Here is a 144,179-nt window from a genome sequence, read left to right as displayed (position 1 = left end):
TGTCCTTCAACCGACAACTGGATAATGAAAATGGGGTGCACATAAGCCTGGAATACTAGTCCACTGTAAAGAAAGGTGAAATCATGAAATTCTCAGGTAAATGGGAAGAACTGGAAAATATTATACTAAGTGAAATCAGTTCAACACAGAGAGACAAATGCTTTCTCTGATTCATTCTCTTCCATTGGTTGTCATGTTTTCTTATTTATGGTTCCTAGCTTGAAATCTTCAGATGTGACTATATAACCTAGAGTAATTGCAGAAATCAGGAGATTTTAAAAAAATTGCTGGAGAAGGAACTCAGGATAGGGGAATAGCAGGATATAGGTGCTATAAGGGGGAAAGAGGGACTTTAGTTTGAGAGATAGAGGAAGGACATTACAGAAGGAAAGGGAGGAAGGAATTACAGAAGGAAAAGAGGGTAAAGGATAGCAGCACTAAGGAGGCTCAAAATAGACTCAGGGAAATATTATTTTATACAGACCTAAAATTACATATAATACATGTAAGCATATGTATATATGAAGTTGCACTACTTGCATGAGAAATCTCCTTTTGAGTTGCTAGTCAGAGTAGTCCAAGAAATATAGGATATTACTGTTGTCTTTGGTTGCCCCCAAAGAAAGTGAAGGTAAGTTCCTATTGCTAAATATACCACATACTTTAGACATAGGATTTGGAGTAATTGATTTTGATCTGATCCATAAGCCTCCTCCCAATGACCAGCTTTTAAAGGACAAGAAGACGCTATGAAAGCTACCCAGCTAAAACACCTATAAACTTCAATGGCCAGTATGATAAGCTATTACTACAGATGCAATAATGCCATTCATATTTTGATGGAAGCTCTCTAACTGGACTTAGGACTCAATAAACAGAAGGGAAATAATGTCTAGTACTAGAAACCTAGCCAGCTACTGAGGACTGCTGAGGCTGTGGATCATAGAGAACACACTACCGCCACTTCACTAGACCCTAAGTCCCAAATGCATGTAAAAGCATATCCTTCTACCCTCAAGTATACTTTCCCCTCTCATCAAAGAAGCTCGTTTTGCAGAAAACAGAGACCATTACAGAAAACCACAACTGGTCATGGGATGCCCAGCTCCACTGGATCCATCTATAATACAACTCCTATACCAAAGTCCTAAGAAAAATTTCAAAAGAATGGGAAGGTCACAACAGGAGGAAGACCAGAAAGTCTCCTGCAAACTTGTGCCCCCTAGAAATGAGCAGGAAGCTCCATCCATAAAACCTCAGCTGAAAGTATGACTCTGAAACAAAATCTGAACAACGGCAACACCAGGAGAGTTGCTGTGGTGATTTGAATGAGAATGGCCTCTGTAAGGGTCTATGTTTGAATGCTTGGTCCCAAGTTGGTGGAACTGTTTGGGAAGGATTTGGAGGTGTGGTCATAATGGAAGAGTTGTGTCACTGGGGGTGAGCTTTGAAGCTTTAAAAGACCACACCATTCTACTTAGCTCTCATTCTCTGCCTCGTGACTGTGGATCAGATGTAAACTCTCAGCTACTGCCCCAGTACCATGCCTGCCTGCTACCATGACCCCCTCTGTAATGATCATAGACTTAACTCACCCTCTGAAACTGTAAGCAAGCTTCAATTAAATGCTTTCTTTTACAAGTGCCTTGGTCATGGTGTCTCTTCACAGCAATAGAAAAGCAACTAAGAGTAATAAATGTAGCACAGTTAATCTCATAGGTCATGTTGAAGAAACATACAAAACACCCTACTCCCCACAGTGATAGAAGTACCCAAATTCAGCCAGTGTAGACATGGAGGTTAACGACACACAGAGATCTGTGCCAGTGCCAATGAAGGTCATGCTGTGTGCAGCTCAACCAAAAAACCTGAAAGGCTAGGTGGGACATGCCAATCTCCCAAACCAAGAGTACAAAAAAATCATTGAAAGGGGGATTTAAATCCACACTTAAGGTCGAAGGTGAATCTGGACTGGGAAAGTCTACATCGGTCAACTCATTGTTCCTTACAGGTTTGCATTCTCTAAAGTACCCAGGTCCTTCTCCTAGAATAAAAAAGACTGTACAAGTGAAGCAATCCACAGTTTTAACCAAAGTAGGGCGTGTTTGGTTGCTGCTGACAATAGTTGATACTCCAGGGTTTGGAGATACAGTGGGTAATAGTAATTGATGGAAGCCTGTTATCAATGCCTGATCGCCAGGTGCAGTGTTTGTACTTCATTGCTCCTTCAGGACATGGACCTAAACCATTGGATGCTGAGTTTATGAAACACTTGCATGAAAAAGTGAATATCATCCCACCAATTGCCAAGGCGTCTAGACACACTCACACCAGAGGAATGCCAACAGTTTAAAAAACAAATAATAAAAGAAACCAAGGACATCACATTAAAATATAAAAATTTCCAGATGATGAAAAAGAAGATAAGCTGGCTAGGAAAGTAAGGCACCATCTACCTTCTACTCTGGTAGGCAGTGATATCATCAAAGCTAATGCCTACAGAGTCAGGGGGTGTGTCTGAAGTAAACAAATGGTGTCATTTTACAGTTCTAAGAAACACATTGATAAGGACACACATGCAGGATGTTGCTGATAGCATACACGATAAGAACTACAGGACTGAAAAACCAGCAGTGGTGACTTGTAATGGAGCAGATAACAACAAGAAGAAAGGGCAACTTAGAAGAGCCCTCTGGCGCAGATGGGAGAAGAAAGAAGGGAACATGCAGCCAAAATGAAGAAGAAGGAGATGATGAAGGCTGAAGAAAAAGTTCAAAACCTGAAGGGCTCAGAAAAGGAATTCTAGCGGTGCCAGAAACAAGTGAGAAGGAATTTAGAAGTACAAAGAATTAGAGGGAAGGTATCATCAGTTTAAAGACAAAAAGGCAAACTGGGGTGTTCAACAATGCATTTTAGAGCAACAGAACTCTTCAAGAGTGTTGGAAAAGGACAAGAAGAAAGGCGAGATTTTTTTAAAACTCTATTGACCAGTTAGTTATGTGCTAATTGCCAATATGCCAGCTTGAACATTAATGTTTGAGGAATCCATTTGACCAGTTCACACCAGTTTAATGATGGATTTAATGGCATGACAAAAATTAATTTTTGTTGTTGTTCTTAAAGGAGATTAAAATGCCTTGAATTGTCTCCGGTGTTGTATATTTAGAAACTAACAGTTCTGAGTACCTTTCTATATTTTCCTTTTTAATTAAAAAGGTATCTTAAGTTTAATATAAGAAAACATTTTACTGTTGTCATACACTGCTAGTTCAATTGTTTATAGAATATTCTAAAATAAAAGGACTCTGGAAAGTTTTCACTGATATATTGCATAATATGGCGCAAACTATACTTCTCTATGATCATTATATTACAGAGGTTCCATTCGATACAGGTTATATAATAATGTAGTTAGTCTAACACAGTAGATCCTCTCTTTGACACTTCTATTATTTAAAAGTACACATGGAAAAACTTATACACTTACTGTGCAGTTAGGGTTCTTTTTTTCTGCTTTAGGTCCTTTAAATATATATAAAGTTTAGTGCCCTCTTAGCCAGAATCTCATTACTGCTACATTTTTTATTAATTAAATTTATTCATTTATTTTGCATCCTAACCAGTTTCCCCTTCTTCCTTTCCTCTGTCCTGCCATCTCCTCCCCCAACCCCTAAAGCCTTCCCATACCCACAAATCCACTCCTCTGTTTCTGTTTGGAAAGGGGCTGACCTCCCATGCTGTCAACAAAGCATGGCATATCAAGTTGAAGTAGGACTAAGCTCCTCCCCTCATGTAAAGAATTGGTAAAGCAACTCAGTATGAGGAATAGGTTTCCAAAAATCTGTGGAATAGACAGGGAAAGGCCCTCCTATCACTGCTAGGAGTTCCACAAGTAGAGCAAGCTACACAATTGTCACACAAATATCAAGGGCCTACGTAGGTCCCATGTGGTCTCCTTAGCTGTTGGTTCAGTGTCTATGAGCTCCTAAGAACCCAGATTAGTTGTCCCTGTGGGTTCCCTTGTGATGACCTTGATCCCACTGGCTTATATAATCCTTCCTTCCTCTCTTCAACAGGATTCTCAAAGCTCAGCACAGTGCTTGGCTGTGGATCTCCACATCTGCTTCCATCAGTTACTAGATAAAGGCTCTCTGATGACAATTAGGGCTGTCACCAATCTGATTACAGGAGACAGCCCGTTCAGGCTACCTGTCCACTATTGCTAGGAGTCTTAGCTGAGGTCATCCTTGTAGATTCGTGGGAGTTTCCCTTGCACCAGGTTTCTACCTAACGCTGAAATGCCCCCATCAAGATATTTCTTTCATTACTTTCTCCCTCTATCCCACCCCAACCCGATACTTCATGTTCCCATTTCACCCATCCCCAGCTTACCTAGGAGATCTCTTCTAAGTCCCCTATCCAGGGAAATCCATGCATACTGCCTTGGACCCTCCTTGTTACCTAGTGTCTCTGGGGATGTGGGTTGTAGCATGGTTATCCTTTGCTTTACAGCTAATATCCACTTATAAATGAATACACACCATGTTTCTCTTTCTGGGTCTGGATTACCTATCTCCCAGAATGATCTTTTTCTAGTTCCATCCATTCATCTTCAAATTGCCTGATGTCATTGTTTCTGACACCTGAGTAACATTCCATTGTGTAAATATACCACATTTTCTTTATTCATTGGTTGAAGGACATCTAGGCTGTTTCCAGTTTCTGGCTATTACAAATAATGTTGCTATGAACACATTTGAGCAAGTGAGTATCCTTGTTGTATGACTGAGCATCCTTTGGGTGTATGCCCAAGATTGGTATAGCTGGGTCTTGAGGCAGATTGATTCCCAATTTTCTGCAAATCAAAACAACTCTGAGAGTCCATCTTACACCTGTCAGAATGGCTAAGACTAAAAACACTAATGTCAACATATACTGGAAAGGATGTGGAGAAAGAGGAACAAACACTCTTCCACTGCTGGTGGGAGTGGAAACCAATACTGCTTGATTTTTGTAATAGCATCTAATTTAGATATCTTCATATATTAACTCTGCTAAAGTAGAATGAAGCATATTTCATTAGCAGGAAAAACAAGAAAACTTTCCTTTCACTCAGTTTTTACACTTTATGGTAAGTGACAGGAGGAGAAATGCATTTGTGGATCATTTCTAGGCAAAGTGTGTAGCTAACAACAAACCTGCTACTATACTCGGTCTCTTTGTTTTACTAGAAATGGGAACCATGGCCTCTTGAAGAGAAAGGGGCCATCATTCTGTCTTTAGCTGTACCCATATATTGTATACCTGTATTTTTTTGTTTATATTGTAAAAAAAATCCATATAACAAAGTTGTGACATAAGAGAAGAAAAGAGAGAAAAGAAAAGCAAGTAACTAAGACACTTGCCAATGTGAAAAAAGGGAAACCTGTAGTCATAGTTCCTGTCCCACCCAGTACCAAAGAAACACACAGAGGCTTATATTAATTATAAAATGTCTGGCCTATTAGCTCAGGCTTATTACTAGCTAGCTCTTACAACTTAGATTAACCCATAATTCTTGTCTACTTAGCCACGTGGTGTGGTACCTTTTCTCAGTAAGGCATTCTCATCTTGCTTCCTCTGCATCTTGCTTGTGACATCTCTCTGCTTTTCTTCTTCCCAGAATTTTCTTAGTCTGGTTGCACCACCTATACTTCCTTTCTAGCTACTGGCCAATCAGCATTTTGTTAAACTAATACGAGTGACAAATCCTTACAGTGTATAAGAGCATTATCCCATAGCACCTATCCCTAGATACAGAGCTACCCGCAATTAAAGACTGCTGAGAGAGGGAGAATTAGTCTTCCCCATAGATATGAGCCTCCTAAACTGTTATCCAACTCCAACTTGTTGGTCCTAAAAGCATATACATATAAGCAACACTAAACATACTCAAAAAGTTACATTTATATATTTATTCATATATGTGTGTATGTATATATATGCATATATATAACAATAATTAAAGAATGAAAGGCCAAAAATGAATTTGAGAAGGAATAAGAGTAGGTGTCATGAGAAGAGTTGGAGACAGGAAGGGAGAGGGAAATAATGCAATTATATTTTAATTAAATAAAAATATTTTAAAATTTCAAAACATATATTGGCCCAAGAAATTCAAGTATAAAACTTAGTTCTGCTATTGAAAGAGTTTGCTTCAGGCATGCGCTGGGGATGCTGAACCTCAGTCAGCAGAGTGTTTGCCTAGCACACAGAGGTCTTGGGTTTGATCCTCAGCACTTCATAAGCTGTGAGTGGTGGTGCATTCTTGTAAGCCCAAAACTTGGGAAGCTGAGGCAGGGGATCAGAAGTTCATATTCCTCCTCAATTACACAAGAGATTCAAGGCTAACCTGGGACTCAAGAGACGCTGTCTCAAACAAAGAAAAATTAAATGAGAAAATTAAATCCACTTCTACATGGTCACTTATATCACTCCTTCTTTTATATGTAGGAAATACTTATTATTTACTAAATTAAATTATATACTTCTAACTTTATACTTTGTTGTGATAACTCACTTCACATACAGGATAAATACTAGAAAGCGGGCAGCATTCTGTTGTTTGTATTATCTCTATACTTCTCACCAACACAGAGAAAAGAAGTGCTAGTGGCTTTATTTATTTTCTTACAGAAATGCCTTTACAAGAAGCTTTTTCTCCAGAGTGCCACACAGAATCCTGATGTGAAAGTTATGGGACATCACACTTTTTAAGAGAGACAAAGAAGAATTTTCTATCGACTGCAGATGGTCAGACTCAAGGATGAGTCGGTGATTTCTCTATAATGAAGAACATCTAAGGAAAAGACTGTACCACTTCAGTGGCATAGCCTAGCCAAAACTCTCAAGAATAACAGAAGTTAAAGTTGGCAAAACTGGCAAGTCTTATGAGAAGTGTGTGTTAAAACAATACAGAATTAGAAGGGAGAGCATCAGAGGAACCTGTGTTCTATTGCTCTGGAAGTCTTCCCAGCTCCGGAACACTATGTAAGCAGAGTCATAAATTTCCATAGAGTAAAATCAGTGGCCCTTTCAGCTTGTTTCTGTTTGTTACCTTGAGCAAATAAAGACACTTAGGAAAAAAAATCTACTTGTTTTCATGATTTCTAATCCCAGAGTTGGAATGGTCCCAGCTTTTTCTAAACAAGCCCACACACATCTTATTGTCTACCCTGCAGAATTCACTCTTTCTGCCTGCTTCACCTTTTAAACTGTAAATTACATGAATTGACTATATGCAAGTAAAGACATCAAGTTATTCTATTTGCTCCAGGACTGCTTATTTCTTACCACAGAGGGAAACTTAAAATTCATTTTTGTCTCCATAATTCATTGAACAAATTGAATTTAGAGACAACAATAAAATATTAATAAACCCTACAGAAAAAAAATATTTACAGAGACCCAAGGAGAGTCAACTAAAACAGGTATTGGAGCTTTTGCCAGGTGATCTTTGGCTCTTGGAGGGAGAATTTTCAGCTCAAGATGAGAAAAGTTCATTTAAATTATATTTATACACAGAATTATATGTGTATTATAGGTTTTTGTAGCTAGTTAATAGTCTGATTTCTCACTGTTATTTTATACTCTTCCTCCTCCTTCTGTACTCACATCCTCCTCCCCTCCCTGAAGAGTCTCTCTTTCCAATGTCCCCAGTCAGATCATCTGTACCCTGACATTCCCTTCTCTACTGTTTCCTGATTCCCCTAACCTGATACGGTCCCTTTGTCCTTGTCTGGTTTCTGCAGTTACTCCAGGATAGGTATTCACATCTGAAGATCTGGAGCTAGGAGCCTCCGTTGAAAGAACATGTGACCTTTGTCTCCTAGATCTGAATTACCTCACTTAATATGCTCTTTCCTAGTTCCACCTGTTTACCTGCCGAGTTCATGGCTTCATCTTTCTCCTTACAGCTGAGTAACACGTTTTCCTTATCCATTTGTCGGTTGGAGGACATTTAATTTGCTTCCATTTCCTGGCTATGATGAGCAGCAATGAACAGGACTGAGTGTATCTCTGAAGTAGGATGTCAGCTTTGCTATATGCCAAGAGTAGTCATATGGGAAATCTATTTTTAGCTTTTTGAGAACTCTCTCCACTTATTTTCATAGTGACTGCACCAGTTTAATGTCCCAGGACAGTGGATGAGGATTTCCTCTTCCCTGCCTCCCCTCCCCCAATTTGTTGGGAGTTGTTTTGTTGATCTTGGCCATTCTGTCTAGGGTAAAATAAAATCTCTAAGTTGTTTTGATTTTAATTTTCCTGATTACTAGTAACAGTGGAAAATTTTGTGATATTTCTTAGCCATTCTTCCTTCTTTTGAGAACTCTTATTCAAGTCCCATTTTCAAATGGATTATTTGCAGTTTTTTTGGCTTTTTATTCTTTGTTTTTTGAGTTCTTTATATATTCTGTATATTAATCCTCTATCACATGTATAACTGACAAAGAGTTTTTCCCATCCTCTGGGGTTTCTTTTCACCCAGTCAATTGTTTCTTTAACTATCCACGTTTTTAGCTTTATGAAGTTCCACTTGTTAATTGTTGGTCTTAATTCTTGAGAAAATGAAGTCCTATCCAAAAATTTTTTTCTATCATTTAGGGTATTGAATTATGTAGGATACTGTATCATATATGGCACTGTATCATATAGGGCACTGTATCATATAGGGCACTGTATCATATAGGGCACTGTATTGATAGGGTACTTTATTGTATAGGGTACTATATCGTATAGGGTACTATATCATATAGGGTGCTGTATCATGTAGGGTACTATATCTATAGGGTATTGTATCATATAGGGTATTACCTATGCTGTCTTCTAGCAGTTTCAGTGCTTCAACTTTCATGTTTAGGTCTTTCATCCCTTTGAAGCTCATTTTAGTGTAAGGTGATAACATAAGTAACATTGTATAGACTGAGAAGGTTATATTTAGTAATCTGTATGTATGTACATACATATATGCATGTCACAATGTAAAGAGAGGCCATTAACTTAAAAAGGAGCAAGAAGTGGTATATGGGAGAGATTGGAGGGAGGGGGAAAAAGGAAAGGAGAAATGAGGTAATTGTACTGTAATCTTAAAAACAAAGAAAAAAGAAGAGAATACTCAAACATTTAAGTGGTTGCTGTTTTTAGTATCAGTTGCCTTGCCTACTGACTATGATTAAAGCAGGGATAGGGCTCTTCAATCCCTGGGTTGATTTCTTCTCTAAGATTAATTTCCAAGATACATTTAACATAAATTTTACCTTTTATTATAATGGAAAACCACAACAGTGTTTTTTTGGAAGTGATGTAAGTTCATAAAGGTGGGGGCTAAGTGTTTATCAAATTGATCTGTCTTTAGGACTTGTCTATTGTTTGAGAGTTAAGAGTCTGGTGGATATAATTCTGAGGAAGTTCATAGTATGGAATCTATTTGCAGAATGGGGTATTTTAAAGATTATCTAGAAACACCAATCCCTGGGAGCTATCGCTCCACCTTATTGACTTTCCTGAATTAAGGAGACTACTTATAACATAGCCATACCATGTCTCTCCATGAGAACCTACTTGGCATCCTGTCTACATACTCCCAGGTTGCTGATCCAACCAACTTTAGAATGTCATACTTAAAATTAAGCTTTTGAATTAGACTCTCGAGTGAAGCAAGGAGACAGGAAAAGAACACTCCTACCCTATTTCTGTGGTGTGACAGGAGCAGTAATTGTGAGACTGTTTTCCATCTCAAATCCAAGACAAGATTTCTGTGATCATCATTGATCACGCTCCTTCAACCCTTTGTTTTCTGTCAATAAATCTCATCAGACTAGGCTTTTCCAAAAATCTCAATTCCTCTACAGTGTATCCTTGTCATCACTAAAGAGGCCATTCGCACCTAATGCTGCAATTCCTTCAGCCTTGCAAAGGCTCTTTGGCCCTGGACCTCTGCTGACACATATACATACTTCATATATTTCACATACACTTCATATGTTCCTGAGACGAGTTCGCTCTGTGGCTCACTTTATTTAAACTACTTCAGAGATTCTAAAAATTGCCCCAGCAATGGTTTCTCAAGTGAGACTGCCAGTTTGCTGGAAACATTTGCTATTTGATTTGATGGCTCCATAAGAAAGTTATGCTTTCCTCACAAGTAAAAGAAACAGTTGCTTTAATATTAAAGTTATATATGAAATCATCGGGTATGTGGGCACCCCTCCTTTGCCATTATGCTGAGCCTGCTGAAGGGCTGTCATGAGCAAGGCCCACCCTCCCAAACTGGAGTGCTGGTCATAATAGGAAACAGCATCATCATGTTAGAAGCCTTGGAAAGAGTCTATGCCAGGGCTGTTCAGCCAAGGAGTCGACAATCCTCCCCCAAAGGGTCTGTTTCACTACGGTGGAGAACTGGGTCATGAACATTTTCATATGAAACTTTTTGATAAACTTTTGTGATACTCAAAAAATGAGATGTGCAATAAATAATTATTTGGAAATTAAAGACAACTTGTCAAGGTGACTAAGTTGTAGAGCTTCTAAATTTAGACATATTCCTTCACTGCATTAGTTGCATTTTTGAAATAAAAAAAAAAACATGAGCAAAAGCAGGGCTGAAACTATTAACCAGTGGTAAAGCCCTTGCCCAGCGTGTGCAAGGCTCTAGCTCCCTTGTGAATGACTCCATACTAGTTCCTGGGACAGAATGGCAGCGATGGCTTCCAGAAGATTGTCTCACTTCCTCTAAAGAAATGAAAAATGTTTTCAATGCTTCCTTTCAAAATCAGTCTGGAAATAAACTATTCTGACTCAAAATGCAACACTTGCAACCTTTTAGCTATAAATCATGGTTGAGAAGAGAGTTCACTCTAGTATAGGAAGGATCATGTCACCGTCATGCTGTCTGGCTTCAGACTGATTACACCAAGCAATACAATCTGTTTGTTAGTGATGACAAACCATGGTTAGAAGAAATCTTTTGTATGTTTAATGGTCTTCGTTTTAAGCACTCAGTTACCATTTGATTATTGGACTTCGTGAAACCAAATGTTTACAGGAAGGAGCTGGGGAAAGGTCCCTGTGTATTGATATTTTCTTTGTGTTTTATCAAATAAAGCTTGCCTGAAAGTCAGAGTACAGCGCTAAGCCACTAGAATTTGGGAGACAGAGGCAGATGGATCTCTATTAGTTCAAGACCACTCTGGTCTACACGAGAATGGTCCAGTATAAAAGAGAAACAGAACTCATACCAAGGTGATCCCAGCATTTAGGATCCCATGCCTTTAATCCTAGCACTAGGGAAGTGGAGGCAGGAGTGATACAGCTCGGGTGGAGAGAAGAATCTAAGAACGGAGAAGACAGGTTAGTGGAGTCTGCAGTCTGAGGTTTGGGGAAAACAGTTGCAGTCCGAAGCTGTCAGTAAGAGGAGGCAGTCTGAGGAGGCCGTCTGTCATCCGTAGAGGTAAAAGGTCTCTCTAGTAGCTGTCTACTGTGCTTCTCTGATCTCTCATTTTTCACCTCCTAATATCTGATTCCATGTTTTTATTAAGAACAATTAGAATTCGTGCTACATCCCTCTAAACCCAGTACTAAGAAGTTGAAGCAGTGGGTAGCACCCTGTTGACAGGGGCGCAGGTGAGCCGGCCCTGAGGGTGTGAGAGCAGAGCCAGGACTACAAGGTAGCCCACTGTAAGGCCCGGGTCTGCCCTTGTTCCTGGGGCTCACCTTGAGGACGGTTTCTGGTCAGATGACTAAGCATCCTGTTTGTTCCTGTGCTCCCTCTGCCCTGCCTGGTGATTTGTTGTAGGGCATTGTTGACTCTATTGTTGGTATGGTAATTTCCCACCTGCCTAGGTGGAAGTCCTTGTGCAGCAGTTAGATATGGTAATTTCCCACCTGCCTGGGTGGAATTCCTTGGGCAGGAGTGGGGTATATAAGATTTTCCCCAAGGCTAAATAAACGGCATTCGGCTGATCTCCTTTCGAATGACCCAGGTCTCTTTGTGTGTTCTTTCAATCTCCAGGCCCTTGTCCGACTCGCGTAAGGTACAGTGGCGCGCGAACTGTACCGAGGGGGTAACACAGAATCGGGTGTTACAGCCCACCCCAACACCCACCTCATCTATGAACTGGGGAACATGTGAAGGGGCTGAACCTGCAAATCCAAAGCCACAGGATCTCCACGACACAGGACAACAACAGGATATATCAGAGGCGCCCAGCGAAGGCCCAGTATCGATAGTGTAGCAGAAGCCAGAGGCCTCGAAACAGACTCGTTTCAATGGACACTTACAAGGAAAGATGCATGGACTTAAGGGTGTACTGTGTGACTCACTGGGCCACGCTACAGCTGAGATTTGAGGCTGGGTGGGGTGGGGGGAGTTTTGTTTTGGTTTGGTTTTGGTTTGTTTGCATTTTGTTCATTTTTTGGTTTTTCTTTTAAATTGTATTTATTTTGGGGGGAGGTTGTAAGGGAAGAGAGAGAGTGGATACGATGGGATGGCGAAATGAATGGTGTGAAATCCACAAAGAATCAATAAAAAGCTCAAAAGAGCTGGACAGTGGTGGCGCACGCCTTTAATCCCAGCACTCGGGGAGGCAGAGGCAAGCAGGTCTCTGTGAGTTTGAGGCCAGCCTGGTCTACAAAAGCTAGTTCCAGGACAGGCTCTAAAGCTGCAGAGAAACCCTGTCTCGGGGTGGGGGGGGGGGAATCCAAAAGGAAAAAAGCTGAGGTAGGACAGTCATGAGTTCAAAGCCAGCCTATACTACATGATGAGAGTCTGCCTTTAGGACAATCAATCTGAAAGTCCAACAATGGCAAAATGGTTAAAATAGACAATGAATGGAAATTGCAGATATTTTCAAGCAGTCTAATGCAGTTGTCCAAAAGTGTTCGGGTTTCGCTATAGTATTAATGCTATAACCCCCACTGTCATAAAAACATATTTATAAACCAACTGTAACCATACATTAGCTTTTAAGTTCATATGATCTTCCACATATAGGTACACACAGGTTCATTTATGAATAATAGATATTAGTTGTATTATACTTATACATCTACATGATTTTCCATGTGTTTGTTTTATATCTTGGAGCTGAAATTACTGGGTTTTTTTGCATTTTTGTTCCAATTTTAAATTTAGGGGTTTTTTTGTATATTGTACGGTAAATATTCTGTTAGTTGTTTAAGTAACTAGAGGATTTTATAAACCCATATAGCTTGAAGCTTTCTCCCATTTTTCTTATGTGGCCTACCCGGTACAGAAACCTGCCTGCACAGATTATGTTGTTATATTAATCAAAAACGAGAGTGATAATACAGTGAGTCAAGAGTGCTTTTAGACACAGTCTAAATTACATGCACAGGTTCTGAGTGTTCATTATCTAAAATGTCAAAGATCAGAAGGATCTCAGACTTCAGAGATTTATCAGACTCTGAAATATTTGCATCTACACAGGGAGGTAACTAGGGAATGGAACCCAAGTCTAAACATGACACTCATATACATATATATATATATGTATGTATGTATGTATGTATATATATATATATATACATAGCCTCAAGGATATTCTATGTAATATTTTCAATAATTTTGTACATGAATCTAAGTTTCATGATGTACAATTTTTCTACTGGGATCATCACTCTGGTACCCAGAAAGTTTCAAGTTTGGGAGCATTTTGAATTCTAGATATGCATTTAGGGATCCTTTACTTGTATAGGTCTATGATCATCACCAAGATACTAATGGATTTGAAAGAAGAGAGAACATTACTGAACTCAAACTCGAATGGACCCACTTGAAATCTTAGTCTACTGCTTAGCTCTTTCATGTTTGCCTGTGACCAAAGTGGACCAAAAACAATCCAGTGTGCTCTCCCCCTCTGAATTCTTCAGATGTTGTTTGTATAACACATTTAGAACTCAATCCAGTATTTGCCTTTTGTTTTACCGTATTGTTAGACCACCTTTTCTGAAGATTACATAGACAAAGCAAGGTCTAGATAACATTAGGCATGAGCTGCCAACACAATGCTGTGCACGGAGCTGGCCAGTTCCATTGGTACAAGCGTGAGAAGACAGTGTTTTCACAATGGAGTTTGTTCAGTTAATTGTTATGCTCAAATCCGCGAAGTCCCCCCAAAAGCCAACAAGGAGACTGAGTCCTGTATGTAAAAGCGGAGAGCCTTTATTTTTTGTAAACTCGGTCTCTCACATGTCCAACGTATTAGAATAAACGGAGAACCCTGAGCTCAGTTAGAGTTGGGTTTTTATAAGTAGTAGAGGTGGGGGTGAGGGGTTTCTGAGGTTCAGGACCCCTGATTGGCTGACATTTGTCTAGGGGTGTCCTGGTGAGTGTGTTCTGGCAGGTGATCCTATCTACAGTGGTTGGAACCTTAGGCATTTCCTTTGGATGGTCTGGTCTTGGGTGGTGCTCAAGTAATCCTAGTTTATGGTTCTTCCAGCAACCCGGTATTGCTTCAGGGTAAACTACTGAGACTCAGGCCTCCATTTAAACTTGCCGATGTCTGAGTCCTACTCTGGCAGGTGATAATGGTTGGAAGTAAAGAACTTCCTTTGGGTGATCTGTTTCTATTGAGTTTATCATGGCTGGCTCCTACATTAATCACAGGAGATTCAGCTTCCTCACCTGAATCAATTTTTTCAATCATCTGTCACAGCATGTTTGACAATGATTCTGATGTGCATAATCCATTGTTATTTACAAAAATTATTGAAGGGCTCTAGCAAGTCGCAGCATGGCAAACATGGTGCCGGCAGATTTTGCCCTTTCCCTCTCCCTTGCTAAAACCATTATATTACATAAAGCTAACCAAGGTCTCTTCCCTTATTTGGCCACTTTGTTTGTGCCTGACTCATTCCTAAGACTGATTGTTAAAGTTTTTGTTGTTGTTGTTTTTTGTTTTTTGGTTAGGTTTTTTGTTTTGTTTAGGGTTTTTTTTGTTTTTGTTTTTTTTTGGGGGGGGGGGGGTTGGGGGTTTTTTTGTTTGTTTTTTTTTCCCAACAAGCCTTTCCCCAGATGCAATAACCCAAATCTGACCAAATCAAACCGAATTAGAAAAGGCCCAAGTTTAATGGGTGTCAGCACCTCCAGGAAAACACAGAGATGGGGAAGGAGAACCCGACAACCACACATTCATTCTCTGGGGAGGAGAGTTCTCTGGGGGTGGGGTCACCATTTGGCAGGCTTTCTTGGAGGTGGAGTCTGGACTGCAGCAACTCCCAGTGGAGGGGTTTGGAACTTTCCATCAAACACTTCAGACTACCTGTATAGATGGATGGCAGGGAGCTGGGGTGATGCTTCCAAGCAAACACTGATCACCAAGTTTCAGCAATCAAAATTAATTATTTTACTAACCTAATTAAAATACGCAAATCAGATTACCAACACATCCTAGCTCATTCTTACATGGACCTTTATTCCCTATAAAATTAACACCTTGCAAGGAAATTTGCTGCAGTTTCTGCCCGATTCTGGTTCAGTCACTTTGTCTCTTTGCCTTTTTTAATAAAAAAAATCTCTTTGTATTTGATATGTAGTTGGAAATTGATGTTTGAGTCTGGTCTGTATCCAATCTAGGGTCCAGAAAGGAATACCACATGGTGCATGGATCTCTCCAATTATGTTTTATCTGATTGTGTGCACATGGCTTAATTAAGCATGGGATGTTTTATTTAGAGAATGTATATGAAAACCAAAACTACTGACCTCCAAAATACACAAAGAACTCAAGAAATTGGTTATCAAAAGAACAAATAATCCTATAAAAAATGGGGTACAGACCTAAACAGAGAACTCTCAACAGAGGAATCTAAAATGGCTGAAAGACACTTAAGGAAATGCTCAACATCTTTAGCCATAACAAATCAAATCAAAACAACTTAGCAAATCAAAACAACTCTGAGATTCCATCTTACACCTGTCAGAATGGCCAAGATCAAAAACACTGATGACACTCAGACCCAAAAGGACAGTTATCACATGTACTCACTCATAAGTGGTTTCTAAACATAAAGCAAAGAAAACCAGCACACAAATCACAGTACCAGAGAACCTAGATAACAATGAGGACTCTAAGAAAATCTACATGGGAAGTAGAAAAAGACAAGATCTCCTGAGTAAATTAGGAGCGTGAGGACCTTGGAAGTGGGCTTAAGGGGAGGGGAGAGTCAGGGAGGGGAGCAGAGAAAAATGTAGAGCTCAATAAAAATCAATTAAAAAAACCACTGATGACAGCTTATGCTGAAGAGAATGTGGGGTAAAGGGAACACTCCTGCATTGCTGGTGAGTGGCAAACTGGTACAGCCCCTTTGGATATCAGTTTGGCAATTTCTCAGAAAATTATGAAACAACCTTCCTCAAGATCCAGTAATACCACTTTTGAGTATATACCCAAAGGATACTCAATGGTACCACAAGGTCATGTACTCAGCTATGTTTATAGCAATATTGTTTGTCATAGCCAGAACCTGGAAACAACATAAATGCCCCTAAGCCGAAGACTGAATAAGGAAAATGTGATACATTTACACAATAAAGTACTACACAACAGAAAAAAAAATGACATTTTGAAATTTGTAGGCAAATGGATGGATCTAGAAAACATCGTATTGAGTGAGGTAACCCAGACCCAGAAAGACAAGGTAAAAGAGGAGGGGAGAGAAAGGGAGGGGAGGAGAGAAAAAATATATATATATATATATCAATAAAAACAAAAAATTTTAAAAAAAAGAAAATCAAAATTAAAAGATAAATTTAGAACAGGTTTTCTTGATATTTGTTTTGAATAATATGGGGTCATTAAAATACTCTGTTTTAAAAAACAAGGAAGATTGGGAGATAGAGTGCTTGTGTGAAGCCCAATTGGGAATCTAGGTTCAGGTACCAATATCACGAAAAGGGGTGGGGTGGAATAGTTCCATGGCTAAAAGCACCTGTTAACAAGCCCAATGACATGAATTTCATCCCCAGAAATCACACAGTAGAAAGAAAGAATCATGAAAGTTGTCCTTTGACCACTATGTGTATATACTCATGTGCCAATGCATGGTACATGTAGTTGCATACGCACACACATAAAATTAATTTTTAAAGGAGAGGATGAGGATGATTTCCATGGTAAAATAAGAGTAAAAATTGTTGACTCTTTCAGCAATTCTTGGGGATGCTCATTGAAACACTGAGTAAATGAGCTGAATTTTGACTGGTGTAGCATTAGCCAACAAAATTATTTTGTGGTGTAACATTTACCCTCATCTATCAAACTTACTTTAGGGAATGCAGATTGTGAAACTCATAATTCTATTCCCTCTTTCTTAAAGATCACACCAAGTGTTACACTTTGTTATCAAGTTACTACCATATGATTTAGGGTTCAATAAAGCAAATTAACATCCTAAATGTGTTGTGTCTACACTTCTCCTTTGAGGTTGGTTGTGCAAGTCTTCCTAACCTTCAGCATCTAGAGAACCAACTATACAATTTATATATCTTGAAGTTCTTAACCAAGAGTCATTTCATTTGCCAGAATTTTGGCTGGCAGCCTTGCATTGACTCATATGTTTCTCAGATGTGTGTTGCTTTTCTCGGGCTCAACTTTAGAATGGTAATACTTAAAATAATCTACCCAAGAACGCAAAAGGATGCTGTAAATTACCCAGTGATACTGCTCATGCACAAAAAGAGAGAAAGAGCAATGGAAAAGAACATCTATTTTGATAAAGAACAAAACCTCCTGGCCAAACTTAAAACATTAAAATCTGATTTGCAGCTGCTTCTATTGCTCTGCAAAAAAAAAAAAAAAAACCAGAAAGACAGTAAAAGCATAGAGCTGGAATAAGGTTCTGGATGCCATAGCAACGGCATATTCCGTGATGGCATTATGTACCACCTGGCATGCTCCTGACTAAAGTGTAATATTTTGTCTCAGGATTAACCAAAATGGGACAAAACATAGACATAAAGCAACAATCACATTAAAGCAACCTAGCAGTTGGAGCACGAGGCATCAATCATTTTTATTTTCCTAATAATGTCTTTTTGTGCTGCCAGATGTTAGCACCATATCAAGATTGATGAGTAGAGCCAAACTTTGAAGTGTTCAAAGAGTAAAAGAAAAAAAAATGTGCACTATAAACCTGCTCAGAAGATGTTACTGAAATGTATCTCAGTAAGAAATCCTAGCTAAACCTTCGCCAGTTTATTCAATCAACAGAAGACTGAAATTGAGGGAACATAAAGGAAGACTGGTTATGACCTTGAACAATGTGTCTCTGCTCTCCTACCTTCAAACACAGTGCTTTTGTGACAGAGAGACATGGCATTTCACAGCGTTAGTACTGAACCAACCACAAAATAAAGGTCTTGAAAATTTCTATCTGCATATCAACAATAGCTTTAGACAATCTACCCAAATAGAGAAGTGTAGACGTAAATTCAACCCCGAAAATATTGGTATGTATTCAATAAGCATCTAGTCACTGAGAAGGTGTTCTATAGAGAGCACTACAAACGTTGTGGGGCACAAATACATTCTCTGTCACCAGCCATCTCTGGCTTTCTCCTTTAAGAATACACAGAGCGGGTTCTGGTGGCACAGGCCGGTAGGATTTGCTGAAGGAGGCAAAGGCAGGTGGATCTGGAGTTTGAGGCCAGTGTGGACTACACATTTACATAATAAATTAAAAAGGGGGGGAAGGGCTGGAGAGATGGCTCAGAGGTTAAGAGCATTGCCTGCTCTTCCAAAGGTCCTGAGTTCAATTCCCAGCAACCACACGGTGGCTCACAACCATCTGTAATAAGATCTGATGCCCTCTTCTGGCCTGCAGGCAGACACACAGACAGAATATTGTATACATAATAAATTAAAAAAAAAGAAAGAAAAAAGAATACATGGAGTTCACACTGCCTCATTATTTTGAAGTTAAGTACAGACATGTGAGTGTGAGTAACAGGGAAGTGTGTCATTGTAAGGCAGACGTCAGAAGAGCCAAAGTTTCATTTGCCAAACGGCTTCTCTACCACTTCTATGATCAGAGAAGCACATATGGAAATAGGCTGTATCTATGAGTGCCCATGAGTCACTCCCTGAGGACTCCAAGCTCTGCTAGTCAATGTTAGTCAATCCAAAGGAAACCTGGTACATTCCAGGGAATTGAGCTGTTGGTTACCACAACATAATTTAGCCTCTCTTTTCTGGTTAGAAAAAAAAGATAACCCCTTTTTAAAGCACGAAGTACATGCCATAGTAAATGTTATTCCACCTTTGCCTCAGCACAATCCCACCATCAAAATGTCTTTCATTTCCGTTAACAAGGAAAACAATTGTGTGTCAGAGAAGTAAAGCAACTTGCCCAAGAGGGAGCAGATGGAACATGGACTACCTCACACGCCAAACCAAGTTCTGAATCACGCTTCCCGCCGTCCAGACAGCCTGTTCCTGAAGAGGATTCTAGCCAGATTAAATTTTTAAAATATGTAACACAAAATTGTGATGAAGCAGTTGTGTAACTTCTACCAAAAAAAGAACTCAGTTTTTAAAATAAAAAAATCTTCCCATAAACGCAAATAGGAAAGCAATTTCTTGGTTATCTGTGGCCTTTTGTGGTCTCACATGAACTCTTGGGTTGGGCTTTCTAGATCTGCGTAAAATGCCATCAGAGTTTTGATGAGTCTTTTATGGAATCTTTAGGTTGGATTTGGTAGTACAGTCATTTTCACAATATTAATCCTGCTACTCCGGGAGCATGGAAGTTCTTTCCATAGCCTTTTATCTCTCTCAGTGTCATCTTAAAATATCTTAAAGTCTCTGGTGTAGAAGCCTTTCCCTTCTTGGGGTTGACTTATTCTTTGTTGCCTTTTATATTTGTCGGAGCTATTATTAGTGATGTATTTTTCCTAATTTCTTTCTCTGAGAGCTCACTGGTGATACGTAGGAAGGTTGCTTTTTACATTGATTTTATATCCAGAAACTTTACAATTAGTTACTAAATGGGATAGTTTTTTAAGAAGAAAGAACACAGCTGGGGATACGATAGTACCTGGCCTTAAGTTATACTACAAAGGTATAATAACAAAGACAATATGGTAACAACATAGAAATAGATCAGTAAAATAATAATAATAGTAATAATAATGATGATGATGATCCAGAAATAAACTGACAAACCTGGGACCACCTAATTTTTGATAAGATGCAAAAACATGCAGAGGAATAAGACATGCAGGGCTGGTAAAACTGAAAACTAAGTTATCTATCTATCTACAGAAGAATCAAATTAGATCCATGTCTTTCACCCTATACAAAATCAACTCAAAGAAGATCGAAAGACCTTAATCTAAACCCTGAAACATCCAAACTTCTACATGGACTATTTCTCAAGATGTTGGGGTTGGAAAACACCCTGAAAAGAATACAGGAGCCACCATATTTGTGAGGTACTCCCCTTCTCCTTCTCCTCCTCCTCCCCCCCTATCGTTCTTCTGCTCCTGATGTGGGAGGGTCTTCTGTTTTGTGTTGATTTCATTGGTTAATAAAGAAACTGTCTTGGCCCTTTGATAGGACAGAAAATTAGGTAGGCAGAGTAAACAGAACAGAATGCTGGGAAGAAGGGAAGTGAGGCAGACGCCTCAGGCAGTCGCCATGATTCTTCGACCTGAGATGGATGTAGGCTAGAATCTTTCCCGGTAAGACATCACCTTGTGGTGCTATACAGATTACTAAATATGGATTAAAGCAAGATGTGAGAATTAGCCAATAAGAGGCTGAAACTAATGGGCCAGGCAGTATTTAAATGAATACAATTTGTGTGTTGTTATTTCGGGTGTAAAGCTAGCCATGTGGCATCCGGGCAGGATGAAAAGCAGGCCTGCTACAAAGCTAGCTGGTGGCCATGAGCGGCCTGCCATTCCATCTACATGCTCCCATCTCTACAACCTCAGGCCTAGCTCCAGAGCCGTGGTTTTGGAGACTTCTTTGCCTGTTCCAGTTAAGTAGCTCACTCACCAGCTTTACCTGAACTTGCTCTAGCCTTGCAGCTCCTCCACTGGCCCAGTCTATGGATGGACAGGCACTCATACCAGACACACGACCAATGAATAAAGTCAGACTTCCCAGGTCATGTTATAAAAGCAAAAATAGCATGAATAATAAAGCCTGGATGTCTTCTATCAAATTGTTCCCTAATGAGAACTACCAATATGAACCCTAGGACACAGAATTTATAAGAAAAATCATTAAATTTATCAAAGAATTCAAGGAATTTAAGGGAACACGGACAAACACTTTGTTTAATTCCAAGAGAATAACAAGAAATGCTTTTGTGTTGTTCAAGAAAACACAAATACACAGCCAAGTTAATGACATTTGAAAAACAAATTCAATAAATAGGTAAAAAACCTTTGAGACAATACAAGCTAATATGAAAGCTGAGCTGAAGAAATCAGTATCCCAGGTAGAAACTTAGTTGAATGAATTGAGCAGAAGAAAGAATATGAGGACCTGAAGACAAAAACAGAAGATATAAACCAAATGAGCAGAGGATATTTTTTAAAAAAAAAAAGTGTTTAAAGCACACAAGAAGAGCACTCAAGAAATGTGCGACACCATCAAACAATCAAATCTTGGCAATTCAGAGGCTACACCCATAAAGTCTCCCGAACATGACTGCCTAAACACGAGGTAAATAAGAACAACAAAAGACAAGCCAAAGTGGACAGAGGAAAACAAGGAGATCTCGTCCCTACACACAGCGAACTACAAGAAACTAAGGCACGCTGAGAGTGGAAGAAACGGTGCGTTCCCCAGGGAAGTGCACGCCAACTGGTTATCCACTACCAAATGGTCATCAATGAAAGCACACATGCAAGTAACATTCTACAGACTGAGCAGGCTAGACTTAGGAACATAGATGTGTACAAATATACATATACGCATGTAACTGCAATAATGGAAAAAGAGGCCAATAATCTGAAAGGAAAGAGGAGTTTATGGGAAAGTTTGGGTGGAGGAAAGAGAAGGAGGAAATGGTGTCTCAAAAATGAAGAAAAAATCAAGTCTTTGAATTAGAGACAGAGAAGAAGGACAAGATCTCAGGACAATGGCAGCAAGATCATAGAAAAAACTTCCCCAATCTAAAGAAAGAATCACCCACACAGATACAAGAACATACAGAACCCTGACTTGACAAGACCAGAAAAAGGTCTCCCCAGCATATCATAGCTAAAACACTAAATATACAGAATATATATATTAAAAGTTGCAAGGGAAAAATATATCACAGTACAAGAGGCAGACTCCCCAAGGGTTTCCTTCTGACTTACACATACATCATGATGCACACCATGCCACACACATGAGCATATTCACCCCCTCACACACACACACACACACACACACACACCACTCACACACAAGTCTTGTAAGCCTGCCATCACCTCAGTACAGTGTGTGTTCAAGAGGTACATGTATTTTGAGTCAATGGACAAACAAGAAAATGTCCTCCATTCTCACTTTGAATCTGTGACCTTCAACTCTGAGTGCAGCCTCTGCACAACTAAAGACACCAGGCTCCAGAGTCGCCAACCTTCACAGCACAGACCGTCCTTATCACAGTGCAGATGGTCACAGATGGTCACCACAACTTCACCTTTGCTCGTCACGGGCATCTCTGAATAGTTTTGTTCCATGACGCTTTGTTTGGGCTTTTTTCTTTATATTAGTCACTTGATTATATACTATGGTTTCTGATTTTATGTGTTTATGACATGCATGTGCGTGTGTGTGTGTGTGTGTGTGTGTGTGTGTGTGTGTTTCTGGTGCTTTTTCTTTGATTTTTTTAATTGTTTTTATTTTATTCTTGTTTTTTATTATTTGCCTGTTTGTTTTCTAAAGAGAGAAAAAAGTGTGACGCTGGATGGGTAGTGATGGGTAGGGTGGCATCGGGGGATTAGATGAGAAAAGGGAAACTATTCGAAATATAATCTGTGGAAAAAAATATAGAACCAAGACCATTCCTATTTAGCTTGAAACCCACGCCAGGGCACAGGACAGGGTACTGCTGGTGGCTAGTGTCAAAAAAAAATGCCCCCCTCCCCGCTTCCCCCCGTGTCCAGTGTCATCAGGCTAAGCAGCACACTGTAGAGACCTGGAAGCGTTTCCTCCTGTGAAAGTGATCCTCTTCTGCCCTCTTGTGGCACAGTGCCACATCACATGTACTGTTAAAGCAGAGGCAGACAAAGAAGGCTATTCTGAGATGATAGTTAAGCAAGGGGCAGGGTGATGCTCATACTGTCATTGTGGAGAAAGGCCCAGATGTACGTAGTGGAAACTCTGCTTGGGTCTGTGACATGACGAAGGAAATCCTAGAAAGACACCAAAGTAACCCATGGAGCAGGGAAGGGCACAACAGAAAGGCATGATGAGCAAGGGAATATCTCCAGAGCACATATTTTAGAATTTAGAATTATGGAACTGGAGAGATGGCTCATTGGTTTAAGAGCACTTGCTGCTCTTGCAGAGGACCTGGCCTCAGTTTCCAGCCACTATATGGTGGTACACAGCCATCTGTAACTCCAGTTCCAGGGAAGCCAACACAAAAATAAAATAAAAAATTTAATTCTAGAATTAAATTAAATCTAGAATTATACACAAAAAATTCTACTTCGTGTTACCTTTACCAATGTCAACTTGAAGCAACTTCTCCATATGGAAATAGAATGGCTCGGTGGATAGTCCATGCCTGAGCATTGGGAACTATGTCTTGTAATGAGAGTTCTGTGTGCAGGTGGCAGTATGTTTTAAGAATAAGATTAGTTCCTTGGGCAGCTGAGGAGAGGGAGCCTGAAAAGGCCAGTTCCTATAGCCATTCTGATGAATTTCTTGCATATCACCATAGAACCTCCACCTGGCGATAGATGAAGAAAATGACTGAGCTCCACATTGGAGCACCAGACTGAGCTCCCAAGGTCCTGATGAGGAGCAGAAGGAGGGAGAACATGAGAAAGAAAGTCAGGACCGTGAGGGGTGCATTCACCCATGGAGAAGGTGGGACAGAACTAACGGGAGATCACCAACTCCAGTTGGAATGGGTCTGATGGATCCTGAGACCAAACCGGACTCTCTGAATGTGGCCAACGGTGGAGGCTGAATGAGAAGCCAAGGACAATGGCGCTGGGCTTTGATTCTTCTACATGGATGGGCTCTGTGGGAGCCTTCTCAGCTTGGTTGATCACCTTCCTGGACCTGGGGGGAGTTGGGAGGACCTTGGTCTTAACATAGAGTAGGGAACCCCGATGGCTCCTTGGCCAGGAGAGGGAGGGAGGGGGGTATGGGTGGAAGGGAGGGGAGGGAAGGGGGAGGAGGAGGGGAAGGGATGGAAATTTTTAAACATAAAAAATAAACCATAAAAAAATAAAAAATAAGCCGGGCGGTGGTGGCGCACGCCTTTAATCCCAGCACTCGGGAGGCAGAGGCAGGCAGATCTCTGTGAGTTCGAGACCAGCCTGGTCTACAAGAGCTAGTTCCAGGATAGGCTCCAAAGCTACAGAGAAACCCTGTCTCTCAAAACCAAAAAAAATAATAATAATAAAATAAATAAAATAAAAAATAAAATACCTTTGTCTCTTTTCATAAAAAAAAGAATAAGATTACATGGTACTTGTATTCACTTGCATTGTGGGTGCAAACACACACACACACACACAAGTGCACATAGAGGGAGTGATGATAAATATAAATTTTAAAATAAAATGCATTCTATCATACCAAATGTAGATAAAAATGATTTACCTTTTTGGCTCTTTAATTCTATATTAGGACCTATTGGCTAAAGATGTCAATGCAACATTGTATGATAGATCAGGGTCCCCACACCAACTTCTAATTAATGCTTAGTTCCAGGCCCTAAGATGTCACCTTCCTGACCACAGCTCTCTGTCGTGTATAAAAACAGTCCCCACACAACCGGTAGGGGACTGGAGGGTAGTGTTTCTGTGACCTCTTCTGGCAAAAGGTATTCATGTGCTTGTCCTGGGGAATAAGAATATGAAAACTCAGTACTTTTTCACATAGAGACATCAACTGTTTCTCCTAATTAAAGACTCTACAAAGGTCTCAAGTTCCTTTTGAGTTGTTGTTTCATTTTGTTTGGGTTTTGTTACAACGTCAAAAAAACATAGCAAAGAAACAGGAGCTAACAACAAGATGTTGCAAGGGAATTTTTTTTTTTTTTTACTTTACATCCAGGACAAACTTGCAGTCCCCTCCAAGGTAAGAGAAGGAAGCGGCCAAGACTAAAAGCCAGGGGGCCTTTTTATACTCAAACTCAAGCCTGGGTTGCATAGCAAGTGATTACAAAAACACAATTTTTGCAGTTAGTAATTTAGTTAGCTATCAGCCAGATCTTGTAGCAAAGCATAAAACAGTGGAGACAATTTATGGTGTGTAAATCACAAGAGAATAGAAGAACAAATCAAAAGAACACATTGACCTTTAGCTGAGGACATGAGAAGAGAACAGCACCATAAGGAACAATGTAGAAATAAACCAAAGTCTAATGCTGTTTAACTAAAAAAAGGAAGAAAAAAAATGGAGCCAACTGGCCCTTAACAGTTTTGCTTTGTTTTCTTTCTTCTTGGGACAAGTATTACTGTTTTTTAGACCAGAAAGGACTCAACCTCACAGCCACTACTGCCTTTCCCTCAACTTGAAGGTTTATCATACCAGGGCACAAACATTATTTTTGAAGAGGCTCTCTTCATGGTTAAACATACAAGAAGAGTCTTCTTTGGTCTTGGGTGAACCACTTTATATATCATTTCCCAGAAAGCAATTCTCGTTATGTGAATGAGAGCATTTCTGCGGTGTCAGGTTGCATATACTTCAATTAGCTGCATCATTCTGTGGCTCTAGTTGGGTAAAGAATAACTCCAGCTTTTCTGCCTAGGGAATGCTTTAAGGGCCTCGGTTGAAACTAGAACCTGTACCCCATCTGTCCATCTGTACTCCTTCCCTCTCTCTCTCTTCCTCTCTCTATCTCTCTCAATTTTATTTTACTACTTTATTCCTGTAAGTCTTTTGCCTGCATATATGTTGCAGGGTGTACCACATGCATGCCAGGTACACCCTGCAACCAGGAGACCAGAAGAGGGCCTTGTATGTCCTGGCACTGGAGTTACAGTTGGCTGTCCGCTGCTATGAGGGTAGTAGGAACCAAACCCAGGTCTTCTGGAAGAGGAGAGTGGATAGTGTACTTAGCCGCACTTCCCAGCCTTCACTCCATCCCTTCTCAGCCCCATCCCCCAAACACCTTCATAATGCTCTCCAATCATGCATCTTCCTCTGCACTTTCTACAGCTTCTCTGACTCTGCCGGCCTTTTACTGTTACCTGTGTTACCCGTGCAGAAGAATATATGTAATGTATGTGAAGTCTAACCTACCAAAATGATCCCCAGAGTTACACCATGCATTTAAAAAAATAAATGAAACATCCCTGTAACTGTAGGCTCCCGTAAGACATAACCATGGCTGCAAATAAATCCATAGCCTTTTCTGCTGTTTGATCATAGTTTTGCCTGCATGTATGTCTGTGCGCCACATGTGTGCCTGATGCCTGCAAAAGTCAGAAGAAGGTATTGGATATACTGGAACTGGGGGTGCGGATGATTCTGAGCCATTGTGTAATGAGGACTGAACCCCAGTCCTCCGGAAGAGCAGGCAGTGCTCTTAACTGCTGAGACATCTCTTCAGCTCCTATTTTTGGGGGGTCTTGAGACCAGTTCTTGTGTAACTTGGGGTATCCTCATTATGTAACCATGATAGTTAATGTTGGCTTCAGCTGGGTCATGGGTCAACTAAAAAACAAATAACTGAGCATATCTATAAGAGATTTTCTTGATTTACTAAAAGGGAAGAGGGAAGATCTACCCTAAACACGGGTGGCATTGGCTGTCAGCAGTCCAGATTAAAGAGAGCTCAAAAGAAAAGTCTCACGCCGCTTGCCTGCTTGCTTTCATGACAGCTGGTGAGTTCATCTACTGTGCTGCTGCTGCAGTGGCCACTACTACTGCTTCTTTATTTGCTGGTATCAGAGTCCAGCTTCCTCAAACTTTCCAATGTACTGAATCCTTTTTCATTGCTGCAAAGAGATCACCATGACCATGGCAACTCTTCTAAAGGAAACATTGAATTGTGGTGGCTCGCTTACAGTTCAGAGGTTCAGTCCATCATGGCGGGGAGCATGGCAGCAGGCAGACAGGCATGGTGCTGGAGAAGGAGCTGAGAGTTCTTACATCTTGCAGGCAACAGGAAGTTGACTGACTACCACACTGAGGGAAACTTGAGAAAAAGAGACCTCAAAGCTCTTCCCCACAGTGACACACTTCCTCCAACAAGGCCACACCTCCTAAAAGTGCCACCACATTGGGGCTCAATCTGTCAAGACAGAAGGCAGGGTTTGCAGAAAGAAAACAAAATATCAGAAAACCAAGCAGATTTTTATATGACAGTCAACGGCGTGGGAACCTGAGCTGACATAGGAATCCAGGAGCAGGATGACCTTACCAGAGGTATTTGACATTTGGGGGAAGATTAAGGGAGGTTCCTTGAGGACTGAGGGAGGTTCTTGGTGAACAGGAACTACTTGAAGAGATCTGCTTTGCTGGTAAACAGAAATCTTTAGGCTTGTTTACCCAGTAGCTATCCTTCTGTTTACTGGGCCAGAGTCCTTCTGTTTAGGATGATGTCATCTGCAGTGCCATTTGAGGGGAATGGGCTTTGGACCTGACAATATATATTATACTCATTCTGTTGCTTCTGTTCCTCTAGGAGATCCTGATTAACTGAGTTGTCATTCACAACCTTGAACTACTGGCCTGTTCAAGGTGAATCCTCCAACTCAACTCCCTGGAACTTACAAGAATTCTTTGAGTTTTGGAAAATGTAAGTTTTAGACACATTAGCATTTCCACTGTTTATAGTCTGTACTGAAATTTACATGGTATAAATGGCAGTATATTTATGCCAGAAATGACCATGACAGATGTTTTTTGCACAATGAAAACTATCTTTGATGTCTATAGTTAAAAAGCAACCAAAGAGAATTTGAAATCTTGAGCTTGTGGCTATGATGATAGTGGTATAGTGTGGTATTTAATACTCTGTCAGAGTTGAATTAATAACTTAGTAGAACTTTATTGATTAGCGTTAAGACTATGAACAGTAGCATATTGAGAGAGAAATCAGATAACTTGCATTTATACACCTTAAAACACTTTCTTAATCCCTGGAACATTCTTAGATCCTCACAGCTCAAGCTCTTATCTTTACATAAGTGGCCCTTAAAGCACCTGTTCTTTCCCCATCATTATGACGTTGCCTTAATGTCTAGAAGAAATCTGTCTTGTGAGTTTGTCTCTTGAGTCTGGTATCAAGGTGAACTGTGTCTAGACTTCACCTTGGTTCCTGCTGTTAAGCTGGCAAAGCTGTCAGTTATCAAACTGCATCAGAGGTCTTGAGAAGGCTAAATTTTACCTGAGTTATTGATTACAAATGACAGAGACCTACTTGATCGGCTACCTAGACAGCCACCCCAGGGATCTCCATAGTCACTGAGGGCAGTTCTTATGGCAATATCCATCTTTCCGCTGGAAGAGGTAGGCCTGTAGGCCCCAGAAGATCTCACAGGCTTCTGTGGAGTAAGAACTCTTGGGAGGACTTTACCTTTGTCTTAAGCAACTGAGGCAGTTGATTCCCCCAGTGTCCTGTTGTCCGTGGTCTAAAGAGGGTCTTTGCAGCAGTTGAGGTGAATGACAATTTTTATCAGTAGCTAATGCTTTCATTTATGAGGCAAGCTGTGGGTGGAGGTTTTCCTGCTCCCATCCATCTTCTTTGAAGGAAATGGAGGTGATGCCAGGAACTAATCTGTCTCTCTAGTACAAAAAGTTTTTAATAATTAAACATTTTAAATGCCATATTCCCCAGATCTCTGAGCATTTGAGGACTGTCTATTGGGTATATCTGAGTTATGACTACAGTATAAAATGTTATAGATAATGGTCAGAAAAATACTAAACAGGATTTTTTTAAAGAAAAAAGGCAAAATGCTGTGGGATAATACTCTTGTACACTGTAAAGATCTGTCACTCACACTGGCTTAATAAAACACTGTTTAGCCAATAGCCAGGCAGGAAGTATATATAAGGAGACCAGACTAGGAGAATTCTGGGAAGAGAAAAGCAGAGGTGCAGTCACCAGCAAGACAGAGGAAACAAGATGAGAATGGCATACTGAGAAAAGTTACCAAGCCACATGGCTAAATATAGATAAGAATTACGGGTTAATTTAAATTGTAAGAGCTAGTTAATAATAAACCTGAGCTAATAGGCCAAACAGTGTATAATTAATATAAGCCTCTGTGTGTTTCTTTGAGAGTGAATGGCTATGGGACTGGGCAGGATAAAAACTTCCATCTAAAATAGGATCTGCCTGGAGAGCTGGATCCAAGATGAGAGGTTTCTAAATTAGCTTTTGTTAATCTGAAATAGATCTTTATAACCTTAAAAATTTTTAGCAGTATATAAAATATATTTTAAAGCAGAATTGAATCACTTGAACAGTATAACAGAGATAACCATATATTTTTGTCATCCTTTAAAAGTATATACCAATTTAAAGTTTTTCATGTTTGTTTTCTTAGTCTAGAAGGGGATACAGTGAACAGAGATCATTAGGACTGTTCAAAACATATTTATTTCACAATAAGTACATATACACATACATGCAGTTGAGTTTAAGTTGCATAAAAACATACACACATACACACACACATACAGAGTTAAAACTAGCTTACATTCACACAGAAAGTTAAATCAAAAGTCACATGAATAATGAGCGAGAGGAAGCTGGCTTTTCCATCTTTGACTCATGCTTTGTAACAAGCAGACAAGGCATTTAAAGAGAGAGTAGACAGACATGTACGGGTTTCTAGAGCAAAGAAGAAAGTGAAAGTGGAGAATCAAAGCCACCCATAAACCTGAACTCCTCCCTGCCCCAGTCTCCACCCAGGGCTGAGTGGCACAGGGGCAGCCAGTCACATGACCACCCTTAGTAAAGATGGCAGTTAGGTCATCTGACCTGCCCTTAGTCAAGATGGCACCTGCCCATGTGTTGCAAGGCACTGAGAAATCACATGTTTTTTAGAGCAGTCATGCAAATTTTAGACCCAATTAACAAGACAGACATACAGGACATTCATAAACATCCGTGTGGCCATACCATTCACACATATCTTTCATGCATAAGGACCAGACAGGAAATACCCAGCCTGCAACCAGGCAGGAAAGAGGGACCCACACCCTACATTGTGCGGGATGGTGCTGTGGCAATGGCAGGAGAACGGGGCCAGGACATATAGGAAAAGAAGACATTTTAAAAGCGAGCATGAGATACCTAGTGAAACAGAATTTTTAAAGGGGGTTAGATGCTCCTAGCTGTCCTACCCCGAGACAGGCTAAGCCATAGTGGGAGACAGCTGCGGTGGGCAGGAGAGAGAGTTTTAGCAAGTCAGGAGCAAGAGGCAGACACGCAAAGAGAAGGGGTGGGGAGCAGAGGCCACACTTCCAATACCAGATCACTGGCAGAATGTAGGGTGCCTCTAAGCAGCTATGTGGTTTGATTTCTGAGAGAGAGTATTGGGGTAGGCACATTTTTCATGAGTGAGGTAGAGACAAAGTCCAGGGGCTCTACCCCAGCATCCCAGAAGTTCAGCGAGGACCACACCTGAAGCTGGCCTTCAGTCCAACACTGAGAGATCCAGGGGCCTTAGCAAGTAGGTGGGCACAAGCTGTATCCCCAACACCATCGTGTGGGTACAGGGTCCCAAAGGGCTCTGAGTTCAAGAGACGCATATTTTCCCAGTACTGGGTCTTTTGGCCAGAGTCAAAAGATGAAAAACCACAGACACAAGATGAATCCTCACTCATGGAAGCAAGGCCAGAGGTGTGGGGAGGGGCCTACTATTACTGCCAATTCTGCTGGTGTTGGGTAGAAGGCTCCAGCGATCCTTTAGTTGGAAGAGTGGTCAGATTGAAGGGCTCCAAGATCCCAGGTGCTCCTCAGACTACTGGCAAGCAGGGGGAGCTGCAAGAAAGAGCCTACTGAGTTTTTTAGGGCACCAGTGTTATGATATGCAGCGCAAGGTAGGATCCTAGATCCCATGGTGGGGGACAAACACACCATCAGACAGAGCTTATATGGGAAGGAAGTTTATTGGGAAGGGAAGGGAAGAGAAGGGGAGAGACAGAGACAGAGAGACAGTGACTTGCCTCTTCAGAGAAATGGCAAAAAGAGAAAGTAGGAGTCGACGGGGCTTTGTATGTGTACAGACTACATAGTGACATAACATCCATAGGACCCTGGGCTGGCCAGGATACTGCCTGAGTGCATACAGAAGAGACCACTCTGCCTCTGCCAGGTCCCAAGGGGCTGGGCCAGGTTTGTGTTTGCCTGGATTATAACAATGATTTATTAGGATGGCTAGCAGACTGTGTTTCTACTGGTCAAACAATGACTGTCTACCAACGGAAGGTCCAAGAATCCAGTAGTTATTCAGTCTACAAGACTAGACGTAAGCTCTAAGGACAGTGAAAGAGGAACGGACTTGCCGGTGAGAGGAACGGACTTGCGGTGAGAGTTAGAGCAGGCAGGCAAAGAGACAGCAAGATTCCTTCTTCCGTGTCATTTATATAGGCTGCCTGGAGAAGATGTGGCCCACCTCAAAGATCCAGATTAGAAGGGGATCCTTCCACTTCAAAAGATTTAGTTAAGAAAAAATTCCTTACAGGTGTGCCCAGCGTGAGTTTCAGTTAATTACAGATGTAGTTAAGTCTGACAACAAAGAATAGCCACCACATCAGCTGAGCTGTCTCCCAGAACTGGCCTACAGAATGAGTTCCAAGACAGGCTCCAAAGCAACAGAGAAACCCTGCCTTGAAAAACCTAGATAGATAGATAGATAGATAGATAGATAGATAGATAGATAGATAGATAGATAGATAGATAGATAGATAGATGACAGATAGATAGATGACAGATAGATAGATAGATAGATAGATAGATAGATAGATAGATAGATACTTATTTTACTACTCGGCCCACAAATTCTGGCACATGCAGCATCTGGGTGGAGAAATTAACTGCAATCCTGTACTCACTACAGCCTGGTGTTCCACAGGACTGGTGTCCCTGCTGCGCCATGGGAATTCTTCACTCACATACCTACATATGCAGTGATTTGTTGGTCTCCCCCAACACACACACACACACACACACACACACACACACACACTACCAGGCAGCTGTGTGGAATGTTTTACCAGGCCAAGGGAGGCTGAATTATGCAAGACAAATTGACAACCCAGGAGCAGGAAACCAGACTCCCCCAGCCCCATCACTCCACTTGGGTAGCAAAGGTATGTAGGGCTTCCTTGCATTTTACTAACAAAATAGGTGATAAACATCTCTCTATAGACTTCAGAAAGTACTTATTCTCCTTTGGGAAGCTCTGTTTACAGGCCAAAACACCCGCTAACTGGAAGACTCAGAGTGTGAGGTTTTCACTCCCTGAGTCAGGTGGGATGGCTTTCAGAATGTTCTGGGATCCCCTGCAGTCTCTGTGTGATGACCCACCACTCTCGAGCTCATCTGCGACGGTACAATTTTCGATCTGTGTTAGGATCTGACTTTACTTTCCTAAGACTACGACTGATGTAGATCTACCTGTGAGGCTGGGGAGACGCTCAGTGGGTAAAGTGTTTGCCCCGCAAGCATGAGGACCCACAGCGCCGTATAAAAAGCTGGGTATGCCTTAACCTATAACTGCACACAACTCTAGTGGCATGTGGGATGGGGGCCAGACAGGAAGATCCATGGAGCTTGGCAGGCCCAACCTAGCAAGATAAACATGAACTCCGGGTTTAGAAAGAAACACTGTCTCACAGGAATAATTTGGTGAGTCAAAGAAGAACCTTCCCCCGGGTGCACACACCATGCACTCATACTTATGTATTCCCATACACACACAGACACACACACACACACATAAACAACACACACACACACTTATTAAGATAGAGAGGGGTGAAGAAGACTCCTGACATAGGCCTCCAGTCTCCATGGTCATGCACATTCACATGTGCATAAATAGTAACAATAATCTGCAACTTTTTTGGTTTTTTGAGACAGGGTTTCTCCATGTAACCGTCCTGGCTGTCCTGGAACTCACTCTGTAGGCCAGGCTGGCCTCCAACTCAGAGATCTGCCTGCCTCTGCCTCCTGAGTGCTGGGATTAAAGGCATGTGCCACCACTGCCTGGCTAATCTGCAACTTTTAATAGAATATTTTTGCTGTCTATGACAGAAATTAAGCTGAAACTGCTTTCAAGGGAATGAAAGGAAATTACTGACATAATCAAAAAGTCAACAGGCTATCAGGTACAGCTGGATCAAGAGACTTGATCCATTTCAGGGCTCAGATTTCTTTGGAGTTGTCTTCATTCTGAGGCTACAGCTCCCTGAGGTGTATCTCTGGATAGTTCAGGGGAGCTGTGAGCGTAGTCTGATTCACCGTACTAGTAAGAATTCTAGTGGTTCTGGGCTGGCGGGAGGGGGGGGGTGGTCATCTGCTTTTCATATCCCAGGCCAGTTGTGGTGATGCATACCTATAATATCAGCAGTCAGGAAGCCGAGGCAAGAGGATCAGAAGGTCAAGGATATCCTTGTCTACATAGCAAGCTAGAGGCCAGCCTGGGCTACACAAGATCCTGTCTCAAACCACAACTAAAGACACCAACAAACAAAAGGCAGCGTGATAGCAAATGTCGTTGATCTCAGCACTTGAGAGGGAGAGACGGGGGACCTTGAAGTTCCAGAGTAGCCTGGTCTATAGAGTGAGTTTCCAGCCACCCAGGGCTACACAGTGAGACCCTGTCTCCGAAACAAAACAAAGTTGTAGGAGGTGGGGAAGAGAGGAGCGGCTTCTTGCTCCTTTGGTAAGAATGACGTTTGGCCAGGGAAACCATGCTCAGTTCACTTGACTTCTGTTGTGTTACTTACTGCTGCCAAAACATCTGCTTTATACCGTGTTGGGGACCAGTCCTAGGGCGTCTTCATGTGGGCTGGATTAGCGTGGAATCTCAATCCCCGCGACATTTCTTGGTTTGTTTCTCATCATAGCACTCACCACTCGTGCTGCAGAATCTGTTTCCACTTCGCTTACTTCTTTTTAAAAAAAAAAAAATCAATTTAGAGGCTACAGAGTTGTCTCAGTGGTTAGGAACACTTGCTGCTCTTAGAAACGACCTGGATTTATTTCCCAGAACTCACATGGCAGCTTACAATTGACTGTACCTCCAGTTCCAAGGAACCTGAGACTTCCTCAAGCATAGCACCCACACAGCACACTTAAATACATGAAGGTAAAATATTCATAAATGCATGCGTAAAAATAGTGTATACATATATCATATGTACAAAAATTTAGATACATTAAAATTTCATTCACACACATAAAAATAACATAATCATTTTATTAGTGTGTGTGCACATACGTTTGCGTGTGCGTGCGTGCGTGCGTGCGTGCGTGCGTGCGTGCGTGCGCACACGCACGCACACATGCAGAGTTAAAGAGTATCAGTTCTTTCCTTCCATTGTAGATTCTGGGTATCAAACTCAGGTCATCAGCTTTTGACACACACACATAAAGCTTATTTTGCCAGTTGAACCATCTCATCCGCCATCTTTTACTTCTTACAGTAGTGTATTTTAAGCCTTCCAGGGTTGCACAGGGAGACCCTGTCTCAAAACAAAAATTCAGCCATCAGGCACAGCACAGACAAGGTGAAGGCAGGAGGATCTGGAACTCAAGATCAGCCTAAGCTAGCCTGGGCTACAAGAGATTTTCTCTCCAAAATAAGGAGAAAAAAAAATCCACAGTGTTTACCCTTTACCGAAGTGCTAAAACAGAAATAGGGGCTGAAGAGATGATTCAGAAGTTACGAGCACTGGCTGCTCTTCCAGAGGTCCCGAGTTCAATTTCCAGCAACAACATGGTGGCTCGCAACCATCTCTAATGAGGTCTGGTCTTCAGGCACACAGAACACTGTGTACATAATAGACAAATAATAAATAAAACAAGTAGAAGAAAAACATATTTCTTCAAAAGAAAAAAATGCCAATGATCACCTTGTAACACTGTCCCAATATCATATCTCTTGCAGGTTGATGAATAAGAATTTCTCTAGGGTTCGGCTTCCCCACATTGACCGCAACTCTGACCTGCATGCACACCCATTTAGATTCCCAGACCTCAGAAGAACCTGGAAATGAAATGACCAAAGAAGAGCAGGGTTAATGCACAGCATTTGGACAGAAACCATGCTTGGCAAGTATCAAATGCCTTGAGTTTCTTTTTCTGGGCACCAGAGTTGACAGCGTTATTTATGACCATAGAGATCATAAAATTGGTGCCATCTGGCCAGAGCTGTAACCTCCCTGATGACACAGATTTCCCACTCTTCTGTCGGCACAGCAAAACCAAAATAGTGGCATACATCTGCAGTCCCATCGGGGAGACTGAAACAAGCCGGGAAGTCAAGGTCACACATCTGCAGTCCCACTGAGGAGACTGAAGCAAGCCTGAAAGTCAAGGTCATCCTCAGCTATACAGCGGGTCTGAGGCTAGCTTGGAATACAGGAGACCCTGGAGGGTGGGGTAACATCAGAGCATAAATCCCTGACTTTTTATTCTGTACTTCTGTTAATCTGTAAAGGCAGGTGACTGTGAACTACAATTCTTAGGCTCTACTGCCACCTAGTGGCACACTGCCGTCATCTTGACACCCCGTCGTCCTCAAGGCTATGAGGAAACACCTGCCAAAAAAACCTTGGGGAGGACAGAGTAAGTGTTGCTTACAGTTCCACATGCATCAGTCACCAATTAAGAAGATACCCTACAGCCTTGTCTACTGCCCAGTCTAACGAAGGCATTTGTTCCCTCCTCTCAGATGACTTAGCTTTGTGTCAAGTTGACTTAAAACTAGTCATCATGGAACCTAAATGGGCACTCTTGTCCTCTTTGTGGTAGCTGCCACAGTGCCCCTGTTTCAGGCCCCACTCCAGTTAGTCAAAGATCTCATCCACACAGTGATTTTGTGTCTTTCCTTTCCGTTGCTCAGAACATTACAGCAGCCATGCTTGTCCTGTCGAAAGGAAGATAAGACGCGATTCAGCCTCACTGTTGTGGACAAGTTATCCACACTCCCCGGCCTCAGTTGCCTCCTGTTTTGAATGAGATGAGTAACATCTGCCTCATAGAATTGTTACCATCAAATCAGTTCATATAAGAGCCGGGGAGATGGTTCGCCGGGTAAAGTGCTTGCCTCGAAAACATGAGCACAGATTGACAGCACCCACATAAAATGCCGAGCTCCAGGTTCAGCCAGAAAGAAAAAAAAAATCATTGAGCACTGGAGAAATGTCTCATGTGATAGAAGTGCTTACCTTATGAGTCCTGTGAGCTGACTTTACCCCCAGAACCCACAGAGAAACTATATGAAGTGGCATGCATCTGTAATCCCAGCACTCATACAGTGAAATGGGGGGGAGGGGAGGCGCAGAAAAGTGACAGTGACCTAAAGGCTTATGAGCTAGTTAACCTGGCGCCCACAACACAGCAGAAACAAGGGAAACATAGCTAAGAATGTGGACAGAGAGATCCGGTTCCTGAAAGATGTCATTCTCAACCTGTCTTAGAGTTTCTATTGCTGTGAAGAGACACCATGACCACAGCAGCTCTTATGAAGGAAGACATTTAATTGGGCTCACTTATAGTTCAGAGGTTCAGTCCATTATTAGCGTGTTAGGACACAGCAGCAGGCAGGCAGACATGCTGCTGGAGACGTGCTGAAAGTTCTATATCTTCTGCAGGTAAGGGGAAATGGTCTCTGACACTGGTCATGGCTTGAGCATATATGAGACCTCAAAGCCTGCCTTCAAAGTGACACACTTCCTCCATTAAGGCCACACCTCCTAATAGTGTCACTCCCTTTGGGGGCATTTTATTTCTTTCTTTCTTTTTTTTTGACTTTTTGAGACAGGGTTTCTCTGTGATTTAGTCCTGGCTGTCCTGGAACTCACTGTGTAGACCAGGCTGGTCTTGGACTTACTGAGATCCATCTGCCTCTGCTTCCCAAGTGCTTGGATTAAAGGTATGCGTCGCCACCACCTAACTGCATTTTATTCCTCTCTCTCTCTCTCTCTCTCTCTCTCTCTCTCTCTCTCTCTCTCTCTCTCTCTCCCCTCACTCACACACATGCACATTCATAGTGGGGGATGGATAGAAAGGAAGATAGAGATAGTAGGGGATGGATAGAAAGGAAGATAGGCAGTGAGAAAACAAGCAGTTAACAAACTTAATGATAACAATAGTATCCAAAACACACAAACATTAAATGATATAAAACACTATAAATTGCTATCACATACTTCCTATCATGATAGCAAGAGCATCAGTGGTAAAGTGGGAATCTAAGGGTTCAAGTGCTTCATACTATTCTTCTTTTTCATTCTATAATTTTTAATAAATTCTCCTGTACACCACACCAATAGCAACTCACTACATAGCTGAGGATGCCCTTGAACTTCAAATCCTCCTACCTCCATTGTGCACCATCATGACCGGTTTTGCAGTTCTGGGGATGAACCCTAAGAATTCAAGCATGCCAGACGAGCACATTTCCAAGATAATCTCCAGTCCATTTTCCCTTTTGGTTTTGAAAGGAATCCTATATAACGCAAACTGGCCTCAAAACTCTCCATCGTCCCAGCTCAGCTTCTGGAGGATTACAGAAGCGCAGCACCACACCCAGCACTAAAGAACCAAAATTCACTTCATGAGATCACGGTGAAGCATTCTGATGTAGTATTTGAAGAGTGTGACATCATAAGGAGATATTGAATGTTCCCATGGGGTTTTGCTATGTCAGAATAATGCTTTATGATATCCAGGGTCAGCTTGGTAATATAATGGTACACTGTGGTGTCATAATTTAATATTGTGATGGCATAGCTCCGCATTGTTGTGCCATAACCACATGGTGATGGCGCAGTGGGGTATTGTATTGACACAATGGAACAATAGGGAATTATGATGGCACAGTGCATATGGCCATGCACAGAGGCACATTGTGGAGCACTGTGCTGTCACAGTGGACGTTCTAGTGTCCATGGGGCATTGTGACATCACAAGAGCCCCGTGGAATCATAATATCACATGATGGCACAACGGAGCCTTGAATTATCTCAGGTTACCTTTGTGACATCACAATGAGCCATGTGATGTCACATTCGAGCATTGTTATAGCACAGTGGTACAATGTAATTGCCTAATGCAATGCCTAGGTTCAAACCCCAGAATGAGGTCGGGATGGGGTGGGGCGTTGATACATAGCTAGAAGCAGATGCAGGAGGAGGGTGAGGAGTACAATGTCATCCTCAGTTACATAGTGAGCCTGGGCTACATAGAACTGTCTCAAATTTAAAAATAATCCAATAAAAAATGGAGTACAGACCTAAACAGAGAACTCTCAACAGAGGAATCTAAAATGACTGAAAGACACTTAAGGAAATGCCCAACATCCTTAGTCATCGGAGAAATGCAAATCAAAACAACTCTAAGATTCCATCTTATATCTATAAGAATGGCCAAGATCAAAAACACTGATGACAATTTATGCAGGAGAGGTGGTGGGGTAAAGGAAACACTCCTTCATTGCTGGTGGGAGTACAAACTGGTACAGCCCCTTTGGATATCAGTATGGAGATTTCTCAGAAAATTAGGAAACAACCTTCTTCAAGACCCACTTTTGGGTATACATCCAAAGCATGCTCAATTGTACCACAAGGACATGTGCTCAACTATGTTCATAGCAGCATTGTTTGTCATAGCCAGAACCTGGAAACAATCTAAATGTCCCTCAACTGAAGAATAGATAAGGAAAATGTGGTACATTTACACAATGGAGTACTACACAACAGAAAAAAAATAATGACGTTTTGAAATTTGCAGGCAAATGGATTGCTCTAGAAAACATCATATTAAGTGGGGTAACACAGACCCAGAAAGACAATTATCATATGTATCCACTCATAAGTGGTTTTTAAACATAAAGCAAAGAATACCAGCCTATAAATCACAATCCCAGAGAACCTAGACAACAATGAGGACCCTAAGAGAGACATACATGGATCTAATCTACGTGGGAAGTAGAAAAGGACAAGATTTCCTGAGTAAATTAGGAGCATAGGGACCATGGGAGAAGGTTGAAAGGGAGGGGAGAGGAAGGGAGAGGAGCAAAGAAAAATGTATGGCTCAATAAAATCAATTAAAAACAAATAAAAGAAGAAACAGTCTTGTTTACACACACACCACACATAAGACTTCATGGGACATTTTTACTTAATTCTAAATTGTCTTCATTTGCTTAAACAAACATTAAAAGCAAGTCTCTAACCAAGGCTGAGCACTGAAGTGTCAAGTGCTCATTGGTGATTGGGAAGGGCTCCTCACATTCAGAACCTGTTCACCCTGGTCCTGGACTCACTGCCAGGTCATCAGACTTCTCTGTGGTAAGGTCTCATGTCAGGTTTGCTGGGAGCCGCATCTCAAATGCTCAAGGTACGAAGTGATAGAGGACACTTGAGCCCCGATCTCTCCCTCCACCTCCGGCGTGTTCACACTCAAGCATATACACTCACAACTCACACTGGATGAAAGAAAAAATGCTTAATGGTGATTGGTAGGTATATTGAACAGACCTGGATTGGCAATACAAAAGCACAGAAACATAATGACAGATGATGGAGATATTGCTTCTTGTTTCTTTCCTCCAAAGTTTCTAGGTTCTACTTTCATGCAAACAACTTATAGAAAGGTTTGCTGGTCAGTGATTCCTGAAGTCGACTCAATACTGCTCATACTGACTCACCAAGCCTACACTAGCCCACCACAGATAAACTGGTTATAGGCAAAAGGTCACTCTCGGCTCCACATCAGCACTGGAATGTGTGTACAAATCCGTATCCACACTTGGTCTGCCTTCGTGTATTTGGCTTCCAGTTTCATCTGCCTGAGTTCGAAGCCTGACACTCTCTTGGGTTTAATGTGCACAACCACCACACAGTTAGTCAAACAGCACTGGCAGGGACAAAAGGCGTCTTTTTTTTTTCCTTTCCCAATTAGACAATCACCTGGATACTGTGTCTGCACTCTTACTAGTTCGATGTGGCCCTAGGCACAGCCATCTGTCCTCTGCCTGGTTGGCTGTGCCCCCCAGTGTATATGATTTGCTGATAATCTGCCAGCCTTAACACAGGTGTCTTTGTTTTTCCTGATTAGCTGAAGCCCTAACACAGGCGTCTGTGCCAGTTTCCCTCCCTGATTAGGGGCAATCCTGAACACACGTGCTTTTGCCATTCCAGATTAGCAGCATCCAAGAGCATAGCTGCCTGCCTTTTTCCTGACTAGCTGCGACCCAGGGCACAGGTGTGCTGTTGTATGAGAGCATATGTGACCATTCCTGTAATAATGAACCCACGCACATTCCTTTACCTGTATTTTCATGTGTGCTGCTTGACTAACAGAAGGAGAGGGAATAGAGAGAAAGAGATGAGGGAGAAAAAAAGACATAGAAGGGAGACGGACCACTTTATTCACTATGTAAGAGCACAGATTGGGGGACTGGAGAGATGGCTCAGAGGTTAAGAGCATTGCCTGCTCTTCCAAAGGTCCTGAGTTCAATTCCCAGCAACCACATGGTGGCTCACAGCCATCTGTAATGGGGTCTGGTGCCCTCTTCTGGCCTGCAGGCATAGACACAGACAGAATATTGTATACATAATGAATAAATAAATAGAAAAAAGAGCACAGATTGTCCCAAATAATGGAGTAGGAAAGGAAAGGCAAGATTATTCTCTGGTTAGGTGAATTCTCAACCTTCACCTGGGGAGAAGTGTGGAGGCACAAAAATGTGGGCCCATTTCCACCTTGTCTGACAGTCAAAGAGTTGGAGATTTCACGTCCTAACTCAGAATGTGATTGCTTGCTTCTTTTTTTTTAATTAAAAATTTCCACCTCCTCCCATTTCCTTCCCACTCTTCCCTCCCCTTCCCCCTCCATCTCCAGTCCTAAGAGAAGTCAGGGTGCCCTGACCTGTGGCAAGCTTTATTTATTAAAATACAAATAAAATATCACTACAGGAGAGTGGGAAAGATATGTTGATCTCTAGCCTCCACACACATGCATCATATACAAACATACACATACACACACAAAAAAAGAATAAGAACGAATTAAAAACAGAAATAGGGCAATTGTACAGATTTGGGTAAAATTCTACCATTTCTTCAGGCTATGGACACATTGTGTGGTTCAGAATGACCAATAAAGCTCAGGACACTGAGGGTTTTTTGTTGCTTTGTTTGTTTGTTTTTGTAACAACCTAGTAAAGAAATGGACTGAGCAACTGAATACGGGTTTTTCTAAAATGAAGCACTAAAAGCCTTTAGAACAGGCTTGTGTGTTTCACAAGCATGCTCACACTCAGTGTCAGGAGAAACAAAGAATTATTCCTGCTGGCGCCTTCCGTCAGAATCCCTAATGTAACGTGAGTTGTGCCTCTACTTATTTAATCAAACTGGCGTTAACAGTGAACACAGCTAGCTGCTAGACTGATAGTAAAGTAGACCACGAGCTCAGCACCTGTGCAACCCTAACCCGAGGAAATGGGAGAGGCTGAGTGGGAAGCATTGCCAGACTGATGCTGTAGCCTGATCTTCATTCGAGGTTCTGAGTACACATTCCCCAGGTACAAACAAACAAAGCCTCCGAGGAGAAAGGAAGAGGGTCAAAGCTTTGGCACAGAGCACAGAGGTGGCCCAGCAGCACTGTGTAGGAGGCATTTCTGTTCCAGAAGGAAGCAGAAGGCTCACCACCTCACACACACACAGCAATGCACCCCATCCAGTCCTTAGGAACGGTATAGTCTACCATCATCCCTATGAAAATGTCTCTCAGGGCAAGGTTGCTTTAGACCGGTGGGTTTCCAAATAGCAACAGTGAACCTTGCCAGGAAGAAAATATGATTCCTTTTATTCGTTCATTTACTTATTCCTACATGCAGGCAACTTCTGTCGGCATGTCTGTGCACCCCTGGTACCCACAATGGACAGAAAACAGTGTTGGGTCCCCGGAACTGTAGTTACAGATGGTTGTGAGCCACCATGTAGGTGTTGGACATGGAGCAGGTTCTCTGGGACAGCAGTGAGTGCTCTTAACCACTTATCCCTCTCTCTAACCCAAAGAAAAAGTAATTCCTTAGCAGCCATTAAAAGGTCAGAGTTGGGTCAGGAGAAGGTTACACACTTGTAATCTTAGCTGAGGTAGAAGACTGTCATAAACTTGAGGTCATCTGGGGCAACAGAGTGTCTCCAAAAAGAAAAAGAAAAAAGTTTTAAATTCACAGTTGAAATGCAGCCTGTAACAAAAGACAAAATGCAGGACAACAATCAGGTTACTTAAAGTGGCCTTGAAGTCAGAGAAGTCACAGCCCTGGGCAGGGAGGTGGCACACGCCTTTAATCCCTGCACTTGGGAGGCAGAGGCAGGTGGATCTCTGTGAGTTTGAGGCCAGCCTAATCTACAATGTGAGTTCCAGGACAGGCTCCAAAGCTACACAGAGAAACCCTGTCTCAAAAAAACCAAAACCAAACAAAACCAGAAGTCACAGCGCTGGCCCCAGCGAGGGGGTCAATCCATCAACTTGAAGGGCATTGCAATTCCTGCATAGCTCCCTCCCTCTAATATTGCAGGCGTAAAGTAACCAAACAACAAGTAGGATGTTTACAAATATCTAGAGTCATCCTTGACACCACACCTCCCTAGCAATTTTATATTGAAATATCTTTCAATCCACCAGCCTCCAGAAGAAATGTCGATCTCCCAGTATCCAAAAATACAGCTCTGGTCATAGGTTTCTTCCCTTAATCTTCAAGGAACACCCTGAGCTCAGGATAAAAATGGAGTCGCTGTGGTGGTCAGGTGTTCCTGCTGGCTCACTTGGAACAATTCTCCCCATTTCTCACGAGCCTTTAGTTGCAAAGGCTTGCTAGCCAAATTGTCCATGCATGCTGTCTATCCAGCTCTATTGCGTCTGGTCCAGTCCTCCAACCTTCTCAGAGAGTTGACTGCGACCATATAACCCTACCCCTTATTTTAGGAGGACCCAGTAGCAGCAGGTCCTAGAGAGCACACAGCATTAAGGTCTACTTTCAAACATCTGCCAGGGAAACCCATAACTGTAGTGGGGCAGGGTGTGGTTCCTCCCCTTTTATCTACAATAAAATTCATCCACCATACTTAGGAACAGTCGTGTCCTTCCTTTTTATTTCTTTTTTTCCAATTCCAATTGCACGTTCAGAGATTTTATACACTTACCAAATTTGTACCACAACCCACACATTCATACGACCGCATAAACAGAATAAAGTGATAGCCCACAGATTGAGAAAGTCGAGAAACTTGCTTATATTTCTCCTATCAAGGTACCGCAACCTGTGGCTGCTCAGCTGCCTCTCCAACTTGCGGGTCCCACTCCCACCCCTGGCCAGTAGCAGAGTGCACCCACTCTGCCGAGCTCCTGGTCAATGCCACAGATGTGCCATCCTGGAGGGCGCCAGGCAGCCAGGCACTGCTCTAGCCAGCCCGCGCCCCGATGGGGTCCTTCGGGCCATTGCCGGACAGCCCAGCTCGGGGTCCTGGTGCGGTCGCGTAGCAGCGGCGGAGACGCGGCCGAGCCGCTACCGGAGTGCGGTCTCCTGTTAGCGGGTAAGCCGGCTGCCTTGGTGGCCCAGGGCCTGTGGTGGGCGAGCTCATCGGCAGTGTCCCGGCCCCCTCGAGGCCGAGGCGAGAACAAAGTGCCTGGAAAACCCGCCTGAGAGGTGGGGTGTAGGGGAAGGCGAGGACCGGGCAGAGGCCCGACCGCGGTTCGCGAGTCCTTTACGAGAGGTGGTGGTTGGGCCTGGTGGGACGCCTAAAAACGTTCGTCACACGAAAGAGAGTTTACCCCCGCCCCCCGACCGTGAGGACAGTGGCAGTCACTGAGGGGTTCCTTCGCGAATCGATAGACTGGGGGGGGATTGGCTTTCGAACGGATCACTCCCTCTGCAGGATGGAGGTTGAAGGGGCAGAGTCACTGCTATAGGCTCTCCTATATAGTCACTTGCTGGAGCCTGAGTTCCTGCGTGGGCCGAGGCCGTGCCGAAATACAGTCGTGCAAACGCGGGACCCTGTTGCCGATTTTTATTCCAGACTGGTGTCATGTCCCTCACTGCAGCCAGTTGAGCCTGTTTCAATGTCTACTCGAGTTAGCGAACTGCTGCTGCTCCGGAGTGTCATTGCTGTGCGCCCAGTTAGAATCTGGAGTGTGCATCCCTAGCAGTTTTGTTTGGGTATGAAGCGAGTGGACCAGGCTAGAGACGCTGCAACACACCGGTCTTGACACTGACTAACAATGATGTCTGTACTTATGGAAATAGGAATATGAGTTTGCACAGAGCTAAAGTACTGTTTATGTTTAGGGTAGCATTCCTCTACTCCCTAGTGTCCTAGTTACAAATCTAATGAGCAGTTAAATATTTGAGTCCAGGCAGTGAAGGACAAACTCTTGATGTAGGTATGGTTTGTATCATCTACATTTAGAAAAACGTTTGAAACTACTAGAGCAGCATTTCTCAACCTATGGGTCACGACCCTTTGGAAGGTCGAACGACCTTTTCACAGCGGTCCCTTAAGAATACCGGAAAACACAGGTATTTGCATTATGATTCATATAACAGTAGCAAAATTACAGTTATGAAGAAGCGATGAAATAATTTTATGGTTGGGGTCGCCATAACATGAGGGGATATTAAAGGGCCGCAGCAATAGGAAGGTGGAGAACCACTGTACTGGAGGTTAAAAATAGCACCTGCAAAAGAAAGTCGTGAGGAATACCAAGGTGAAGGGAGTGTGAGGCAGCTGCTAATGGCAACAAGGTGGAACGGGAAGGTGGGCCAAGAATATGGGTCAGGCACCACAGATTGTATGGTTAGTGTCCCCTCGTTTTTACCAAATATCCCTTACTGTATGACTTAGGCACTATTTGTTGTTGTTGCTTGTTGCTTTGTGTTTTACAAGTAAGGACACTTGTGTGTTGAACTTGTAAATCTAGTCTGGAAGATAGGAGGAGAGGCATGGCTCGAGCACATCTGCAACAGGAAATGACAGAAGAATCCAGAGGCAGAGCTGCAGCCCTAAGGCTCAGTAGATGGTGGCCAAGTTGTCAGGATGTGTGTCCTTGGGCCCTCCGTCAGCTGTTCAGGAAAAAGAAGAAAGTGGATTTAACTGAAGGGAGCTCTCATCTCTAACAGTGGCTTCTCGTTGACTTTTCCAGACAGTGATAAGACTCCAAGGCTGGCTCTTGTCTACAGCCAAGAGCTAATGGCAGGGGACAGAGCCAAACATTGTGAGCTGGACCAAGAGAAATACGATGCTCATGACAACGTGAAGATCATCTGCCTGGGGGACAGTGCAGTGGGCAAGTCCAAGTATGTTGGGAGATTAGGGAAGAAGAAACAATCCCAGAATGGCTTGATTAGAAAAGTCCTCCAGAAATGAAGAAAAGTGTGGTTTCTATTAGCTGAAGAGGGGGAGCCTTGACTGGAGCCCAAGTGTGTGTGTGTACGAACAACAGGCTCATGTCTATAACTGTATTTGTGAGGAAATGGGAGAGACCCAAAGGGACAGAAATCTGGGAACCTTCTGAGTCTTGACAGAAACTGTAGAGTGGGTCACCTTGGGAATCGCTGGAATAGTACAGAGTAAGGAGGCCCCAAGCGGGTGTTACTGCGTGTGTGAGGGTTGGGGGACGACGAGGGTGGCACAGGGTGGAGAGAAGAACGTGGTGGGTAGAATAGAGGCAGTAAAGATGCCTCCTGGGAGGGACTCCCTGAGTTGGAAAGCACAGACAGCAATGGTGTTAAAGACGGGATTATTCTTCTGCCTTCAGCGCCTGCCTGACGGGTAGAACCCGCCACCTGGAGAGCTGAAGAAAGGCTCTGCGGTCCTTTTTTGGCCTATCTCCATCAGCATCCCACCTCTCACCCATCCAGGGTGAGGTAGCGAGGGTGCATGCCCATTTCTGCCGTCAAAGCATGAGGAGAGAGTTGTTCCAGTAAATGTCTGGTTTAGTCTTCCACCCCGCCAGATCCCAGTTCAGCTCACATTCTACTTCAGACCCGGAGAGCTATGAGGAGTCCCTAGAGGCCTTGCTGGTTTTAGGCCAGCTTCATGAATTCACATTCGTTTCTCTACCTTATGTTAAAGTTCTGCTGTTGTATTTTACAATTGCTTTAACCTCAACAATATCCCCTACAATTAAGGTAAGAATTTGGAAGATTACCCAGTAAATAGCAATCCTTCGTCCACACTTGAATTTAGAACTGACATAGAAAACCAAAGTGGCAGGAAGGAAAGACCAGTTGTTGACTTAGCAACTGATGGACCTTTAGGGAAATGTGGGCTAGAGAGAAGCCTAAAGTCAGCATTAGCTTAACTTAAATAGTTTTTTAAAAAATCTAAGTTGTTAACAGAACATGGAAAGACTAACACAGTTCTGGCCTTTAAGACATTTTAATTTTAAAGACTAGTAGTTCCCAGCCCCTTTGAGACCTCAAGCAGAAAGAGAAACCATGGTAGAGTCTGTGTCTAGAAGAAGGTTGGTGGGTGAGAAAACCTCATTTTCCTTTCACTGTGACTCAAGAATTCTCTGCCAGTTTTCAATATTTCTAGGTCCCAAGGCCCCCCGCCAGGTGATTCTAGACTGCATCATGTTGACATTTGAAATTTAATAATCATAGGAGCGTTAAAATCTGTTTGTTTTTATTTAAAACTTAAATGCACTGTTAAATAAATCATATGTACATATATATGATTTTAATATCTTTCTAGGAGATGGGAGGTTTGTTGTTTTGTTGTTTCTTTAGATTTACTGTATTGTCTGATTGGGAGCCAGTAGTTATAATACCAAGAAAAGTTTTCAAGGCTATCCTGTGACTCCAAGATGTATACCAAACTAAGCTTGTTAGCTGTGTTCACATCTATGTGTTCAGATGCAGTTCAGTGCACTGCTGAACATTGAGAGATACCCGTAGACTATAGATTCCCAAACTGCTGTGCCACATCCTCTGTTCTGATTAGTAGAGGCATTAAGGTAAATCAACTAGTGTTTCTGTTGGGGTTCTATGCAGGTCAGGGAGAAACGAAAGAGTTCAAACCGGGTGGAACTCCTTACCTCCTACAGTCACCTTCCTGCTCAGGTGACATCTAAGCAAAGCCTTAAGGAACAGCAGAGTCTTGAGAAAATGACTACCGATTGAAGAATAGTCTTGGCCTCAGTTTCCCCTGCAGAGATGGGTAACTCTGTGTGTAGCAGTATGCGAGATGGAAATAAGGGGTCAGAGAGCCCCATGCAGATTGACCCAGAGAGTGGCACCAGGGGTTGGCTGTTTGGCCTTGGTAATGGTGATTCCCACGGTGCAGGCTGACTAGAAACTGACTGAAAATTCATAAGAGATAGGAAGCCCCAGGTAGCTTCCAGGCTGTCAGGCCAGGGGTGATAAAGTAGGGACAAGAAGTTAGAGATGCTACGTGACCTGTGACCTCACACATTTCCCTTACAGACTCATGGAGAGGTTTCTCATGGATGGATTGTATCCTTAAAGACTTGAACTGTCCTTTGTCCCTGTGGCTTTTCCCACTCTCGTGCATCTTAACCTCCAGTCCACTCCTTTATACCCGCAGACCAGGAAAGATCAGTGGTTTTCCTGCACACCAGCTCCTCACTGGTTGACCCAAACTACATCATAAAATCCAGGCTGTTGCATCTAGAGCTAACTTATAGTGGGATTTCTGCCAGGAAGACAGGAAGAATAGCAGACAGCACTTAGTCTGTATCAAATGCCTGGATGCCAATCTTGCCTCCTCCTTAGTTCTGACCTTGGGTAAATCATCTCACCCCTTTCGTCGGAGCCTAAAATGTCTTTGATAGGAATAAGCTTTAAAAAAATGTGGGGTGTCGGCTTTTCCTTCATACTGTGAACTGTTGCATTGTACAGATTTGGAGTAAGGAGCTGTAACTGAGAGCTTCTTAAAGTTCTCCAAGTGGAGCCCTGAGGGTTGCATGCAATCGTGCAAAACCTGTGACTCTCTCCCCTGGCCTTAGCCCCCAAAGGCTGATATCTCTCAATCTGTACCAAACCCCACCTAATTGCTTTATCTTTGCTCAGTAAACTGCCCAGCATATTTCCGCTTCAAACGATGCTGTTTTCCAGGTATTTTGTTAGTGTTTTACACACAAGTGAACTTCAGTCTGTAGATACTTTGTCAGCTGCCTGGCCTTTGATGTTTACTGTGGGGCAGTCATGATGCTCTAGCCTATAAGAACTCTGTCCACAAAAGACTCCAAGTGTCCACAGTTATATTTTCCTGCATTGTGTTACCATTTAAGACAGCTTTGCAATAAAATCCTGTTCCATGTTACCTCACACTGAGGTACCCAGGCCCTTTCTTAAACCTTGTGTCACTAAAGTTGGGCCTGTCTGTCTGTAGAGTTCATTCAACTTGAAATTTAACTTCTTTTTAGGGAGGACAGAGTCAGAAAGATAGCCACAAATTTGAGACCACCCTGAGCTACATTGGAAAAACTATCTCAATAAAAAGAGCACCAGGCATGGTGGCCTGGGCCTTTAATCCCAGCACTTGGGAGGCAGAGAGGCAGGCAGATCTCTGTGAGTTTGAGGCCAGCCTGGTCTACATAGTGAGTTAGTTCCAGGTCAGCCAGAGCTACCGAGTGAGACCTGTCTCAAAAAATTAAGAAAAGCTAAGTAAGAAGGGGGCCCATTCTGTCACACAAATGTCCCCCTTCCCCATTTCCTTAGCTCTTTTTATTCACCATTGCTCCTTAACCTGCATCCAGTCAGCCACAGCAACTGTCCACATATGCTCTGACCCTGTATAAGCACACGGCCACAGTAGACGGCAAGACCATTCTTGTGGGTGAGCAGCATGGGCCCCAGGCCACGCTGAGCAGGGGATGGGGGTGGTAGGAAAGAGGCTCATGGGAGAGTAAAGGAAGAAGAAAAATGGGAAGTCAGAGAGCATGAATAGAGGTACACAGCACATACAGTCTCGTAACACCCAGGCCAGGACGAGTGTGGAAAGCGGGATTTAGAAAAGCAGACATTGGAAGACCCTTGCTGCCAGAGGGAAGAGGAGCACAGAGGCCTTTGACAGGGGTTAGCATTCAGCCAGTACCAAGAAACAACATCTGTGTTGCTGGGCGGTGGTGGCGCACGCCTTTAATCCCAGCACTCAGGAGGCAGAGGCAGGTGGATCTCTGTGAGTTCCAGGCCAGCCTGGTCTACAGAGGGAGTTCCAGGGCAGGCTCCAAAGCTACAGAGAAACCCTGTTTCAAGAAAGAGAGAAAAAGAAAAAAAAAAGAAATACATCTGTGGCCTGACCACTTCTCAAATGTAGAGAGAGCATGACCTTCCTTAGGGTCACTAAGCCACCCCTGAATGTCCACCGTCTGGGAATTTCAGTTTTGAAGGGCCCCATGTCTTCAGTGTGAGGACAAAGGGTACCTCCTTTCTCCCTCTGGGGCTGCTGTCTGCATTGTCCTCCTTCTGATTCCATGTCTTCCTACACTACCAGTGCACACACACCTCTCCCAATGCATGCATGTTTCTGCATAGAGACCTGCATGGAAATGCCTGGGGCATGTGGGGGGTCTCTGCCCTCCAACCCCCCAGCCTCATTGGGCAGACAGAGTTGTGTTCATGTTGCAGACTTCTGGGATACAGCAGGCCAGGAGCGGTTCCAGAGCATGCATGCCTCCTACTACCACAAGGCTCACGCCTGCATCATGGTATGAAACCAACCGCATGGTAAAAAATGGCAATTTTGGCCCAGGGGTAAGGAGCCAAGGCCCCACTACCAGATATATATGTGTAGGAGAGGGTTCAAAACCACCCAAACGCTTCACCCTAGAGCTGCTAAAAAAGAATACAACAGAGGAGCTATCCTAAGATGAGGGCAGATAAAAAAGAGAGAGAGGAAAGAAAAGAAGTTGGGTTCCTGTAAGCATTGTAGTGTCCGAGGAAACCATGGCTGAGACAGGCCACGGCTGGCTGCTGATGGAGCACACCCACAGTGAGACCTGGAGAGAACCCTCACTATCACCACTGCCTCGGAGACCTTTCCTCTCCGGTCAGCCCTCACCTCCCTCCCAGGCTCTCCCTGTGCTACCTAGGATAGTTACCATGGGTCCCCCAGGTGGCACAAAAGTACCCAGAAGTCAGTGTGCACAGGCTCAAGTGAGAATGAAAATCTGTCTCCTGGGCGCTCCTGCCCCGCAGCTCCCAGGCTCATTTTCTAGGCCACCACTCTTACATGCTTTGAAGGAATATGTTTTTATTTTAAGCCACAGATAAAAGATTCTCATGAATACCATACCAAGCATCTGTGGCATGAGTCGGTTTGGTTTGGATTGGGTATAATACTAGGGAATAAACCCAGGATACTGTGCATATTTAATGTGTGTTCTTCTACTGAGCTGAACCCCAGCCCCATAGTCTAGTTCTCTGAATTGTAAACCCAAGTGAGAACACTTTGTCAGTAAAAGCTGGTGTGGACTTGCTCACAGAATGGCAGCTACACCTCATGGCTGAGTGCCCAAAGAGAACCAGGTAGGAACCATATTGTTTGGTGACAGCTCTGTAAGTCACTCTGGCTCTATCACAAAGGAAGGAAACAAGGTGCCACGTCTCTGATAAGAACCCACGGGGTGGATAAGTTCACAGCACTGGTGTAAGTCTACCTACAAAGTGTTGTTTGCCTGGCATTTTATAGCACTTGACACCCCCTGACCGTCTAGCCCTTCCTCCTACAGTATGCCTGCCACTGCTCTCATTTGAATGGGTACCAGCTCATCCATAAGGAGTAGCACAAAGGGGATGCAGAAAGGACTGGTCCGTTCTTCTCAGCATCCCCCATCTGCTCTTCCCTCAACCTTCTGCAGTTTATACCCATGCAGTGAAAATGCTGCTCATGGTTCAGTCTCTGCTTAAATGCCACCATCTCCCACAAGCCTTCTCTGCTCTTTCCTGTGTGCATGCACAGGACTCTTGACTCCTTGTGGCATATAGATTGATATGAAAGGCCACCTGGAGGGGCTTGCCAGCTGGTAGGTAAGGACAGTGAGAGGGGGTCACAAAAGGAACTCATCACCTGTTCCTCCATAGTTCCTTGAGCACAAAAGTCCTTGCTTGAAAACTTAAAAGTTCTTAATTCTAATAACCAAGGGTACTAAATAAAAGCGTGAAATAAGGCAAATGGAGCGGTGTAACCCCAGAAGTCAGAGAGAGAGAGAGAGTCCTGCTCTGGCATTTGGTATTTGAGCCTACCTCTTTTCTGTCTGGGACCAACTTCACCTATGGTACATGCCCATTGGTTTCTCTGTGGTCCTCTTCTGGAGCTGGTCTTTTATATATTCCTATTTGGGTGTGTGTTGTCTGGAACTGATAAAGTACTTTGGCACATCTAAACTGTCTTCTACCCTCTGTAGGTATTTGATGTCCAGAGGAAAATCACTTATAAGAACCTGGGTACCTGGTATGCAGAACTTCGAGAGTTCAGGCCGGAGATCCCATGCATCCTGGTGGCCAATAAAATTGATGGTGGGGCCATCCCTGCACCTGGGTGACAGTAATTCCTGGGGACCCAGCACCACACATTTCCTTCTTTCAAAGAATGGGTAGCTGTCAGTCATTTTTCCTTCCCAAGATATTTCCTTCCCCATGGGGATGCCAGCAGCAAAACCTGCCCTCCCAAGACGCAGATCCCTGTTAACTATTTTGAGGGCAGTCCCTGATTGTCCCTTCCCTACTTCCAAGCGCAGAGCCTCCACTGACCCTCCCTCCAAACTCTTCCCTTCCCCTGGGTGGACAGGCCAATGCTCTTCTCTCTGCAGCAGACATACAGATGACTCAAAAGAACTTCAGTTTTGCCAAGAAGTTCTCCTTGCCTCTGTACTTTGTCTCCGCTGCTGATGGAACCAACGTTGTGAAGGTACTGGCAAACCAGAGGCAGTCTGCTGAAGCGGCTCATGGGCCCTGGAGTTCCAGGGAAGAGGGAGGGGAAAGGGGGAAAACCAGGACAGTGAGTGGCGGGGTGCAGCGGAGAGGAACGAGGCTGGGAGGACCACATTTGGTGAGACAAAGTCCACTGACTGTGGGATCAAGGTGATGAGAAGGGACAGTGGAGGGGGGACTGCGGATTATAAAGGTAGGGTCCAGGATCCTGCCCACTGCTCTACTTCTGCCATTTCTGCCTCACCTTCAGCTCTTCAATGATGCCATTCGATTAGCTGTGGCTTACAAGGAAAGTTCCCAGGACTTCATGGATGAGGTTTTACAGGAGCTTGAGGTAAATCTGGCCCAGTTTCTGGTACGATAGAAAAAGTAGATGATTTCTTCAAAGATATAAACTATAACCCAACATATGGGTTTTGCCTGCTTTGCCACCCCTAAATGCCTTAGAACCACAATTGGACAAATGTAGGGACGGGCATCACCTATGACCTTGTCCACAGAACTTTAAGCTGGAACAGAAAGAGGAGGACGCAGCAGACAGAGAGCAGAGTGACGTGATCAAGAGCCCATCTCCTCCGTAATCAAGAGGACACCCACACATGGCTGAGCTGGGGTACTGGAAGCCATTTGAAATACCCAGTATCTCTAGAGAACCTCTCCAGGCTGCCCTGCTCAGCTTCCTGCAAACCACTGTTCTGTGGTCCATGATGAGGTCAACACAAACACACTAGACAGGCATGATATCCCACCACCTTCCTGCAGCAGGGTGAGGGATCCGTGTCTTTGACATCTCTCCACCCCACCAGCAGCCTGGCAGTGTAGAGTCAGTGAACACATTCATGTCTTCTTACTAGACACCTAAGTTTGTCATCCTTCATCCCAAATTGACCTCAGGGACTCTCCTTGCACTCCTGCGGACAGGATGTGTCCTGCAGAATCTGTGACACCTCTGTCCGTTTTCCCTCTGAGTTTCCCAAACAACTTTTTCAACATTATTTTGGACAGACAACTGTTAATTCCAGTTTTTTTTTTTTTTTTTTTTTTTGTGCTGTTTCAGGAGCAGGACTATTGCAGTCACGTGACAGCATGGCCAGTCTAGCCATATCTAGTCATACACACACATTACTGTTCCCCACCACATGAACAACAGCTTTTAAAGCCTCCATCTCAGGGCAGAGAGCACTCCTCCACTTATCTAGAGCAGGTTAAACACTCATCTTCTGTGGATGGCAGGAAATGGCAGAGAAAGAGCTGCCCTGCGTCCGCAGCTTGTTAGTTTGCTCTTATGACTGTCTTGAGCATCATTTGCATTGTCTTTATTATTTTGTTTGTATTGTTTCCTTTTTTTACAATAAAGATTAAATTTCATAAACATTGAGTGTATTAGTTACTTTCTGTTGCTGTGACACAACACCATGACCATGACTTACAGAAGAAAGCATTTAAGGGGCTCCCACAGTTTCAGAAGGCGAGCCCAGGCCCATTGTGCTGGGGAGCAGGCAGCAGGCAGGAAGGCATGGAGCTGGAGCAGCAGCTGAAGTTGGCATTTGATCCACAGGGCAGAGAGAAGCAGTGGGAATGGGGAATGGTGTGGCCCGTTGCAGCCCATCCTCAGTGAGACAGCTCCAACAAGGCCACACCACCTAATCCCTTCCAGCAGTTCCACCAACTGGGAACCAAGTATTCAAACATGGACGACTGGGAGCCGTTCTCATTCAGACCAGCACACTAAGTATCTGCACTTTATGACCTGAAATAAGCAAAGAGAACATCACCAACCACACTGGTGGGGGAAGACTGCCTTGATCTGCTGCCATGCTAGAGTCCAAATTAACTCTTTTAGGGTGTTTTCTTCTGTGCTTGTTTGTTTGTTTTTCGAGACAGGGTTCCCCTGTGTAGCTTTGGTGCCTGTCCTGGAACTAGCTCTTGTAGACCAGGCTGGCCTCGAACTCAGAGATCCCGAGTGCTAGGATTAAAGATGTGCACCACCACTACCTTGCTCCATATTAACTCTTAATTGACTACAGGAAACCATTTCAGTGAAATTTATTGTTTGTGGGGGTTTTTAATTAAATATTGATTTAAGAGCTCAGCAACACATGTGTTTTCCTCTTAAAGCGATAGTCACACGTTTAACTTGGACTTCTGATCAGGAATTTTCAGGAATGCATGACTCAGACGAGGTAAGATTTCTAGAACAAAAAAAGCTTGTTGCTGGACTGGGCATGGTGGAACATGCCTCTAATTCCAGCACTCAGGAGGCAGAAACAGGTGGATCTCTAAGTTCAAGTCCAGCCTGGTCTACATAGTGAATTCCAGTCTATCCAGAGCTATAGAGTGAAACTCTACCTAAAAAGAAAAAAAAGTTACTGTAAATGTTTAATAGGCTGTGTGTGTGTGTGTGTGTGTGTGTGTTGCACACACGTGTGTTCCAATTTTTGGCATTGAACCCAGGACCTCATAAAAGTACTCTGCCACAAAGTACATTCTATCCCAGTATTTCTTTTATGTAAATAGCTTTATTGAGATATACTTTATGCACTAAAAAATGTACCCGTATTTATTCCACATAGCTGTCTTGTATGAGGTTTTCGAAGCAGGGCCTGAGGAGACAATTTTTAGATGGCTACTGGGGCTGCTTTCTCAGGTGACGGGAACAGAAAGTGAGGTGACAGACTAAGCAAGGTTTTTATCTCAGTTGGAGGCCAACTTTACCTCCAATCCCAGTGAAACTCTGAAGGACAAACTGTCCCAGATTGGTCCTGCCTGCAGACCAGAGGACTGTCAGAAAATGCATGAGGCAGAGGAGACAGCTTGTACCCTCCAGGGCAAGCTGAAACTCTGCTTCATCTCAGATACTTCTCTGGGGAAAGGGCAACTGCATTTCTCCATCAGCACCAGCATTGGGGTAAGGGGACTCATAAGATAGCAACCACTGCACAGTAGCTGCCAGTAGACCACAGCTTAGTAAGTTTTAGGGGGTCCATTGTCATGCTTTATGATTTAGCTGGTTTTTGGAGGGACCAAATCAAATAGACTAAATAGGATGTAATGTCTGAGATAAAGTTCACATGGCTGACCATCCCGTGTGTTTCATGCTGTCACAGTGTGATGTAACTGCCAATTCTGTGTGGTTCCATCACTCCAAAGTTCTGTCTCTGTGGATTTACTAATTCTGAATATTTCATATAAGTGAAAACATACAATGTGTGACTTTTTTGTATCTAATTTCTTCCACTTTCAAAGGCTGATCTGGAGTGGGGCATAGTGTTATGCCTTTAATCCCAGCACTTGGGAGGCAGAAGCCAGCCTACATAGTGAGTCCCAGGACAGCCAGGGCTACATAGAGAGACCCTGGAAGGAGCGGGGAGAGAGAGAGGAGAGAGAGAGAGAGAGAGAGAGAGAGAGAGAGAGAGAGAGAGAGAGAGAGAGAGAGAGAGAGAGAGAGCATGATGGAGGGGGGAGGTTTATTCATGCATCACGTACTTTGTTTCTTTTATGGCTGGGTCATATTCATTCACTGGTAAATATCTGAGCTGTTTGCAACTTTTATCTATTGAGAATACAAGGAGCCAGGTGTGGTGAGACAAACCTTTAATCCTAGCACTCAAGAGTCAAAAGCAAGCAGATCACTGAATGATCAAGGCCAGGCTGGTTCACATAGAGAGTTCCAGGATAGCCATGGCTATACAGTGAGCCCTTGTCTCAAAACTTAAACAAAAACTGCAAATTTTACCACAAGTAGATTAGTATAATCGTAGGAATTTTAGTAAACTATTATCATCAAACATATATCGCCCTTAAGTCCCATTCTCCACAGCCCTTGTATAATTTATTCAGACCTCCCATGACTTGGCTTTAAACTTTAATGGTTTTTGTCCTTTATGTGGTTTGAATGAAAATGGCCCCCATAGGCTCACGTATTTGAAAGCTTGGTTCCTACTTGGTAAAACTATTTGGAAAGGGTTAGGTGGTGTGGCCTCGTTAGAGGAGATGTGTCATTGGAGGTGGGTCTTAAGATTTCAAAAACTCAGGTACCTCTCTCTTTGGCTGCCTCCTTATTGACAAGAAGGATATAAACTCTCAGTTACTGGTCCAACACCAAGCCTGCCTGCCTGCTGCCATGTTCCCCACCACGATGGTCATGAACTCAGTTACTGTTGCTGTGATGAAACACCATGACCAAAGGAACTTGGGGGAGGACAGGGTTTGTTTGGCTTATGCTTCCACATCACCGATCATCAATGAAGGAAGTCAAGAAGGGCAGGAACCTGGAGGCAGTAGCTGATGCAGAAATGATGGAGGGGTGCAGATCCTTATGACTTGCTCTTTATGACTTGCTTATAGAACCCAGAACCATCAGCCCGGGGATAGACTGAGCTCCTTGGATCACTAAGAAAGTGCCTGGCTACTGAATCTTATGGAGGCATTTTCTCAATTGAGGTTTCCTCCTTGCAGACTCTAGCTTGCTTGTGTCAAGTTGACATAAGACTAGTCAGCACACTCACCCTCTGAAACTGTAGACCCCAATAAAGTCTTTCTTCTAGACACCATGACTAAGTCATGACTTAGTCATGGTGTCTCTTCATAGCAAGAAAAGAGTAAGTCTTCACCTTTTATTTTTCATTCCAAGGACAAAAATCTTGTTTTATAACATAAAATCTATCCTATTCTAAAATATCTCTTTTAACACTTTTTACCAAAATTATTAACTCATACTTACATCCTTCTCAATAATTCCCTCATACACATTTACTATTTCTTCTCCTAAATAAGAATCAAATTCAAATAACACACATATAGCGAATTAAGATTACCTATACCCATACTTTTAGTTACCAAGATTTTTTTTCCTGTTGCATGTCTCAAGCAAACTTTTATCTCCCCTTGGACTTTCATGTCTCGCTTTATTCTCCCTGTGGTTAGAAAACAAACAAACAAACAATTTAACAAGAGCCTTGGGCACATGATCAAAATGACCTGGAGGTGAGGGGATACTCCCTGCAAACAAGGCAGAAAAGAAAGCATAGGCAGAACCAAAACTCTCCACGCCAGCCATGGAATTCTAGAATTTCAGTTTGAGATGGCAAAAGGTATTGATGTCTTTTAATCCTCTGCAAAAGTCAGGCAGGATATTACTTCTTGTTTTGTTTTTTTTTTTTTAACATGGGGAATTCCCTCTTGAAATGACCCTTCTCTCTACATTTCCTACATTTGTAGCATTGTTTCTGCTTCTAGAATCTTCTGTCCTTTCAAACCCCAATCTTTTGTAACCTTTTACTGTGTTTGGCCAGCTGTTCATTACAAACTATAACTTTACTATCCCATGTCCCGATCGTTCTTTTATATTTAATCCCAAATACTTCTTTATCTGATCCTTTAGCTTTCCTAGAAATACTGTAGGCCATTCTTCTTTTCCTTACAGTATATTAAAGGCTTTATCCATAGTCTAAGACTGGAAGACAGGAATACTAATTTTCCAATCCCTCGTATAGCCAAGTTTCAAAGATCCCTATGTGACCTCGATGAATCTCACTGGTGTTATTCCAGGTGTGCTGATGAATCTCACTGGTGTTATAATTCCAGGTGTGTTGATGAATCTCATTGGTGTTATTATTCCAGGTGTGTTGATGAATCTCACTGGTATTATTCCAGGTGTATTGATAAATCTCATTGGTGTTATTCCAGGTGTGTTGATGAATCTCACTGATGTTATTCCAAGTGTGTTGATGAATCTCACTGGTGTTATTATTCCAGGTGTGTTGATGAATCTCATTGGTGTTATTCCAGGTGTGTTGATGAATCTCACTGGTGTTATTCCAGGTGTGTTGATGAATCTCACTGGTTTATTCCAGATGTGTTGAAGAATCTCGCTGGTGTTATTATTCCAGGTGTGTTGCTGAATCTCACTGGTGTTATTCCAGATGTGTTGATGAATGTCACTGGTGTTATTATTCCAGGTGTGTTGATGAATCTCACTGGTGTTATTATTCCAGGTGTGTTGATGAATCTCACTGGTGTTATTCCAGGTGTGTTGTTGGTTGTTTTTTTTTAATCTCTTGTCATCACACCATACCCAGCCATAGGACTCCTTTTTATTGTTATTTTTTGTTTGTTTGTTTTTCGAGACAGGGTTTCTCTGTGGCTTTGGAGCCTGTCCTGGAACTAGCTCTTGTAGACCAGGCTGGTCTCGAACTCACAGAGATCCACCTGCCTCTGCCTCCCGAGTGCTGGGATTAAAGGCATGCGCCACCACCGCCCGGCTTTATTGTTAATTTTGGTAGGGTTTTTTTGTTTTGGGTTTCCTTTTCTTTAAACTTATGTGTATAAGATTTTTGCCAGCATGTATATCTGTGTGCCATGTGGGTTTGGTACCCTTAGAGTCAGAAGAGGATGTCAGAGCCCCTGAAACTGAAATTCACAAGTGGTTTTGAGACCCCATGTGAGTGCTGGGGACCAGCAGGTCATCTGCAAGAGCAACAGTGCCTCTTACTGCTGAGCCATTTCTCCAGCCCCAAAAAGATTGTGACCTCCACATGAGCAGGAACCTTGTCTTTTTCATTTTTTGTGTGTTTTGCCTGTATGTTTGTATGTGTAAACAGCCCTTATCATCCCTTCTGTTCAACAAAGAAGAAAATACTCAATATTGACATTAACTCAGTCCAGGTATAAAGTTGGGACCCACAGTATTGGTCCAATAGACCAGACATCACATATGGGTATTTTATCAAAGACATTAGCTCCCTTTATGAATTTAAGGCCTCGGAACTGGGAAGGGGAATGTTGACAATACTGTCCTTTTCCCACCCAGAATATTACTGAGTGAGAACATCGATGGAGGGGATTCCTTTGCTGAAAGGGGAAGATTTCAGGTATCCTTGTGTCATTGCTCAAGATTCTTAATCTAGAGATGGAGGGATAAAGAGAACCTGGTACTGGAGCTGGCAGTTCAGAACTGGGGCTCCAAGCACTGATGAAAAAGAGGTGATCAAGAGGACCCCTTAGAAGGTGGGCTCTCTCTTCTCTTGTTTACTTTATTGCTGTTGCTTCAGAGAAAAGAGGGCCCCAGGTCTCTTCTCCAGCAAAAAGCATAATCACCTCCTCCACACTCTTGGCCTTTTATTAACACATTCTGTAAGCTCACCTACCTAGTGTCCTGGCTGGGTTTTGTCCACTTGACACAAAGCTATGTATACTGAGAAGAGGGAATCTTAAGGAAAAGGCTTCATAAGATTGCCCTGTAGGCAAGCCTCTATGGTACTGTCTTAATGATTGATGTGGAAGGACCCAGATCACTGTGAGTGATGCCAATCCTAGACTGTGGTCCTGGGTGGTATAAGAAAGCAGGCCAAGTAAGCCATGAGGAGCAAGCCCGTAAGCAGCACTCCTCCATGGCCTCTGCTTCAGCTCCTCCCTCCAGGTTCCTGCCCTGCTTGAGTTCTGCTCTGACTTCCCTCAATGATGAAGTATAAACCTGAGAGCTATAAGCTAAAAGAAACCCTTTCCTCCCCAGGCTGCTATTGGCTGTGTTTTATCACAACAATGGAAACCCTAAGACACCCAGTCTTAAGCTATTCTTTATGTTCCCCTTTTGTTCTCCCAGATACTGGAGCATGCGCTTTAGAAGACATTTGATTCTGATTGGTCTCAGATCTTTTATCCTTCTGCTTACCCAAAGAGGGAGCCGGGTTTCCCAGTCTTATCTTGTACCATAAGGTCTTGATCAGAGGCTCAACTGCCTCTCTTCTGTAGTAAAGACCCTTGAAAAACACCGGAGTTTGTGTGGACATCCTCATACCCCACCTGAACTCCACGCAAACTGCTTTTCCCTCGCAGGAAGCTGGAGCTGCAGATCGGGAGTCCACACCTGCATCCCACGGGAGTGAACATTTCCGTCACACCCAGACCAAGGGTGCCCACTCACCAAAGCAGTATTAACACGTCCAGGTTTTATTGGTTTTCTTCTTCTCTTAGTTTAGAAGCTCAAAGTTCACCCTAATGGACTAAATGGGGAACGCCAGACAAAGCCAGACAAGCAATATTCACTTCCCCTGTTCCCAAATCCTCCCCGGAGTTCCTCAAACCCCTGCATTGGAGGGTTCCTGTGTTCCCCTGAGCCTTTTGTTTCCCACTTTGAAGGAGCCTGTGACTGACATTTCAGCCACTTTCACCCTCCAAAAGTAACGCCCAACCACATGGCAGTGCTCTATAGTCCAATTTTCTTACCTTGGTTTGTACGCGGAAAGTTGCCTGGTTGTGATGCTTCTTTGAGGCCCTTATCTCGACAATGCCGATTGATTTTCCAATTTGGGTTTCCATTAGTTCAGGAGCTTGGTAATATATCCATATCCAGGGCCACTGCAATAAGGCATCAGGAGAAGCCGGGCGGTGGTGGCGCAAGCCTTTAATCCCAGCACTCGGGAGGCAGAGGCAGGCGGATCTCTGTGAGTTCGAGGCCAGCCTGGTCTACAAGAGCTAGTTCCAGGACAGGCTCTAAAACAGCTGCAGAGAAACCCTGCCTCGAAAAAAAAAAAAAAAAAAAAAAAAAAAAGGCATCAGGATGCACCTCCCATGATGGGAATCAGTTCCCAGGACCTTTGGTCACAGAGATAGAGCCTCTCTCACATTGGGTGCCAGGCTTTTAGAGAAATAGGACTGGGGGTCCCAAAGAAAGTGACCATACAACCCAAAGTGTGTCAGTGGGGCAAAAAGCCATGTCAAATCAAGCAGGCAAGCACACCCAGCAGGAGTCCTTCCGGGATTTTATTCCTAACACAAAGGGGTCGGAGTGTGGCCTCTCACTCCTACTAATTCCAAAAGGCACAGCTGAAAAGCCAAGTACAACATTAGGCATTTCAAGAGGTGTTGCCTCTCTCTGCCCTGCCATTGTTAGTAACACGCAGTTAATCCAAACACCGGATTCGATTCTTGACCAGAGTGAACCGCAGGAGAGAGCCCACCAGGACTTCCTTCCCAAGGCTTTGCAAACAAAGGTGATCTAGCTGAAGGCCGACCCCCATTTCAAGCTGCATGGGACAAGTCTGACGCCTAGACTGAGCATCCAGTAGTCACTCTGAAGAAATGTCAGCCCTTGTCCATGCCTTGAGCAGGCTTCTGGCCCTTTCCTTTTGGTTTTGCACAGCTTCACTAAAAAGATTCAAACTGGTCTCTGTTCCTTACCATGGATAGTCTTAAGCATCAAATGATGGTAAGAAAGACATTCCAAACCCCAATGCATCCATATGATACTCCTTCCCCCACTGTCATTCCCAGAGAGCTTTAGTGGATAAGTTCTTATGTGTCTGAATTCAGGAACTAATAGATTTAGCTACAGGCCAGTAATAACCCCAAACAGGTGATGTTCTGACAGTCACAAGGAACTGGTAGACACTGGTTTGGGCTGCCAAGCAACCTTGCTATCCCTCGTGCCTCTGAGGAGCCCGGTCTTTCACACAGAGGCATCTCTGTGGGCCAGTCTCATGGTAGCATTAAAAGAACATGGCCTCCTAGTGGGAGCCTGTCCTTTCTTTTTGGTTGATACAGCTGGTAGAGCTTTTTCATCCCCCCCGCCCCCGCCCAGCTACATAAACAGAGTCATATAATGTCCACCAGCATCAATGAGTATGGAATAAGGACCATGCTTTGGCCTATGGCCCGAAATTGCCTTATTCAAGCGTTAAAATTCAACGTTAAAAAACCCAATATGAATGTGTGAGCAATTCCATTTTATTGGAGGATGGGGGAGGGAGGGGATAAATTTGATGGAGGGGGATTTGGGTGGAGTTAGGGAAGGCAGAAGTCCAGAAAGCATGTCCTCATGTATATAAATATTTTTAATACAAATATATGCTTTATTTCATTTTTCTTTTCTCAGGAATGAAGGAGGGGCTCAATGATTTGTTGGAAAGAGGCTCAGACGTGGCGTCGTGGTGGTAGTGGTAGTTCATTGGTCCATGGTACTGTGAGGAATCGTGCACAGGGTAAGTCCTCATCTTCAGGGCCTCTATGAGATTCTGTACACGCTTGGCGAAAGAAAGTGTTGTGCGGCGTCTCGTGCGTTGTGAACCAAAGGTAAAGGGCACAGGTTGGAGTGGGGTTGGGGGTGGTGATAGGGGTGGGAATGGGGATTGGGCCTGGCCTGGAGGCGGTCGGTGTGGTGGAGGCCGAGGTGGTCGTGGCCGAGGTGGTCGAGGTGGGATGTGTTGGTAATACCAAGGAGGGCGAAGAGAAGGGTGGTAGGAGACCGCCGGTGGTCGAGTAGTCGGCGGGGGAGGGGTGGCTGGCTGAATCGAGTGCAAGGCATTAGGGCCGATCTTGGAAGCAATCCAATCCAGGTAGTCCCAGGTGGCTGTGTAGACTCCAGGACGCTTAGCACGGGCACAGCCTACCCCCCAGCTCGTGATCCCCACGACCACAAAGGGGCTGTCGACGTTGTCTCTGCACATGAGAGGCCCACCACTGTCCCCCTGTCCAGAAGGACAGAGGGGTCACTTTCAGCCTGAGCCACTCTCCCTTCCCAGAAGGGTCATGGGGCTGCGGGAGAACAATGTCTGTAACCACATTATCTCCTGCTACCTTCAATACAGTTGGTAAAGTCGGAGCTACCAATATCCATTGGGATATGAAGGGCAGGGGGATGGTCCTGAGATGCCCTGCAATAACACAAGCTCACATGTACATGCATGTGGCTTTACCTGCGTCCATAAACACTGTGGCTTTGGGTACTGTGTGCTCTGGGGAAGAGGAAAACACTGTCTTCCAGGACTAGGTTTGGGCAGTGTATTCTGTGTACTAATGTTGGGATTAAAAGTGTGATCATTGGTTCTCAGTAGGGACAGATGGTAGATATCGTCCCCATACTAGTTGTGATGGTGGATGTCACTAAAGTGGGCTTTTGGGAGGAGAGGCTGGAGATCAGGGACCTAATATGAGGTTTTCTCGGAGGCTAAGCTCCCTAGAGGATCCCAGGGGTACCAGAAGGAAGTTACCTGGCAGGTGTCAATCTTGCCTTCAGGATACCCTGCACACACATTAGTTGATGTGACACGCCCATTGTACCACTGGGTTGAGTTACACAGGTCGAGGTCAATGAGATCCACACGAGCCTCCATCAGGACAGGCGATGGCCTGGGGGCTGCAGCCAGGCCACACAGAGGTCAGTGCTCAAGGCGGAGACCAAGAAAGCCCCGCCTCCTCCTCCCACTCTGAACTTCCATCCGTCCTGTGTCATGCTATGGCTAAACAAAGATCCCTCATGCTCACCTCGCGCTCAAGGGGAGGAAATGCACAGTGAAAGGGCAGGTGGGGGCTGCCTGGACAAAGAAAGGAAGGGCAGATGACGCCTAGATCAATGATGGATGAGGGACTGTGGAAGTCAGTTGTAGCCCTAATGGGCACAACTAGTCTATGCCAAGCACTATCCATGGTCCTATTACTCCCACTTTGGGTGAGGGACTGGAGCACCACCCACACGCGTCCAGCATTTGGCCAGGATTGCCCCCTCTCCACACCCATGCCTGAGACACACCTTTCATTCTCCACTGTATGGCTAGAAGTCACCCTCCCTGTTTTTTATCCTCCATTAGGGCTCCTCCACCCAGCTTCAGACGGGATCCTCCCATGTGTCTCAGATCTGCTTTGAGGAGATTTTTGGAAGAGGAGAGCTGAGTCAGGGCCTCATTCACTACCACAGACCCTACTATGGGGGTTAGGAAAGACAGTCACACTTCAGCTCATGCAACCAGCATGCATCTGACTTAGACCCCGCCTCAGAAGCAGCCCAGCTCTGTCTCTTCGTCACAAGCAGCCAGGGTCCTTAACAGCGGCCCCTCGGGACAGCACCCTCCCAAGGCAGTATGGGTTGGAATGTCATGGGCAGCACAGATATGGAGCACCCTGACGCAAGACAGGCACGCAAGACAACATGTGAATGCAGGTGGTAAGATAGGAAATGCATGGAGTCCTTAGATTCCTTAGATGCAGGACTAAACACTCAGTAGGCAGGCAGTAGGTATCTGCTCGATACATGTTTCCTGGGCTTTGGGTATTTAAGGATTTGGGGGGGGGGGTGTATTTCATTTTCTGTTTTCAATAAAACTTCCACCTTTCCTCACAGCCAAGCATCAGTGAGAAGTCTGTACAATGCACTGTTCCTGAGGTGGGAATGACTGTAAAACAACAACCCTAACCTGCTAGCCATTAAGGTAACTTTTTAGATCTGTGGCTGAGGCCAGAGTCTTGAAAGTCAGGGACCTCACTGTGAAAAGCCAGGTGTTCTGAAACAGAATGTTCTCAGTACCAGACAATATAAATAAGAGGCCTCTAAGAACTCAAAATCCCAGGGAAAAAAACAATACCTAGGTAGCTCGTCCAGCCCCAGAACAGAGGCAGAGCCAAGCATATACACACACAGGTCATGGGAGTTTGAAGCCTGGGGATTTTTTTTAAAGACTGAGGCCTTTATAGGAGATATTTGTTTGCAAGACAAAAACGAGAGACACCCCCACTGATTAAGAGGATTCTAGGACCAGAGACCAGCTACCCAAGGACCACAAGAACACAAAGCACACATATGACCAGAGGGCAGCTACAATGGGGCTGAACAACATGTGTCCTCATACTTAGGCAGAGCCACAGGCACCAGCAGATCGGAGAGCTACAGTCACGTGCCAACAAAGGCCGGTGACCTAAAGTAGCTAGGGTGAAGGTTCCCTTCCCTGAAGGACAGGACAGGGAGTAACCCTCTAAAACAGTGGTTCTCAACCGTCCTAACACTGCAACCCTTTAATACAGTCTCTCCATATTTGGGATGACCCCAACCATAAAATTATTTCATTGCTACTTCATAATTGTAATTTGGCTACTGTTGTGAATCATAATGTAAATATTCTCAGAGACAGAAGTTTGTCAGAGGGGCCATGACCCATGGGTTGAGAACCACTGTTCTAGAGAATGAGATCCCCTTAGGAAAAGAGAGTAAAAGCGAGGGGAGAAGCCGGGCGGTGGTGGCGCACGCCTTTAATCCCAGCACTCGGGAGGCAGAGGCAGGCGGATCTCTGAGTTCGAGGCCAGCCTGGTCTACAAGAGCTAGTTCCAGGACAGGCTCTAGAAACTACAGGGAAACCCTGTCTCGAAAAAAAAAAAAAAAAAAAAAAAAAAAAAGCGAGGGGAGCAGGAATTCCAAACTTTAAAAAAAAGGCTGAGTTGTACATCCCAAATGACTCAGCTGCCTCAGATTTAAAAAACCTAAGTTTTCCAAGATCAAAGAAGAAATGATAGCTCAGAAAATTTCAGTCACATTTCCACATCCCTAATGTGACAATAAAAATCTGTACAACCACTTATGAGAAGCTGAAAGCACTGCCCATGAGCATGAGAAATGTTCTATTTGGTCTTGTCCCATTGACAATGCCCTGCTGCCTGTGTTGTGACTTTAGGGTGTGACATTGTACTCCTGGTACCAGCAGTGGTCCTAGACTTTAAGGATGTGGGAGGTTGTCTGGGACTCAGACTATAACTCTGGAGTCATTAATGACTCTAGAACATTTCCTGTACCCCTGTCAGCTTGCCTACTACAGAAGACATTCCTCTACTCACCTGGTGTCAAGTGGGCCAGGTTAACATTGGTGCATGAAAAGGTCTGAGCCAGGGAAAGGGCTAGAAAGGCAGCTACACTCATCTTGAATGGCAAGCAATCTGCTGGACAATGCCAAGGGCCTTGAACTAATGACCCACCACCTACATCCTTCCCAGTCTACATAGAGAGCACCAAGTAACTTGGAAGGAAACGGTGAGTCGTGGTGCTATGACTATCCAAGGAAAAATGCCTAGGTCCCTGCTGATGGCGGTGAGCTGATGCATCCGAGACCACAGAAGTTGGAGATGCTCAGCTCCAGAGGCCAGCCCTTCCAGGCAAAAGTGAGGCAAACACCGTAACAACAAAGCCATCTCTAGAGGTCTTTTGCAAATATTGCTTCAGTTTAAGTTTCCAATGCTCAGAGTCTAGCGGGTAGACCTCCAGCTGATATACGCACACAGCTTTGCTACATTGTAAAGTATGTCAAGGGTCTAATTGTACCTGCCATTCAGCCTTCCCATAGGTAGGCTATTGCCAGTCATGCCCTCTGACAATTGGGACACCATGACCTTAGACACTGGACTCAGCTTCTCTCACGCTGAATTCTCCAGTTATGAAAGGGCCTACGGTAGGCTCTAGTCATGCTTCCACGAGGAGAACTGAAACAGCTCAGCCACACATCAATACAGGACCCCTGCCGCGAAAAGGCTGCACGGAGAATGGGCACCAGCGCCCACCAAGGAGCCCCCCCACCTATACTCACCCTTCTCTTTCATGTATCCCCACCCAGTCACGTAGCAGGTCTGGGGAATTTTGGGAGGACCAGCCTTAAAATGAGGTAGGCAGCCAGGCCCGATGAAGCTCCCACACACAATCGGAGGAGTGACCTTCAAGAGAGCAATGTCATTGCCCTCGGTCACGATGTTGTACTTTTCATGGATGATAATCTTCTGCACATATCTCTCCTGCAGAGGCTCTTTCACTGGCTTGTTTCTTCCATATTCAATTTCCTGGGCTCCAAAAACCAGTCTCCAGTCATAGACTTTTCTGTGGGCACAAAGGTAAGCCCGTCGTTCTCATTTACAGACTGGCTGGACAAAAGCCTGTGGCGAGAGTAACCCTCAGAGCCCTGTCAGGATCTGGTTACCACAGAGACCCTGGGCACAGCCCCTGGGGTGAGTCCCTTTCCACTAGAAGCACTCTGGAGACCTCCCTCTTTGAGTCCCACACGTACTTTTTGTTGTCAAAGCAGTGAGCAGCTGTAAGCACCCAGTGGGAGTTGAGCAGGCTGCCTCCACAGGCGTGGTACCTGCGGCTGTTATGGGACATGAAGATCTGTAGGCTCACCATCCAGGGCCAGGCCCCACGCTGTGCAGTCTGCCCTCCGACAATTCGGACACTTGCTTGTGGGTTCTGCCTGAACTGTAACCCACAGGGGCCACTGAGGAGAGACCAGGACACTGCTCAAACCAAGAAGAGGCATCCAGTCTTTGTACCTCACCTGGGGGGAGGCAGGGACATAGGGTTGGGAAAGATGGGGAGGAACTTTGGGGAAAGACAGGCAATCAAGTGTGGGTATGCAGGATACCCACAGTCTCCAGGAAATATCTATACGGGGCCTAAAGGTATTGAGGGATCCCTGGCTATAAAAGAAGTCAAAAGTGCTGTGGAGGCAGAGGGGTGTGATGGTTTTCAGGACCCATCTTGGATGGGAGACCCAAGCAAGCGTCACATGATTAAGGAGGTCTCAGGGCTATACCACCTGGACAAAGGAGCTGCAAGCTGATGCAATTGGCTCACAAGCACTGGGGTCACGCTAGCAACAGTGAGACTCCTGAGTGGGAAATTCTATGAGCTCTGTCACAGTTTTAGAGCTGCTTGCTCTGTGGGTCCATTAGGAGTGTCTCCAGGCAGACAGCGGTGTCAAGGCAATCATGCCTTTGAATTCATGCCCCGGGGGTTCACCTCAGCTGTCTATCCTAAAGTTTAGGACCCAATGCTTGAGAAGCAATGAAGCCAGTCACTGGAGAAGCAGTGGGGAGAGAGCTAGCAATGAGGGGTCTCTTTCTCTGGGAAACCATGGGCAGCTGAAAACCTAATGCTTCTGGGATCACGGTTCCGGAAGCAGGAAGGGTCTGAGTTGGGATTGTGGGTCACAAGAACTGTGTGAGACTATCCAGAGCCTGCTACATACAGCTCAGCTTACTACTCATCCCAGCCCTGGACAAAGGGAGCCTAGATAGGACCTGATATTCATAATATGTCCTTAACCCCACTAAGGTGCCCCCGACACTTACTCACACGTGGAGTTATCTCTGGCAACCACGGACACTGCCAAGACCAGCACAACGACAGTTGGCCACATCTCTACCATACTCCTGCCCTAACCCGGTCTTCAAGCTGTGACCTCACAAAGCTCCACGGCCTTCTGGCCAATCAGCAAGATGATATCCCACCCCCACCTCAGCAGTTAGGCCAGAAAGGCCTCCTTGATTAACTGATTCATGCTGGAGTGGCATCCCAACTTACTGCATAAACTCTCTCGGGGTGGTGAGGGCCTCACGTGCAACCCATTTGCTCTGGCCTAAGACCTTCCTTCATTCATCCTTGGTGAGTCTCCTGAAGTCTCACTGTGTGAATGTTCAGGATGGGCCCTCTGGGGGCTGGAATCACTACAGAGTCATGGACTACAGACAGCTTGGCCCTCCTATAATGAGGTGGTACAGTATGTTCACGGCTAAAAGAAGTCAGGTTCCACTGACTGACAGATCCTCGATACACGGTGGGGGTGGGAGTATATGCCATCAGGACACTTTCATTCGCCGTTCTGAATTTGCTTGACATGTGACTTCGAAGCCCAGCTTCCTGTCCATTGATGAGTTGTCACAATGTTTCCTGGAGTTCTCCAGTCTCTTCTCCTGATCCTCGTGCAGCCACGTGTGATCATCACCGAGCCTTGAGCAGCAGGAATTGTCATCACAGTTATCTGCAATATCTAGTGTCTTTTTTTTATAAGCATGGCATGAGCATCATACTCTGATGTTCCATCTTCCCTCCAACGATATCCGAAGGCCTCGTCTCCCCTGAGTTTAAGTCCCCACCAGCCCACCATAAGATGGACCGGTTACATCTCCTCTAAGATGCCGCCTCTCCTACCCACCAAGACGTTTTCATCTCCCCACCCCCGTACGCTGAGTTCTTGGAATATGGGATGATCTTGATTTCCCCACGTGTCATCTCTAACTAAGTGTCATAGTCTCTTATGTGACTTTTAGGAGGTCACGTCTCCGTAAGGTGGCCAACAAGGTCTTCAATATCTTACCCGAGCATCAGAAAGCTCTGACTTCTCCCCCTGTGAAAGCAACTCCCCTTTTTCCACATCAGGGCCCGAGGTCTCATTTCTTCCGTCTGAGCGGTACCTTGTCGCACGCTCTCTACCAGAATCAGGAAATCTTACATCCTCTACCTGAATATTGAAAGACTGTACCTTAAGTATGCTCAACTTCCATGATGCAGTTTTGGAAGTACTCATGTTCCCTACCGAGAAGTCTCCTCTCCCTGCTTGAGTCCAGCCGCATCTCCTACAAATGTTATATTGCTTTTCCCTCCTCTCCAAGAATATCTGTCTTCTCTCCTCCATCCAAAGTTCTCACCTCAGCTTCATGTCTGTCTGAAGATCTCATCCTCACGGCCTAAGGTCACAAAATTCCGTCTTCTACTTGACTACCAGGAGACCTTACTTACCCTATCTGAGTATCATAGGGCATCGGGACATCCAGTCTCTATCTGACAATTAGGATTCATCTGTTTGGGCATGCATCTGGATCAGCGGTTCTCAACCTGTGGGTCGTGACCTCTTAGGGTCTCATATCAGATATCCTGCATACCAGATATTTACATTATGATTCATAACAGTAGCAAAATCACAGTTATGAAGTAGCCACGAGATAATTTTGTGGTTGAGGGCCACCACGACATGAGGACTGCACACAGCCTGGAGAAGGTTGAGAACCACTGAGCTGGAGGTTTTGCCTGCTCTCTGTAAGTGACCAGAGGGTCTCATCAGGTCTCGGGTTAGAAACACATCTCCTCTACCGGAGTGCTACAGTCTTCTCTTTCCTACCTCAGCATCAAGCATTCTCTTCTCCTTTGCTAATCGTCCTCTGATTTCTATGCCCTTCCCCTCTAGAGCTGTTCTGGAGTCTCAACTTGTAGCTTTAACACTTTTTAAAAATTATTATTTTTGTTTAAAATTTTTATTTTATTTTTTCTTATGTGTATCTGTCTATGTGACTATATGCTGGGGGGTGGGGAGTTACCCTGAGGCCGAAGAGGGCACTGAATCCACTAGAGCTGGAGTTACAGGCAGTTATGAACTGTTATGAACTGCCCAATACTGGAACTGGCTATCAAACTCTGGTCCTCTGGAAGAGCAGCAAGAACACATTCCTCACCGAACCATCTCTCCATCCTAGCTCTGAGGCTTACGAGCCACTAGTTGTGTGTCCCAGTGCCTTTTCTCCCTCCAGGTCAGATGTGCCAGGCCAGGCCAGCTCACCTTTCTTTACCAGAAATTGATAAGACCTCATTTCCACTATCTGAGTGGCAGGAAGATTTAACTCTCTTATCTCTGTATTGAAAACGTATTCTCCCTTTATATTCTAACAACAGGTTTTGTTTCCCCTAAATAAAGATGAGATCTCAGCTTCCAAAGCCAGTCAGTGGGGCATGACCTCAGGGCCTGAGAACCTCCTCCCTAATGCAAACATGGGCTCTCCCCTTAAAGCTCCGCCCGAGTTCTAACCTCTAAACTGCAATAAGAACAATGTGACCTATGGGAAAGGACCTCAGCTCTAACATCTACCCTTGAAGCACAGGAATGAATACTCTAGTTTCTCAATGGGAGTAAGACACACCTGATCCCACACAGCAGCTTATGGGACAGGGAAGGAAGGCATCAGAAATATATACTGAATAGAGCAAGACAGCAGCCGTGAAGAATGAACATAACCTCTGGCTGTGATTAACATTCCTCCTAAGATTCCTCATTAATCTGTAGGAATGCTGAATGTTAATTTTCAAATTTACATCATTAATGAAAAATTTAAGCCATTACTCAGTCTTCAAACAGTAAATATCTCAAATTCTTTTACATGACTGCAATTCTGTAATTCTCACGTAATTTACATGACTCTCAAATTCTTTTTACATGACTTCTACTTGTTAAGAACTAAATCTGGCCATGTGGTGGAGCACACCTTTTAATCCCAGCACTCAGGAGGCAGAAACGGGTGGATCTATGTGAGTCCAGTTCTGGTCTACAGAGCAAGTTCCAGGACAGGGTCTAAAGCTACAGAGAAATCCTCTCTCTCTCTCTCTCTCTCTCTCTCTCTCTCTCTCTCACACACACACACACACACACACACACCTAAATTCTGTTGTAAAAACAAAAGTTGTGTCTTAAATATCCATATGCTAGCAGAACCTCATGATGAAGGCTCATAGTCCCAGTTACTCAGGAGGCTGTAGCAAAGGGAGTATCATAGGTTCCAATCCTGCTTGGGCTACAGAATGAGTTCAAGGCCAGAAGGGGAGCAGGGTACAGGGGTACAACTACTGGAGGACCATGAGATTTTTATCTCTGTATGTCAAAAATTGGCCCCTCCTCTATCTGAATGTAAAGGAATACTTAAGTCAACTTCAGGGTTCTCAGGAGCTTCTGACCATCACTGGGAGCTTTGATCTAAATACAAAAAAAAATGTCTCTCCTCTGTGTCAGGAGGTTCCTCTCCTGCATTAGAGTGCAAGGGCCCTTCGTCAACCTTGATGTTAGATAGTAAGTCTCACCCTCCCCACAGGAAGGTTAGATTGTCCTTTTCCACCAGTTGAGAATTAATAGGTTTCAGCTTAGCAACTGAGTGTTAGAAGACCTTACTGTAAATAAATGGGTGCCAGATTTTAACCTGATAAGAAAGGGGGTCTTTTGGGGTACCAGCCCCTCAGACCTCTTTATTCAGCATTCCTACAGATTAATGAGGAATCTTAGGAGGAATGTTAATCACAGCCAGAGGTTATGTTCATTCTTCACGGCTGCTGTCTTGCTCTATTCAGTATATATTTCTGATGCCTTCCTTCCCTGTCCCATAAGCTGCTGAGTAATGCTTACTCCCATTGAGAAAGTAGAGTACTCTCTACTTCAAAGTAGAGGTCTTTCAAAAGTGCAGCTAAGACGCAATGGTCAGCGAAGAAAAAATAACGAAGGGGATCTGAGGGGAAAACGAGTCAACTCACAGGTGATTTCTCCTCAGCATGTCTCTTCATTGTCCTCTCTTCTTCTGTCCTGTCTATAATTTCTTAGCTCTAATTCTCTCTCCCAATTCTAATTCCAATTCCAATTCTCTGCTACCTCCTCCTCTCTTCCTTCTCCTCCTCCTCCTCATTTTCCTTTTTCTGCTCATTTCTGGGGTGCTTCTGCTCCAGCCTCTGTGTACTCTGTTCTTATCCAGCTATACAAACCCACAAAATCTCGCAGGCATTCACCTGAAGGTCACATACCATGTCTTGAGCAGATGATAAGAGACAGAGTCATTCCAACAACTCACAGTGCAATAGACCCAGACGGGGAGAAAAGAGCACTTTCTTCCAGTTGGCCCCGAACTCACGGGCTGCAAGCCGCAGCTGGGAAAGGAGAAGTCTTTTGTCACCTCATCTATAGAGGGAGCCTTGTAGAACTAAGCCAGTAAGAGAAATAAGGGAAACGGTGTGTTATATTCCATACTGTTGAGAGTACTTAACATCTTCAACATTTTGTGGTTACCAGTCATAAAAGCCAGGCTTTCTTGAACTGGAGACTTGTTTGTTTACATACGTGTCCTCAGAGTGCAGAAGCAGCTGGAGATGCAGGGGCGAGGAGCAGAGGAGCCCACTCAGCACTTGGTAAGGCGCAGTGACATTAAAAGCATCGTAAATCTTAAGATATTTTTCTGTCCAGTATGTAACCCTACCATAGAAAGAGAAGTTTGTAACTCTATTTTGGGGTTATGACGTTGGTTTATATTTTGTCGCTAGCCCTGGACAATCATGGAATCTTAATCCCGTGGTGTCTGAGCAAAGGCCATAAAACTGAGGTTAGAAATCCTTGCAAAGAGTTCATTATTGTCCCTGGTACTGCAATTAGGTTACTTTGCATTATTTACCTTGGTTCAACAAATCATACAGTTGGTCACATGTCCTAGTAAATAAGAGTGTATTCCTTTGGTAATAGCACATCTTAAAATACAATTAGCAAGGCACCTGGTTGTGGGAAACAGGTATTTTGACTCTGTGACTGTTTTCACACATAGCTAGGGGATGTTATCAATACATCCCAAATGCATAGGGGTAACTGTGCCCAATAAATGATCAAATAGTGCTGAACTGTGAAAGACAAATCCCAAATTTGTAACAGATGGGAATAAGCTACAGGAGAAATCTCTACAGCAAGAAACAGCCAGTTCATTCATAAGGCAATAACTCCAATACGCCTTGCATTGTGGTTTAATCCTCCAAGAGAAGCCTTGATTCTGATGGGCTGACCTCATGAAAAGATGGCTATATAATTACTGTGGCTCGTAGCAGATAAGCAACCCCCAATGGCTTGGGAAATGGCCAAGAAATGGGGAGCAGCGAGATGGATCAGCACAGAAAGGTACCCACCACCAAGGTTGATTATCTGAGTTCAATCCCAGTGCCGGCCAGCATGATAGCAGGAGAGACCCGACTCCCACACGTTGTCTTCTGATCGGCACATGTGCAACAAGCACACAGGCTCACACGCATACACACAAAATAAATTAAAATGCAATTACATGTTTTAAAAAACAAAAATGGCGCTGGGCAGTGGTGATGTGTACCTTTAATTCCAGCACTTGGGAGACAGACCAAGGCAAGCAGATATCTGAGATCGAGACCAGCCTGGTCTACAGAGTGAGTTCCAGGACAGACAAGGCTACACAGAAAAACTGTCTCAAAAACCAAGCGTGTGTGTTTCTGTGTGTCTATGTGTCTAACACAGACACACACACGAGAAGTACGTAAGGACCGAGTCTGGATATCATTCTACATCGTGTCTACATCATAGATGATTACAAGTCACTGCAGAATGAGCCCACTCCAATTCTGGAACAGGCTAGAAGCCTGGTACCTGCCCTGGGTTACAAAGACAAGTGAGGAGCTCTGCCCACCCAGGTTTGAGTTTGTCATAAAGCTTCAAGGAAGCACAGGCGTTTGAAGGGAGTATGATTTTAGGACGCCAGACCTTCATCTGCTCCTTGATGCCACCTGAGACACTTTCTTTCCCTGGGTAAAGAGGCCTCCCCCGCCACCCAGGATTCCTTCTACTTCCCAGTTTTCCTAACCAGCTCCTTCCTAGCCCCACCCTTGACTCAGAACAACTTCAGATAACTTCAGAATCTGTCATCTGTGTTCATGATGCTGAAGCCACTAACCCACTTGCCTGTCCGAAGCTCCTTCCTTCAAGCATGTTCCATCTCTTGATGTCTTAGCTCTCTCTCCAATTTCGTGCTGAGTCGGAATCTGTCTGCCTGTTCACTTGACTATGCTTGTGGCTAGGCACCTGTCCCAATGGCCCGAAGTGTGGGTTCCCCGCTATGTGACTGGCTAGTGACAGCTGGCTGCTCACACTGCCTGTCAATGTGCTCTTAAAGGTCAAGTCTGTGTCCAGCACATGGCTCAGAGTAACAGGAAAAGGCAAACATCACCCTAGAGAAGCTAGCTCTGGCCTCCAAGGGAGCAGAGGTGACCGAGGTGAAAGGCACCAATTTCCTCTAACATGAGACAACACTGGGAACCGGGAGGCTCAACCTGGGACTCCAGAAACAGGAGAAGCAGGAGAGTTTCCAGGAAGAAGGGATATAGAGCAGAGCCATGAAGGGTGGTAAAGAGTGGGCAACCTAGGCAGGACGTGGGTCTGTGACAGGCAGGAGAAAGTGCAGGAAAGGCTAGAAGGGCTTCATTTGCCATCTGGGGTGACAGGGACAGAAGGTAGGAATAAAGATGGAAAACTATCGCATCAACTCAGGGGCAAGCGAGGCTGACACACAGCAGCCGAGGACCACAACGGGGAGGGACGTGGGGTTTGAAATTTAGAGCAGATTTTATAAACAACGGGACACGGGGGCAGGTTTCATATCTTAGGTTAGAGAGTGGGGTTGGCATTGTTCAGTGGTAAAGTACTGACCTGGGTTCCATCCCCAACACCAGAAGAAAAATAAGTGGCAGGGATCTCAGAGGACCATCAGTCTAGAAGTTGTCAACCAGGGCTGGAGAGATGGCTCAGCTGTTAACAGCACTTGCTGCTCTTGCAGAGGATTGGGGTTTGGTTCTCAGCACCCACACTGGGGAGCTCACACCCGCCTAAATGCCAGCTAGCTTTTAAATGCCAATGGCACCCTCACACATGTGGCATAGGCTTATACAGGCATGGACAGACATAAAGACACATATTTTTTTAAAGTGCTACCTAGTGAGGTATGTTCAACAGTCTGTAGAAAGCCTCAGCCAGGGTCTAGCAATCTAGAATAGGTTGGTCCAACAGGAAGCCTACAAAGGATTGCTCCGAAGACATCGCTGAGTCGAGAGTACACTGAGTCGAGGCTGTGGGCTTGTGTTACTTGTCTGAAGAGCAGGCGCTACTCCCTAACCCTAAGCAAGCAACCGAGACAGGGTTTCATTTCTTATAAATTTATTACATAATATTATAATAATTATTATTAATAATAATAATATAAGAAACATAGATCTCTGTGGGGTGTATCACAACGTCAGGGTCAGGAGGCCTCAGGACTGGAGCAGGGGGTGAAAGCCCCCAGATGGAACTCCATACAAAAGGAGGGGTGAAGCAGAACTGACCCTGTAAAGTTAAAAACCCAAATTGAACAGAACCAAAAACCCACAGGTAAATGTGAGACTGTGTATGTGGCAGTCTGTTACAGTGACCGCTGCTGTGTGTGACCTGGTCTGTTGGTGAGGGGGTTAGTGGGTGTGACTCTGTCTAGGGAATGGGGCCGGTGGGCCAGCACAGACCGGCGTGCCAAGCCCCTGGGCCATGAAAACATCTGTTTTCTGTCTTTTTTATTTTTATTAAAAAAAGCTAGAAATAGAAACAGAAACTTGTGAGTGACGTGGATGGAGCTTAGTCCAGACTCCAAACCCTATGTTTAAAAACGCCCCAGGGCCCCCACCCCACAGGTCATTGCTGAGTGTGGGGAGTCACAGTAAGGGGGCCAGGGCACCCTCAGGAGTCTTTGCCTCTCTCCAAGGGCTGTTGTGGCCTGATTTTTTTTAGTGGTCCCCACAATCCCTTTAGAAGCCCAAAGGGGATACTGCCTGCAGGGGGCCCTTGAGGCCTCCAGAAGTTGAAAGGATTCACCAAGAAATCCTGCTTAAGCTGGGTGAGACTCACAGGCTGAGAAAATAGCACGACTCTCGGAGAGCAGCCTTTCTTTGGAGAAGACAGGGTACTTTCACAGGCACACACCCATGCAGGCACCCTGCACAAGCTTCCGCAACCTCCCACCCATCCAACAGCCCCTGGGGACCACTCCACAATCAGGCACATACAGGGCACCCATGCGCTCAGCCACACCCACTTTTCACAAGCACACAGGCGTGCACACACATATGTGGCACACACACAGGGCAGGAATGGGGAGTCTTTGGGGGTGCGAGGCAGGGAGGCTTCTCTGCTGTAGTTGCCCAAGAAGTGGGAAGTTTAGACCCCTCCTTTGGGAGAGACCCTGTGAAGATGATGGCTGGGGTGGGGTTACCGGGGCCCAGCCCCAGGGCAATAATCTCCCAGGCCACCTGGCCCTGCTAGTGCCCAGCAGGCAATGCCTGCCACCCGTCCCCCTGAGCAGCACCTAAAGGGTGGGTGGGGCATACTATAGCTCAGCGAGGGAAGGGGGCTGAGCCGGGGTCCCCAGGGTGGGCTGCCAGGACCCTGGCTAACCCCAGGCCAGCTGGAGTGTCCCCTGCCCTGTATGGGGTGGCAGTGAGGGGCCGGAGATGGAAGACTGGGCAGCTGTGGCGGGACCAGCAAGAGGACTAGAGGGGAAGAGGGTGGGAACTGTTACGGACAGAGATATTTGTTACTTTTCTCGTTCCAAATATAGAGTGGATTAAAATATGTAAAACAGGGGGCTCCTTGGCCCCCATCGAGAACCCCAATGTCTCCCCCCTCCCCCCGAGTCACCAAGGCGTGTCCTGACCTCGCATGCTGGACTAGGTTCCCCCTCTGGGAGAATGGCCACCAGGAGCTGTGAAGGAGGTGGTCAGGCCAGAGCACCCTGCCCTAACCCCCTTCCACCCAGCCCCCCTGGTCCGCGCCCTTACTGTGTGCTGGGTGGGGTTCAGCGGCAGGGGAGGGCACTAAGCAATGTACAGGGCAAGTCTCCAAGCAACAGCAAACAGGACGATTCATGCAACATTCCTGGCCCGGGCGCCGTGGTAGGGGGCGAGCCGAGCCTGCGGCCTGGAGTAGGGGTAGGGGCCCTGCCGGCAGGGCGCAGCAGGAACGGGAGAGGAAGTGGGGCGTCAGCTGCCATCCAGCTGCCTGAGCGCACGCTCGATGTTCATGCGGTGGCCAACGCGTGTGACGCCCAGCTCCACGAAGTCGTCCTTGGTGAGCGCAGGCAGGTGTGCGCCTTCGATCTCATGGTCCTCGAAGCGGTCTCGGTGCTCGCCCAAGTGGATGCTCTCCAACCAGTCGCCCACATCGAACTTGCTCCAGAGCTGCAGGGGCTTCTGCTGGAATGGCCTACGGGGGCCAGCACTGGGGCCAGAGCCGGGAGAAGGCGAGGGCAGCGGAGATGGCGAGGGGGAGCGGCTGCGCGCACTCACACTTCGCACCACGAAGCGCACTTCCTTGGGTTCGTGCGGGATGGAGAGGCTGGACGACTTGAGGATGGTGGGAGGCGTGAGGCCGAAGGGCCGCCCCGCGCCTCCCACACCCGCCCCCAGCCCCTCCACCCGCTCCAGCGATGCGGGCTTCACTGGGCTTGGGGCTCGTCTCGCCACGGGGTACCGGCCGCTGGGCCGCACCGAGTAGGAGGCCCCTCCGCCCGGGCCCCCGGGGCTGCGCTGCGCTGAGATGGTGCTCAGCTCACCGAGGCTGCTGAAGAGCCTGCGGAGGGAGAGTGGGTGAGGGCCAGGTGAGGGGCGGAAAGTAAAGTCGGGGTGGACAGAGGGGAGCAGAGCCAGGAGGACTAGGGCTGGAGGAATATCCTGTGGTCACTCTTTTTTTAAAAACCAAAACCAAAAACATCTTGGCCTATGCCTTGCCTTACTCTGGGGGATTCTCAGACTGACTGGAATCTTCAGGAGTAAGACTAGTCCCCCACAGAGCTCTCCATGGAGGCCCCAATGGCATTCCACCAAAGAATTGTTTCTCATTGACAAGAGCCGCTTGCCCCTCCCTGCCAGCCTCTAACAGTCTGCAGTCATGGCTTCTGTCCACAGATGCTCTGGACTGTAAGATTAGAACAGTATCTTGACCGCTCCCCACATACAACTCAGTTCTCAAGCTCGAACAGACCCAGAAAACCCTGGGCCAGTTTTAGGGACAGCTGAGTCATGGTAAAGGCTGGCAGTGGCACAAGACCAAACAGGTCCACGAACACTGGAGACAAACACCAGGCAGGGCTCACACCCACAAGAGGTTGAGGCAATAGCACACGGTAACTGGAAGACAGTCTCCCTGCACAGAAGAGCACACCACAGCAGCAATGGTGACTAGATGTGCTGCAGTCATGCAGCAGTAATGGTAGAAATGCAGTAGCACACGGGCAGACACACAAGGCAAATGGTACCTCCGTTCCCAGCCTCACCTGGCAGGATCCTGGACTTCCAGCCCTGCCCCAGCCTGCCCATGGCCCCTCATTCCCATCTCTACCCCTTCCTATGGCCAATGACAGTCCCGGTCGCTGTCAGTAGCACCAAAGCCCCACACAGCCATGCAGAGCAGCCAGGGGCAGCCAGGCACAGCATGTGAACTGCGAGAGGCATGGGATGGGCATGCTCACTTACACAGCCGGCACTCGGGACCACCGCGCAGCTAGACAGAGCAGCCACATGCAGATGGGCAGGAAAGAGCAATGAGAGAGAGTGTTAGCAGGCCAGGCCCACAACGCCTTCGGTCACAACCACACAACGGGCAGCCAGGTTCAGGGACCCCTGTGGGACACTCTATGGAGGCTGGAACTCAGAAGGTAAGGCCCATCGACTTCAGAGGTACTGGAGAAAATACTTAGGAGAGCTAGGCCAGGTGTCCGATTTGCCTGCCGCCTCCTCTCTCTGGCGCTCTCTGCTGTGCAGTGCAGACTGTTAAGCATGGCTTAGCAGTGTCTTGCAGTCTGATAAGTCTCTCCACTGTCTGACCAACCTCTCTCCAGCTGCCATCTCATCCCCAGTCCCCACAATGCCTTCTCTCTTAAGCTGGCCTAAGTTCCTGCCCACTCTGCACAGTATCCACAGTGCCTATTCCACACCAGCCGGAGTCCCCTCAACATCTCTCTCTCCTTGCTATAGTTCAGCTATGTAATATTCCCCTAAAATGCCTGTGTTCTGAAGGTGTAGTGGTGTATCCAATCACTGAGAGGTAACTGGATCATGAGGGCTTTGTCCTAATCAATGAATTAATATACTGATGGGGGCTGGCTATGGCAGCACACACCTTTAATCCCAGCACTCAGGAGGCAAAGGCAGGCAGATCTCTGTGAGTCTGAGGCAAGCCTGATCCACATAGCAAGCCCTGGGCCAGCCAAGGCTACATGTTGAGACTCTGCTCCCCTCCCCCCAAAAAACATCAATGGTGATCACAACAATACATTGATGAATTCATAATCTGATGGTCTTATTCCTTCCCCTTCCAGGTCCTTCTCTCTTCCTGGCTGCCGTGAAATGACTCACTACCCCAAACCCCTCCCCCATTATAATGCTCTCCCTAGCAATGGGGCCAAGAAACCAAGGACTGAAATCTCTGAAACTATAAACCAAAATACATCTTCCCTCTTCAAGTTGTTCCTGTAAGGCAAAATCTGTCACAGAGAAGAGAAAGCTAACACGTTCCGTTAAAGCAACTTTCAATTTATCCCTCGCACGGATTACTCCTTCCCTGGAGACCTCCTTTCCATCCCTTTTAATGGCTCTCTCCTCAGCCTGTCCATATTGCTTCCTCCCAACTGCTCAGACCCCTGGTAGAGCCCCTTAAAGAAGCCAGACAGTGGCCCAAACACAAATATTCCAAGAACATCCAAGGTATACACACAGGAACAGGCAAAGCCCCCCCCCCAGAAGAAACTTTCAGGCCTACGGAACCTGGCCTCATGGAGCCATCTTGGCTTTGGGGGCAAAGTGGGGTGGCAGCAGAGGTGAGGTGTGCTAGAAGCATAGTTGTGAGGTCAGATTGTAGTCACATACAGAGTAAAACAAAGCCAGGAATGTCACCTCGCCTGTTTCTCCCCCTGAATTCATGCTGACCCTCACGGGGGCATGTGTGTCACGGAACAGACATCTACATAAGACCTACTCCAAGGGTTAGGTTTCAGCAGCTACACTGGAGGCTACAAAACAGCCAAAAGGCAGTGCAGTGGGAGCTTTAAGCAGAGCTCAGAAGAGAGTCTGGGTCCAAAAGGTCTAAGCTGGGCCAAGCAGCTATACCTGTCTGGATAGCGTCAAAGCCTTCCTTGCTGGCAGGGGTGACTGGAGGCCTGGGCTGAGGGCAAACTGGCTTCAGAGGCACCCAGGGTCCGGAAACATGAGTCTGTAGCCAGTGGACTGGGAGTAGAGAGAGGGCTGGTCATAAACCTCAACAACCTCCACCAGTGCTGGAGATGTTGGGGGGCCTAGAAGAGAAGCCCAAGGAAGGGTGTGTATGCAAGGAGTAGCCCAAGTATTAGTGTCTGTTCCCTGCCCAGCTCTTGGGGAAGAGCTCTACCTACATTGTCCCCAGGGCAGAAACCCCAGTTTGTGCAAATCTGATTTCAACATGTTTGCACACACCTCTGCACACCTACCTCTGGCGATTGCCACTAACAGGGGACTGACTGACCGCTACATCGTCAGACCATGTCCACCACAAGGTCACCTCACAGCACCTGTTCCTGGCTGATGCTGTCTCTAAGACCTTACCCCCCGTGAACTCCCTGTCAGTGAGATCTGACCTCTGCCCCTGGCCATCACCAAGGCTGTAGAGGCAGGGTCCCCTGGCTGAACGGCCGGCTTATCTGCTTCCTTGGAGGAAGCCTTTCTTCAGCGGCTTCCTTCCCGGATGAATTTTCTAGCCCACACTCTTTCATAAGCTGTACTTTCTGAGGCCATATCATCTACCCCCATTCTCTGCTATGACTAATAAGCCCAGGAATGCCATATGTGAGCACCCATCGGTTTCTTCTGAGCTCAAGGTTTCTACTGGGATCTCTTAACCCCTCTTAACATACAGGATATCCAACCCTGCCTCGGTGAACAGCACCCATATGAGAGGCCTGGGGCTCCTCTATCTTTTTATCCTTGGCAAATGTCACCCATTCCTCACATTAATCCAGGTCCTTTCTCATCACAGGAGCCCAGGCCCCTCATAGTTTCAGGTCCTTATACCATCCACCCTCCCTTCCTTTCACCTTTTCCTTCCCTTCTCTTTCTCCTCCCCCCTCCCTTTCTCTCCGCTAGGGATAAAAGACAGGCCTCATGCATGCCAGGTAAGCCTTCCACCGCTCAGCGACATCCCAGCCTTTCAATTCCTTCTTTGCAGTTTCCTTGACTCCTGGATCCAGGCACAAACTCAGGAATAGAATACACCCTGACAAAAAGATGTCACCCTACAAGCACACCACAACATCTTCCTCTGGAGACCGCCTTACCTCTGTCAGCCCACTGATACCAACAGGCAAGGAAAGATTCCTACTCAGGCCTACTTGCCTTTGCACTCAGGTGGGTCAGGTCTAGGCCTGTGGCTTTTGGCAATTTGGAGGCCCCATCCCATTACAGGACAACTCTTAGCAGGAACACAGATCAAGTAGGATCTAAGATTCTCCATAAGTCCTCTCTGCCACCTTGGCCTTATTCCTCACCGCCTGGCCTGTGTAATACTGACCTGCCCAGGGTCCTTCTGTCTTCTCTTCTGATTTCTTTCTGTACCCTAGCAGAGTTTGGACTTTTGAGAATGCATGTGCATTTGATCTGCAGAGACACATATGCATCCCATCCCCAGCATCCAACTGGTCTCAAGAACCTTCATGTATGATCGTGCCAGCACACAGGCTCTGTCCATATCCTTAACATGCAAGCAGGACCTATATCAAACAGACAGGGCAGGGCTTTGCAGAGCCACTGGACTGGAAAACAGGTCTCCTGTGAGACCTCATAAGTGACCTCAACAGGTCGAATGAACAGGGCACACTTTGACCACCCACATGCAGGCATGTGGGGGTGGGGGGAGGCACTCAGAAGCACTGCCGCAAATATTTCCAAAGCTATTTCACCATGGTTTCTTTAAACACAAGTGAGGATCTGCCAGGTATAAAACTGAGTCAGCTGGCAGGACTGCACACACCTGTGATTCCAGCACTTGGGAGGCAAAAAGCGGGAGGATCTTAGGCTTAAGGCCAAGGCTACACAGTGAGTTCAACACTACCCTAAAGTTATATAGAAAGGCTCTATCTCAAGTGGCTGAGATGGCTTGGTAGGTGATGGCTCCTACAGCCATGCCTGATGGCCTGAGTTCAATCCCTGGTACCCACAAAATACAAAAACAATACTATTCTGTTATTCTGTGACTTCCACATGTATACCATAAAATGTGTACACATGCACGCATGTGTGCACACACACACACACACACACATAATAAATAAAGGTAGGAAAGAAAAGAAAAGAAACGAGAAGAAAAGAAGAAAGGTCCCATATCTCAATAAAACGGGAGCGTAGCCCAACGGCTGACCATTTGCCTAGTATGCACAAGGCCCTGCGTTCAATCCTCAGCATCAAACCCTCCCCAGAAAGCCAAGGCAAAACAGCACTGCTGTAGGTTTCAAACCACATGGAAGACTCAAGCCCAAACACGAGACCCAGAAGAAAATGGAATATGGAGACAGGCGCAGATCTCAAGACAGACAGGTGGGGCTCCATAACCAGCTGCGGGCCCCAAAGTTGGGTTTTAAACAATGAACAAATAACACACGGCCTAAGTCAGGCCTTTTCAGACATGAGAATCTGCCCAGCGGGGGCTAGAGCTTCAACCTGAAGTGAAAGTACAGGTGGGAACATGGACCTCACAGTTGCACCAAGAACAACATACCCTCCAGCCTCAACCCCAGCATCAACAATGGGCCCAGTGTAAATGAGCTGATCTACAAGTTAATGTGCTTTCTTCAGAAAGTTCAGATTGTTGAGCACCTATGGCTAGACTTTATCACTGCCTGGACTAAGACATCTGTAGAGAAGGTAGACAAAAAAAGGGTCATTCCCAACTTGGTGGAATCCATCAAGAGACAGATGAGCCTGGTAGGTAAAACCAAAGGACCATACACACACCAAAGATGTGGCACAAGGATGTGACCTCTGCCAGGACAGATCCTGAGAAGGACACAGTCACACCCAGACATCAGAACGTCACACACCTTATTAGACACTTCTCTAAGAGAAAGGCTCATTGGTGATTTTGATCCCAAAGTCAGACATGAATACTGGATTCCAGCCCCCACTGGCTACCAGGCCAGTGCTGAGCTACAGCCTCAACAGACATCAAAGCCAGAGTGTCCACAAAGACAGACAAAAGACCAGGTCTGAAATAAGCTGGATGTACACAAAGTCACAAGTGCCCCATGTCTGTAGTCAGAAACGAAAGCCCTATGGCAGACAGCTGGACACACTCCAGGTGACTGGTGTTTCACCCAGGTATGACAATGTGATTGTCCATACTGAAGAGACAGAGGTAGGAGGATCAAAGGCAGCTCAGACAGCATAGCAAGACCCTGTTTCCAAAACCAAAACCAAAAATAAAGAGCCCAAAAGGTAGAAGAAAAGTGAGTGGGAACAGAACGAAATACAGAGGCAAATGGAGGAACACAGGGTACAAGGTAGCTTAGTGACGCTAAGCTGAGTGAGTGCTCAGTATAATTTATTACTTATATGGCTAAGAAATGCCATGAGTAACTGCGACACAGCAAAAGTCTATGGCTGCAATCTAAAATTACGGAGTACAAACTCAATGTGTTACAGAAGGTGCTACTAGGAACCTAAGAGATCTTTGCCTGTGCGCCCACGATATGGCGTTTGCATTAAGCTTCCTCTTATTGATTTAATATATGTTTATTGAGGCCCTGCAATGGGCTAAGCAATAAGCTATGCACAACTTTCACCAAGAAAAGCAGCAGGAAGAAACAGAAGGGCTAGTGATGGGTGGAAAGACAATGCAGGAAAAGGGTCCGGTGAAGGCTGTATCAGGACAACCCCTATCTTTGAGGATCCAGTCTTGGAGGCAAACCTGAGAGCCCAGCCACTCATCCTGACTGGACCATATCTACCGCACCTACTCTAAGGGTGCCTTCATCACTGAACTACTGAGAAGGGCTTTCAATTCTGGCTGAGAAAAGAGGCCAGAAAGGGAGAAGGCCTGAGAACAAGCCACTAGAATGTCAGCGATGTCCCTGAACCTCTTAAGAGAGGCAACGTGAACTTCCCAAGCTCCCATTCATCTTTTGGATCCTAACCTGGAAGAATGTAAACTGAGCAGGCCCTTTGAACAAGACCTGTGGTTCTTAGGCTGTGCCCTGCTCACCATTTTGTGAACTCTGTCTTCCACAGCTGACAGTGAGGGGCACCTAAGAAACAAGGAGTGGGGAATCAGGAGGTGGCCTTCCACCCAAACCCAGCATAGGGGGACCTTAGGGCAAAGGCAGAAGCAGCTTGAGAAACAGACAAGAAACTGGCCAGAACTGGTCAGCTGTCACAAGAACCCATGCAGTCCACATGGGAGGCCCGGGGAAGGTTCCCGAGAAAGAACCTTAAGGATCAACCCAAAGTGATGGCAGCTTCTGCCTACAAAATATTAGCAACAACCTTAGCAACATCCAGACCCTAGATCAGCAACTCCTCCTGTCCCCATCATCACTGGGGGGAGGGGCAGACAGGACAAGGAAGGAAAAGAGATGAAAGAGGAGATGGTGTGATTTCCAACTCTTCCTGATGGAGCATTATATATCACATCCAGGATTCTGTGTGTAAGGGTCCCACAAGATGCCACAAGACAAATATTTCTAGGGCAGAACATAAGAAATTTGTACCAAGTCCCTAAAGAAAAGGAAGCAAGGCAGAAGGCTGCTCTAGGAGAGGTGACACCCATCATACGGAGCAGCCTTACTATCAGAAAGAGAAATGAAATGGAGCCATGGGACAGTAGACACAGGGCCAAAGAGCTGCTGAGAAGGTAGGGCAGCTCCAGAGCACAACATGAAAAGACCCTGAATGGCAGAGGCATCCTGAGTTAGAAAACAGAGTAAAGAGTTGCGAACCTGCAGCAGGGCCTCCAACGGGTCCTGGGAGGTAGGATTCCTGGACCTAAGTCTCATGGGTACCCAGTCCCACTGCCTGAACCAAAAGGGATGCAGAGAGCAACTGTACTAAAGAGCCTTCTACCTCAGACAGCAAAGCAAGACCAGACAAAGATAAAGAGGTGGATGGGGGACACCTGTGCTATAGACAGATGAGAGATGGGACGGAATGAGGAAGAACAGAAGGAAGCCTGTAGACGAACGGAAGGAACAAAGACAGGGGGATGGGCCCCTCCCCACATCACCCTGCTCACCGAGCTGCTGCAATGGGCGACGACTTCTTAGTAGGGTCCAGCAGGCTGCCCAGGCCACCAACGGGTTCCTCCCCCAAGGAGCGTGTGTCTTTGTTCAGCTGCTGCAGACGGGAGCTGAGCTCACTGATCACAGTTGGTTTGTCATCTTCAGGCCCAGGGAGCCCCCGACTCTCCACGGGGTCCCCCCACAGCTTGGACCTTCTCTGGAAGAGGTAGCGAGGGCGGGCAGGCCCAGCAGCAGAAGCCAACCCAGTAGAGGCAGCATGGTGCTGCTGGGCCATGAGCTCACTGTCCGAGGATTGCTTCAGCAACGGGTCCCTGAAGGTCACCGGCCCCTTCCCCAGCGGGGACTTGAGCTTGGGCTTGGGAGGCACTGGTGGCTTCTCGAGTAGAAAAGTGTGTCCATCGGCAAAGGAGGTGTGAGTGTCAGTGAGTTCCCCACTCTCCGAGCTCAGGGTGGACATGCTGGACACTGTGGAAATGGTGCTTGTGGTCTCCAGATGGGGGTCACTGGAGCTTCGAGTGTCAGCCTCCTCTACTCCAGAGTCAGCTGCAGACTCAGGGGCAGGGGGCATCTCGCTGCTGGGCTTCCCTGAGGCCGGGCTGGGTACCGTGGTGGGTAAGGGGCCCGGTCCAGGGGGTGGGGTGGCCAGCAGGATCCCATTGGCAAACTCTTCAGGGGGTGGCACTAGCCCAATGCGGGCCAGCTCCTCCCTAGTTTCTTCATCGCTGGAGGACAGCTGAGCAGGTGGCAGGTTCACAGCAAATACCAGCTCTGGCTCTTCCTCTGAGCTACCTTGGCCTGGCCCAGGATCTGATGGGATGCTGCCAGGAGGCTGGGCCCTGGGGCTTGGCATAGGCTCTGCCACAGTTGCAGCCTGCATGGGGGCTGGGGCCAGCTCCGGAGTACCCGGGCGCTCCTCTTCAGCCCCCAGCCTGTTGGGCTCCTGTCCATTGCTGGTGGCATGCACAACAATAAGACCAGCTGGCCGCTGCAAGGACGTGTCCAAGACGCTGAGGATCATGGATTTCTTGTCCTCTGGTGACTTCCGCTCTTCCCGAGGGGATTTCTCTGCCTCTCTGCGAGCAGGCACTGGAATCCAGGCTGGGCTCCGAGGGGAGAAGGCTGGTGAAGCCAACGGCCCTCGCTCAGAGTCTCGGGTCTGCACATCCACAAAGAGGGGTCCAGGGCGGTCAGCATCAGGGCTGTGCACAGGTGTGGGGGACCGGGAAGGCGTTTGCGAGGCCAGAGCCCGCTCTCGGGCAGCCAGAGCGAGGGCTAGGGGTGAGCTAGGATCCAGGGGTTTGCCAGTGAGAGGGTGGATGAAAGTGGAGCCTGAGGGCCCAAGGCTAGGGCCACTGACCAATGGCTTCAGAGCTGATACAGGGGAGGGGAGCAGCAAATCACGGCCAGTGGGGGCGCCTGTCCCTAGGATGCGCTCATCGATGGAGCGGGAGGGCTGTAGGGATGGCAGCTCGGCGCTGGGAGGGCTACCCTCGATGGCACCCACAGATAGGAACACAGTGGAACGGCGTCGCTCCTCCAGGCGCCGCTCCTTGCCGGGGCCAGGGCCCGGGCCGCCAAAAGCGAGCCCCAGACCTTCTCCAGAGCTGTAGTCAAGGCCACCCGGCCGGGGCCCACGGTGCGTTGGGGAGGGATCTCGTGCAAAGCTTCCACCCACTGGACCCGGGCTACCCACGGCCAGGGCCGCGCGCTCCTGAGCGTCCTCCACCTGAAGCTGCTTCACCAGTGGGCTCTTGCGGCGCTGTGGTTTCGACGGAGCAAAGAGACTGGCACTGAAGGCGCCCAGGTTGGCATAAGGGCTATCAGGGCCGGACGGTCGAGGCCGGCGCTTGGGGCGCTCAGGCGGTGTAGCTGCAGGCACCGGCCGGGGGACATCGCCCACTTCTGGCGCAGAGTCCTGCAAGATGATCATGGAGCGCGCACGCTTCTGACGCTCAGGGTAGGGCAGCGGGCCCAGAGGAGCTCCAGAATCATACAGACCAGCGGCCCCCGCTCCAAGGCGAGCCTCCAGGCCTGGCTTGAAGCTGGAGCGCACAGTGTCAAAGGCTCGGCCTGGCGGCGGTGGCGGTGAGAATGTGGGAGGTGGCCCCGAGTCGAAGTAGTAGGGCGCGGGTGGGGGTGGTGGAGCGGTCTGCGGAGGGGGTGGAATGCCACGACCTTCACGCACTGTGTCCTGCATTGATGTGCTGCGTGGGAAGCGCCCTTCCAGTAGGGATGCCAGCTTCTCGTCCTCCCCTGGGGACGGAGGGGCCAGGTAAGTCTGGCAAGGATGCTGGTCACTGAAAGACCTCTCTGGACCCAGTGCCACTGGCTAGTCCTATCCTGCCTGCAACCCTGAGTGGCCACAACCCTACCAAGGAATATGGGATCAGGGCCCCGTGGAAGGCCAAGGAAGAGCGCAAAAGCTCTGAGCAGGCCACCCACGCTCTGTGCCAAATCCTATACAGGTAGGGAGAACTCAGTTGAAAGTCCAAAAGCAACCCCACCCACAGTGTGGAGGGCTGCTCCTGCAGCGGAACTGGGACAGGACCCAAACTCTGACTGCCTGGACTGAGACCACAATCTTCTCCAAGCCCTGTGCACATGGAGCAGGCCATGAGAAGACACCAGGAGCGTATAGTGCCCCCCCCCCACAAAAACTGTTGGGAGAATGGGGGTGGGGGTGGGGGATAGGGGATTCCTACACAAGGATGAGCAAAGCTAACTCAGAAACATTCACAGTGTTGAACAAACAGGAGCCAATAGAGACCCTGATAGCAACCAGAGATTGGAAGAATAAAGGTGGTCAAGAAAGAAGACCCCCGCCCAGCACCCAAAGTAATATATCATTGAGGACATGCAGGATAGTGGTAATGGATTTATGTATCTGAAAGAAGTAGCACTGATACCCAGGGTAGGAGGCTGGGAAATATGCCACACTGGTTCCTTGGAGAGACTCTCAAGCACTGGCCTGCAGGATACTAGGAAGTTGGTGCCCTAGCCAGAGGCTAAAATTTAGAGAAGCTGGATAGAAAGCCGGAAGGAAGAATGGATGGGTAAACTAAACTGGAATTGAAGGCATGTTTCGGTTTTACCCCTACTGTCTCGTGTTACTACACCCAAGCCAGGGGGTAAGCCCCACTTGGGCCTGTTCTCTCATAGGCTACACTAAAAATGAGCCCCATCCTCTTGTCCACAGATGTCATTAGGCTAGACCCTTGCGGAACATCCTGTGTCATCTCAGACCTAAGACCTGTGCAGGGTTCCATACAGTGAGACTTGTAAACACCGAGTGGCTGGCTCTAAGAAGCAGAAGGCAGGCTTGGCAGTGACCCACTGTCTCCGGCTCTGTCAGGAGCCCACTCAGGACTAGCAAGGGTAGGCCTGTTGCAGACTTAGGCTTGAATTCCAGCTTAGCCACTTCTCTGAATCTGTTTCATCCCAGGACCTTTCTTGCCCCTATCACAGGGCTATTTACAGCTTACAGTTCAAGGCCACAGGGAGCGACACCAAGAAAGACAACTGAGGTCATAGCGGGTTATTTCAAGGTCTGCCTAGCTGGTCTTGGGTCTCCTCTTGATGCCATTCCTACAGAGCACAGAACACGTACTGAACATTCGCAAGCCTGTGTGCTCGGTGGAACTATGTAGGAAGAACTCACATAGATCTTAAGGTTACAGAAGGTAGGAATGATGTGTGACAATGGAAGAGGGGGTGGAATTTAATACGAATGGCACGGTAGGCTGTGCCTGAGGGAAAAGCAAAATCACCTGCCTCAAACGGAATAAGGGTCTGTTGGAGACCCTAGAATAAAGAAAGACCTTCTCTGTCTTCCGGTCTGCAGCAGGACTGTTTCCTGGGTACTGGATGTGTCCTCAAGTCACAGAGCCTGGATAAAAGGACCGTTGCAATGACCACAACTCAAGGAAGATCCCGAACAGTCCCTACCAGCAGTATCCGTGTTTGCAGACTGTTGTCCTAGGGTTCCAAGAGTTGTATTACATGCCCAGGGACAAGCAGTCAGATCTGAAGCGGGAGCCCAAGGAGCCTGAGAACTCGGCTGATGGTCATGCTGGCAACTGGCAGTGTGCTAGCCATGGGGAACTAAAGTTGAGCACCTGCTTCCCAACTGGTCAGCTACGTCCAGCAGGGAGGAGCTGGCCGGCTTGCCAAGAAGCTTGAGGCCGATATGAGGAGTCCATAGATCTGGGTCTACAGTAGCCAACTCTGGGAAAGACCATCCAGGAAGAGTGAGGACAGACAAGCAGCAGTGGGTATAGGAAGACTAGTGTCCTAGAAAGTCTGCAACAGATACCCTAGATGAAGCAGGGCAGGAATGCTGCTCCAGGGGTCCTGAGACAATGGCAGCTCACACAGGACCAGCTAGAGGGCTATCAGGTGATAAATGTGCTACAAAAGCTTCCTTTGCCAGAGAGATAGGCTAGAGAACAGATCTACTGCAAGAGGCCATGGGAAAGACAAGCCTGTGCTGGATAAGGCGGGTGAGGCAGGAAATAAAGAAACCTCGGAGGATGCCCAGATGCTTGGGAGAGCAGAGAGTAGCTGCCCTTGCCCACCATCCTCACTACCAGCTCATGGACTCTCCCGAATAGACACGCATGTTTTTACACACTGGCCTCCATCAGACGTTCACGCCATCATCCCTGGGAAACTTCTGCTTGCCCAGTTCTAAAGGTAAACGCAGATGTCCGTGTGTGTCTGGACCTCTTCAGTCCATCTCTGTTTATATGCGTACCTTTGACACTTGTATTATAACTGACCTAACTGTAGATGGGGTCACCTTCCAACTGTGACCCAGATCTAGCCTAGGGCCAGCTTAGAGTAAGCAGGAATCCCAGGATGGGTAACGGGCACAGTTAGTTTGGCTTAAGGATGGACAGGAGGTATAAGCAAGGCAGCTATGTGATTCGGGGCAAGTCATTCTCACTCTCTTAAGTAAAAAGAGTAATTGTTTCCTTTCCCCTCCCCCCACATAGTCACTGTAGATATCAAGTGAACCAGTGTGCATATCAGCACCTCATGTCTGGCCTGTCCTTGGGCTGAGCAGGAGTTTACTCTGGTACACAACAGACAGTGGGTGTGGTGGATGGTTGGGTCTGCATGGCAAGGAGACCAGATGCCTCAGAAACACGCAGTGAGTGGGGTTTGTTAGAGATTCTGGCCTGGGATTAGAAGCAACAGGCAAGTGTGGTGGGTGGTGGTGGCCAGGGAACAATGAGGGACAGAAGAAAAGGATGCTGAGGCACAGCCTTGAGTTTGCCTACTGTCTGGATATGCTGACCAAACATCCAAGAAAGGAAAGGAGGGCAAGAAACTCTCTCCCACGAGGAGTTTCTCAGAGCAGGGTGCAAAGAAATGAATGCCAGCCGAAGTCAGTGAAAGGAAGGCTAACAGTATCTGCCTGGGAGGATGCCCTGAGGCTGCTGGTGACCTTAGTGAGAGGCGACCCTAGTGGAAGCAGCTTCAATTTGGCTGTGCAGAGACCCTGCTGCTTCCAATTTATGAGCATATGGGGACAAGAGAGCAGTAACAGGTGACCTTTTGGGTCTGATCATGAAGGGACATGGAGAGGATGCTACCTGGAGAGATGAAGTAGGTTCAAGGAAAGAGTAATTTTGGAATGAAAACCTGGGCCTGCACTCTGGCTGACAGGACAGGAAATAGCTGTCCGGGTGGCAATTGTTATCTGTGTAAGGCAGGAGTGAAGGAGAGGAAGAAAAGGACTAAGGGGTTCCCAGGAATAGAGAGAGACAGACTGGAAAAAGAACCTCAGGGGTGTCTTCCCACGGCACGTCTCTGGGTAGAAGAACAAACTCAGATCCATAAACAAAATGGCATCCTTGAACTCCGCAGAGAGAGATGGGGTCCTCCAACCCTTGAAGCTGCCCACCCCAGCCCAGCCATCCCAACCCCAAGTGGTCCCTCAGCCCAGCCATACCTACAGATTTGGTCCGTGGAATCCCCTTCCGCAGAGAGCCCGGCAGCTTCTCTGGGCCTGGGAGGCCCTGGCGCTCAAACAATGACTGTGGGGTCAGGGAGGAACATAGAAGTTCCAGGGCTCTGGAGCACCCAGTTCTCCATCCAGCCCCACCCATCCTAAGCTAGACTGGACACCCACACACCAGATACCCCAAAGGCACTGGTCCCCATGCTCACTTGAGGCCTTCAGAATTACAGGCCCTGGGCATCATCTGAATAGAGAGGGGGGAACAGTCCACAGTGCCAGGTGGGCTATGGATGCCTTCTAAACAAGCATATGCTGTGCCATAGGCTCAGTAGAGTTGTGGACCTTAGTAGTCCCAGGGTGACGCCAAATCTGACTGAGGTCAGATGCACTAAAAGCTGCAACCATAGAAGCAAGCTGAACTAGATACAACCATTCTACAGACTGAGACGATCCCACGTGTCTCCCAAAGAAGGCCATGGAGAGCTCTGCCTCCTCTGGAGAAGGGATCAAAATAAAGAACGCTTACCTCAAAAGCGAGGCGCATGACCCTCTGATCCCCAGGCCCTGGACCTGACCATCCCAGAGCCCTGGCCCAAGGCTGGCTTACGCTGATCTCGGCAGGGGTAATCCTCCGACTGGTGGGCCGCTGCTTGACAGTGGCTGCCCTGGAGTCAGCATCTGCAATGTCTGGCCTCAGGGTCGGCTCCGCAGCAACTGCCAGGATCTCATCCAACTTTTCTGCACAACCAAAGAGATGCAACCTCAGCCCCAGAGGCGCCTTGGCCTCACCGCCACACCCACCAATGCCAACCCCATGGCACTAATGAGTCCATGAACCCTGCCCTCCCCTAAGTCTCTCACTGCCTGAGGCCCTAAGATCTTGGATCCCATCAGTGCCCCCTCAGACCTCAGGACCCAGTTCCTGAACCAGCCAAAGTCTGTCCTTAAGGAGACCCAGGGTATCTCTGTGGCCACTTGGCGTGACCACAATGACCCACCATAAGGAGACCAGACTCAGAGACAGACCACTTAGATGCATTCCTTCGGTCTTTCACCTCTCCTTTTTGCCCACTGCCTTTTCTTGGCACATGGCCTATCCACTCCCCATGGGAAGCTACTTCTAGTGGGACCATGGCCCCAGGGACAGATACTAATGTTCAAGCAAGAGATGCCGAATGGGTGATTAAGCTGATAACCAAGGGATGAACAGACCAATGGGAAGTTCCTCCTAAGAACTAAACCTGGGCTGGGGATCTAAGAGTGGTTTGATACAAAACAGGAGGCACAGCTCCTTCCTCCTTGCCCACACAGAAGGATGGCTCCAGTAGGATGGGAGCTGAGGAAAGAGGAGAAGTAGGTGTGCCGTCGAAAGGACTCTCCTCGCAGAGAGCCTACCCACCCAAACTCCTCAGACTTCAGCTCCATTTAAGGCTGATGCCTAAGAAGGCTTGGTTGAGAGACACCAGGCAGCCTCAGGCATATTCCTGTCATATCCGTTATGAAATGAAAAGCTTTGTGTAGTCAAATTTTATTAAGGCAACCGTTTTTTTTAAAAAAATGGGACTTTGGGGGCTGTGGAGACAGCTCAGCAAGTAACAAGCTTGCTACCTAAGCACTAAGGACTGAGTTCAGATCCCCAGCACCCACGTCAAAGCTGAGCCTGGGAGTGCACGCCTGTAACCTCAGAGCCAGAAGGAGAGACACATAGGTCTTCTGCTCCCGCTGTCAACTCGACACAGAATTCAGAATCACCCAGGAGACATGCCTCTAGACACACCCGTGAGGGATTCTTGACTATGTTAACTGATGTGGGAAGGCCCATCCTAAAATGGGTAGCACCATTTCCTGAGCTTGGGTCCCAAAGTGCTTAAAAATTGGGGGAAAAAACTGGGCAGTGGTGGAGCACGCCTTTAATCCCAGCACTCAGGAGACAGAGGCAGGCGGATCTCTGTGAGTTCAAGGCCAGCCTGGTCTACAGAGCGAGTTCCATGACAGCCTCCAAAGCTACAGAGAAACCCCATTCAAAAAAAAAAAAAGGTGGGGGCGGGGACCAGCTTAGCAAGACTATTCATCATTCTCCTCTCAACTAGGGATGGAAAAGATCTCAAACTGGAAGCCAAATAAATCCTTCCTTCCTCAAGCATTTTATTTCACAGTCCTTTATCCTCCCAGCAGGGAACGTGGTTGAACAATCCCTGTAATCCCATTCTTTGAGAGACTGAAGCAAGATTACAAGTCTGAGATCAGACTGAACCACAAGAGAAAATCATTTCCGCGGGAGGTTTCTGACGGCTGTCTGAGACGTGGCTATGTAATGCCGACCCAGAGTCCACTCAGGGCCAGTGTTCAGGTGCACACTGGAGGCTAGGGTCACTGCTTTATGTGTCTATCCTCACTTAGCGCCCTCAGGCTCCACCTGCCTCCAGACCATATTCAACTCTTGAAGGCTGAGCCTGGTAGTGCATGCCTATAACCTCGGCACTAGGAAACAGAGGCACCTAGGTCCTAGGGACTCACTGGCCACCCAGTCTAGTCCCATCTTCAGGGACACGTGTCCTAGACACCCTTCTACTCTCAAAGAACCACTGCTGAAGAACTCCAATGCCAGTCTAAGCCTCCTATTCTTTCCAAACCCAGGCCCCAGCACCTACTGTTGCTATCTAACAACAATTGCTGGGTAGGAGTAAGTTAACTCCTAAATTGGTCTTATTAAGTAGCATATTGAGACCCCCACCTTGCACACGGACTCTGTTCAGATGTATGCCCTCTGAGCCCCCATGCCTTCACCTAATAAAGCAATCAGAAATGGCACCTATGTGGCATAGGTCTAGGGGAGAATAGCACAAAGGAGCCTAAGCCACTCTAGCCAATGCAGACCACAAAGACCAACGCAGATGCTGAAGACACAGTCAGGAAATTTACCTCATCTTCATCGACAATTTGTGGGTTCCTTATAAAGAAAACACTCTGCCCCTTTGGAGAGTAACATAGCACTTTGCCAACAAAGCATGCTCCCGCTGGAGAAAAGAGTGTAGGGTCCCAAGCAAGGCTTCTGGTACCACCAGGTAACAGTATAGAGACCACAGATGCAAAAGTTCTCATTTGTCTTTGCAATGAATTGAGCTCTGATAGGCGGAATCACTACCCTGGCCAAGTCCCTGAATGATATACTGTATTGCCGAGTTCTACATGACTGCCACAGTAACCGCCTCAAGATCATTCTCCTGTTTCCCAGGAGCAAAATGACGCACACAGAGCACTCCCCTTATCACAGATCCCTGCTGCCACACCATCCAGAAACTGCAGAAGTAAAGACATAAGGGGAATCGGAAGTCCATGACACTGTGGTGACATGTCCTACCAAGGTAGACTGTCAGCCGAGCCATGGATTAGAGAATGTATGTCTCTTAACTAAAAAATCCAACAGAATCTGGTCCAAGAGATCCAAGCAGCCAGTGCATACACAGTTTAACAAAGCAGCTGTTTAGGGTTATGCTGCAAATAGAGCTGAGGCCCAGCAAGAACTGTTTCCAAGAGGAATAATTTAGGAATTCTACATATGAAAAGTTGGACACTTTTCCCAACATAAACCCACAACAAAATTAGAAAACTCAATCCTAAATTATTTTAGATATTTTTTTTTGTTTTTCGAGACAGGGTTTCTCTGTAGTTGATATTTTAAAAATAAAATAAAATCCCTTAAGAATCAAGTATAGTTATTTCCACCAGCCTTCCAAGTGGGAACCCAAGCAGGGATGAAAAGAAGGGCCTATAGAAGTGACAAATCAGCCATTTCCCCCAGAGCTGGAAGAAGTGCATGACCACAGCCTAGCATCCTAGAGCCCTACCATCAGGGAGCTAGAACACAGATCTTAGCAAGAGGAGACTGGGGGTCAGGTGGGGGAATCTACGGATCATGTGCTGAGAGCCAGAGAGTTCCCTTGCCCGGGCAAAGCCCAGTGCATCAGAAGTGAGAGGAGAAGCGATGCTGGATGCACAAATCCACACACCCTGGGTTATAAGCCTATCCGAGGCTGACTCCCATCCACTCAAGAGGCAGAGGAAGCAACAGAAGCTGGGGTAGACGTCCCCAGATCCTAGACCTCAGAACCCACTTAAGGCCCTGGTGTCTCTGGCCCCACATGGACCCTGTGACACACGTAGCCATGCTGGACACACGAGTCATATGAGAAGGAGCCTCAAAGGACACGGGTGGAACCTGAAGAGGGGATAGTGAAGTCAATAGACTGGGGGAGGGGGGGAGGGTTCTAAGCAAGGGAGTCCAGCTCCCTTCTTAATGCCAACAGATTTAAACCCCTATTCTAAGGCAGCTCTGCTCTGGGCTCAATTCTGTAACTCATCAACATGAAGTTGGACTAGGCAAAGAAGGACAAAAACTACATCCCAAGGCATAGCCAAATACCCTAATAGCACCATTCCAACAGAGCCTAGGCACATGGCTGCCCTGAGTTCCATGCCCTGACCCTCACAAACCATCCCCTCCCCACTCTGGGTCATGTTATTTGCAGGGGCCCCCACCAGGGATTCTCCCACCTTCTCCCCACCAGACTATCTCCATAGGTCACATCCCCAAGCTCACTTGAACCCACAGGACTATGGTTGTACCCCCTATTAATCCCAATGATACCCCTGGGAACTCCCCATCCATCCTTCCAAGGTCCTTCACCACATCCCTACCAAATCCCCAGGCAGGAACAAGAAAGTGTGCCAGATTCCGGACCACTCTGACTTGGACTGGAGCCTCATCACACGCCAGTACCCTTCGGCAAGGACAGGCAAGTCAGGCCTAAAAACATAGCAGGAGACTTACCCCCTTTTCTTCTCCGAATGGAAGCTTGGAATTGAGAAACAGGGCAAAGGGAGTAAGAGGAAGGCTGTTTTCCATGGCACCTAGACCATTTGCACAATGGTTTCCCCATCCTGTTCTCCCCACCCCCACCTCCCGACAACCAGGCCTTTGTGGGTCTGTCCCCATCTATACCGCCTTCTTAGGCCAGGAGCACAAGCCTACCAATGCTCTAAAACTCTAGAAGAAAACAAGCAAAGGCAGGAATACACACTGTGTGTCCATGCACTCATACACATGCACACGCACATGTGCACATGCACACACAAAGATGTGCACAATAAAGCAGCCAAATGTGTGTTCAGAATGAAGATACGTAACTATAAGAAACAAAGTTCAGAGTCTGCAATAGTTTAGTTAAAGTGGTCACCTATGAGCACTCTGTTACTGAGCCTTCGGTTGTGTTCTGCTTTTGCAGTACTGCAGGTGGAACGCAGGGCCTTGAGCATGCTGGGCAAGCACTCCGCTACTGACACCTCCATATTCCAGAGCAGGTCGCTAGCAACAAGCAGACGTGAGCAGCAAAGCACACAGTAAAGACATCTTTTCTAGTCTAAGGCAGTAGCAGGGACCTACCCTGACTTCATCACAAAAGAAAGACCCAGAAATTAAGGGAAGTCTTAATTTCCCCTAAATAAATGAACGGGAACAGTGTGATTACACTAGGGCCCAGACATGGGTCCCCATTAGCCCATGTCCGATTCATGCTGAGCATACATGTACAAGGTAGACTCCCAGACTAGAATGAGAGTGGAGGATGGGATTATCTATGCCTCGATCCTTCCCCACCCCCGACTATTATGAACAACCTTCTCTTTCTGAGACAGGATTCTGCTACACAGGCCAGGTTGACCTTAAACTCACTCTGTAGCCCACACAGGCCTGGAACTCGCAGAAATCCTCCCGCCTCAACCTCCTGAGTGATAGGGATGTGCCACACCACAGAGTTCTCCCACTGATTTCTGCCAGCCACCACCAGTTTCATTTTATTTAATTAATTTATTTATTTTCGGCTCAGCCTCTGCTCGCTCCATTAGTTCCCGGGGAACTCACCCCTCTTCTTCCTCCTGCATTGCCTTGCCTCACCCTCTACACGGCATGAGCCTCCACCTCTGCACCCACATCCCCCTCACCTCACACTGCTTTTTCTTTTCAGGAGTTCAGGCCATCGGTCTGATAAACACGACTCCTAAAGGGATCCATCAGTGAGCGGCGGGATAGACATGCTTATAACAGTGCTGACTCAGCACGTCTTATTTCCACCTTTTAAAAACACAAACAAAGCCAGGCCTGGTAGTGTATGCCTGTAATCCCAGAACTCAGAAGGCACAGGCAATCCAACAGCAGCCTAGGTTACAGAATAACTCTGTCTCAAACAAGCAGAAAGAGCAAACACTGGATTGTGGGGTGTTCTGTTAGGTACTTGGAGAACTCTATGTTGGTTGGTCTGGTTTCTTCAAATCAGGCATGCCCAGAAGGACCAGATTACCTCCTAAGATAGGTGTCTTTGTGTCAGGGCAGCTCACTGGGCCCCTGACTGTTGGGTCTTTCTCTAAACACAGCCCAATTTTGAACCTGGTTCCGGTTTCAATAACTATGATCCTGGGCCCAGAAGTGTAGGCAGAGGCTCCTGCTAAATGACCCCCACACCTCTTCCAGACTCTACTCAGAAATATGATACCCTGCTCCTCTGGCCCACCAAGGTCTGTGATAACAGGAGTGACCCTCTCCCGAGGCTTCCGGGACAGAGGGGAAGACTGGACTCTTCTGCTCCCGTTTCTACAGGCAAAAGCCGTAGCCAGACGGAGCTCTTCCAGTCTCTCGGGGATGCCTCTCAGTTCCAGGAGGGCAGCTTCCAGCAAGAGACTCCAGGACCATGCATTAATGTCCAGTCAGACCCAGCTGTCTACTCATACTGGTGTACTGACCCATGTCATGGGTCTGCTCTCTTACTATCTGCACCCCACTTTTCACCACCTTCTTTCTACCTTCTATCATAACAGATGAAAGTCAGAAAGCAAGCCACCTCTCACGTCTAAGCCAACTGGCTCCCTCTACTGGCTTTTCTATGGCATTCTAAAGTTTGACTCTGACAGATCATATTTATTTGTGACATATTTCTTCAGAATGAAGTCTCACATTTCTGTTAACTTATGGGAAATCCTTAGCCCTTCTATTATTTTCCTTTGGAATTCCTATCACGTAGATGTTGAGGTCTCCTCACCTGTCCTCATGGCCCCTGACTGGTCCTTGATGCTCGACCTCACCTGCTTCCTAAGCTGATTCTGGGCAGGCTCTGCCTGATCTTCTTACTCACTGCTGTTTTTTAGGGAGTCCTGGATCCTGTGTAACCAAGCTGCAGACCCTTCTCATCTGTGCCTGTTTGTTTGCTTGCTTCAATAAGTTAAGGATTCCCAAACATGCTATTATTATTGTTCCTCTTACCCTGTTAATTTCATCAATTCTGTTGGTTTCCTTGCCTTTATAGTAACTTAAACCTCTCATACTCTTCCCTCTAGTTCTTTTTAATTTTTTTTTAGATTTTTCTATTTTGAATGTATGTATGCCTATATGTGTGTGCAACACATTCATGCCTGGTGCCCCCTCCCTGCCCAGAGGTCAGATGGGCTGGATCCATGAGAACTGGAGTCATGAGCCACCACGTGGGTGCTGGGAACCAAACCAGGGTCCTCTGCAAGAGCCGCAAGCACTCTTAAGTGCTGAGCCATCACTGCAGCCCCTCCAGTTCATTTTCGCTAACCCCAGTGCCTGTGGCTGTCTCTGGCTTTCCCAAGCCCACAGCACATCTTCCAGCCCTGTTGAGAACCTCTATCGGGAGTTGGAAGCACCAGTTTCCCACTCCCCTGGCTTTGATTTCTTGCTTTACTCCTGAAGCAAGAGCATCCCTCCTCCTTTACACTGTCCGTAGTTTTTATTTATTTCATTCAGAGTTTTATCATGGGAAATCTTGATCATGTCAGCCCATTCTATCTCTTGGTAAGTGTTTTCCAAACTTCAGTCATGTCCCTACAGCTGGGACAGGGTCGGCAAAGACAGGGGTATTTCTGGGAGCCAGGATTAAGGTTTCCTTTTATGACTGAAGCCAGAGGAAAGTCTGGGATTGAGACTAGGCTCAAACCACAGAAGCAAAGACTGCTTAAACCTATCACATGTGTTAGAATACACCTACCATGAAACTGTTAACCAATAACCACCCACAATGAGGCTCTCAACAGTCCAAGATATTAGCACATGCCCACAATGACAATAAAAATCACATACAGCAGCACATGCCTAGGATGAGACTGACAACAGTCCTATGTGTCAAGATGTGATCATGCATATAGGACATACCTATGACGAGGCTGGTAAATGTCACATGTCAGGACATGGCTGTGAATATGAGACATGTCCATGACAAGGTTAACTGGCATATGTGTCAAGATACGGTCACGCATATGAAACATGCCCATGACAAGGCTGGTAACTGCTACACTTGTCAAGATGTGGTGGTCATGTACATGGGACATGCCCATGATGAGTCTGGTTACATTGCAGTCATGTACATGAGACTGGAAACTGCCATACGTGTGCACATGCATACAGGACGTGTTATGCATATGGAACATGGCCAGGAGAAAGCTGGTAACTGTCATAGGCCAGGATAGGGTCATGTATATCAGGACATGCCCATGATGAGGCTGTTTGTAGTCAACCTGGGACTGTATTCATTAAAGTCTCACATACTTTGGTCTGCCCCCCACAGTCCGCCAGGCCCCATCCCCTCTCTGTGTTAGAGGTGCTTACAATGCCTCTGTTAGGTCAGTAGACTCAATTGGCAGATAAGTGAACAGGTACCAACCGAGTAAAAGAAACACAAATAGGACCCAGCTCATGCCAGTCCGATCCAGGAGCAGACTCTAGGTTGCCCTACCACGGCTCTTTGCCAGCTAGGTTGAAATGCAAGAGCAAAGTCTTAGTGGAAAAAGCACAGAGCCAGGGAAAGCACTCACACACATGCATGTGCATGCATGCGGGCATGCTACAGGGCCAGACCTTGTTCCCCAGCCATCTTGTCCTGGTTGGCCCTGCCCAACTCCAGCTCCTCTTGCTGCCCCGTTCCTCGCCACACAGGTACTCAGTTTCCCCATCCCTCCACAGTCCGTACACTAACAGCTGATCTGTCTCGGCAACCATCTGTCTGTTCTTCCTTCTGTCTCCACCTGGCCTTAGCCCCAGTTCGGCACCACAACCCTCCCGAACTGCCTGTGTCCATTCCACTTTGGCCAACCCACTGCAGACCAATCCGCCCACCGCCCACCCGCAATGCTCACCGAGTTCTTCAAGCTCAGCCGTCATGGACTTGGAGCGCAGGGTCAGCGTGGTGCTGGGGGCCCTCTTTGGGGGTGGTGGGGCTGCAAAGAAGAGGGAGGCCTTGGCCCTCCTGTCTAGCAGCAGGCGGCGCGGCGTGGCCAGGTGCAAGTGCCACTTGCGCTCCACTGCCTGGATTTCCTCGTACTCCCTTGAAGACGAGTCACACTGTGCCAAGATCTTGTTCAGGCTGCGGCTAGATGCAAACTTCTTCATGGCGTGAGGCGCTCAGGGAGCAGTGGAGCCGGGGCAGTTGGGCCCCCAGGGCCCTTAAGACTCCCAGGGCCAAGGCCTCAAACGGTAGTAAGAGTACCAGCAGACGTTAGGAGGCTGGCTGGTTCTGATCTGAGCATCCACCCTGCGGGCTCCAAGGCCCCAGTGAGTGGGCACCACCCATGGGGGGCTGGGTGGATCTCCTGCCAGACTACCTCCTGCTGCCTAAAGCGCCCCAGGCCCAGGTACCAGTGCTCTTTATGAGACCAGTGCGGCCTGGCAAGCCACACACCTGGGCCGGGCCAGCGGTAAAGCCTCTTAGGCCCAGGCTGTGCCGCGTCTTTGGCGTCGGCGCGGGGAGAAGACGCTTTTCCTCTTCCCTCAGGTGCCGCCTCCCCCTTCCCTGCACAATAAGCAGCAGCAGCAGCAGCGTCAACCTCACAGTTGCCATGACAACCCGGCCTCCAGGCAGCTGCTGGCGTTGGGAAGGAGGGCTCTGCCACACCAGGGCTGGGGGATTCACAGGAGAGGAGGACAGGGATCTGAGGTGGGGGAATCAAGGACCAGGGTCAGAGGCCTGGTCAGGAGGGGTCAGGCATCTGACATCAAGGACCTGTGCAGCAAATGAGGGCATCTCATCTCATCTCAGGCAGGAATGGGATGTCAGCAGTATGGGATCAGAGGAGGGGAGAGGAATGTGGGCCTGAAGTTAAAGGGCGAGGGCCAAGTGCCAGGGGCAAGACCCGATAGACAGCAGTCTGAACTCACCTCTGCGCCGAGCACCATCCTCTTCGGGTTTCCTGGTCACAGACACGACTTTCATGACCAGGCGGTTGCCGCCCTGGCGGATGAGACCCACTACTTGCTTGTGCCCGACCTTCACGACGTTGACTCCATTCACCTGAGACAGATAAGCAGCTAGGAAGTGTGTCCGAGGGCCACCCACCTCAAAGCTCAGGAGCTAGGACCCCCCTCCCCTCCTGCTGGGCAAGGACAGCTGGGGGCCTCACCTCGATGAGGAAGTCCCCGGTTCGAAGCCCGGCCCTCCAGGCAACACCTTCCACATCTACAGACTCCAGGTACTGGAGCGCAGGGAAGGCGGGCGTGGGTGTAAATTCCTCAATGGGGGTCTCCGCTGCAGGGAGAGGAAGAGAAAAAGGCACTCACAAGCATAGCTCGTGACAGCTCAACAGAGCAACCTCGGCCAGCTCAAGGCACCTGAATACTCAGGCACAGAAGCCTGGGGTGGGGTGGGCAGCAGGTGGAGTACCCAAACCAGTGTACATCCCTCTGTGAAGTCCCCCATTTACTCTCACCAAATAGATCTTTACTCTGTTAGACTCCCCACAACTGAATGGGAAGCAACAGAGAGGGGCCTGTGGCCTTGACCTGGGACATTCCAAATCAAGATCTACAACCACGGGGCGGGGCAGGGGGCTTAAAAAAACGGGAGAAAAGGGCATGGCATAGAAGACATCACCAGCAATGCAGTACCCTCCTTATGAAATCCATACCCATTACCTTTGGCTCCCCGGAGAACGAAGCCAAAACCCTCATGGTCCCGTTTTTGCAGGATAGCCACCTTGTCATCAATGACATAATCACTGACAGAGGAAAGCAAGGTTGAGTGAGGAGCCCGGAAGGAGCCTAGCCGAGAGGCCAACCCTACAGGGTCCCACACGCACAACTTAGAACAAGAAAAACAGCCCACCTCCCACCTCCATACACCCTGACTTCCCCTTTCGTAGGATACACTAGGTCCAGCTAGTGTCCCCATGTGTCCACACCCCTGCCAATACCTGTGTGAAGTGAGGCTGTCATAGGAACCCACAGTGTAGTGACGGAAGAGACGTTTTGTCCGGTCTTCTCGTGTTTCTGGAGGGAGCAGCAAGGGCCAAGAAATGATCACGGCTTCTACCTAGCCGAATCTCCCCAAACTGCACTGATCAGTCTGTGTCCCCATGCGCTCCGATGCAGAGATGCGATGGGGAGCGGAGGAGGGCAAATCCTGGGGCTCAAGGACCAAAAGTCCTAAGGTCGGAAGGCTCAGATAATCATACAGGGAATTCTGGCCTCTGGGAGTTAGGGCCCAAGAAGAAAGCAGCCTCCCCCCCCCCAACCCCTTACTTAACATGCATCTAGACACAGAAAACCATACAAGGCCAAACTGGTCCAGTCAGCAAGTCGTATACTGAGAGGACATGTATGTGAACCTCACAGGAAAGTATAAATGCTGTGTTGGTGCTTGTGTGTCTGGGACCCACTCAAGTTGTCCAAGTGAGAGCCATATCTGTTGTCTGGACATGACTCCAGTCATTAGTAACAAACACGGGTGTGTACAACCCACAGTGTATCCAAGTGTTGGGCTCAGGCATATGTACGTGTCTGGGCTGTGAGCGTGTATGTGCGCCGGTGTGGACGCACCCCAGTGTGGTCGCACCCCAGTGTGTCCACTAGTTTCCTCACAAGGGCAAGGTAGACAAATTCAAGGAACGAGGAAAGGGATTACAAAATCTCTGCGCCTACCCTGACTTCACTGTATTCCAATGAGCTATATTAATAGAATAATTAATAACTACAGCAGTAACTATGTTAATATCACCATATCCCACAGGACTATATTAATAAATTCCACAGAATATGTTAAAATGTCCTTTGATCTCAAAGCTCTTCATAGACACCATGGAGTTGGTCAGCACACACCTCCCGCTGACCCCCACTTAGCCTTGCAATCTACAACAGATTCAAGGTTCAGAATGGCTCCTCTGGCTCCACCTGCAGTGCCTCAGAAGGCCGCGAGATGGCACCACCACTGTTTTCAATTTCATCCCTTCAGCACCTCCCTCCTTCAGTCCCTCTTGCTATAGCACATCTCAAGACTCGATTTTTCACTTCAACATCCGTTCACTAAGTCTCTACTACATACCAGGCACTGTTTACTCTAGAACAGAGCAAAGTCCCTGCCTTTGAGGAGTTAATAAGCTACCCCGAGAAATGGAATAAACAAGAAATATAACGTGCTAGCGAACAGGAGAAACGCAAGCAGGAAGAGGGGTCTGAAAATACAGTTCTAGGGACAGTGAAGGCCTCAGCAGAAAGACGCGCTGAGCAGAGGTCCAGACAGCCGAGGGAGCAGCCTGCAGGTAGGAGGGTGAGGCAGCCAAGGAAAAGATCATGCACATGGCATTAATCTGGAGCAGAAAGGAACAGTGTGGAGCCGATGCAGCAGGAGCAGAGGGAGGCACACGGATAGAAAACGAGATCAGAGGGAACCTATGGGTTTCTCGGTTAGGTTCTCTATTGTCTGGGGTTTCAAAAAGAGTTTTGTTTGTTTTTACTTTATGTATTTCCCTGCATGTATATATGTGTACCACATATATGTCTGAGGCACTCAGAGGCCTGAAGAGGGAGCTAGATCCTCTAGATATAATGTGGGTACTGGGTACCAGGGTCTTAGAGCACCCTGTTTTGAATTTTTTTTTTCTAAGACAAGACCTCACCACATATAGCCTGAGCCTTGAACTCGGGAATATCTGTCTTAGTCTTCTGTGTGCTAGAGTTTCAGGCATGAGCCTCCGTACCCAGCAAAAACATAAGAGTTTTTGATGACCTGGTTTCTCAGTAACTGTGAGCTCCTTAAAGCAAAAGATGAGATATAATTACCCCTGGGGTCCCAAGAGCTCAACATAGCACCTGGCATATAACAGGTGGAACACAACCGGCCAGGTGAGTGTAGGTGACTGGATTGATGCACGGACATACGGATGGATGAGACGTAAGATACGGCAAAGTGCGTACGACTGGATGGGTTGATGGAGGCTTGAGGGAATATATGGGTGGGTCAAAAGTTGACGGATGGATGGATGGATGGATGGATGGATGGATGGATGGACGGATAAATGGATGGACGGATGGATGGATGAACGGACGGACGGATGGACAGATGGATGGACGGATGGATGGACAGACGGATGGACGGGAGGGATATGTGGGTGGAGAAAAGGGGGAGCTGAGGGCTGGATAAGTAGCTGGATAAGTAGGTGGATAGACAGACGAATCAATGAGCTAAAAGACAGACGGACACAGACAAGAATGGAGCAATGATTGGGTGATCTTCACATCAGATGACACGGCTATCAAGAAAAGTACTGGTCCAGACTTCAGGTCCCTGGCACTACGTGTGAGACTCTCAATACATTGAGCTGTTCTAGCTGAACTTCTCTTGACACAGCAGGAAAAGCCGGCTTGGAAGCGCCCGGGTTCGAACAGCCTGTTACATTCTAGCCGCATGAGCTGGCTGACTCCCCGCATTTGTCCCATTCTAAGTGACAAACGCACCTTGCCACCCATCTCCAAGACCAGTGCAGGTGAAGCCTCACCCTCACACAAGTAGGCCCTGAAATTCCGATCTCCAGCATATCCTCCTTCAAGCTGACCCAGGCACACAGATGCTATACTAGCTGAACCGTATCTGGGAGCCCTGTAGTGGACAGGAAGCCCCAGGTCCCACCAGCCTCACAGCAGCTCCTCTGCAGCCTGCATCCTTGTTTGTGACTTTGGCTAACCCCGCCCACCCCTCTGCTCTGCCCCACCCAGATCTTACCCCTGACCCTAAATAAGCACAGTGGAGCAGCCCTACCGTGGTCAGCTTCTATTGCATGGCCTCCTGTTTTGCACATTTTCATCAACCAAACAAACTATTTATTATATAACACAAATTCATGTTCTGGTTTTATTAATCACACCCAGGAAAGCCAGCTGAAAGGAATATGCCCAGCACCAGCTCCCAAGTGGAACATTCTGGAAGGGAAAAGGCAGACAGCATGGGAAGGTATGTTAGGCCTCGAGATCCTTGCACTCGCTGGCCTCAGCATTTCCGGTTATAGAGCTGCAGGAGGCTGTCTCCTCTGCTCATGCCAACCTAACCTATACACCTCAGCACCTGTCCTTAGTCCTTGGTCTTTAAAAGTCCCTCACTCCCACTCTGGTTGCTGAATTAGAGTTGGGGCGGGGGTGTTGGAAACAGGTTCCTGTTGGTAGAATGGCCTCTGCTCTCTGGCGCAACTCAGCCTAAATCCCAGACAAGTTCTGTCTAGACCAGCATGACGGGCATTGTAGCTGAGGTTGAAGGAAGGGCTACGACTGCTCCTACCCCCTCCCAAAAGGCAGCCATAGCAAGGCCCGCAAACGTGGCTCCCGTCCACTTAGGTACTTTTGAATCTCACTCCCTAAGGTCATCTGTGACAGCTGTGGCCCTGCTAAGGAGTCCTGTGCTTGCTAGAAAACTCCACTACTCCCCTTGTGGTCCTCTCCTTTCTCCGTGACCTTGACACTCCCTACTCTCCGATCTGCCTTGCCAAGATCTTGATCTTCACCCTAAAATATCTGCTCAGTCAGCTCCTACTACAAGATTACTCTTTATCTTGACCCCAAGGACAGGTCACTAGGCTCATGCTCCAGCTGTGCCATGCCTCACAAAGCTAACTGCTGGCATAGCAAAATAAAAACTAAATTAAACATCCCTGTCCCTTGCGGTTAATGATGTCCCGGAAACATACTGACCACTAGCCCCACCTCCCAAGATTGCTAGGATACGTATACAACTTCATTCATATAAAAAATGTCTGGCACTGCTCAAATACAGAAGTTGGCAACGGGCATAGTTCTAAAACACTGTGTTGGATCCCTATAAACATGGGAGACCCACCTGCAAACTACCCAGAGAAGTCAGCCTAAACAACACCTCTGCTTTGAACACCTCTTTGACTTCCTCAGGCTAACACTCTGGATCACCCACTCTCAACGGCCTATGCCTGGAGCGGGCGGGGGGGGGGGGGGAATATGGGACAATACTTGCCATAGCCACAAAGAGCCAGCATAAAGTCCAGCTTGGAGAGAAACGGACAAACATCCGCCCCTCTTGAAGCCTGACTCCAACTCTCCCTCCTGAGCTACAAAACAAATGTTCCTGGAGCCACGGTTCTCAGAACCGTATCCCCATCCTTACGGGAAGGCACAAGACTAGCTCCTATTCAACAGGTGTGCAGCCCGTCTCCTATCCCTTGTCCCTTTCTCTGTCCTGTTGGAACTAGGATCCAAACCTCTGAAATCATTTTCACCTAGATCCCACTCCGTCTACTCTCCACAGACTGTGAATAAGTGAAGCTACTCCCTTCCGTACTCCCAGCCACTAGCACAGAGAAAGCAAGGCAGCTATCCAGCAGTAGGGCAGCAACTGAGCTCCCGTGTAACCAAGGCTTCCGTCAAGTGGGACACAGAGTCAAGGCTCCTGCCCACATGGTGGGGGGCTTCCCTGGGAAACTGCCAACTTAAGGTAGAGGCCCTACAACCCAGGGCCCAAACCCTCTATGTACAGAGAAAGGGACACATGTACGCTGATCCAGACATACCACTGATAACCATCCCAGACCACCACTTAGAAGGAGTGTCATATGCCCCCTAATATGTCAATTGTCATACTCACTGTCTGGACCGGAAATAATATCATTGATCGTGTGGCCTCCCAGCACACCTGAGGACTCAATGAAGGGGTATACCCCAGACGTGTACCCAGCACACATGGGGCTCCAGAGGACCAGCCACTGCTCACTAACACCTAAAGGGAGCCTTCCTAGAAGTCCAAGTGTTCAGCATTGGTCCACAGCTGCTCAGCAGCCCCAAGGAGTCGCAGCCCGCACCTTCCCGTTTCTTTAAGAACAGGGGCCATCCTTCATCAGTGAGCTTCCCTGAGACCTTATCAACCCCAGGGGACCCCGAATGACTCCTTGGAGCCCAACTGGCCTCATTTCCTCTTAGCTGGTCCAGGCCTCCTGCTCTGCCCACTTGGACAATCTGTCCACTTTGGAAAAGCGCCTCTTTTCTCGCATTGACCTCCTTACGTATCTACCAGCCGCTCGTGATCGGGAGCTCTAAGAACCCGGGATTTTGGTGAAGACTGTACCAGGACCAGAGGGTTGGTCACTATCCCTGGATTCTCAAGTGTCCCCACGCGGACAGAGGATGCCCATGAGTGCCTACCTCCTGTTGGCATGGCAAAGGTTCTCCACTGTTGTCAGGTTCACACATTCATGTTCCTAAGGACACACAGGCTTACCCACCGTGTGTATGTACAAATCTGTATGTATCTTGAGTGTCACTGAGTTAACTCCGCAGTCTTAGTGAATGTCCATATTTGTTACCGAGAAGACCAAAGGGAGACTAGAAGCATACACCCTTTGGGGGCTACCTGGGCAACACAGGGGTCACTTACCATGCCGTGTATCATACTGCCGCATCTGCACTTCCTCCACGCAGTCAGCTGGGAACCAGCCAGTACGGCCCTTCACGGTTCCCTCCCAGAAACCGCCCTCCCCAATGCTGAGCACTGGGGAAAGAAGCCAGACAGGTTGTCAAGGCAAAGCAGTGCTGGGGGGTGCCCACGTCCCTGCCACCTGAGGTTCAGGTGTGCCCACAGCCCTAACCCTGGCTCTGCTCTCTTCCCCAGCCCACATTCCCCCTAGCCTTTTCCCTGGGAAGATTCTGGGATCCACATGGAAGAGAGAATTGAACAGATGGCCTCAAAGAAGGATGGACATGTGGGAGACAGACAGACACAGATGGACACACTTGAAGAGGACAGAGGCAGAAGCAGGGGCCATGCTACTGCTCCTGCCCACAGTGACCACTTCCCCCAACCATGGTAACTGACGTCCACCCAAGAGTCACTGCCAAGAGCTCAGGGTCATCGGGAGGCAGGCAGTGGAGTAAGCCACATGATGTACCAGGAGAGCTAATCTTCACAACTACTTCCACCTCAGAGCCCAAGCACCACAGTGCCCAAGGTAGGAACCCAAAAACGACAGGGGGCCCTGTGATAAGAGGAGCTTGTCTCCCCAAAACAGGCATCATCCATGGAAGAAATGGGCACTGTACACGGACAACCACAACTGTTACAGATCCCCGGAAGATGGCAAGCCCCCCTCACCTGTATCCCAAGGATTTCCAATGAAGAAGCCCCAGAGTGACACAGGAACCCCACAAGGCGTGGGAGCTTTGTAATGGGTTAGGGTCCTTCCAACACAAGGACCCAGTTGGCGTTGGCCCCCATCACAACAAGAACCGCCCCACAAGAGCCAAGCCTCTACCATGACAGAGCTAGAGCTTCATGCCAGGAGCCCATAAGACCAGGGCCAGAGGCAGAGACCCCGGCACAGCAGCTTGCTGTCGTGACCCAGGGACACCCCAACCACAGAGACCCCAAAATGGCATGAACTAGGCCGCGTGCCCCGGGGCCCGCCCCCCACCCCGCTCGCGCCCCTCACCCCGCCCGCCCGCGCCCCTCACCCTTCACGGCCTCGCCGCGGTGCAGCGGGATCTCGCCCTCGCCCTGCGGGCTGTGCGCCTTCACAGCGATGAACTTGCGGCCGGGGACGGCACTGTAAAGTTTCCGCTTCGGGCCCCGGGGCGGCGGCGCGGGGGGCGCGGGAGACGCCGGGCCGGGGCCGGGCGCGGGGCCGGATCCGCCGGGCCCGCTGGGGCTGTAGACGAACACGTAGGTGACGGACGCTATGCCGGGGGGCAGCCGGGCCGCGATCCGGCGCCCGGGGCCCTCCATGTCGCACGTCCCTGCCTCCGCCGCCGGCCTCACCGCATCCGACGCGCAGCGCCCCCCGCCCCGCCCGGCCCGCCCCAACCGCCTGTGGTCCCGGCCCGTGGCCGCTCCATGTGCCGCGCCGCCTCGCCGGCCCCTCCCGCCATCGTAAACGAACCGCGCCCGCTCAGGACTCGGGGGCCGCGGGGCTGCGCTCCCGGGCGCGCCGGGCTCGCTCCATGCCACGGCCGCTCCGCGCCCCGCCTCCTCCGCCAGCTCCTCCCTCTGCGGGCGGCGGCGGCCGGCTCGCCCCGGGTCCGCGGTGCCCCCAATAGACCGACCCCCGCGCGGGCGGCTGGAGAGAAACAACGAGAGCCAGAAGGTGGGCGCACGGGGGACGCCGGGCAGAAGTGCCAGGTAGGAGCTGGAGAAGGGCTGGCACCGAGGCTTCGGGCATCAGGGAAGGAAGGACAGGCGGGGCGCAGCGGTCCGGCCTCCTCAAACCCTGACCACCAGCATGCACTGGGCGCCCAATTCTCCTGCCTCTGGGCCTGTCTCCTCTCGCCTTAGACACCTGTCTAATACCCATGTTCATTCTATGTTAACCACCTTTCCCATACCACTTCTCTGGGCTTGGGTACAGACTCTGAGGTCTTGATTTTCCTGTTTGCCCAAAAGCCTGCTTGGGCTCCCTAGTTCCCAGACAGGACAAATTCACCTGCTCTGCCAATCACCAGCTCTCTGAGACTTAAGAAATACGCTACACTGTTAACACCACCTAGACAACTGTGACCCTGCCCCTTTGACCAGAGATTAAGTTACTGAATCTGCTTCAAATTTGCCCTTGTGGGCTCCACTGTGGTGCTGGAGCAAAAAACTACAGACCGTATTTCTGGGCTCCATGCCAGGCTCAACTAACAGCCAGCAACAAGGAGCCACTGCAGCCCCACCAGGGTCCATAAACGCCATCGCCATCCGTTATGGTTTTGTTTGCAAAACAGGCAACCTGTGTGCGCCCAGCTTGCTCTCCACATCCTGACTGACAGACCACTGTCACACCAGGTAAGCCTCCTTAACCTGTATCACAACTCTTTTAAGTGCTTCTCAGCCCCAAGCCCAGCTTTCTACTTCCTCAGAACCAGTCAGGACCACTGCTGTGATATTGGGGCGCACGGGGGGGGGGAGGGAGAGTCAGAGGCAAGCTGAGCAAGCACAGGTGCCTGCACGCATGCACACGCGCGTGCACACACAAACACAGATCGGGCACTCGAGTCACCTAATAAATGTTGAGAAGAAGGAATTCCACCCTCCCAAAGAGCAGGTGAGCTAGAGACCCTAGAATAGGGGTGTTTGTTCTGTGCCTGCTGCAAGCGTCCACAAGCACAAATGAAGGGGACCAGTGGCAGCCATAGTTCCACTCGAAAGCAGCCCTCCTGGCAAACTGTGGCATCCTAGAATGCATTCTTTCAGCCACCAACCCATTCGATTCTTAGAAAACCTGAGGGGCAATGCAAAAGCTTCAGGGGAGAACTGTGATGTGGAACCAAACAGACAACCTTGGGGGGTGGGAGGAGGGCTGGTCCAAGACGCCTACAGCCCGGAAAGCAGGCTGCATATGCAGGGGAACAACGCAGAAGGGAAAAGCTTCATGTAATCTGCATCGAATACCTTCTACCAAACACCTGTACCCTGGTCAGCTGATCCCTACTCCCTGTGACTTTCAACAAGTCTCCGGCCCAAGCTGGGCCTCAGGACCCCCAGCCTGTACAATGATGTGAACAGAGACAGCCTAAGCGATCGAGGTTAGCTGAGTGACAGGCTCTGCTGCTCAGCCCAGTGGTACACCAACCCATAGGGCTGTAAGAGCTGGCCGACACTGTGAAAACAACATGCTGCTTATGTAACACTTGCATCCAACAGGCTTCCAAACACCTTCTCTAGACCTGGCTCTGGAGAAACGGCAGGAGGCCAGAAGGATAGCTCCTGACCGCCAGGCAAATTTAAGACTACAGCCAGTGGGTAACACAGACGGTGTACCGGGGATCCAAGAAGTCAAAAATCCCCACAGGCACCCCCAGAGAGCTTCTCAAAGGAAACACCTTGCACTGGACTGGTGAGGAGCCAGCAAGGTGGTTAATCTTAAATCTATAAAGGCTAAGAGCTCCAGGCTACGCTTCCTACTCTCAAGTTACGGGGAAACCAGTACTGCAAAAATCCTGGTTTCTCACGGTTCCAGGACTCAGGGGAAGAGGTTAAAAGTAGGTATGTCTATAGGGCTGGGCCTGGGTTGTGGAGATGTGGGGGGCTGGGGGAGCTGGTTGCTCTCACTTGCAGGCTTTGAGCCTACATAGAAAGGCCTGTCCAACCCACTTTCCACCAGTACCACCAGTTTCCATGCCGCAAATGAGCTTCCTAACCACAAGCCGGACCATACCCTCTCCACCCACAACTCCCTCCGCTTCCCCCATCCCCAGACAAGTCCCAGTTTCTAACGGGGATCAGCCTGAGTAAAGCCACCCAGGAACTCTGCCTGCGAGACCTAGCCCATCACCGCCCACGCAGGTACCACGAACCACCTTTCCCTGCCTTTCAGCTGTGGTTGGTCATAGCTCTCGGCCCACTCTGACCCCTCCAGGACCTCCCCGTACTCTCCTACCTGATCTTGTTGTGGCTACCCCTGCCTGCCGCAGGGCCAATGATGTCCTTTTCCGGCTCACTATCCCTGTCCCGATCTTTCTCCTCCTGAAGCCTCTGAAGCAGCAGTTGATGTGGGAGGCTTCGGAGAGTGGGCCCAGGAGAAGCAGCGGGCTGGGCATCGCCTTTCAGGTTGATATCACTGGCTGAGCGCTGTAAGGGTCGAGGGGATGCCAAGCCGCTTGGGCCAGCCAGACGTCGTCGCTTTGCATAGCTGGGGGTTTCCCTGAATGGTACTAGAGCAGAGGGGCACAAGTTAGACTCTGAGGACTAAGTGATCTGGGGGGGGGGGACAGACGACGACTTTATAACTACATTTCTCCTTTCCTTTTCCTCCCTCCAAACCATCCCATATACCCTTCCTTACTCTCTTTAGAACTCATGGCCTCTTTTTCCATTGTTACTACAAGCATATATGTATATGCATATATATTCCTAAATATAAGCTGCTCGGTATAACGTTACTTATAAGGATGATTTCAGCACTGACCATTTGATACTAGATAACCAATTAGTTTGCTCTTCTCTGGGCAACACTGTTTCTCCCACTCCCAGTATGCCCCAGTTGTCTGTAGTTCTTTCTGTAAGGCAACTGACCTTTTAAAACTAAAATCCTGGGCTAGAAGATAGCTCGGGTAATTAAAGTGCTTTCTGTGCAAAACGGAGGACCTGAGTTCAATCCTCAGCACCCACAGAAAAAAAGCCAGGTATGTTGGCATGCACTTGTAATCCCAGCACTGGCGACATGAAGCCAGGCAGTAGATGCCTGGGGCTCCCTGGACAGCCTGCCTTCATAATCAGTGAGCCCCAAGCCTGGGGACAGAGCCTGTCTCCAAAATCAAGGTGGGTAGCTCCTGAAGAAAAATACCCAAGGTTGGCTCCTGGCTTCAACACACACACACACACACACACACACACACACACACACCTGTATATAGATAAATCTATTCAGAGAGAGACAAATGAAGTCTAAAATGTGTTCCAGAAGTGCCCCGATCCCAGGAAATCAGAACAGTTAGCCACACAAATGAAGTCACCACCGGGTGACCACATCCCAGTCATGCTACCTCCAACCCTAACTTGAAGGTTTTAAACTTGCTCCTCTTCTCAGCCTGCTAAGGCTTTGGAATGCCCAGATCCACTGTTAAAACTTCCCGCTTTATAAGGTTCGGGATAAATCAGGCTACACATGACAGATCTCACCAGGCTACTGCTATGTGAGACTGTGTACTATTGACTATCGCCAAGGAAACTAAAAACGGCGTTCTAGACCAGAGTCAGCAAACATCCTAAAAAGAATCCAGCAGTAACTATTTCAGGCTCCGCAGAGCGGAGCCTCCACTGCCATGTCTCAAACTCTGTCGTGGTACCAAGAAAACTGCTACAAACAGTATGTCAACAAATGGGCTTGTCTATGTTCCAGTAAAACTTTACTTTAAGAGACAGATAAGATGTTGACTGTACGTTATGTATAAGAGAATCACTTTAGATCCAAAGACATATATATATGTATATGTATATGTATGTATATATGTATACATATATATATTGAAAGTTAGAATATTTTCATTTGTTTGTTGTGTTTTATTTCAAGGCAGGGTCTCACTATGTAGCCCGGCTGTCTTGGAACTCACTGTGTAGACCAGGCTGGCCTCCAACCCACAGAGAACTGCCTGGCTTGGATTCCCAAGAGCTGGGATTAAAGGTATATGACACTATGCCTGGCTAAAATTAGAATAAATTTTTTAAAAATTTTATGTAAATAGTAACCAAAAGAGCTGAGAAACCACATTAATATCAAACAGAATAAACTTTAAATGAAAAAATGTAAACCTGGAAAGATAGCTCATATAGTAGAATGCTTGACATACAAGCATGAGGACCTGGGTTCAATTCCTTATACTCACATAAAGTCATTGTTGTTGAATACACTTATCCCAAGTTGTGGAGGCAGAGACAGGAGATTCCTGGGGCTCACTGGCCAGCTAGCCTAATCTAATCAGCAATCCAGTCCAGTGAGAAACCATGTCTCAACAAGCAAGATTCAGGATGGTTGCCGAGGAACACCACTGGAAATTGACCTCAGGCCTATACAGTCATATAAACACATACACCTGCACACAGACACGCACACACACGCACACACACATACCCCTTGTGTATGTGTAACAAGAGTCAGAAAGATATATTATACGTCAGTAAGAAGGTCAGTTCATCAAGAATATTAACAAGGGGCTGGAGAGATGGCTCAGCGGTTAAGAGCATTGCCTGCTCTTCCAAAGGTCCTGAGTTCAATCCCCAGCAACCACATGGTGGCTCACAACCATCTGTAATGAGGTCTGGCGCCCTCTTCTGGCCTGCAGACATACACACAGACAGAATATTGTCTACATGATAGATAGATAGATAGATAGATAGATAGATAGATAGATAGATAGATAGATAGATAGATAATATTAACAATTATTAATATATATACACCAAAGAACACAAAAGCAAAATATATGAAACAAATACCACTGACTGAAAAACAGAAATAGAAGCGGGGCAGTGGTGATACACGCCTTTAATCCCTAGCACTTGGGAGGCAGAAGCAGGCGGATATCAGTGAGTTCGAAGGCAGCCTCATCTACAGAGTGAGTTCCAGGACAGCCAGGACTTCACAGAGAAATCCTGTCTTGAATACCAAAATATCAAGCCAAAAAAAGAGAAATAGGCAGTTCTACAATTTATATCCAAAAACTTCAATACTCGTTTCCAATAATGAACAGAAGATCTAAAACATAAATGAGGACATAGGAGACAAGCCAATGAGACCTGACTAACCATCTAGGGCCTCTCATTCAACTGCAGTAACTAGATAGCTAACACCTCCATGTAAAAAGGAGGTGTTTGGCTAGGATACCCAAGTGTCAGGTTCCATCCCAGTATTGGAAAAAAAAAAGAGTTGGAAGACCTAGGCATGTCTATAATCCCAGCATTGGAGAGGCAAAGGCAGGAAAGTCAGTGCAAGTTCAAGACCAGTCAGGGGTTCATAACAAGACTTTGTCTCAACAACAACAAAAGCGTCAGCATATTGGGCGTGGTGGCACACACTTAAAGGCAGTTGTATCTCTGTGAGTTAGAGGTCAGCCTGGTCTTCATAGTGAACCCCAGGACAGTCAGGGTAACATAGACCTTGTCTCAAAAAAAAAAAAAGTGTGTTGGGGGAAGATAGCTCAGCCATTAGGGGCAGCTGTTGCTCTTGCAGAGGACGTGGGTTCAATTCCCAGCATCCACATGATAGCTTACAACCATCCACAACTCCAGTTCCAGGGACTCCAAAGTCCTCTTCTGACCTTTGCTGGCACGAGGGCACTCACATGGTGCACAGACCTACATGCTGGCAAAATCTTCATGCACATAAATAACGCAAGGAGTCAACACACTTTTAGCTAGACTGACTGTAGTAATATTTCATTTGTATTTTAATAAATAAAGTTTGCCTGAAGATCAGAGAGTAAAACAGCTGCAACGGTCAGCCTTACAGACCAAGCAGTGGTGGCACACACCTTTATTCCCAGTAGCCACACTAGTTTGCCATAGAAACCTGGCAGTAGTGGTGCACGCCTTTAATCCCAGCACTAGAGAGGAATGAATATAAAACAGGAGACAGCTCTCAGGCACAGTCTCATTCTGAGGATTCCTGGAGGCAGAATCGCCATTTCAGACTGAGGTAGAATAAGAGCCAGTGGCTGGCTGTTTTGCTTTTCTGACCTTCAGATTGAACCCCAATATCTGTCTCTGGGTTATTAATTGTGCTACAACTGACTTATTTATTTATTTATTTATTTGGTTTTTCAAGACAGGGTTTCTCTGTAGTTTTAGGCCTGTCCTGGAACTTGCTCTTGTAGACCAGGCTGGCCTTGAACCCACAGAGATCCACCTGCCTCTGCCTCCTGAGTGCTGAGATTAAAGGTGTGCACTACCATCGCCCAGCTACAACTGACTTTTAAAACAACAATATATTTTTTAAAAAATACAATAAAATCAGAAATGACTTAGGTATTATCACCAATCTTTCGGAAGAAATAAAATACAAAATGATACTAAGAGCAATCATTTGCCACCAAACTAGATAAGCTAAATAGACAATTATTTTTTAAATCCAAATTACAAAAACCGACTCAAGAAGAAATAGAAAATCTCAACAGACTCGAAACAAGGAAACTGACTGAGAAATCACAACCTTCCTACCAACAACAGAAAGGTGGTAACAGATGGCATGATCAGAAACACTTCAAGAATCAGCATCAATCCTTCTCAAACTAGCCCAAAGAAACAGGAAGAAGAAACCAATTCCTAACTGACTTGTATTCTAGATCCCCAAGCTGGATAAAACATTCCAAGGATAAACACCTCAGGAACCAGTGTGATGCATCAATACAACAAAACAGAAAACCAACATCACTATTTGAGTTGATTCAGAAAACTCATCACTAAAAATCAACATCCTTTAATGATAAAATATCAGAAAACTATGAACAGAAAGAAACTTCCTTGGTAGGTTAAGGCGTCTTTCTTTATAACCCACAGTTAACATCATACTCAGTGGTGAGAGACTAAAAAGCTTTCCTCAAACACGAGGTGCAAGGCCAGGACGCTTGCTTTCATGACTGCTGTTCAATATGGCAGAGAAGTTCAAGCCAGAGCACTAGGGAACAGAAGCAAAGGAGGATGAGCATGGAGGTACACATCTCTAATCTCAGCCTGAGGATGAGCATGGAGGTACACATCTCTAATCTCAGCCTGAGGATGAGCATGGAGGCAGGCATCTCTAATCTCAGCCTGAGGATGAGCATGGAGGCAGGCATCTCTAATCTCAGCCTGAGGATGAGCATGGAGGTACGCATCTCTAATCTCAGCCTGAGGATGAGCATGGAGGCACGCATCTTTAATCTCAGCCTTCAGCAGTTCGAGGCCAGCCAAGGCTACGTAGTGAGACTACCTCCAAAAAGGAAGGAAAGGGGCTGGAGAGATGGCTTCGAAGCTAAGAGAACTGGCTGCTTTTAAAGGGAGAGAGAAAGGAAAGGAAAAACAAGCTGGGCGGTGGTGGCATATGCCTTTAATCCCAGCACTCGGGAGGCAGAGGCAGGCGGATCTCTGTGAGTTCAAGGCCAGCCTGGGCTATAAGAACTAGTGCCAGGACAGGCTCCAAAGCTACAGAGAAACCTGTCTCGAAAAACCAACATAAAAAAAAAGAAAGAAAAAAGAAAAAATGAAATGTATCCAAATTAGAAGGAAGAAGTAAATCCATTTGCAGACAGGATGATCCTATACTCCAGGCGGTAGCGCCTTTAATTCCAGCACTCGGGAGGCAAAGGCAGGCAGATCTCTGTGAGTTTGAGGCCAGCTTGGTCTACATGAGCCAGTTCCAGGATAGACTCCAAAGAAAGAGAGAGAACGAGAGAAAGAAAGAAAGAAAAATAAAGGAAAATCCCAATAATGTGCCAAGAAAGCCACTAAAGCAAATACAGAAAAGCTGGTAACAGCCAGCTACCATTTCTACACACCAGCAATGAGTATCAGTGGGAAAGGAAATCGTCCTTCACCAAATACTGCCATACAACTAAAGAGCCACACGAAAACCGATTCTGAACTCACAGTTCATACAAAAATTAGGCTACAGTTGATCAGTGACCTAAATATAAAAGCTGAGCCCGTGAAAGTCAGAGGAAAACTCAGAGGCTGGTTGGCGGGGCGGGGGGGGGGGGTATGCCATTTGGATGCCATTCAGCGTGGTGACTCTCACACTTTGAATTCCACCTGAGCAAACCAACATCTAATGTAAACTGTGAACCAAAACTAGACATTGTACCAGTTAGGAAGCACCAACTAACTTCTAACCCATCAAAACTGTATTTCTTGTCTTGCTTCTACAAATACCTTAAAGTTTCTCCCTTCTCCTGGCAGTGTTTCTTGCCCCTCTGTTCATGAGTTATCAGATCTAATATAAGCAAAGACCTTACTGGAGCCACACACAAACAGGAGTGGCGGGCAGCTGCTGAGCCCCGTTGGCCACCACTTAGAACCAACCCTCTTGTGCGCCACATTCTGGGTGAAATTCTCTGGGTTGGTTGGAGAGTATTTTGACTCAACGGTGGCTCCTGAAGTCACACTGACTTCTGAAGTTGAAATAGAAACTGTCCTGGGTCCGGTAGGGAGTCTTAGGGTGTCTTAACTGGGTCTAATGAAAAGATCACAGTAGGAAACTCCCAAGAAGACAGGAAATAATACGTTGTTTAAATTCAGCAACTGGGACTCTATCTCACAATTGGCTCTTTTATAGACAAAGGGTAAATCTTACCAAGAAAAATTACCAGCTTGGAAACGAGAGAGAGAGAGAGAAAAAGAGAGAGAGAGAGAGAGAGAGAGAGAGAGAGAGAGAGAGAGAGAGAGAGAGAGAGAAACTGTGTATGTGTGTGTGTGTATGTTTGTCTGTCTGTGTCTGTGTGTCTTGCTTCATAGCTCAGGTTGCTCTCAGTCTCTTATCTCTCTACCTCCAGAATTAAAGCATATACCACAATCAGGTTCTTCAGTCTGCTTTTTAACCACTGTTAGACTTCAATCAAAATCTTGAGCTGAGAAATAAATGAAGGCATTCTAAAGGTATTCCTGTCTAAATAAAAAAACATTTTGCTTCCAAGCAGTGGTGGTGACACACACCTTCAATCCCACCACTTGGGAGGCAGAGACAATAGAATCTCTGAGCCCTCAAGGCCAGCCTGACCTACAGATTGAATTCCAGGACAGCCAGAGCTGTTACACAGAGAAACCTTGTCTTGAAACACAAGCAAAGTAACACTTTGCCTTTCTCATAGGTTCCAACCTGAGCTCATGTATAATCTAAACACACTGATAGGACCTGGTGTCACCCTGAAGATCACCCCCCCACTCCATGGCTACAAGATCCATGGAGTCCACATATAGGTTACATGTGAATTAGAAAGAACTAGAAACCTATTGAAAGTCATTCCTAATGTGTTTCTTACCCATGCTACTAGTCAACCAGACCTAAGGACAAAAGAAAAATATGTTACTGATTTCAGAGTGCACTAGGTAATTTGGGGTTTTTATTTGGTTTGGGCTTGTTTGTTTGTTGAGAGAAGGTTTCACTGTGTAGCCCTAGATAGACAGTAACTCACTGAGATCTGCCTGCCTCTGCCTCTCAAGTGCTGGAATTAAAGGCCTTTGGCACTATGCCTGGCTCCTTGATTTGTCTTTAATCCTAAACTAACTTTAACAATCTAGAAAGGCTCCTGCAATGTTAAAGAGATACTGAATTAATTAATCTTGTTTGATGTATTAAGCTGTATGGAAAGCATTGTAATACTAAACCTTTTGGGGTCGAGGGTGGGGATATAGCCAAAGCTGGTCCCAAACTTATCCCACCTTAGCCTCCAGTGTACTGGGACTATAGGCATACGCTACCCCGGTACCAAATTTTAAACCATATTTTCACATAATTTCAAAATATAAATATTATAAAAGCGTGTAAAATTCCTGGAAATTGGACTTGTTTTGGTACAATCCTATCAGTCGTGTAAGTCCGGCTGTGTTAAAATCTGGTAAGCCACAAAAAGAAATCCAATCCCTTGCTGACTTCATCACCAGCTTTCAGCCATAGCTGTTTGGAGTCTTGCCAACTATACAGTTATTATTGTCTTTCTTCTCTAAAAGTATGTGCAATTAGCTGCAGCCCAAAATTATTTATCCTTCAAAAACATTGTTGGACTCAGACAAGTGCTATGGAATCTAGGTTCCCAGTAACTCAAGATCATACCATTAGCTTGGAGAAGAATTTTCAGAACTGTGATGAAGAAATGAGACCAGCAATGGTGGCCTGAGCCTGGAGTCCTGAGAGTTCGGGGGCTGAGTCCAGAGAACTCAGCTTGAACTCAGGAGTTCAGGGCCAGCCTGGGCAATAACACTGAGAAGAGGTGGGAGCAGGAAGAGGAGAGAAAGAACAAGAAAAGGCAAATGAGAGAGAAGGAAGGGAAGCAGAGAGAACAGAGAAAGAAAAGAGGAGAGAAAAACAGACTAAAAAAATACCGGGTGGTTTGTTCCAACCACTAACCAAGTCCAAGCAAAACAAGAATTAGGGACATGGGCCTGGACCTGAAATTCTAGCACTCTGAAGCTGAGGCAAGAGGATCACCATGAGTGCAAGATGAGCCAGGCCTACACAGTGAGTTCCAGGCCTTCTGGGATGTAGAGTAAGACCCTGTCTCAAGATAAACAGAAAAAGAAATCATAACACAAAAGGAAAACATTGATGAGGTGTCTGAGTCTGGTTGATTTCAGTGGATGTATTTTTGGCAACTTTTTTAATAAAGTTTTTTTTTTTAACTAAAAAAAATGAGGTGACTAATTTTATGTTTATTTGAATTTTTCATTTTAATATTCCAGATTTAAAAACTATGCTTTCCTTTTGCACTGTCTGTGGCCTATTGGTAATTTTTTGAAAATTAAAACTGAAATATTTGCCAGGTGGTGGTGGTGCACACGCCTTTAATCCCAGCACTCGAGAGGGAGAGGCAGGCGGACCTTTGTGAGTTCAAGGCCAGCCTGGTCTACAGAGTGAGCTCCAGGACATCCTGGGCTACACTGAGAAACCCTGTATCAAATAAATAAATAAATAACAAAAACCTGAACTATTCACTTCCTCTCTCCACCTGATCCCTCAGCACTGTTAGGGCTAAGCATGGACATGTTTATTACATGGTAATATATTATCTGCACAAGTTCACTAAGAAACTGTTCTGTTTTCGATAGAGTACAATTGGAGAAACTGATCCTATTACCAAAGCTTTGATTAGAATGTGATTTGAGAATCCGCATAGGATGCCAACCTGCAAGAGCTGTTCCAAGCCTTATTGTGAGTAAAATATCACTTTCTGCCTGTTTCCTCCAGAAACCTGAGGGGATTTGAAAAACCTTTAAAAAAAAAAACAATGAATTACTATAAGAGTAGTCTGGAGTTCATCTTGATTTTAATTTCTGAGCCATAAAAGATTTTTAAAAGTCCAAACTGAGGCCACGCAGTGGTAGCACATGCCTTTAATACCAGCACAGAGATCTTTGAGAGTTCGAGGACAGCCTGGTCTAAAAGGGAGTTCCAGAACAGACTCCAAAGCTACACAGAGAAACCCTGTCTCAAAAAAAAAAAAAAGTCCAAACTGAGGTTCCTTGCCAAAAGTTTCATCAAAACAAACTAAAGAGCCTGTGTGGTTAACTACTCTCCTTACTAAATGTGTTGTTGTTGCTGGGAGACAGTCTGATGTAGCCCAGGCTGGCCTCAAACTCACTTGCACTGAGGATGACTTTGAACCTCTGATCCTGTCTCCACTTCCGGAGTGCTGGGATTAGTGATACAACCCAGCACTTTGCACAGCTGGGCAGGCACCCTTCCAATTTTAGCTACATTCCAAGCCTCTCCTACTAAATGTGTCTAAATAGGCTAAGGTTCAAAGACTGACATAGCTACAGAGAGTTCTGCTTCAGAGAAAACCGCAGAACACTGTTCCGAGACTGCGGGCCTGCTCACTGGTTTGAAATTGTTATTAGTATTATTTATTGCCTATAAACTGAACTGGATATTGATCTTCTATATTCCTCCATTTGAACGTTTTCCCACTTCTCCAACTTAGAATCACTAAGAACAGGAGCTGTTTGTTCCTGAAACTCCAAAGCTGGGGAGAGACACCTTGATTCAATGCCAGAGGATAACCCTGCCCAAGTGCTGGCCACCAAGGGAGGTCAGCCTTCTCCCCAGTGCCAGAAATACGGGCATTTGTGATGCAAGCCAAGAAACATGCTTCGAGCTCAACTCCAGAAATCTTGGCTAAATTCTTTCTGGACTCTGACTGATTCTGTTTGTTCTAATGATTCACCTTTGCTATGCTTTTGTTCAATAGAAATATTATTTTGAGCAAGGCATGATGGCATACACCTTTAATCCCAGAGGCTGGTGGATCTCTGAGTTGGAGGCCAGCCTAGTCTATATAATGAGTTCCAGGATGTAGAGAGAACCTACCTCAAAAAAACAAAAAGATGTATACATATTTTGGTTGATAGAATCCTCAGCTAAGGACATACTGTAGTCTTGGGCATCTGCCTCATAGTTATCATAATTATCCAGTGTGCTACATTTTCTTCTAGGGTCTCAAATGTGTCTTCACAGCCATCCACAGTACACCAACAAAAATGAGATCAACAACAACAACAAAAATCTTCAACATCTAACAGTATGATTTGAGTCAAAAACATCCATCCAGCCATGACACATTACGATGATACTTATGCCCAAGTTCTGGTCAAAGTGAATAACTATTTTTGTTAAAAAAAAGAAAAAAGTGCCAGGCATGGTGGTACGTGTCTTTAATCCCAGCCCCCTCTCCGTGAGTCTACACAGTGAGACCTGTCATCTCACTGGGATGCCGTTAATGGGAGTGGCTCTGGCACTCTAATGCCAAACAAAGTAGAGCCCATCATCTGAGGCCAGAAAGTACAGTAATCAGAGCAACCAGCTAACTTCTAAACAAAGGTTGTCCTGTCTTGTCTCTACAAATTCTTGGCCTTCTGCTCCTTCCAGCAGAGTGCAGCTTCCGTTGAGGAGTTGCAGAATACTAAAAGCCCCATAAAATGTAAACATGCTTACGTATTTCTTCTATCAGTGATAAATGGTGCAACCTTATGTTTGGTGATGGATTCTTTGATATAACATCAAAAGCATGAGCATTTTTTTTCTTTTTTGGTTTTTCAAGACAGAGTTCTCTGTAGCTTTGGAGCCTGTCCTGGAACTAACTCTTGTAGACCAGGCTGGCCTCGAACTCACAGAGATCCGCCTGCCTCTGCCTCTTGAGTCCTGGGATTAAAGGCGTGCGGCACCACCGCCCGACGAGAATTTGTTTTCATTTTAATTAAAAAAACAAAATGGAGTATGATAACAAGAACCTAGAGACCCTGCTACTAAAGAGGCTGAGGCAGGAAGATCAAAACCAGTCTGAGCAAGAAACAAAGCAGGACACGGTAGTTTCTTTCCTGTAATCCAGATACTCAGAGGCTAAGGCAGGAGACCTGTCGAGAGTTTGAGGCCAGTCTGGGATACGTACAGAGCTCAACACCAATCTGGGCCACAGTGAACCTTATCTCAAAACCAAAACCATATGCAATGTATTTTCAGTTTGTTGCATCTATTTATTTGTATATGTACATACATGAACATAATGCCATGGCCCTGTGAAACACGTCAAGGTCCTGAAGTCAGCTCTCTCCTTGCACCATGTACATTTCCCAAGCTTAGCAGCAAGCACCTTTACCCACTAAATCATCTTGCCGGCCCTATATTCTTTTTTTTTTTTTTTTTTGGTTTTTCGAGACAGGGTTTCCCTGTAGTTTCTAGAGCCTATCCTGGAACTAGCTCTTGTAGACCAGGCTGGCCTCGAACTCAGAGATCCGCCTGCCTCTGCCTCCCGAGTGCTGGGATTAAAGGCGTGCGCCACCACCACCCGGCCAGCCCTATATATTCAAAGTAAATAAAGAATTCTTATAGTTCAACAATAAGGAAAAAAAACTTAAGTGAGTAAAGGCCTTCACTTTTCTCCAAAGACACACAAATGAAAAACAAACTCCTGAGAATGTGCTTAATAGCATTGGGCATTAGGAAACCACAAACCACAATGAAATACCACACCATATCCAACAGGGTAACTACAATTTTAAAAAAAAGCAGGCAAGCGTTGGGAAGAATGTAAAGAAGCTAGAAACCCACGGATAGATGAAAGAAGTTTAGTGGAAACAGTTTAGAAACTCTTCAAAACTGTAAGAACTATCATATCACCTAGCAATTCCACTCCTCGGGATAAGCCCCAAAGAAGTGTAAACTATTATTCATATAAACGCATGTACAAACACGTTTGTGATCGCAATACTCATAAATCGAAAAGTAAAGACCAGCTGGAGGGATGGCTTCAGCCCTTTTCGTTTGTTTGTTTGGTTTTTCGAGACAGGGTTTCTCTGCGGCTTTGGAGCCTGTCCTGGAACTAGCTCTTGTAGACCAGGTTGGCCTCAAACTCACAGTGATCCGCCTGCCTCTGCCTCCCGAGTGCTGGGATTAAAGGCCTGCGCCACCACTGCCCAGCATGGCTTCAGCTCTTAAGAGTGGATACTGACTTGGAAGAGGGACGCAGGTTTGGGTCCCAGTACCCACACTGGTGGCTCACAACCATCTGTATCTCCAGTTTCAGGGGATCTGTACCCTCTTCTGGCCCCCCAGGGCACCTGTATGCATGTTGTACACATACAGACAAGCAGGCAGGCACACAAGCACACCACATACACACACACACACACACACACACACACACTGTATATATGTGTGTGTGTTTTTTAAAGTAGAAACAACTTATATATCCACCAGTAGGCGAAAGAATAAGCCAAATACCATGCACACAGACAACAGAATACATTTTAGCCATAAGAAGGAATGAAATGATCTTGCAAGGCAGATGAAGTTCAAAGCCACAAAGAAAGGGTAATAGTGTAATTCCATTGATACGAAACAGCAATAACAGGTAAATGCCAAGAGAAATTATGTTCTCAGCTGACAGGCTGGGGAAGAGGGCAACACAGAACTTAACATATCTGAAGTACCCTTTGGAGCAATGAAAACATTTTGGGATTCAACAAAACTGGCATTCAATACTGTAAATGTAAGGAATGCTGCCGGATTGTCAATAAAAGTAGTCAATTTTAAGTAAGGAACATTTCTCCTTGATTTAAAAACAAAAACTATACCGTGGGCAGGCTTTGGCCTGCAGCACTGCCTGCCAAAGACTTGTCTACACCTATTATAAAAAGCGTGGAGCCAGGATGGGCCAAGCAGGCTTCACCTTGAGCTGGTGACCAGTGTAGACGCTCAGGCCACACCCGGGCCCAGACTCAGAACCTACACTGAACAAGCTCTCCAAGTGACGTCACCATATGAGAAGCACTGCCCGAGGCACGTATCAAAAACATGAGCTAGGCAGTCCACGTGACCATATATACATAGAATGCTTTGTATCCATAGAAGGTTGACTGAAAGCGCATAAGCCCACTAACCGAAACAGGAAGCAGAGAAAGCCACTGACCAGAGTCCCACCCAAGGGTCTGTTGGGCCATCAAGAGAAGCAAGGATGCCGTGTCTCTTGAAACACGGCATGAGAGCGTGCAAGACACTACCCTGAGAAAGGAAGTGGAGGACAGCCAGGCAGAGAGCTCCCACAGCCCCAGAGGGAGACAGAGTAACTTAGAGCTGTCACTTAAGAAATGTCCTTAGCGTGGATGGATATGTGCAGAGGGAGGTGGGCAACCCAGACCTGAGTCCCCAGGTCTAATGATAGGTTTTCTCATTAACCCTCTAAGAGTTGGGTTTCTTCTCTGTAAGAAATAAATAAATAAATAAAGGCCCAATAATCAGCTTCACAAGGGAACATTAGGAAGGTGAACTTAGATACACCGTACTGCACAGGGTCAGTGCCTAGTGTTTTGTCAGCTCTACACACGTCAGGGTCATCTAGGAAGAAGCAACTTCAGTTGAGAAAACGTCTCCACCTCATTGGCCTAGAGGTAAGTTTGCGGGGCACTTCTTCCGCTATTGTTAAATAACTGATGTGGAAGGGCCCAGCCCACTGTGGGCGGTGCCACGCCTGGGCAGGTGGTTCTGGAGCCTCTAAGAAAGCAAGCTGAGCAAACCGTGTGGAGCAAGCCAGTAAGCAGCATGTCTCGGTGGCCTCTGCTTCAGTCCCTGCCTTCTATCCTGCCTTCCCTTCCTGATGGGGTGTTGACTGGGATGTGTGTGCTGTAATAAACCCTTTCCTCCCTAAGCTGCTGTGGTCACGGTGTCTTATCGCAGCAGGAGAACGCTAACCAGGACAGGCTGTAACACAGAGATGTGTGCTCTATACGGTTATGAGAGCAGATGACACTGATACCCACTCGACTCAGCAACGATGTGCCTAGCCCCAGCTGAGCAAGCACGCTTGGGTAAAACAGACAGTGCGCCCCGGCTGGTGACCCCCAGAATCCTGGGATAAAGGGCAGAGGACTATTCCTACAAACATCCGAGATATTATACAAGTCCCTCATCTCTTGCAAAATCAGTTACAAACAAGTCACTGCCTAGAATTCAGCCCCTTCCAGAATCAAATGCTACAGGAGACCAAGGTGAAAAGAAGATACAATATCTAAGACACTATATTTCATTTATGGGCAAAGGGAGGCACCACAGATATCAGCAATTCTCTCAAGATTAGACAATCAGGTAATGAGGCATCCACACACAGGGTGATCCCCAAAAATGCCATCTCTGATGCTGTCAGCCCCAAGCAAACTGTAGCTGTCACATGCATCTATATAAACCCAAAAACTTTCTACCTGAACTAGGGCCCGGCTTTGTACCATGAATCATGAAGTCACTTAGCACTGCTGCAGGATCTCTCTTGGGGAAGCCACCCACCCTCAGTTCATCCACCATTATGGCCCCACCTTGCAAGGTTCAAGGGGCGCATGACCAAACCTTATTAGCAAGGAGCAGCTCAAGGGAGTGCCCTAAACATGAAACTGACCTTAATCTTAACCCCAACCAAAGATGAATCCCCAAGCCATACTGTCATAAACCGAGGAATATTCTAACCTTAATGCCAGCTCCATCCCTTTGCTGCCCAATGTCACTGCAAATCGAAACAAGAAATGGGGACACTTCAAGTAACACTCACAGAAGAAAGGGGAGCCTGGGGCTCCATGTTCCAGAAAGATTCACAGGCAGAAAAGCCTACCCAGAACATTAAGGGATCCCTACAGCTAGAAGGCTTTGCTGTAGCCCAGACAGCAACCCTTTGCTGGAGGAGGGGCCCACAGTACCCTGCAGACTTACTCACCTGTACCCAGGATGAGACAGCAGGGCTCCAGAGACAAAACACGCATGCACACGCACACACCACACCTCTCTCACACACACACTTGTCTATCCGTCTGTCTGTTTGTCTCTCTTACACACACACACACACACACACACACACATACATACACACACACCGAAGCATAGGCTAGAGCCTTCTGCCTGCCAGTCTTGAAGCAAAAACTACACATGCAGCTTCTGGTCCTCCTCCAAGCGCTTATACATATGCCAAGTGTCTTTTATGCGCTACCTGCTGGGAGCTCAAACCCTCTGTGGAAAGAGATAGCCGCAAGCCTAGTCCCACTTCAGTCTTCACCCTCACCATTGTGTCCTGTCCTCTCCGCAGGTTATACTCATGGAATCGTGTCATATGCAAAGCCACAGGAAGCTACACACTGCCCTAGCACACAATGGGAAGCACAGAGCCCATTCTAGATGTCGACCACCGGGGTCCGTGCCATCACAACCTAGAGCCCAGACCTGCTCTAGGCCCCGACCAAAAATCCTGTTCTGTCCACACAGGCCACTTTTCATTGCATTCCTGTGTCTGCAAGGGCCACTAGCAGACAACTGCCTTGGAGTATGGAGACCCTGTTCCACCACCAGGGTGTTGCTTAGGACAGCCACAGCACATTCAGAAAGGATCTACGGGTGGGCAGAACTCACCGACATCCGAGTCTTTGTGGGTCTTGATTACCTCAGCAAGCTCAAAGTTCCCTGCAATAATGGCCACCTGGGAGAGAGAAATCAACACATGGAAGGCAAGGAGGGAGGCACCCAAAACCCCAAGTGCTCCTACTGGGATCTTCCCAAAGCCACCCTTCTCTCAAGTCACAGCAGTCAATGTCTGTTGACACATCACTTCTACTGGACAAGAGACGGGATACCAGGAGCGAGGGTTGGCCCATTGCCCTCATCTACCTACGTCCAAGAGTGCTTCTGGGACACAAGGCTTAGAGTTAAAACATGAACAAACCCAAACACAACAGTAGAACTTTTAATCTGTCCCTATATGCAGCCATGATTCCGATATCAATCCTGGTCCCACAGCTTCTCAGCCCTCATTCTTCCTACCTATGTCCCCAAACCTGGCCCATCTAATATACCTTGGTGTATCTACTTCCAGATGTGCCCAAATCTTCAACCTCTACCTTACACTCACAGACACGGCCTTAAAAGCTTGACTTTCTGACATTCTCAGAGGCCCGTGCTCCCATTAAGAATAACAGATACAGGCGGGGGGGGGGGGGGGGGCAGGGGGGGCGCACGCCTTTAATCCCAGCACTCGGGAGGCAGAGGCAGGCGGATATCTGTGAGTTCGAGACCAGCCTGGTCTACAAGAGCTAGTTTCAGAACAGGCTCCCAAGCTACAGAGAAGCCCTGTCTCAAAAAAACCAAACAATAATAATAATAATAATAATAATAGTAACAACAACCGCAGATATCCCTTTCCCCGCTGCTTTCATGGTCCATAAATTCCCATGATACCCTCAACTCCTCCAAAACTCCAGGCCACAGAGATAACTACCTGGCTATCCAGTGCCAACCAGCCTGGGTCAAGTCAGGTGTAGTAGAGGTCACATATCCCTCTCAAGTCTGTCCTCTGCACTCTTGCCTGCTTCCGGGGAATCAGGCCAACCACACCTGTCCATCCCCCAGAGTCCTGGAGTCATATGGCATTTATCCATAGAAGGAGGGCAGAGGCAACCACCACACTATAGAGGTGTTTTATTTATGTTTTAATAAATAAAGCTTGCCTAAAGATCAGAAGGGCAAAGCTAAACCACTAGAGGTCAGGCAGTGGTGGCACACACCTTTAATCCCAGGATTTGGGAAACAGAGGCAGATGGATCTCTGTGAGTTCAAGGCCACCCTGGGCTACAAAAGAAACAAATCCAGGTGGTGGTGCCTCACACCTTTAATCCCAGCACTAGTGGAAATATTAAATGGGAGGAGAGAGGCTTAGTCAGCTTTGGCTGCTTAGTCTGCTTAGTCTACGGTCACTCAGCCTCGGTAGAGAAAAGACTTCTCTAGTGGGTTAGCTTCTTTGCTTTTCTGGTTTTCGGGTTGAACTCCAACATCTGTCTCTGTGTTTGTATTATCTGTGCTACACCACACCAAACATTCCCTCAAACTCTGAGCATACTAGCCCACTCATAATTCCACCTTTGGCGGCAGTCCTCAGAGCAAGCACTCCCTTCTTGCCCTCTGAAGAAGAATCCAAGTTCAAAGTCAGTAGGACACACGAGCAGCCCCCCGGGTCAGCCTTTCACATCCTGTACCTGAAAGGCTGTCTGGCTGTTGTAATTGCGGACGTCCTTGTTGGCACCACGGAAAAGCAGGACACGAGCGCAGCTCTCCTGTTGGGAGGCAGCAACCATCACACTGGGCCGTAGAGAGGCAGGGCCAACCATGGCAGGTACACATGTGGATAGGCATGCACAGGTGTGCAGGGCACAGGAATCGCACACACAGAGACGCATGCCTAGGCTAGGTAGGGCTATGTATGCAGCTCTCATGGGAGAGCTAGCTGTTAAGAACATACACGTGGACATATTGACACACGTGTGTTAAGAAAACAGATATGTTTAAGTAGGCCACCCAGGAACCAAACCGGGCATAGAACATACACATGGAGTGTCACACAGGCTGTGATGTATGGTCATCTGTGTGCAGGCACACAGTCACACTTTACTACACGCAGAAAATGTAAATGAACCTGAAGAGGCGGTGAGTCTCAAGGTATACCTGGTTATAGAGGGCACAGATGTGCAAGGCTGTGTTTCCCGAGGCATTCTGGGCACCCATGTTGGCCCCATAGAACAGCAAGTGCTCCAAGTGTTGCACGTGTCCAAAGCGGCAGGCCTGCGGAGAAGAGAGGTACTGAAGTATCCCAGACAGAGGCCTACAGCCTGGACCCAGCCCAGGCCCCCTCCTCACCTGATGGATTTCCTGCCAGCCATTCTCATCAGTGGTCCCCAGCTGTGCATGGTCATGGAGCAGCAGCTCGCAGCAGAGGGCATCCCCACCCCCTAGGGCACTATGGTACAGGGGCGTCAGGCCGCGGCTGTCCTTGTAGTCAGGTGAAGCCCCCAGGTCCAGCAGGGTCTGAGGATAAAGCACCTCAGGATCCATGCCAGGCCCAGCCTTCTGCATGAGCCCATGAGTCCCTCCAGACCAGGGTCCTGCCCTCACTAACCGTCAATGCCCCTGCATTCCTCTGGCGGGTGGCGCAGTGGACAGCTGTTAGCCCGTCTCGGGTTCGGAAGTCCAGGTGAGCACCGCCGTTGCGAAGAACCTTCAGGAGGTCAGTGGCATTGTCCAACTGTGCCGCAAGGCTCAGAGGGCACTCTGGGTTTAGAGATAAATAAAAGTTAAAGAGTCCCAGCCGCTCAGAAAACAAAACCAAACAAACAAAACAACAACAAAAAAAAAAAAAACCCAGCCCCTCCCTGCTCTTCTCCTACCTCCTGAGTCAGGGTCATGAAAATTGGGGTCCAGCCCCTTGTCCAGCAGGCGGGCCACCTTGTCTGTACTGTGTAGCTGGACATAGTCCATGAACTTCTTCAGGTTTGCCTAGAACACCAACCATCCCAGTCAGTGGGGTGTCACTGTCATGGTCATCCTCCCAGCAACCCCTTCTTCCAGCAAGCTCCCAACCACCTGTAAGGCATACACTGTCCCTAGTCCCACTCTGTCTAACCTGTCTGTCGTCTTATTCATCCTCGACCCCGTACTTTTACCTCAGCGCCGGTTCCATCTTGGCTAGACCCTTGTGCTTTCAAAGCGCTTCTTACAAACCCAGCCTGAGCCTGGCCACTTTCATCACAGCCAGGTCACCTTAGTCACAGGCCCCAATTGAGTCCCTTCCCTCAGCCTAAAAGAACACTGAGACCATTCTGACAGGAGCCGAAGGCTAACAACTCCAGCCTCATTCCTCTGACCAGCTCCTCCTACATTCCGTGGTAGACCCCTGGAGCACCCACGGCGTGACTTTGTCTTTTCGTCCCTCACCCAGCAAAGCCTCACTAGCCTTGTCTGGTGGCATCTAAAAAACAGCATTTATCATAGACAGGAGAGGGTGGGTGCCTGGTGGACCAGTATCATCTGGGGTCAGAGTGATAAAACCAGAGGAAGAATCTACACAAATCATCTAGGAAGAACATTAAGACAGCCTCGAGGTCACAGGGGGAGAGGGTAGGGACACCTGGACCCCAGGCAAGCAAGAGGACGGGGCTGCAGGGAAGAGTTCAGACTCGTCCAAAACACAGACAAGACTCGCTGAAAAGCTAGTCCCCCATGTCTGTGGACCTGAGAATGGATCTAGAGAGCCCAGGATGACAGGGTCACACAAGGGCCAGTGGAGCGAGACAGATACCTCTCTCTCTCTGACGTGGTCTCTGCCCAATACAGAGCCAGAGCCAGTGACTGTCACCTGCCCTGGAACAGCAGAAAAGTCTGCCACAGAACCCAAGGATCTAGGACCTTAGGTAGGGTCACTAAGTTCCTCTCCGAAGCTCCAGAAACCATCAGCAAAGTTCCCATGAGCAAATTCCCGTTTGCCCGCAGAGCTGGGGGACTTGGAAAAGGCCTAGGACATATACTCCTTGCCCTCTGGACACCCATAGGAGTGTACACCTGGGTGCAGGTCCAAGAAGCAAAAACACTGTACAGGTATACACAGGCTACTCAGCTCCTACCTAGGCAGATTTGGGCCAGCTTCACTGGGCAGTGGGCAGTCACAGCAGGTGACTCAACCCCTCTGCCTTACCTGCGAAATGAGGTAGTAAATCCCTCCTGGGAGGGAATTAGTGAGAAATCTAAGTCTGTGTTCCTCGTACTAAGGAACACTAACCACTGGGCCTCTTGTCCCCACAGCCAATGCACTGGACACTCATTCGCTTCCCTCTCCCCCAGTTTCAAACAACGTACTCAGCCCACTACCAGCAAAACTCGGATTTAGCAGGAACCTATCACTGGACCAGTCCTGAACATGGAGCCTGAGCCCAGCCCCGGACCAGGTCCTGAAACCCACTTCCGGGAAAGCAGAGTGGGCCAAACCTGAATAGGGGCAGTGGTCATGGAAGGTCCCCGCCAGTGACTGCTTTACCTTTGTGTGCAGCTTTGCAAACTGTTTGTCATCTATGAGGTTCTGGGCGTAAACTCTCCGCTTGTATCGAAACTGCTCGGGTAAAGAAAAGGAGGAGAGAAGGCGCGCACACAGGTCCAGTGAGCAAGGGGTGGTGGCCACCACCACAGGCTACTTACTGCTCACCACCCTCCTGCCCATACTCTCACTGCAACACAGCCAGACAAGTCCCAGACACTCACTTACAGAGGGGACAGACAACAGCTGGCAGCTACTGACTACCCACTGCACAGAAACAATGTGTGGTCCGGAGAAGACAGTACTCACTCGGCCAATTCATGGCCTGGCAGGCCTGCAGCTACCTGTCTCATTCCCACCTCCAGGACTTGGAAAACTTGACTTCTCTCCCAAGATCCGAAACTAAGCTTCTATTCCCAAACACTTTCTCTCCAAGTAGAAATAACCCAATTCCTGATGCTACCACGAGGATCAGACCAACTCTGACCTTGGAACACACACACACACACACACACACACACACACACGCAAAGACCTTCCAATGAGGACCGAATCTCCATCCTGGAGTGGCACTCAAATCACCTTTATGCATCATAAATGGTGCTAATATTTTCGGCCAATCTCCGATGTGCACACAGAGAACACTGTTCACATCGCATGACCCTTAAGGCACTCAGCCCTTCTCACACTTCTCCCTCCCATGTTCAAACTGCTCACACCATGCATGCTGAGTGCATGTGCTGCAGGTGCTCATTGTGTGCTGCACACATTGCATGCAGCAAGTACTCTACACACTGCTCACACTGCTCTCCACGCCTAAGCTGCAACACACCACTTACCACACATGCAGCTCACACTTCACCCTACCCGCTGCACTCAATGTACCCACTTCTGGCTCTCAGCACACTGCTCAGGCTGCACATAGCCCCCCACCGCTCCTGTTGCCAACTCCTCCCGGCCTGCCCTTCACTGCTCCAGCCACGGAGCTCAAAGATCACACCCAGTGCGCTCCATTCCACCCCCACCCTGGTCTGCCCAGCACCTCCAGATAGGGCAGGGGCGTGTCCAGGTTAGGCGGGTAGTCCTGTAAGAGCCGCTCTTCATCCAGGAACTTGCCGGCGCGACCCCGGGAGGGCGGCTGGAATAGCCCGTAGTTGAGTGCGTCCTGAAGGCTGTGGTTGAGGGCGCAGAGCACACGCTGCTTGGCGGCCCACACGGGCGCGGTTGGGTCCAGACGCAGGCACTTCTGCAGCGGAGCGAGTCGTGAGCCCGGACCTGCGAGCGCAGGGCACCGCGCCCCGGGCCCCGCTTGGAGGGCTACTTGGGGAGCAAGAGCAGGGACCCCGCGCCACCGCGCCGAGGCCGAGGCCCCGCCCCGGGGCTGGGCTTCCAGGGCCCCGCCCCGGCTATGGGGAGGGTCCCGCGGAGGCGGCGGGGGAGGGGCGAGTGGCCGCGGCCGGGGGTCCTGGCGCAGGGCGCGCCCGGAGGGGGTCACCGCTAGTGGGCTATACAGGGGTACGGCGAGATCGCGAGGGCTCACCGTTTGTTGCAGGTCCGGGATGCCGACGCGCACGACCACGGCGCTGGCCCCGGGGCCGTCCATCCCGGTGCTAGCGCCGGGGCCCGGACTGTTGCCGGCGGAGAGAGGAGCGCACGGGGATTCCGCGCGGCGCCCTGGCCCCCCCTGACCCCCCGCCGGAGCCCCGCCGACCGCGCTACGCGGGAGGGGGCCGGGGGGGGCCGGGGCCGGGGCCAGCGCGGGGGACAGCGGCTCCGGGGGCTCCGCAGGCGCAGCGGCGGCGGCGACGGCGGCACGGTTTAGCTGCATCGGCCCCGGCTTCGAGCGGCGCCTGCCTTCCCCGGGGGCGGGGGCGGCGGGGGGAGGGGGCCCGAGCCCGGAGCTGAGCGGAGGCGGGGAGGGGGCCGCGCCGGAGGCGGGGACGGGAAGCCCAGGGCCGGGAAACTGGGGTCCCCCGCGGGGTCGGGCGGCGTGGGCGTGTGGTGCAGAGGGCGGGGGCCGGGGGCCCGCTCGGGAGGGGGGGTGGCTGTCGAGGGGGAGTGGCTGACACAGCGGGGGGATGGCACGCCGCGCTTCCGCTGCAGGCGAGCGTCGCAGACCACCGTACTAGGGTGACGGAGGGTTCTGGAGCTGGGTGAGGGACCTCTACGCGTCGGGGCAAGAGGACCACAGGCTGACGGAGAGGGAGAGATAAGCAGGAAAATTGGTGTCCCGGGGTGGAAATCTCCCCAGTCTGCCGACCCCACACTCCAGACCCCGCGGAGGTGGTGGGATCAGCCGGGGTATCGTACTGGGTGGAGGGCCGCAGACCCCAGGCTCGATCAGGGCGGAGCTGCTGTGCCACGGAAGGGACCCCCAAATCAGCCCTTCTAGCCGCACCCAGGATGTTCCTCTCGGCCCCCGCCGCAACCGAGTTTGGGGGGTCTGTCCGGACTCTGCGGCCTCCCCCACCCTGGATGGCCCAACCCTGCAGCTGGTCGCCCCCTCCCCGTCACCTTAGCGACAGGCAGGATGGGGGCGCGACCTACGAGGAAGGGCTTAGGGGAGGGGGCGCCACTAGTCTCCACCTGCGACGGGGAACTGAATTTTAGTTTCACACGTTGTCGTGGCAACGCGGGAGGGGGTGACGAGTGGGCGGGGAGGGGAGCGCTGCGAGTGAACCAACTCAGGCGCCGCCCGCGTGGCGTGCCAGCCTTAGCCCGGCGCTGCCTCGGAAGTGCCCAACGCGCGGGGACCCCGCTCCGAATGCCCAGAAAGGTGCAGCCCCTGAATGGATGAATTGCCCTACTAATAGCAGGGTCTAGTCCTGCCTGCCACAGCACTCTCCCACCTACCTTGACTTACACCCCACCCCCTAACGGCCCCAGAGAGCCACTCATCGCTGGCGGCATACACTGGACAGCTTTTGCGGAGCAGCCTGGCCGGGAACTCTGCCAGTGGCAGGAAGCATCCCCTCAGCCCCAGCCTCCCCAACCCTCTCCGTGAGCAGCCCTGGATCGCCCACAAAACTGGTTATTCCTGAACATCCCAGGAATAACCTTGGACTGCCCTGATCCTATACACCTATAGAGCCTAACCAGATCCCACCCCCCTGACCACCCGGTTCACCTTAGACATGCCCTCACCCCACACAGAACAGTGATTGGTTAGATTTGCTCCCCAAAACAGCCTGCACTCCACCGATCCACCACCTTCCAAAAGTGTTTCATACAGGACCTTCTGACCAATCCAAACCCCACAGCTCTATCCTCCATGGACCACCTGGCTCATTCCCACTTCGCTACCCTTGAGGAAAAAATCTCTGCCCTCAAAAGAACTCTTACCCGGCAGAACTAAGTCTCCAGCGCTTCTGTGCCTCTGTTCCCTGCTGCTCTCAAGCCTGGGTGGACCCCTCAGTGCTGGAGGAAGTGAAGCCCCAGTAGGCCTTGACCTCCAAGCCCCTCCCAAAGTCTGACTGAGTGGTGCAACTGAGGGTACCCCAGGGGCTAGGGCAGGATGTAAGAGGGGTTGGAGCAGGATAGGGTCTCTCTTATCTCCAGGAAGCACCTTGGGAAGCTCAGGGCTGGGTTTCCTGAGTCCCAGCCCAGAGAGGAAACTCTGCTTCCTGGCCTGTCGGCCATCTTCTTCCCTCCCCTCTTTCCTCTCCGCCTTGACCCAGGCCCCCAACTCCCTCCTGGCTAAACTCAATCCCTCCCATTCAAATCTCCACCTACCTTTATTTCCAGCCTTCCTTTTCCCTAAACTAGCTGCCTGCTGGCAGGAAATGATGACCAGAATCCTCCAGTGACGAGACTGAAATGGAGGAATCCCGTGCCCTCAAATTAGACAGCAGGCCCCCTTTGGACACTCGGTAAACCTGTCTTGACCTGAATGAACCCAGAGTCCTGAGTGTTACCCCTTCTGGCTTTCGGTCCAAAACTGGACCTCATGGGAGCCCCTAAGCCTCCTCTGACAACTCCCTTGCTAGGTGAAGGTAACTATCTTTATAGGCCTAGCGTCTTTGTTGCCAACCCTCGGAGAGAACGCCTGACGTTTTGCTAACCAGCTACCTGCAAACTGTTAGTCTCTTGAGCAGGCCGGACAGACCCCATCTTCCAGGCAAAGTGACACTTTGCCTGGCCCTGCCTTCAAATACCAGTGCCTTTTGCTTACGTCTTCCTTTACCAGGGCCAAAATTCTAGAAAGATCTTATTTTGACCATCCACACTTCTTCCCCACCTCCCAGTGCCCTTTAAGCTACACAGCTTCAAGAGAGTTGGGGGTGGAGAAAGATTTGCGACTAGTGCATCCAGAACAGTGCATGGCATGTGGATTGGGAGCAAACGTGTAACTACAGACAGTCCTCAGCCCACTGCCGCGCAGCTCCAAGTGTCCACCACTTAGCATTCGCTGGAGAGTGTCCACGCTCTGACCCTTCCACATCCTGCTGTTCCTACTCCTATCCCACCTTCGGGTCCTCTGGTTGACCTCACTTGACCCGTAGGCTCCTCTGTATGCTATTTGCTTTGCCTCTCTTCCACCTTCCGCCCATCACCCCTGAACACATCTCACTCTGGCCATTCAGCTGACCCTGGCCTGTCCCCTAGGCCACCGAGTACATGGACCTCTTGCTGAACGGCTCACAGGCATGCTTCTGTCCACTCTAACCTGTCTCCTGCTGAAGCTCTTCCTTGAATTTCCGTCGTATCAGGAGGTTCTGCACTTGCCTAGAGAAGGTTCTCATCTCCTAGATGCCCTCCTCCTCCCAACCTGCATCTCTCCCTTTGTGGACCCACCTCACCTTCATGCTTCTTTACTGAGTGCACTAATCTGGTTCCTCTTCTGTAAAGCTGCCATTGTCTTTCGACACGCTGTAATTCCTTACTTTGTTGCTCAGCATCTCTCTTTCCCCTGCCAGAAGGTGGGCTCCCCGTAGAGAGGTCTTAGCCTTTCTGTTTCTGCTGTGTCCAAGCCGTGTTATACTTACTACACAGAGCAGCTCAGTTTGTTTACTGTAAGTAAGCCAGAGATTAAACTATCGTCTACAAGATAACACCCAACTTCTCTCGACCTCCTGCTGTGCAGCAGCTGGAACTTCGGGTACCTGGATCCTCTGAGTGTGTGTGTGTGTGTGTGTGTGTGTGTATGTGTGTGTGTGGTGTGGTTTTTATTGCTCCTGGTTATATAATATCTAAAGGTAGATTCATATTCTATCTCATCTTGAGTCTGATTTTTTTTTCCAGGAATCAGAATCTCTTTAGATTCAGCTTTTTCGGTTTGTGTTTTATGTTGGTTGAGAAAGTCTTGCTCTGTATCCCAGGCTGCCTCAGACTTAACCATCAGCACATCAGCCTCCAAGTTCTGAGGTTTGTTCGTCTCTTTTCTTTCATTGTGCACTATTATGTGTCTCTCTCTTCTTTTCATTCCTGCTAAACCCACTGGATATTCATCCACTTCGCTTCAGCGTCCCCCTTCCTTCACGAACACTCAGCGCTGTTCATTTCCAACATCGCTTGAGTTAGAACGGTGATGTGTAAGGCTTTTATTTCGTTTTTGTACTGATTTGCCTGATGTCGTATAGTTTGGCTCGGGAATTACAGGAATGTGCTTATTTAGGTTTTCAAATGTTTACTATATCTTTGTGGACTATTAATGATTTCTTCCTGCATTATGGTCAGGAAAGATGGTCAGAGCAACACTGATATGTGTACAGTTTGCAAAGGTTTTCCTTGTATCCTGAAGCTGAAGGAAGAAAAATAACAAGTTCTAGGCCAGATAGGACCACATAATGAGATTACATCTCAAAAACCTAAGCAAGCCAGGCATGGAGCACAAGTGGGTCTCTAAGTTCAAAACTAGCCTGATCTACTGAGGGAGTTCCAGGACAGCCAAAGCTATACAAACCGGGGGGGGGGGGAGTGGAGGGTGGGACTAGAGAGATGGCTGAGCGGTTAAGAGCTCCTACAGCCCTTGGAGAGGAGCCAGTTCAGTTCCCAACACCAACATGATGACTCAGTGATCTGTGACTTCAGTTCCAGTGGTTCGGATGCCCTCTTCTGGCCCCTGTAAGAACTACATGTATTCAGTGCACATACATAAAGTGCAAGCAACACACTCCAATACATAGAATTGTTTAAAATCTTTTTTAATACTTAATACATGTGATATATGTTTAATACATGTAATACACCTTTTTCAGCATTAAAAAGCAAAATAAAGCCAGTCTAACCATTTGCATATATGTATTTATTGGGATTAATGATCATCTTAACTAATTTCTCTCATGCATTTTGTGCTGTCCTTTCTGTGTGGCTTTCTTCTATGTTTCCACCTCCCGATTAATCAAGTTTTCTTCCTTTCTCTTTTCTTCCTCTCCCATTGGGTGGGAAGTGATGCAGTCTCTTTTATTTTCACAAGTATATTTAAATTGCATAGTTAATAAAAAATTAGTATCCCCTTTCTCATATATAAAAAGAATTTATAGCAAGTTCCAATTGATCTTCTCATCCTACAGGTCTTTGTCTTTGCCGTTTTTGTTACTGTTCCCGAGGTGAAACAGTGAGAACGTCTTCAGTCTTCATCATATGTTGATGAGTTTCTTTACGATTGTTGTTCGTCCTTGACGCTTACTCTTAAACTACCTGACTGGGGTTTAAATCGCCCTCTTGAAAATACTTCCCTGGGCTGGAGAGATGGCTCAGCGGTTAAGAGCATTGCCTGCTCTTCCAAAGGACCCGAGTTCGATTCCCAGCAATCACATGGTGGCTCACAACCATCTGTAATGAGGTCTGGTGCCCTCTTCTAGTCTGCAGGCATACACACAGTCAGAATATTGTATCCATCATAAATAAATAAATATAAAAAAAGAAAATACTTCCCTTAGAGATTTCCCAGGACTGGCTTGTAATGTGTGGTGAAAGCTTTGTCTTTCATTAAAATGTCTCATTTTGCCCTTACTCTTGTTTGTTTTGCTTTCGCTTGAGATTTTAAGATGTGTTTTACTAAGTATGTGTATATTTGTGTCTGGGTGTGGATTTGTATGTGTGAGCATAGGTGCTCCAGAGACCAGAAGAGGATTGCAACGTCAAGTCCCCTGCAAGAGCAGAACACACAATTGATCGCTGAGCGATTGAATGAGAACGACCCCCATAGGCTCGTAGATCTGTAGGCTTCATCACCAGGGAGTGGTACCATTTGAAAGGATTAGGAGGTGTGGCCTTGTTGGAGGAAAGAAGTGTGTCACTGGGGTTGGGCTTTGAGGTTTCAAAAAGTCCATTCCGAGGCAGCAGGGACAGGCAGATCTCCCTGAGCTCGAGGCCATCCCGGTCTACAAAGCAAATTCCAGCACAGCCAGGATTTTACACAGAGAAACAAACCACGTCTCCAAAAATAAACAAACAAAAGCCCATGCCAAGGCCAGCCTCTCTTCCTGCTGCCCACGGATCCAGATGTAGAACTCTCAGCTACTTCTCCAGCACCTTGTCCACCTGCCTCCATCATGTTCCCGTCGTCGTGACAATGGACTAAACCTCCCAAACTGTAAACAATGTTGCTATGGTCATGGTGTCTCTTCACAGCAAGAGAACACTGACTAAGACACAGTCTTACCAAACAGCCTGGTCTGGCCTAAAACTTGCAATCCTCCTGCCTCAGCCTCAGCGATGAGATGGTAGATCTATACCACCATGCTTAAAGATGTATGCCACCTTTGCCTTTTGTCCTAACTAGGGTTTCTATTGCTGAGATTTATTGCCATGAGATGAAGCACCATGACCAAAAAGCAAGTCGGGGAGAAAAAGGTTTATTTGGCTTACACTTCAGCATTGCCGTTCATCACTGAAGGAAGTCAGGACAGGAGCTCAAACAAGGCAGCATCTCAGAAGCAGGAGCTGATGCAGAGGCCACGGAGGGGTGCTTCTTAACTAGCTCACTTCCCCTAGTTTGCTCGGCCTGCTTTCTTATAGAACCCAGGCATGGCAACACCCACAATGGACTGGGCCCTCCCCGTTGATAACTAAATGAGAAAATGCCTTACAGTTGGCTCTCATGAAGGCATTTTCTCAGCTAAGGCTCCTTCCTCACTAATGACTCTAGGCTGCGTCAAGTTGAAACACAAACCCAGCCAATACACCTTTATTTTTTGAATGACAACTGAATCAATATTATAATCCTAAACTAATAATTACTTTCCTTGAAGTTTTTTGAAGTCTTTTTTTCCCCTCGTTTTTGTGGTACTGTGGCTCGAACCCAGGGCCTTATGCATGCTGAGCAAGCACTCTACCATCAAGCTACATCCCCAGCCCACTGTGAAGCTTTCTTCCTGTGTGCTACGTTCTGGATAGTATTGAAATTCTTACTCCTATAACAGAATTCTCTTTAACTGTGTTTAATTTGCTATCAATCCTATTTGCGTTCTAGGAACTGTAATTTTTATTTTTAGAAACTCCACATGGTACATTCTTAAATCTTCATGTTCTTTTTTTTAACTTTTTTTTTTTTTTTTTTTGGTTTTTTGAGACAGGGTTTCTCTGCAGCTTTAGAGCCTGTCCTGGAGCTAGCTCTTGTAGACCAGGCTGGTCTCGAACTCACAGAGATCCGCCTGCCTCTGCCTCCCGAGTGCTGGGATTAAAGGCGTGCGCCACCACCGCCCGGCCTTTAACTTTTTTTTTTATTTTGGTTTTCACTTCTTTCAATTTTGAAGTTCTTTCATTCTTAGTCTTTTCAAATGTATCTATTGCCAGGCAGTGGTGGCACACGCCTTTAATCCCAGCACTCAGGGAGGCAGAGGCAGGTGGATCTCTGTGAGTTCAAGTCCAGCCTGTTCTACAAGAGCTAGTTCCAGGACAGGCTCCAAAGCTATACAGAGAAACCCTGTCTTGAAAATAAAAATGGAATGTAACTATCTTAAATTTTTATTTTATTATGTGACACTTTGGTGATAGGCTGCTCCACTCTGCCTTTGAGATTTCTGCAGTATCTTACTGTGGCAGGTAGATTCATGGAAGATTTGATGGTTCAGGATTATAAATTCATAACCACCTTGGATTTAAGTGAGAATCCCGAGGAACCTTGATATGCCCGTTCAGGGGACGACCACCAGCCCAACAGCTTTGATGTGGCCTTGAGGAACACAGAAGATAATAGGGTTCCCAAAACTAGTCGGGGGAGATAACAGTTACTATTTCACACACACAGAGAGAGGCTTTTTTTTAAACCAGATCTTGGCAAAGCTTTGGGAAAACTGTTTAAGTTAAAAAGAAATGAGTAATAGCAATTATGTTGGGCACTTAACATGCCATTCTGAGTATATTACATGTATTAACTCATTCAGTGGTTACAGAATCACTGAGCAAATCACTGTTATGGTCTGCGTTTCACAAACAAGATTAAGTAAGTCTCCTCAAAGTCACAGAGGCAGTCGAGAAACCGGTGGGAGCTATTCATAGCCGTGCAAGCCTGGATCCCAGCACTCCGGAGGACGAAGCAGCACATTCACAAACATGAATTCCGAGCCATCCTGGACTACAGATACCTGAGACTAGGGAGTTGTGGGTGGAAAGAACACATTCGGGGAAAGCAGGAGGAGAAAAAAAGAGGAGGGAAAGAAGAGAAAGAGAAAAAGCACATTTTGCTTATCGATTTATCTAGGATGTGACTATTTGAGTATCTCAGTTACTGTTCTATTGCTGTAAAGAGACAATGTGACCAAGGCAACTCATAAAAGAAAGCATTTACTTGGAGGCTTGCTTACAGTTTCAGGTTAGTTATTAACCATGATGGTGGGGAGCACGGCAGCAGGCAGCAGGCAGCAGGCAGGCAACAAGCGGGCAGGTAAGCACGGTGCTGGGGCAGTAGCTAAGAGCTTACATCCTGATCCACAGACAGAAGGTAGAGAGAGAGCTTGAGACTTTGATCTTTTGAAACCTCAAAGCCATCCCCCCAGTGACACACTTTTGTCCTCTTTTCTAATTTCTGCTGCCTTTTAAGCTATGGCTATCCTAGTCAGCAACTGCAAACCCACTACCACCACCACCACCAGCAGCAGCTAGGCCACAAGAGCCGCAACCGAGGAAATTCTGCTCCCTCAGGCACTGACTCTTTCAATGCTACTAAGAGAACTTATCCAAATCTCTGTCCCACTAAAGAACTCAAGAGTCAAAGGTTGAGGTAGAATCCTGCTTCCCAGAGAGGCTGAACAGCATGCAGCTCACCTCCTCACATCTCCCAAGAAGTCCTCCTGTTTTTTCTGCCCCTGGTTATAAACCTTCTCCACCTGGCTTCTCCCTGCTACTTCCTGTCAGTTGCTGACTCAGCCTCCAGACTGCAAGTGAATTTTATTTAATCAAACACATCCTTGCAACATTAAACAAATGTTCCAGAGCATAAACAAAAGTAACACACCTTAAAATAATATTATACGTTTCCCCTTTTTGTTTAAACAAAAAAAGAAAGGTTTTAACTTTAATGTAATAAGACTGTACACAATAAGAACAATTATCAAGTAAAGATTACAATGTAATGAATTCCAGTTCATTTGTGTCTGGCAAATTAAAAGAAAATACCCTATTGTCTATCCTATCTTATTGAATCTAAAGTGTTATTTCTAATTTACTCTCTATTGTGACTAAGGAAAACTGCACTATAACTATCTAGCCTTCAACTCCATCAAAGACCCCAGAAAGATAATATTATTTGAGTAAACAAAGAGTGCACTGCAAACAACTTACAAAAACTCTAGAAATGACAGAGACATCTGACGGCCTGGACAGTCACCCAGAGTTCCTTTGCATTGTTGGGACATCTATCTTCAACCTAAAGGCCCATACAATCTGGCAGACTTTTCAATGAAACAGGAAACTTGAAAGATTATCCTGCCTACTTTTGTCAGTCACTTTCCTCTGTGTCCTGCGGAATGTCTGGCAGTCTCTTCTGTGGCACAGGAACCCTGAATGACCATCCCACCTTGTTTTGGCAAAGTTTGCAGCAGTCACTTTCCAGTGGGTTCTACATGTCCAGTCTGCACAGCACATAGTCAGCAAAGGCAAGAGCAATTTCTGTGTTCAGTGGCTAATCTTGCTACAATGAAACCAAACTCCGTAAGAAGTTTTATTGTCTCTATTTTATCCCTATTGTCTCTAAATTGGTGTTGCCAGGAGCAGATGTGTCTCATTGTCATGAAAAGCCCTAAATTAACAAAACATTCTGAAACCCATATTCTGCAGGTTTGAAAGGTTTGAAGACCATCTATCAATCTAAAATATATTTCTATATGATCTGGAAAACATATTTAGCATCATCTACAAAATTGATTGTTATAGATGACTAAATACTGGCCTGTGTTTCTTGATTATCCTAAATAGTTCATAATAGTTTTCTTTTTTTTTTTTTTTTTGAGACAGGGTTTCTCTGTAATTTTTGGAGCCTGTCCTGGAACTAGCTCTTGTAGACCAGGCTGGCCTCAAATTCATAAAGATCCACCTGCCTCTGCTTCTCGAGTGCTGGGATTAAAGTTGTGTGCCACCACCACCCAGCCATAATAGTTTTCAAAACTAGAATTTTACCTTACATTTTAAAATGAACTCCATAGGTACAATACCTTAAA

The 144,179-nt window shown here is 47.1% G+C and overlaps 3 protein-coding genes and 1 pseudogene across 9 annotated transcripts; 2 read left to right on the top strand and 2 right to left on the bottom strand.

Annotated features, from left to right (window-relative positions):
• Positions 1 to 1,793: 1,793 nt before the first annotated feature.
• Positions 1,794 to 2,987, top strand: LOC119823620 (annotated as a pseudogene).
• A 40,937-nt stretch (positions 2,988 to 43,924) lies between these two features.
• On the top strand, positions 43,925 to 53,650 carry Rabl2b (RAB, member of RAS oncogene family like 2B). 4 transcript variants are annotated; one of them, XM_038343190.1, is made up of 9 exons: positions 43,925 to 43,988; positions 45,595 to 45,748; positions 47,882 to 47,911; positions 49,177 to 49,256; positions 50,048 to 50,127; positions 51,826 to 51,937; positions 52,231 to 52,328; positions 52,602 to 52,685; positions 52,852 to 53,650. In XM_038343190.1, the coding sequence occupies exons 2-9, from the start codon at positions 45,642 to 45,644 to the stop codon at positions 52,930 to 52,932; spliced, it is 672 nt and encodes a 223-aa protein (XP_038199118.1). In that variant the 5' UTR covers positions 43,925 to 43,988; positions 45,595 to 45,641; the 3' UTR covers positions 52,933 to 53,650. The 4 variants fall into 4 exon arrangements, with proteins under 4 accessions (XP_038199118.1, XP_038199120.1, XP_038199119.1 ...); XM_038343192.1 differs by lacking the exon at positions 43,925 to 43,988 and having other exon boundaries at positions 45,606 to 46,582; XM_038343191.1 differs by lacking the exon at positions 43,925 to 43,988 and having other exon boundaries at positions 45,619 to 45,748; positions 46,210 to 50,127.
• Positions 53,651 to 62,221: 8,571 nt separating this feature from the next.
• Positions 62,222 to 68,301, bottom strand: Acr (acrosin). Its single transcript, XM_038343189.1, is given in 6 exon segments — positions 62,222 to 62,244; positions 62,247 to 62,817; positions 63,340 to 63,485; positions 66,691 to 66,974; positions 67,162 to 67,368; positions 68,225 to 68,301. Coding segments are annotated over 6 exon segments (1,308 nt in total).
• Positions 68,302 to 75,652: 7,351 nt separating this feature from the next.
• On the bottom strand, positions 75,653 to 134,407 carry Shank3 (SH3 and multiple ankyrin repeat domains 3). 4 transcript variants are annotated; one of them, XM_038341742.1, is made up of 22 exons: positions 134,120 to 134,407; positions 133,622 to 133,825; positions 132,583 to 132,654; positions 130,940 to 131,048; positions 130,672 to 130,823; positions 130,413 to 130,580; positions 130,221 to 130,337; positions 129,755 to 129,832; positions 128,139 to 128,205; positions 112,455 to 112,728; positions 109,552 to 109,745; positions 108,479 to 108,592; positions 103,008 to 103,083; positions 102,730 to 102,812; positions 102,219 to 102,343; positions 101,977 to 102,109; positions 100,959 to 101,039; positions 92,365 to 92,495; positions 91,749 to 91,833; positions 85,786 to 88,045; positions 80,643 to 80,759; positions 77,984 to 78,108 (listed from the first exon to the last, which is right to left on the bottom strand). In XM_038341742.1, the coding sequence occupies exons 1-21, from the start codon at positions 134,405 to 134,407 to the stop codon at positions 80,657 to 80,659; spliced, it is 4,914 nt and encodes a 1,637-aa protein (XP_038197670.1). In that variant the 3' UTR covers positions 77,984 to 78,108; positions 80,643 to 80,656. The 4 variants fall into 4 exon arrangements, with proteins under 4 accessions (XP_038197668.1, XP_041911588.1, XP_038197670.1 ...); XM_038341740.1 differs by lacking the exon at positions 80,643 to 80,759 and having other exon boundaries at positions 75,653 to 78,108; XM_038341741.2 differs by having other exon boundaries at positions 78,071 to 80,759.
• Positions 134,408 to 144,179: the final 9,772 nt, after the last annotated feature.

Source organism: Arvicola amphibius, chromosome 9 (genome assembly GCF_903992535.2).
Source record: "Arvicola amphibius chromosome 9, mArvAmp1.2, whole genome shotgun sequence".
NCBI lineage: Eukaryota > Metazoa > Chordata > Mammalia > Rodentia > Cricetidae > Arvicola > Arvicola amphibius.
This window is presented reverse-complemented; position numbering and strand designations above follow the sequence as displayed.

Bases quoted from the DNA above. Each gene is read 5' to 3' on its own strand.
- Rabl2b (XM_038343190.1), top strand. From the start codon at position 45,642: ATGGCAGGGGACAGAGCCAAACATTGTGAGCTGGACCAAGAGAAATAC. The intron at 45,749-47,881 runs GTATGTTGGGAG...TTTCCCTTACAG, and splicing joins AGTGCAGTGGGCAAGTCCAA to ACTCATGGAGAGGTTTCTCA. The intron at 52,686-52,851 runs GTAAATCTGGCC...CCTTGTCCACAG, and splicing joins AGGTTTTACAGGAGCTTGAG to AACTTTAAGCTGGAACAGAA.
- Shank3 (XM_038341740.1), bottom strand. From the start codon at position 134,407: ATGCAGCTAAACCGTGCCGCCGTCGCCGCCGCCGCTGCGCCTGCGGAG. The intron at 130,824-130,939 runs GTAGGAGAAGAG...CTCTAAACCCAG, and splicing joins TCATGACCCTGACTCAGGAG to AGTGCCCTCTGAGCCTTGCG. The intron at 130,338-130,412 runs GTGAGGAGGGGG...TCTTCTCCGCAG, and splicing joins GCTGGCAGGAAATCCATCAG to GCCTGCCGCTTTGGACACGT.